The sequence below is a fragment of the Triticum aestivum genome, chromosome 2B (genome assembly GCF_018294505.1).
Source record: "Triticum aestivum cultivar Chinese Spring chromosome 2B, IWGSC CS RefSeq v2.1, whole genome shotgun sequence".
Classification (NCBI taxonomy): Eukaryota; Viridiplantae; Streptophyta; class Magnoliopsida; order Poales; family Poaceae; genus Triticum; species Triticum aestivum.
Genome location: NC_057798.1, coordinates 336837628 through 336981806, shown reverse-complemented (window position 1 = coordinate 336981806; position 144179 = coordinate 336837628).

Below are 144179 nucleotides of genomic sequence, written 5' to 3'. Positions count from 1 at the left end.
GTCTTGGGGTGGTCCTCCTTCTCCTTGGTGATGCTCCTGAGCTTCTTGGTGGTGTTCCTCTTCATACCTAAGGAGGCATAGCATATTTTGGTGAGGTAGTAAACATGTTCCATCCGTGTCCATATGCAAGTCTAGTAGAAAGGAGTTCACCTCGGTTTCCAAAGCACGTGGTCTTGCTCTTGTCATGGGTCCTCGTGGGGTTGGATGTGTCGGTGTAGAGTCCATGGGGATGATCGAAGGATGCTCCGCATCATAACCCTAACACGTACGGGATGAGGGAGTATATATAGTCAAAGGGCGAAGGGGTACATGGGTCATGGCCCAAAGGAGCTGCGCGCAGGCAGAGGGCGCCGGATGTCCGGGCGACGGGCCAGATGTCCGGGCGCTCACGAGGTGCCGGATGTCCGGCCTGGAGGGGCCGGATGTCAGGGCCAGTGGAGTTGACTCTTTTGTTCACTTGATGGGCGACGCCAGATGTCCACTCAGAGGGGCCGGATGTCCGCGGCTTCGGGAGGCGCCGGATGTCCGGGGAGAATGCCGGATGTCCGGGCTGACGGGGCAAGCTTCTGTGCTCCCTGGACACCAGTGCCGGATGTCCGGGATTTAGGCCTGATTTCCGGTGAGGGCCGGATGTCCAGGCTGGACGCCGGATGTCCGGTCCCTATAGCTTCTTTTGCAGATGCCTGGCCTTGTGGATCTCCAGGGGCCGGATGTCCGGGGTCCTGGCCGGATGTCCGGTTCCTGGAGGCTGTTCTTGCCTTCTTCCATTGGTTCTCTTCTTCCGTGGACTTGGGGTCTTGACCATCTTCATGTGCATCCTCGGGAGGGACCTCTTGGTACCTAATCATGCACAACATTCCGGATTGAGGTAGTAGCCATGTCTCGAGAGGATCATATGAGATATCATTAAGGAGAGAAGTCACCTCGGTCTCGAGAGCTCTAGCACGTGCTCTAGTCATGGGTCCTCTTGGGGCTTGGTGTGGCGATGGAAGGTCCATGGGGATGACTGAAGGATGCTTCGCATCACCAAGGCTTCTCCACCCCAAGCACACTTTGCGGCGACTGAGCTCTACAACAAGCATGAGGCTAGTACCACCACGATGTCCAAGCCCGACGAGCTCCAAGACGATACTCCCAAGTTCGACTTCACCGCCATCCCTCTTTGTGGCATTGATGATGCGGGGTCTACTTCGACTCTTTTTCAAGATGGTGCAGTGACGAGTACGTGATAGAGGCAAAGGTGTCCCCTCTTTCGATGAGATGGTGGCTATCGTTTTATGTGGGAGTCGACCTTGACGATCCGACTATGAACGTGTGTGACATCGCGCCTTAGCAATCGCTAAACCAACTTCCGAGGGGTTATTGACCATGCCGGAGCACGATCAACCTGACCACGAGGGTTTGTTTCCTGCGAGCAAATGAAGAACAATCAAGAAACTGAGATTGCAATCTGGATATTGCGAATATAAGATGAAAGCTTTATTGATCAAGATGGGGTTCTGTGACGTCTTGGTCTGGTTGTTGAACACAAACGAAGTACGCGAAGTTGCAGCTATGGCAAACTTTAATCTAAACAAAACCCCAAAGTCTAACGACGCCCTAAAGGCTGTATATATGGAGGAAGAGGGGGGAATTTCGTGGCCCTTGGGGAAGGGGTACGAAACCAACCCTATCTCTTGTTTCCCCACACGTACGGACTCTAAAAACAACCTATACTCAAGTATTTCGAAAATACATGGGCCTGGACCAACAATAAGGTGACGCACCACCTAGAATAGCCTCTGAATGAAAGTTATGAACTAGCATCTTGTATATTTCGTCCAAGGCTTCATGCACTCATTATGATAGCTTCAACATCCTGAAATCATCACTTGTAACTCCGTTCTTGTTCCCCTTGTGCATGCCATCATCTCCATGCTTGTTCTTGCTCCAATGTTCATCCTTCTCCAAGCTAGGCCCTTCATTTGTAAGCAAAACAAATGTGTCCAATTTAGGCAGCATCATATTCTCATGAACATTAGAATCACTACCAAGAAACGAAAGTACCTAGTAATTTAATTGGCGTGCACGAGATCTAGTAATTGGTCTAGTATGTATAGCAGCAGGGGTTGTGGGTGTAACAATGGTATTGATGTCCTCATCATCCTCCCCTTCTTGAAATGAAGTCGTCCTCGACGGAAGCTCATCTTCCTCACCCAAATAAGGCTTCAAATCGGCAATGCTAAAAGTGGGACTAACCCCAAAATCTGCAGGTAGCTCAGTTTATATGCATTATCATTTATTTTCTCTAAAACCTTAAAAGGACCATCAGCACGTGGCATTAGCTTTGATTTCCATAGATCAGGAAATCTATCCTTACGCAAATGTAACCAAACAAGATCACCAGCTGCAAACACAAGAAGTTTTCTAACCTTATCCCCAGCAGTTTATATTTAGCATTCATACGCTCAATGTTTTCCTTAGTTAACTCATGCATTTTTAAAATCAATTCAGCATGTTGTTTAGCATCAAAATTAACCTTCTCCGATGATGGAAGAGGCAACAAATCAATATGTGCACGAGGTAGGAAACCATACACAATTTCAAAAGGGCACATCTCAGTAGTAGAATGCAATGAACGATTATAAGCAAATTCAATATGAGGCAAGCATTCTTCTCACATTTTCTTATTATTCTTCAAAACAGCCCTAAGCATAGTAGACAATGTTCTATTGACTACTTCAGTTTGTCCATCAGCTTGGGGGTGACAAGTAATACTAAAAAGCAGTTTATTCCCCAACTTAGCCCATAAACATCTCCAAGAGTGGATAAGAAATTTAGTATCATAATCTGAAACAATAGTATTTGGCACACCATGCAAGCGAATAATTTCACGAAAGAACAAATCAGCAACATTAACAGCATCATCGCTTTTATGACATGGTATAAAGTGTGCCATTTTCGAGAATCTATCCACAACAACAAATATGCTATCCCTCCCCTTCTTTGTTCGAGGTAAACCTAAAACAAAGTCCATAGATATATCCTCCCAAGGAATACTAGGTACAGGCAAAGGCATACATAAACCATGAGGATTGAGTCGTGACTTAGCTTTTTGACATGTAGTGCAGCGAGCAACAAAGGGCTCAACATCCCATCTCATCTTTGGCCAAAATAAATGTGTAGCAAGTACGTCCTGTGTCTTCTTCACGCCAAAGTGTCCCATTAATCCTCCTCCATGCGCCTCCCGCAACAACAAAAGATGAATGGAGCAAGCTGGAATGCATAGCTTGTTAGGACGGAACATAAATCCATCATTAACGACGAACTTGTTCCATGTTCTTCCTTCTTTACAATTCTGCAATACATCTTTAAAATCAGCATCATGCACATATTGATCTTTGATGGTCTCCAAACCAAATATTTTGAAGTCAACTTGTCAAAGCATAGTACAGCGACGAGACAATGCATCAACAATAACATTTTCTTTACCCTTCTTGTGTTTAATGACATAAGGAAAAGTCTCAATGAATTCAACCCATTTAGCATGTCTACGATTCAGTTTAGCTTGACTTTTAATATGTTTCAAAGATTCATGATCAGAATGTATATCAAATTCTTTGGGCCATAAATAATGTTGCCATGTTTATAAAGTCCGAACAAGAGCATATAATTCTTTATCATAAGTGGAATAATTCAGACTAGGCCCACTCAGCTTTTCAGAAAAGTATGCAACAGGCTTGCCAACTTGTAATAACACACCTCCTAATCAAATTCCACTAGCATCACATTCAAGCTCAAATGTCTTATTAAAATCAGGAAGTTGGAGTAAAGGAGCATGTGTCAACTTATCTTTCAAAACCGTGAAGGCTTTTTCCTGTGCGGTACCTGATGAGGACATCAATACTATTGTTACACCCACAGCCCCTACTGTTACATATACTGGACCAATTACTAGAGCTCGCGCACGCCAATTAAATTACCAGGTACTTTCGTTTCTTGGTAATGATTCTAATGTTCATGAGAATATGATGCTCCCTAAATTGGATACATTTGTTTTGCTTACAAATGAAGGGCCTAGCTTGGAGAAGGATGAACATTGGAGCAAGAACACGCATGGAGTTCATGTCATGCGCAAGGGCATCAAGAACGGAGTTACAAGTGATGATTTCAGGACTTTGAAGCCACCATAAGGAGTGCATGAAGCCTTGGACGAAATATAAAAGATGCCACTTCATAAATTTCGTCTAGAGGCTATTCTAGGTGCTGCGTCACCTTATTATTGGGCCAGGCCCATGTATTTTCGAAATACTTAAGTACAGGCTGTGTTTAGAGTCTGTATGTGTGGGGAAACAGGAGTTAGGGTTTGTTTCGGACCCCTCCTCCAAGGGCCACGAAATTCCCCATCTTCCTCCATATATACAGCCCTTAGGGCATCATTTAGACTTTGGGTTTTGTTTAGATTAAAAGTTTGCCATAGCTGCAACTTCGCGTACTTCGTTTGTGTTCAACGACCAGACAAAGGCGTCACAGAACCCCATCTTGATCAATAAAGCTTTCCTCTGTTATTCGCAATATCCAGATTGCAATCTTAGTTTCTTTGCTTGTTCTTCGTTTGCTTGCAGGAAATAGACCTTCGTGGTCAGGTTGATCGTGCTCCGGCGTGGTCAATAACCTCTCGGAGTTGGTTTAGCGATTGCTAAGGTGAGACGTCTTCGCACGTTCGTAGTCGGGTCGTCAAAGTCGACTTCCACTAAAGCGATAACCATCATCTCATTGAAAGACGGGACAGCTTAGCCTCTATCAAGTGGTATCAGATTTCCAGGTTGCTCGGTGAGATTTTACAGTTTTTTGTAGTTTAGATCGAGTCGGTTCTTCATACCTACAGTCCACGAAAAAGCCACAAAAAAATTAGGGTTAGTTCATCATATCCGAACCAATCTGGGCCTTTGCATAATCTTTTTAGGGTTTTGCTTTGCTGAATTTGCGGTTGCATCGTCGTGTCTTGCTGGTCTTAGCGTCTAGTCCTTTAGAGTTTCGAGTTCTGTCACAGTTTGTCACGCTGACGCCGCACCATCTTCATCGTTGTATTCATATACCACCACCGCTGCCATATCCCACCAACGCTGCCTTATACCACCACCACTGCCATATACCACCATCGCTGCCATATCCCACCAACGCTGCCATATACCACCGATCCATATCCATATACCACCATCGCTATCAGATACCACCACCGCTGCCATATCCTACCACCATATATCCACCACCAATCCGAGTTCTTTTCGTATTAGGTTTGTTTCCGAGATCCATCTAATTTCCGATTCGTGTTTCCTTGTCGGAGTAGGTTTCGAAAAAAAAGATTCTTGAGACCCCCGAGCAGTTTTTAGGCCAAAATTTCGGCGACCAAAAATATTTTTTCCCTATCCTATTTTTAGGTCCCCAGGAGTGTTTTCAGACATTCATCATCATAGTGATTTTTTGTCGCACTTTTTCGTCGTCGCTGCCCTAATTTCCGAAAAAAAATTGTCAAAAAATTTCGGGCCCATCCTGTCAGTTTGACCTGGGAAGAGTTTTTAGACACTCGCCATTATAGTGATTTTCGCAAAAAAAGCAGCGCAAAAAATGAGCAGCGCAAAAAAAACAGAGCGAAAAAAAAGTTCCAGAGTGTGCTTTTCCCTTGTTTACGTGCAGCGCCTTGATTTTGTTAGTGTTCTAGGCTCGCGTCTCTAGCACGGTCTAGCCTATGACCAGCACAATACCGTCGCTGAGCGTTTATTCAACTTTGTGTAACATCCCAAATTTTCAATTTGGAATGTTATACATAGATCATCATTGCATATCATATTTTTGTTGCATTGTTGGCTCGATCCTAGAAATTTTATGCAACTCAAGGACCCACGGAGAGAGTTGGGGATTTCGTTATTTTCTTATTTGAGTTTTTCTCAAATTTTGAAAATAGGATCATTGATTTTATTTATTTTATCTTCAATTATTTCTACTACCAAAAATTCAGAGAGGGAATAAAATGACTTTCCCAAAATAAAGAAATAATGAAGATTTAATAAAAAAATCAAATAAGATTTATTTTGGAGTTTTTTTTCGCCCTTTTCTTTGGATTTAGGAAAATGCGCGTTTTTCAAAATTGCATTTAGGCCCCAAATAAATGTCCTTCTTGTCCGGCTTGATTTTAGAAGCCAGGGAAACTTTATTTCGGCATTTTTGGAGTCCGTTTAGTATTTCTTTTTATTTTTCTTCTGCGGGGAATTATTTAAAAAAACGCGTAACCGACCTACGGGCCGTGTCCGCCTAGGACTCCCGGCCCGTGGGGCTTTATAAGCCGGGGAGGCCCAGCCGCCCCAAACCCTAGCCACTGCCAACCGCCACCTTTAGCAGCCGCCGCCGCCGCCAGCAGCCGCCAGCCGCGCCGCCGCCCCGCCCCCGTCCCGCCCACCGAGCCGCCGCCGGACCCAGCCGCCGTCGCCGCTGTCGCTGGACCCCGCCGACCCCCGCCGCCCGCACGCTCGCCGAGGTTCGCTGCCGCCTCGACTTCCGTGCCGGTTTTTTTAGAAAACCGATCGGTTTTTCATCGGTTTATTTTTGGTTTTTTTTAGTTTCTTTTTTTATTATTAGATCGGTTTTATTTTCGGTTTAGTTTAATTAGCGAGCGTTCGATCGTTCGTTCGTTTTAACGAACGTACTTGTCAGATCTGTTTAGTCAACGAACGTTCGTTTGTCAGCCCGTTCGTCGTTTTTCTTTTTCTCGGATTTAATCCGCGATTTTTCTGATCGCGATTCCTGATCCGATTTTCGTTTTAGTATAACTTTTCGCTCGTTTATCGGAATCAAGCGATTCAAGCGCCTGGAGTTTCGTCTCGAAACCCTCTTTCCGAATAATCAACTTAAACAAGTTTTTGCTTCTGTAAAATTTGACTTAGATCCAGATTAGTAAAACGAAGCTGTTTTCTCTCGCCGTTTGACTTTCGTTGCTTTGTTTGATTTGGTTCTTTTTGTAAACCGGAGTTCTTAAGTTGAACTTTTCAGGTTAGATCTTTTATTCGAGTTTTACTTGTGCATTAGATGAGTACTTATTGTATGTTTGTTTGTTTGTTTGTCTGTGATAGAATACCCGGAGTGCGCCGCCTGTTACTTCGAGTCTCTAGGTTTCGCGGATCATCAGCAAGGCAAGTAACACTTTGATCATACTTTTTCTCATACCCAGTTTTTATGCATTAGATCTATCCTCAAACATTGCATGGTTAGGATCTAATTAAATTGTGGGTTATGGGAAGTAGATGAGGTAGTACCTATTACCTGTTTTATTTTCAAACCCCTGGGAGTTACTTCTACGTTTTCTTATTATGCCATGCTATGCTAGTAGATGTGGATTGGGTGAGTGTATCCATGACAGATGTGAGATTGTTAAACTAATGGTTTATTTAAGGTGGCAAATTAAACACACATCTGGGTGGATTGAGGCACCTGGTTTCTATCAGGACTTGCCTGTATTTCTTCGGACCGCCACCCAGGCTCAAAGGGATCATGAGATTATTCCAACTAGAAACTTACGTGTGCAGCCACAAGCCATTATGGGCTCTGGCATAGTTGACTAAGGTGTGCGAACTCTTACGGGTAGACTAGCAGATGTAGGGGAAAGTAGGTGTACCGGTCTACCCACATGTAAGGTGCTAGTGCTTCCGAAAGACTATGTCTCGGTCATCCGTTTCTCAAACATCATGTAGTGCGAGGAATCAAACGGAGGCGGTCGAGTCTTGTGGGGAAAAGTGGCAAACCTCTACAGAGTGTATAAACTAATCATGGTTAGCCGTGTCCCCGGTTATGGACGTTTTGAGTATCTAGTACCTGGATATCATGTGAATCTCATCATGTTACTCTAATTTTAATATTATTGGGTTTAATGAGTACTTTTAATTGGGATTGAGAATGCTGTCAACCATTCTCAATGTTTAACAACCACCATGATAGTTAAATAAATTTATTCCTTTGCAGTAGGAAAAAATTGGCTTTATGAAAAACTGTAACCATAGAGCTTTTCCACCAGCCAAATATGCATGTAGTATAGCTTAATCCATTGTTATCCTCTATGTGTTACATTGCCAGCATATTCCATGTGCTGACCCGTTTTCGGGCTGCAACGTTTCATGTTGCAGACTTTTCAGACGACATGTAAGGTGCTTTTAGGTCATGGTTCTATACTCAGTGATGCCGTTGGAGTTGATGGACTCGCTTATCTTCCAAGTCTTCCGCTGTTATCGATTTTAGATGGCCTTAAGCCATATTTATTTCAATAAGTTCTCTTTTGAGACATTCGATGTAATAAGTGTGTGATTGCTACTCTGTTATAAATCCTCCAAGTACTGTGTGGTGTCAGCATTACTGATCCAGGGGTGACACTGAGCACAGAGATCAGACTGTTTGAGGTCTGGTCGCTACACTTTGTATCTCTGAATTGATTATTGCTGACCCTTTTTGCTACCATATTATAAGCCTTCCCAGCTCCACATACATCTACGTCGTGCGTTTGACTCTCCCTGGTAATCGCTTTATCCAAGCTTTGAGAGTCTTGACTACAACGGTTGCCGATCACCTCCTGCTGCTGGGTAAGAACTGGTAAGAATTTGAGATGTGCTTGACGGGTTTGTGATACACCACCACCTATTCCTAGTAGTCTATAGGATCATATTCTTTTTTGTTTCTATTTGCTGCTAACCATGGTACGATCACAAGCCGATGAGACTGATTGGGAGAACCTGACAAACAAACAACTACATGATAAATTTCAGTAAATGATGAGTGGACATGTGCAAGATGTGCTAAACAGATTTGAAGAGGCCATGGAGAAGATAGATGGCATTGAGAAGACGTTCGAAACAAAGCTTGATAACAAGTTTAATGAATTGCTCGTGCATTTTCCACAACCACCGCCGGCTGCACCTATCGCACCTCTGCAATGACAACAACAACGCCCCCTTCTAAATCAGTATGGACAAGCGCAACGTGTTCCTCTTGAGGATGGCCAAACTTCCGGTGCTGTTGTACCTGTTGTTGAAGCTTCTTTGGCTCTTGCTACTGCTGCTGCTGGTACCTAGGAGGATGATGATTATGTGGGAGATTATGAGGATGAGGTTGATCAAAATCAGAACTACATGCAGCCACCGGCACTACCACCAGCAGGTCGACCTCAGGTATATAATCACAATGGTAGGCCTGCACCACCACCTCAGGTACGAGATGATGTCCATATTCCAAAACTGAAATTGAATATTCCACCATTTGAGGGTAGATATGTTCCTGATATATATCGTACTTGGGAGTTACAAACTGAACAACGTTTTTACATGTTTACAATATCCCGAGGAGAGACGGGTTGCTGCCACTGTTTGTGCTTTCACTAGTTTTGCATGTGTATGGTGGTCTGAACATTGTAGATTATATCCTATTCCAACTACTTGGGCTGCTTTGAAAACTGCTATGCGTACGCGTTGGGTTCCACCATATTATCAACGTGAATTGCTTCAAAAATTGCAGCGTTTAAGACAAGGGAAAAATTCTGTAGAAGAATATTATCAGGAATTACAAACTGGCATGATTAGATGTGGTATTGTTGAGGAGAATGAAGCTATGCTTGCACGTTTTTTGGGTGGATTAAATAGAGAGATTCAGACCATTCTAGACTATAAGGAGTATACTAATATCACTCGTTTATTCCATCTTGCTTGTAAAGCTGAACGTGAAGTGCAGGATCGACAAGCATTGGCACGAACTAACTTTTCTGCAGGCCGACCTTCATCATGGACACTGCGTGCATCTTCTACTTCAACTACACCAACACCTCAATCAGGTGCCTCCTCCAGTCGTGATACAAGAAAACAGACACAACCACCATTATCTGCCAAGAGTACACCTATCGGGCCTGCACAGAGTTCGTCTACTTCCATGGCATCAACAGGGCACACTAGTGATATTATTTGTCGTCGTTGTATGGGAAGAGGACATTTTGCGAGAGAATGCAAATCTCAGCGTGTGATGATTGCTACTGAGGATGGTGGATATGAGTCCGCTAGTGACTATGATGAGGAGACTTTGGCTCTTATTACACGTGAAGAACATGGTGGAGATGATTCTGATCATGAGACGCAATACATGGCTCCTGAAGACGCTGACAGGTATGAATGTTTAGTTGCTCAACGTGTTTTGAGTGTGCAAGTTACACAAGCTGAGCAAAATCAGAGGCACAATTTGTTCCATACAAAGGGAGTTGTGAAGGAACGTTCTGTGCGCGTCATCATAGACGGAGGGAGCTGCAACAACTTGGCTAGCATGGAGATGGTGGAGAAGCTATCTCTCACCACAAGACCACATCCACATCCTTACTACATCCAATGGTTCAACAACAGCAGCAAGGTTAAGGTAACACGTATTGTTCGTGTGCATTTTAGTATCTCCACATATGCTGATTATGTTGATTGTGATGTGGTACCTAGGCAAGCATGTTCCTTATTACTTGGTAGACCATGGCAATTTGATAAAATCTGTACACCATGGTACAAACAATCAGTATACTCTTGTTCATCAGGATAAAAATATTACTTTGCTTCCAATGACTCCTGATTCCATTTTGAAAGATGATATTAATAGAGATAATAAAGCAAAACAGGAGAAAAATAAGAGTGAAAATCATATTGTGGCAAAAGAATTTGAGCAACAAATGAAGCCTAATAATAAACCATCTACTGTTGCTTCTGAAATTAAATTGAAAAGTGCATGTTTACTTGCCACCAAATCTGATATTGATGAGCTAGATTTTAGCAAATCTATTTACTATGCTTTTGTGTGCAAAGAGGCATTATTTTCATTCGAGGACGTGCCTTCCTCTTTGCCACCTTCTGTCACTAACATTTTGCAGGAGTTCGCTGACGTCTTTCCACAAGACGTGCCACCAGGATTACCACCTATTCTAGGGATTGAGCATCAAATTGACTTAATTCCCGGTGCATCGCTACCCAACTGTGCACCATACCGTACCAATCCAGAGGAGACGAAGGAGATTATGCGTCAAGTACAGGAGCTGCTCGACAAAGGTTATATACGCGAATTTCTTAGTCCTTGTGTTGTTCCTATTATACTGGTGCCTAAAAAGGATGGTACGTCACGTATGTGTGTTGATTGTAGAGGCATTAATAATATTACTATTCGTTATCGTCATCCTATTCCTAGGATAGATGATATGCTTGATGAATTGAGTGGCTCTACAATATTCTCCAAAATTGATTTGCGTAGTGGATACCATCAAATTCATATGAAATTGGGTGATGAATGAAAAACAACATTTAAAACTAAGTTTGGTTTATATGAGTGGTTAGTCATGCCTTTTGGGTTAACTAATGCGCCTAGTACTTTCATGAGACTAATGAACGAAATTTTACGTGCTTTCATTGGACGATTTGTGGTAGTCTATTTTGATGATATACTGATTTATAGCAAATCTTTGGAAGAACATTTGGAACATTTACGTGCTGTTTTTATTGCTCTACGTGATGCACGTTTGTTTGGTAACCTTGGGAAGTGCACCTTTTGCACCGACCGAGTATCTTTTCTTGGCTATGTTGTTACTCCACAGGGAATTGAAGTTGATAAAGCCAAGATTGAATCTATTGAGAATTGGCCGCAGCCCAAAACAGTCACACAATTGAGGAGTTTCCTTGGCCTCGCTGGTTTTTATAGGTGTTGTGTGAGAGATTTCAGCACCATTGCTCCACCTCTCAACGAGCTTACAAAGAAGGGTGTGCCTTTTGTTTGGGGTACCGCACAGGAAGAAGCCTTCACGGTATTGAAAGATAAGTTGACACATGCTCCTTTACTCCAACTTCCTGATTATAATAAGACTTTTGAACTTGAATGTGATGCTAGTGGAATTGGATTAGGAGGTGTGTTATTACAAGATGGAAAACCTGTTGCATACTTTTCTGAAAAATTGAGTGGGCCTAGTCTGAACTATTCTACTTATGATAAAGAATTATATGCTCTTGTTCGGACTTTAGAGACATGGCAACATTATTTATGGCCCAAAGAATTTGTTATACATTCTGATCATGAATCTTTGAAACATATTAAAAGTCAAGCTAAACTGAATCGGAGACATGCTAAATGGGTGGAATTCATTGAGATTTTCCCTTATGTCATTAAACACAAGAAGGGTAAAGAAAATGTTATTGCTGATGCTTTGTCTCATCGTTATACTATGCTTTCACAACTTGACTTCAAAATATTTGGTTTGGAGACCATCAAAGATCAATATGTGCATGATGCTGATTTTAAGGATGTAATGCAGAATTGTAAAGAAGGAAGAACATGGAACAAGTTCGTTATTAATGATTGCTTTGTGTTCCGTGCTAACAAGCTATGCATTCCTGCTAGCTCTGTTCGTCTTTTGTTGTTGCAGGAGGTGCATGGAGGAGGATTAATGGGACACTTTGGCGTGAAGAAGACGGAGGACGTACTTGCTACACATTTCTTTTGACCAAAGATGAGACGGGATGTTGAGCGTTTTGTTGCTCGCTGCACTACATATCAAAAAGCTAAGTCACGACTCAATCCTCATGGTTTATATATGCCTTTGCCTGTACCTAGTGTTCCTTGGGAGGATATATCAATGGACATTGTTTTAGGTTTACCTCGAACAAAGAAGGGGAGGGATAGCATATTTGTTGTCGTGGATAGATTTTCGAAAATGGCACACTTTATACCATGTCATAAAAGCGATGATGCTATTAATGTTGCTCATTTGTTCTTTCGTGAAATTATTGCTTGCATGGTGTGCCAAATACTATTGTTTCAGATCGTGATACTAAATTTCTTAGCCACTTTTGGAGATGTTTATGGGCTAAGTTGGGGACTAAACTGCTTTTTAGTACTACTTGTCACCCCCAAACTGATGGACAAACTGAAGTAGTCAATAGAACTTTGTCTACTATGCTTATGGCTATTTTGAAGAATAATAAGAAAATGTGGGAAGAATGCTTGCCTCATTTTGAATTTGCTTATAATCGTTCATTGCATTCTACTACTAAGATGTGCCCTTTTGAAATTGTGTATGGTTTCCTACCTCGTGCACCTATTGATTTGTTGCCTCTTCCATCGGAGAAGGTTAATTTTGATGCTAAAGAACATGCTGGATTGATTTTAAAAATGCATGAGTTAACTAAGGAAAACATTGAGCGTATGAATGCTAAATATAAACTAGCTGGAGATAAGGGTAGAAAACATGTTGTGTTTGCACCTGGTGATCTTGTTTGGTTACATTTGCGTAAGGATAGATTTCCTAATTTGCGCAAATCAAAGCTAATGCCATGTGTTGATGGTCCTTTTAAGGTGTTAGAGAAAATAAATGATAATGCATATAAACTTGAGCTGCATGCAGATTTTGGGGTTAGTCCCACTTTTAACATTGCAGATTTGAAGCCTTATTTGGGTGAGGGAGATGAACTTCCGTCGAGGACAACTTCATTTCAAGAAGGGGAGGATGATGAGGACATCGATACAATTGTTACACCCACAGCCCCTGCTGCTATACATACTGGACCAATTACTAGAGCTCGCGCACGCCAACTAAATTACCAGGTACTTTCGTTTCTTGGTAATGATTCTAATGTTCATGAGAATATGATGCTGCATAAATTGGATGCATTTGTTTTGCTTACAAATGAAGGGCCTAGCTTGGAGAAGGATGAACATTGGAGCAAGAACAAGCATGGAGATGATGACATGCACAAGGGAAACAAGAACGGACTTACAAGTGATGATTTCAGGACCTTGAAGCCACCATAATGGGTGGATGAAGCCTTGGACGAAATATACAAGGTGCCACTTCATAAATTTCGTCCCGAGGCTATTCTAGGTGCTGTGTCACCTTATTATTGGGCCAGGCCCATGTAATTTCGAAATAAATAAGTATAGGCTATTTTTAGAGTCCGTATGTGTGGGGAAACAAGAGATAGGGTTGATTTCGGACCCCTCCACCAAGGGCCACGAAATCCCCCCCCCCTCTTCCTCCATATATACAGCCCTTAGGGCATCGTTTAGACTTTGGGTTTTGTTTAGATTAAAGTTCGCCATAGCTGCAACTTCGCGTACTTCGTTTGTGTTCAACGACCAGACAAAGGCGTCACAGAACCCCACCTTGATCAATAAAGCTTTCATCTTATATTCGCAATATCGAGATTGCAATCTCAGTTTCTTGCTTGTTCTTCGATTGCTCGCAGGAAGCAGACCCTCATGGTCAGGTTGATCGTGCTCCGGTGTGGTCAATAACCTCTCGGAGTTGCTTTAGCGATTGCTAAGGCGCAAGGTCCTCGCACGTTCGTAGTCGGATCGTCAAAGTCGACTTCCACCAAAGCGAAATCCATCATCTCATCGAAAGACGGGACACCTTAGCGTCTATCAGTTGGGAAAGACAATCCATGGGATCTCAAATCATCGTTGCTCTCTAGAGCTCGTTTTGTCAACTCGTGGGATTGCGAGGTTGACAAGTATTCATGGGTACCTACACAAAAGAGACACAAACCAAAGAAATTGTGCTCATGGTAAATTTACACATCATCCATCATGATGTGTATGTGCACATGTGAGTTAGCACAAGATAAGCATCGCTCAAAGAAATTGGATGCATGGTATAAGAACATGTCATCCATCATGAAAGAATAGTTATTGTGTATGACATGATGGGGACACAAATTGAGAATGCAAGTATATGGCACATCAAAAGCATTTTCATTCAAGGGAAACATATGGTGCACACAAGTATTGGGATCATGCAATGAATGGGATGGATCAAATTCTCCTAACATGTATGAGGGAACTATGGGTATCTCCTCATGAGCAATAGCGGAAACATCATATGGAGAAAATGGACAACATCCAAAACAATGCATATCCGAAGCTAGGTGGGCATGGCATGGCATATGAGATAAATGCTGCAAAGGGAGCATATCAATATCATCACAAGAAAAACAAATGCCAATAACCAAGGGCCTGTCATCTATGCCATAAGTGCAAATTGGGTTTGTTTTAATGGCATATGCATAGTCACTATGAAGAGATTGCAAATAAGACATATGGTTGATCTCATGCATAGCATATGACAAGTCAAGCGGATTATCAAACATGATGTGACCAAGGGAATTGTCACAAGAAATCCTATGTAATATGGCATCACTACTAATAGACTCCACATGAGAATCATTATATTCATCATAAATGGGCAAATCATCGCATGGGGAAATCATACTAGCATGAAGCATGGTACTAGGTGGATCAACATCATGCAAGCAATCAATGTCAAGAATGTCCACTAGTGGGACTAGAGCATCACCGTCACCTTTGTTACCTTTGTTATTCCACTCAAGTGGTGTAGGAGAGGTGGGAAAGACCAAATGGTGGTCATATTCATCTTGATGGAACCATGTGGGGGGTGCATCATATTCCACCATGGCCATCGTGTTGTCCAAAGGGAGGATGAAGTCGTCGAGGATCGGCGCGTCATCATAAATGGGACCTAGCACCAAATGAGAAGACACAATAGAGGTAGAGGTCAAGTCGTTAGTGTTGAAAGTGGCCTCACATGACCTATCAACTATCTCACTCTCTCTATGTGGTGGTTCACTCACTCCCTCAAAATAGGTGCACTCAAACTCACATATGGTGGAGTCACTCATCTCACTCAAGTGGTGGGGGTTGTGGCTCTCCTCACATGGGATTTGTGGCAAAACATCATATATAGGGCTAGTGGTGAAGGCACTCTCACTCTCAATATGATGGCACAAGTCACTCAAGTCATCATACATCACCGTGGTCGAGGTGAAATACTCAATCATCTCATCGCCGTCGCCATGGGTGAAGGCCGAAGATGGCACATCATCACTCTCCTCCATGACCGAAGGGAAAATCCCATGCTCGATCATCTCGTCACCGTCGCCGTTGATGAAGGCCGAAGATGGCACACCATCACTCTCGCCTCCAAAGATGGAAGCATCATCCTTGCTCGCCACCTTGCCGCTCGCCTCCAAAGCTTGGTCCTTGAGGGTCTCCGTAGTCGTACTCGTCGCCGCACCGTCTTGAAAAGATTCGTGGTAGACTCGGCACCATCAATGCCACAAAGAGGGGTGGCGGTGAAGTCGAACTTGGGAGCATCGTCTTGGAGCTCGTCGGGCTTGGACATCTTGGTGGTACTATCCCCATGCTCGTTCTCATGGAGCTTGGTCGCCGCGAAGTTTGCTTGGGGTGGAGAAGCCTTGGCCTTCATGAGTTCTTGTTCCGCCTTGAGAGCACCAATGTAGTTGTCGTCGAGGGACTTGTAGTTCTTGAGGAAGATTGTCTTGGAGATGTCGTTGTGCAATCCCATCATGAAGTGGAACTTCATCCAAATGGGGTCGTCCACGCCGGCTCGTCGCAAGGCATGCTTCATCTCCTTGAAGTACGCGTCGATGGACTTGGATCCTTGGATGGTGTTCTCCAATTGGCGTTGAAGTTGTTCCGTGTAGGTTGGAGGCACAAACTCTCACTGCAAAGCTCTCTTCGTATTGGGCCAACTCGTCTTGTAGCTCTCCGAAGGTGTGTGAAGCCACCATGCCAATGTGTAGTCGTGGAAGTTTCTTGTGGCGCACTTCACTTGATCTTCGGGATGAACTTGATGTAGCTTGAGGTAGTCGTCCATCAAATGCTCCCACTCGAGATACTCCTCGGGTTCTTGAGTTCCATAGAAAGGAATCGCTTGTTCGATGTCGAGGTCGTAGTTTCTCGTGGAAGTCGCGGACTTGAGCTTGGGGAGCTTCTCTTGAGCGTAGTCTTGAGGTGCTTGTTGGCGAAGATGCCGAATATCCGAAGGCGAAGATGCCTTGAAGTCGCTTGGCGAAGATGCCAAGGAATATGGTGAAGTCTTTGAGCGGTTGTTGATGTAGAGCTCTTGACCTTCACGTTCTTGTTGGTGATGGTGTCGATGCCGATGTGATCTTGCCGTAGATGGTAGCTCAGAAGCATGTGCTCTTGAGCGTCTTCTCGAAGATGAGGAAGATCGCTTGTAGGACTTGATGAGGGCTTTGATCTCCTCCATTTTAGCTTGCATCTTGGCGTCGTAGTTGTTTTTCGTGGCATCGAACTCGTTGTTGTTGTTGTAGACCGAAGGTGAAATGCCTTGCCTATCCATCACAAGACTCGAGCAAAGGTGAGTAGGAAATGAGATAAACAATACCAGGTTACCTTTTCCCAAAGTTGAGGATGTATCCCGTTTCACTGAATGTGAGATGAAAGAATAGTGGAATTGGTACCGGACTTGTTCACTCACACCTAACAAGTAAAGCTTATGGTGTAGCTCGGTGAGGATAGTGGCACAAAAAAATTTGATTAAAAATGTTAGCAAGAGTCAATAATGTTGAAAGAGATTCACAAATTCGCAAGTGAAACAAGTAGACCAATAGCAATATGTGGCACACGGAAACACACACACGGATAGATAAATGGGGTCGTGCAACCAAGGGATGAGCACAAAATGTGGAATCCATGGAAAACGCTCGTGTTGCACAACTCAAGAGAGACGCTAGCACGATTGCTCAATAGGCGGATACAACACTTGTGCACAACCTATAAGATGCAAAATGGATAAACTTTCTATCCCAAGTATGCTATGTATGTATGGTTCCCGGTGTTTCTCACAAGATGATCCAAGATGATCGTATATGATATATTGTGATGCTATGGCTATTGCTTACAAGCTCTTTGCTCTCTCTTTTGCTTAAAAGCTTATTCTTTTTTTTGTATAGCCACTATGTGAAATGCACAAACCAAGATAGCAATTGTGTATATGCGGGAACAAACTTGAGACTTAAGAGATGATATGATGATACCAATATGATATGGTATGTATGCTATGGGAAGTATGGATCACTAATGTGCACAAGTAACGTTGCCGGCAATACTCAAATGGCTAGTCTCGATAGGCAAGTAACGCAAAATGGGCTAGGGGTTAGCAATGCAATGTCAAGGGGAATATACAACGGTATCGTCGAGGTTACCGTCCTTTGTGATGATGAGTGGCGGTGTTCTTGATGTAGATACCAAGATGATGGAGACTCATCCCTAAGTAGCCGAAACACCTTAGGAAACGGAAAAACCGCAAACTCAAAATCACAAATGACAAATGTCAAAATGGTGGTAGCGGAAAGCGGTGGTGGTTCTGCACTAGGCAATGAGGAAGTGGAATGATGGCTATACACATGTCGAAGTTGAAGGTGCCGTCCCTAAGTAGCCGAAACACCTTAGGAGACACAAGCCACAACTCAAACAAGCTCAAACAACTATTGGGTTAATTTGGGAGTGGCGAAATGTATGGTTGGCACGCCTATGCGGAAGTGGTGGTGGTGGTTGATGAAGAAGCAATTGTCCCTAAGTAGCCGAAACTCCTTAGGAGACTCGAATCACTACTCAAGCAACCACTAATGCTATGGTGAACAAAATGGGTTAGGTTGCGGAAGTCGGTGGTGGCTATGCGGATGATATGGTGGAGGGCCTAGGCAAACTTGCCAAATTTTCAAAATTTGATGGAGTCAAATGATGCTGGTGGTATTTTTGTGGGAAGGGGGATGTCAAGAGCTTCAAAACAAGCTAAAGAACGTCAAAATCGGAGTTCGGATGAATTAGTTATGGCCAAAACAAACATCAGTTGAAGTCTGAAACTACAGGTTACGGACGTCCGTAAAGGTCGGATGTCCGGGGCATTGGACGTCCGGAAAAGTCGAAAATCCATAAATTTGGTTCCGGTTAGGGGTTTCAGTCGTCCGGGAAAGGTCGGACGTCCGGTCGTTCCCGGGGCTCCGGACGTCCGTAAAACGCCGGTCGTCCGGTGGGTTGGGGTCAACGCGAGATCCGAGATCCGGGGCGCGATTTTGAGCGGAAAATGGAGATTTCGGGGTCAAAATTGACAAGATTTCGTGGATGAAAGATGGGGAAACTTGGGGAGATGCTAGATCCACTTGAAACCAAGCAAATCCATGGATCAAAATCAACAAAACATCATCAAACCAACAAATCAAGGCTTTTGGGGAACAACATAACAAAACAAGGCTAGAAAATGGTGGGAGGGACTCCAAATACGTGATAAACGTGGCTCATGATACCATATGATGCGGGGCTAACCCGGTGTAGGCCGATCTTTCACGTTTGGAGTGGGATCCCTCGAAGAACACGATGAACACGGGGAAGAACGGGTAGAAATCACAAGGGGAAACACTCAAGAACAAGTCCAATCACACATCCACTAGACAATCAAACACACAAGATCCACAAGGTACATGAACAACAAAGAGAAAGATACAAGATAGAGTTCGTCCCAAATCCTATGAAGGAGATGAGGGCTTGAATCCTAGAAGGATCTTCCCACGAAGGGGGTCTTGGATCCCGCGGGATCTTCTCACATGGAGGTCTTGAACTCCATGGGAGTGGTAGTATCTATCTCTCAAGAGTAGAGGTAGGAGCAAAGATCACCTAAGAATGAGCTATCATATTTGCTAACCCTAGAAAGGGGGTGGAGGTGGTCTCTTTATAGTCTAAGCCACGAAGGGGTAAGTAGGAGAGGTATACAAGGCCAAAGGCCCGATGATGAGGACATCAATACCATTGTTACACCCACAACCCCTGCTGCTATACATATTGGACCAATTCCTAGAGCTCGCGCACGCCAGCTAAATTACCAAGTACTTTCGTTTCTTGGTAATGATTCTAATGTTCATGAGAATATGATGCTGCCTAAATTGGATACATTTGTTTTGCTTACAAATGAAGGGCCTAGCTTGGAGAAGGATGAACATCGGAGCAAGAAAAAGCATGGAGATGATGGCATGCGCAAGGAGAACAAGAACGGAGTTACGAGTGATGATTTCATGTCTTTGAAGCCACCATGATGAGTGCATGAAGCCTTGGACGAAATATACAAGATGCCACTTCATAAATTTCATCCAGAGGCTATTATAGGTGCTACGTCACCTTTTTATTGGGCCATTCCCATATAATTTTGAAATACATTAGTACAGGCTATTTTTAGAGTCCGTAATTGTGGGGAAACAAGAGGTAGTTGATTTCGGACCCCTCCACCAAGGGCCACGAAATTCCCCCTCTCTTCCTCCATATATACAGCCCTTAGGGCACCGTTTAGACTTTGGTTTTTGTTTAGATTAAAGTTCGCCATAGCTGCAACTTCGCGTACTTCGTTTATGTTCAACGACCAGACAAAGGCGTCACAGAACCCCACCTTGATCAATAAAGCTTTCATCTTATATTCGCAATATCCAGATTGCAATCTCAGTTTCTTGCTTGTTCTTCGTTTGCTCGCAGGAAACAGACCCTCGTGGTCAGGTTGATCGTGCTCCGGCGTGGTCAATAACCTCTCGGAGTTGGTTTAGCGATTGCTAAGGCGTGACGTCCTCGCACGTTCGTAGTCGGATCGTCAAAGTCGACTTCCACCAAAGCGAAATCCATCATCTCATTGAAAGACGGGACACCATTGCCTCTATCAAGTGGTATCAGATTTCCAGGTTGCTCGGTGAGATTGTACAGTTTTTCGTAGTTTAGATCGAGTCTGTTCTTCATACCTATAGTCCACGAAAAAGCCACAAAAAATTAGGGTTAGTTCATCATATCCGAACCAATTTGAGCCTTTGCATAATCTTTTTAGGGTTTTGCTTTGTTGAATTTGCGGTTGCATCGTCGTGTCTAGTTGCTGGTCTTAGCGTCTAGTCTTTTAGAGTTTCAAGTTCTGGTCATAAGTTGTCACGCCGCCACCGCACCATCATCATCGCCCCTGCCACCTACCACCACCGCTCCAAATCCATACCCATATACTACCACCGCTACCACCGCCGCTGCCATATACCACCACCATATATCCACCACCAATTCGAGTTCCTTGCATATTAGGTTTGTTTTCGAGATTCATCTAGTTTCCGATTCGTGTTTCCTTGCCGGAGTACGTTTAGAAAAAAAAGAGTCCGGAAACCACCCTCCGTTTAGGCCCAAAATTTTCCGAAAACACACTTGTCGAAAAAAATTCTGGCTATCCTATTTTTAGGTGTTTCTAAGTGTATTGAGACAGTCGCTGTTATAGAAAGTTTTTTTGACCCGTTTCCAGTTTTTGGGTCCGGGCAGTCGAAAAAAAAAATTGGTCGAAAAAATTTCGTGCCCATCCTCTCAGTTTGACCTGGGAAGAGTTTTGAGACACTCGCCATTATAGTAATTTTTCGCAACAAAAAAAAGAGCAGCGCAAAAAAACAGCGCAAAAAAAACAGCGTAAAAAAAGAGCGAAAAAAATTCCAGAGTGTGCTTTTCCCTTGTTTACGTGCAGCGCCGTGATTTTGTTAGTGTTCTAGGCTCGCGTCTCTAGCATGGTCTAGCCTAGGACCAGCACAGTATCGTTGTTGAGCGTTTATTCAACTTTCATCTCTGAATTGATTATTGCTGACCCTTTTTGCTACCATATTATAAGCCTTCCCAGCTACACATACATCTACGTCATGCGTTTGACTCTCCCTGGTAATCGCTCTATCCAAGCTTTGAGAGTTTTGACTACAACGGTTCCCGATCACCGCTTGCTGTTGGGTAAGAACTGGTAAGAATTTGAGATTTGCTTGACGGATTTGTGACACCCACCACCACCTCTTGTTAGTAGTCTGTAGGATCATATTCTGTGTGTTTCCATTGCTGCTAACCATGCCAATATCACAAGCCGACGAGATTGACTGGGAGAACTTATCGAACAAGGAGCTTCATGATAAGTTTCAGCAAATGATGACTGAATAGGTGCAAGATGTGCTGAACAATTTGGAAGAGGCCATGGAGAAGATCACTGGCCTTGAGAAGACATTCGAAACAAAGCTCGATAACAGATTTAATGAACTGCTTGCGCGTCTTCCACCACCACCACCCGCTGCACCTAACGCACCTCTCCAACAACAACAACGACTACCTCCACGTCGCGAAACAGACCTCCGCCGAGCGAGCCATGTCCCTCTTGCGTTTGGCCAAACTATTGGTGCTGTTGTTGATACTTCTGTGGCTCCTGCTGCTGATGCGGAGGATGATGAGTATGTGGGCGATTATGAGGATGAGGTTGATCAAAATCAGAACTACATGCAGCCACCAGCACCACCACCAGCAGGTCGACCTCAGGTATATATTCGCAATGGTAGGCCTGCACCACCACCTCAGGTACGAGATGATGTCCATATTCCTAAACTGAAATTGAATATTCCACCATTTGAGGGTAGATATGTTCCTGATATATATCTTACTTGGGAGTTAGAAACTGAACAACGATTTACATGTTTACAATATCCTGAGGAGAGACGAGTTGCTGCTGCTGTTTGTGCTTTCACTAGTTTTGCATGTGTATGGTGGTCTGAACATTGTAGATTATATCCTATTCCAACTACTTGGGCCGCTTTGAAAACTGCTATGCGTACGCGTTGGGTTCCACCATATTATCAACGTGAATTGGTTCAAAAATTGCAGCGTTTAAGACAAGGGAAAAATTCTGTAGAAGAATATTATCAGGAATTACAAACTGGCATGATTAGATGTGGTATTGTTGAGGAGAATGAAGCTATGCTTGCACGTTTTCTGGGTGGATTAAATAGAGAGATTCATACCATTCTAGACTATACGGAGTATACTAATATCACTCGTTTATTCCATCTTGCTTGTAAAGCTGAACGTGAAGTGCAGGATCGACAAGCATTGGCGCGAACTAACTTTTCTGCATATAAACCTGAGCTGCCTGCAGATTTTGGGGTTAGTCCCACTTTTAACATTGCAGATTTGAAGCCTTATTTGGGTGAGGAAGATGAACTTCCGTCGAGGACGACTTCATTTCAAGAAGGGGAGGATGATGAGGACATCAATACCATTGTTACACCCACAACCCCTGCTGCTATACCTATTGGACCAATTACTAGAGCTCGTGCACGCCAGCTAAATTACCAGGTACTTTCGTTTCTTGGTAATGATTCTAATGTTCATGAGAATATGATGCTGCCTAAATTGGAAGATGATATTAATAGAGCTAATAAAGCAAAACAGGAGAAGAATAAGAGTGAAAATCAGATTGTGGCAAAAGAATTTGAGCAACAAATGAAGCCTAATAACAAACCATCTAGTGTTGCTTCTGAAATTAAATTGAAAAGTGCATGTTTATTTGCCACCAAATCTGATATTGATGAGCTAGATTTCAGAAAATCTGTTTGCTATGCTTTTGTGTGCAAAGAGGCATTATTTTCATTCGAGGACGTGCCTTCCTCTTTGCCTCCTGTTGTCACTAACATTTTGCAGGAGTTCGCTGACGTCTTTCCACAAGACGTGCCACCGGGATTACCGCCTATTCGGGGGATTGAGTATCAGATTGTCTTAATTCCCGGTGCTTCACTGCCAAACCGTGCGCCATACCGTACCAATCCAGAGGAGACGAAGGAGATTATGCGTCAAGTACAAGAGCTTCTCAACAAAGGTTATATACGCGAATCCCTTAGTCCTTGTGCTGTTCCTATTATTCTAGTGCCGAAAAAGGATGGTACATCGCATATGTGTGTTGATTGTAGAGGCATTAATAATATTACTATTCGTTATCGTCATCCTATTCCTAGGCTAGATGATATGCTTGATGAATTGAGTGGCTCTACAATATTCTCCAAAGTTGATTTGCGCAGTGGATACCATCAAATTCGTATGAAATTGGGGGATGAATGGAAAACAGCATTTAAAACTAAGTTTGGATTATATGAGTGGTTAGTCATGCCTTTTGGGTTAACTAATGCGCCTATTACTTTCATGAGACTAATCAACGAAGTTTTATGTGCTTTCATTGGACGATTTGTGGTAGTCTATTTTGATGATATACTTATTTATAGCAGATCTTTGGAAGAACATTTGGAACATTTACGTGCTGTTTTTATTGCTCTACGTGATGCACGTTTGTTTGGTAACCTTGGGAAGTGCACCTTTTGCACCAACCGAGTATCTTTTCTTGGCTATGTTGTTACTCGACAGGGAATTGAAGTTGATAATGCCAAGTGAGGAGTTTTCTTGGCCTTGCTCGATTCTGTAGGCGTTTTGTGAGAGATTTCAGCACCATTGTTGCACCTCTCAATGAGCTTACAAAGAAAGATGTGCCTTTTCTTTGGGGTACCGCACAGGAAGAAGCCTTCACGGTATTGAAAGATAAGTTGACACATGCTCCTTTACTCCAACTTCCTGGTTTTAATTAGACTTTTGAGCTTGAATGTGATGCTAGTGGAATTGGATTAGGAGGTGTGTTATTACAAGATGGCAAACATGTTGCATACTTTTCTGAAAAATTGAGTGGGCCTAGTCTGAATTATTCTACTTATGATAAAGAATTATATGCTCTTGTTCGGACTTTAGAAACATGGCAACATTATTTATGGACCAAAGAATTTGTTATACATTCTGATTATGAATCTTTGAAACATATTAGAAGTCAAGCTAAACTGAATCGTAGACATGCTAAATGGGTTGAATTCATTGAGACTTTCCCTTATGTCATTAAACACAAGAAGGGAAAAGAAAATGTTATTGTTGATGCATTGTCTCATCGCTATACTATGCTTTCACAACTTGACTTCAAAATATTTGGTTTGGAGACCATCAAAGATCAATATGTGCATGATGTTGATTTTAAAGATGTAATGCAGAATTGTAAAGAAGGAAGAATGTGGAACAAGTTTGTCATTAACGATGGATTTGTGTTTCGTGCTAACAAGCTATGCATTCCAGCTAGCTCCGTTCGCCATTTGTTGTTGCAGGAGGCGCATGGAGGAGGTTTAATGGGACACTTTGGCGTGAAGAAGATGGAGGACGTACTTGCTATACATTTCTTTTGGCCAAAGATGAGACGGGATGTTGAGCGTTTTATTGCTCGCTGCACTACATGTCAAAAAGCTAAGTCACGACTCAATCCTCATGGTTTATATATGCCTTTGCCTGTACCTAGTGTTCCTTGGGAGGATATATCTATGGACTTTGTTTTAGGTTTACCTCGAACAAAGAAGGGGAGGGATAGCATATTTGTTGTCGTGGATAGATTCTCGAAAATGGCACACTTTATACCATGTCATAAAAGCGATGATGCTGTTAATGTTGCTGATTTGTTCTTTCGTGAAATTATTCGCTTGCATGGTGTGCCAAATACTGTTGTTTCAGATCGTGATACTAAATTTCTTAGCCACTTTTGGAGATGTTTATGGGCTAAGTTGGGGACTAAACTGCTTTTTAGTACTACTTGTCACCCCCAAACTGATTGACAAACTGAAGTAGTCAATAGAACGTTGTCTACTATGCTTAGGGCTGTTTTGAAGAATAATAAGAAAATGTGGGAGGAATGCTTGCCTCATATTGAATTTGCTTATAATCGTTCATTGCATTCTACTACTAAGATGTGCCCTTTTGAAGTTGTGTATGGTTTCCTACCTCGTGCACCTATTGATTTGTTGCCTCTTCCATCTTCGGAGAAGGTTAATTTTGATGCTAAACAACGTGCTGAATTGATTTTAAAAATGCATGAGTTAACTAAGGAAAACATTGAGCGTATGAATGCTAAATATAAACTTGCTGGAGATAAGGGTAGAAAACATGTTGTGTTTGCACCTGGAGATCTTGTTTGGATACATTTGCGTAAGGATAGATTTCTTGATTTGCGCAAATCAAAGCTAATGCCACGTGCTGATGGTCCCTTTAAGGTGTTAGAGAAAATAAATGATAATGCATATAAACCTGAGCTGCCTGCAATTGCAGATTTGAAGCCTTATTTGGGTGAGGAAGATGAACTTCCGTCGAGGACGACTTCATTTCAAGAAGGGGAGGATGATGAGGACATCAATACCATTGTTACACCCACAACCCCTGCTGCTATACCTATTGGACCAATTCCTAGAGCTCGTGCACGCCAGCTAAATTACCAGGTACTTTCGTTTCTTGGTAATGATTCTAATGTTCATGAGAATATGATGCTGCCTAAATTGGATACATTTGTTTTGCTTACAAATGAAGGGCCTAGCTTGGAGAAGGATGAACATTGGAGCAAGAAAAAGCATGGAGATGATGGCATGCGCAAGGGGAACAAGAACGGAGTTACGAGTGATGATTTCATGTCTTTGAAGCCACCATGACGAGTGCATGAAGCCTTGGACGAAATATACAAGATGCCACTTCATAAATTTCGTCCAGAGGCTATTATAGGTGCTGCGTCACCTTTTTTTGGGCCAGGCCCATGTAATTTCGAAATACATTAGTATAGGCTATTTTTAGAGTCCCTATGTGTGGGGAAACAAGAGATAGTTGATTTCGGACCCCTCCACCAAGGGCCACGAAATTCCCCCTCTCTTCCTCCATATATACAGCCCTTAGGGCACCGTCGCACGATTGCTAAGGCGCGAGGTCCTCGCACATTCGTAGTCGGATCGTCAAAGTCGACTTCCATCAAAGAGAAATCCATCGTCTCATCGAATGACGGGACACCGTTGCCTCTATCACCCGCGGCTGCGCACACAGGCGTCGGACGTCCGGTGGGGGTCGAATGTCCGGAAGCTTGGGACGGTCCGGACGTCCGGAATACTTCGTACTTCCGTAAATTTTGTTCTGTCGCCGTAGCACCGGTCGTCCGGTCGGTGTCGGTCGTCCGTGCGCTGGGACTTGTCGGACGTCCGGCGTTCGTCGGTCGTCCGGCCGCTGTAGCTTTCGTCGGCAGGTCTCTTGGGCTGGCTGGAGTTCTAGGTGTCAGACGTCCAGCGTAGTCCGGTCGTCCAGGCGCTGTAGGGGTGTCGGACGTCCGGTGGCTTCCGGCCGTCCGGTCGCTGTAGACTCTGCAACTCCTTCTTCTTCTGTCTTCGCTTCCATGCCTCCCTCGCGGATGGGGTAGTTGTTCCTTGGCGCATGCACTCCTCCTCGTCATCCGTGAAGCTCCGGCGATACCTATGCGTGCACATGGGTGGAGTGTCAAGTAGTATACCATCCTCGAAGGGGTCAAGTGTACACGTGTAAAGGAGAAGATTCACCTTTATGTATGAGAAGTAGAGGTCACACATGTCACTTGCCAAATGAACTCTTGACATGGTAATGACCGTAGGATGCTCCGCATCAAGAGCACAAAAGAAGACCGCGAGACGACCACCACAAAGACGGTGCTAAGGCTACATCAACCACTTCAGCATCGTCGCCAAGTGTTCTCAAGGCATCTTCGCCTTTGGACGTACGGCATCTTCGCCTACTTCCCACGAGTACGCTTACAACGACTTCATCAAGTCCAAGGCGACTACCTACGAGCGAGGGCGACACTTCCATCTTAGGAAGCCCCACAAGGAAGATGGCCGAGCATGGGAAACTCCCTTCGGTCATGGAGACGAGCTACGAGGTGCCACATCATATGGGCCTCCAAAAACAAGACGGCGACAAGAGGGTCGAGCAAGGTCCATCCCCTTCGACCACGGCGATAGGAGTTGAGCATGGAGACATTTGCACCTACATCTCTCCGACACCCACATATGTCGAGATGCCCCAAGTGCCATGTGAGGAGAGCCACCACCACATAAGTGACATGAGTGACTCCACCATACGTGACATTGAGAGCATTTCCTATGAGAGGATGAGTGTGACCACCACTAGCCCCACACATGAGAGCATGTCACACATCCTATGTGAGGTTGAGCGCCATTTGAGTGACTCCACCAACCATATGAGTGAGAGCCTCCTTGAGGGAGTGAGTGAGCCACAACACTTAGAGAGTGAGGTAATTGACACGGCATGTGAGGCCACTATGATTTCTAACGACTTAACCTCTACTCCTAGTGTGTTTTCTTCTTTGGTGCTAGGTCTCCTACATGACGACATGCCTATCCTCGACGAGTCCACCACTCCAAAGAGAAAACCGATGGCCATGGTGGACGATGATGCACCCCCCACATGGTTCCATCAAGATGAAGATGACAATGAGACGATCTTCAACAACTCACCTACAACACATGAGCGACGCTCCAACGGTAACATAGGTGATGGTGCTTCTCTTGTCCCAGTAGTGGACTCTCTTACCATCGATTGCTCCCATGATGTTGACCCACCTATTCCCATGCTTCATGCTAGTGAGACTTCTTCATGCCTTGACTTACCTATTTGTGATGAATACGATGATGAGCATGTTGAGTTGCCTAGTTGTGATGCTATGTTCCATAGGATATCATGTGAAAATTCTTTTGGTCACATCATGTTTGACAATCCATTGAACTTGTCATTTGCTATGAGTGAGATCTCCCATATTGCATCATTTCAATCTCAACATACTAATTATGCATGCCCCATTAAAATAAATCCTATTTGCACTTATGGCATAGATGACGAGATGATGGTCATTGGCTTTTGTTTTTCATGTGATGATATTGCCATGCTTACTTTACATGATTTGCCAATTCATCTACTATGCCATGCCATCATCACATTGTTCCAAATATGCATTGTTTTGGATGTTGTCAATATTATCCATGTGATGTTTCCACTAATGCTCATGAGGAGACCCCCATAGTATCCTCATACATATTAGGAGATCTTGATGCATTTCATACTTTGCATGATTCCCATGATAGTGTACATCGTATGAATTCCATGAATAACAATGCTCTAGATATTGCTCGTGATGCATTACACAATTTGAGTCTCCATTATGCTATACATAATAACAAACCTATCATGATGGATGACATGTTTCTATATCACGCATCTCATTTATTTGAGCATTGGATATTTTGTTCTAACCGACACATGCACGTGCGCATCATGATGGATGATGTGTACATATACCACGCACACACAATTTTCCCTTTGTCTTCGTTTTGTGTAGGTACTCATGTATACTCGTCAACCTCTCAATCCCAAGAGTTGACGACACGAGCTCTTGAGAGCAACGATGCTTTGGGATCACGTGAATTGTCCTTACCACCGTTCTCTTCGCGCATCGACTACGCGCATCTCTTTTACTTGTCTCTCACACAGCTATGGGCTATTTACCACTTGTCACCTTATGCCCATACTATCGTGTTCACTTTGCATGTTATTTTTGCTCCTATGCCTTTGCCATGCAATTGTGACCCTTGCTTGCATCTACCCATCATTCACCATTATGCTACTTCCATGTGTATTTGCATGCTTGGTGGAGATCCTTGTTGCTATTGTCATGTTTATCATGTGCCCCATGCTATTGATGCTTGTTGTGTTGGGAGAGTCATGATGCCTCATTTCTATTTACATATGGCCTCTCGCCAATACATAGATGACATTTTACTCATATCTTGCTTTCATGCTTGTGCTATGACATGTGAATTATTCATGTCGACTATTTGCACACATGACATGCTTGCCATGATTCCTTGTAGTATGTTGCATCTTCGCACTACTAGCTTGCTTGACTTGATCGCTATGATTGCTTGCTATGTTGCATCACCCATGTTCCACTATCACTTGCTTTCTTGGGTTGATGACATATATGTTCATGCCTCTCACTTGATTTGTCATGATCATTGTCTCTTGTCTCCATTAGTTGCATCTCTCATATCACCTTTTATTGATTTCCAACTTTCTATGCTTATTGATCATGGAGACTTTGACACCTTACTTGTGATGCATGCTTGTTTGATTGAGCCTATTGCATTTGCTTGTTCTCGCATCATATGCCTCCATACTATGCCATACTCCCTTGTCATTTCTTATGATGAGCATGATGCATACACTTGTTGGGTATCTTACCACATGAATGATAGGTTTTGCCCTTCCGTTAACCTCATTTGTTTTTCCAAGTGTTTGTAATGTTCTTTCATTTTGAAGGATTTACAAGGCGGTACCACCATGAGACATATTGGTTATGTGAAGGCATACAAGATGAGCGACTCCATCATCCTAGAGAAACTCCTTAAGGTGACCTCCTTCTCTTTGAGCCATCCTCAAATACGCATATTGGATGGGTCACTCTTTCATTGTTGTTTCCTTCTTGTTGTCTCCATGATACATCTCGTGAATGGTGGAGCGACATTGGAGATTGACTCTATGGACCTTCACATTGAGGAGCGCTCGCACTTATTGGATGCAACTTCGGAACTCCACACATGCCTCGACATCGAGGTTTGGTACACCAACACCTCCATATTGGTTGATTGTGCTCATACATGTCATGCTCGATGGACATATCATACTCACCACAAGTTTGCACCCCATGCATGGATTGACTCACATTATGCTTGTCTTATTGCATCTATTTCCATGTCATCCATGATATATGAGCTTATGCACTTCCTTAGCAAATTTGTTGTGATCTACCTTGATGGCATATTCATACATCATGATCATTTTGACCACCATCAATTGCATGATAACATACACATGTTGAGCATCCATTGCCATATTCATTCTATTGATAAACTGTCTCACTATGACATCATTTTGCACCGTGGTTGCATTAATCATATTTACAACACATTTGTGTGCACAATGTTGCATTTCCTCCCATGAATGCTTTACATCTCATTCTAGATCATCTTGATAAGCTTCATGCGTTTTGTCACGAACAATCTTGCCGCACGGACTCATTCTTACATGATGGACACTTTGTGTGCGCTAACCATTGTATTTCCGAGTATTGCTTGTGTTTGCTCTTTTTGCATGTCTATCACTCCGACGACACCTTGGACTACTTGGACTGCACCATGTCTTCAACTTCGTCCAACTACAAGTTCTTCCCCGACAACCGTTTCCATGGTGATGAGGATCACGATCCGAGGTTGGATCTTTCCGAAGGGGGGGGGGAGATGATGCGGAGCATCCCACGTTCGTCCCCATGTACACTCCGACTACTCTCCAAACCCCAAGAGGACTTATGACGAGACCTCAACTATACGCCATTGGACACAAGGTGAACTCGCTCCTTTCCGAACTGTCACTTCCCACATGTGAGACATGGTTACTACCTCAAATATATGTGCTATGCATGACCAGGAACAAGGAGGAAGACCATGGACAAGACGACGAGGACACCAAGTACAAGGACCAAGATAAGAAGTTGCTCGAAGCTATAGCCACCGGACGACCGGCCCAGCCCAGACGTCCGGCCCCTGAAGGTCACAACAGCCCAAGGAAACCAGGCCAGCAAATGCTACAGCGGCCGGACGTCCAACCAGGACTGGATGTCCGACGAACTCCAGGCACCGGACGACCAGCCCCTCCGGACGTCCGACCGAAGTGCACCCGAGCCGAATCTACGGAAGTCCGAAGAGCACTTGATGTCCGGACCTTCCCGAGCCTCTGGACGACCGGAACCCACCGGATGTCCGACACCTGTCTGCACACAGTGTATTGGACCGAGTCCATGTATCCACCACTTATCCCTTCATGGCCCATGACTATATATACTCCTCCACCTCCTCCTAGTTAGGGTTAGCATTGGTTTAGCTCATATTTTGTGTGAGAGCCTTGCTCATCCACTTGGTTACTTCTCCTCGAAGCTCACGACCTCTTCGGAGAAGACCCCCCAAGCGGATTCAAGACCCTTCTAGGGAAGACCATCAAGACTCGTGTATCTTCCCTTTGTTGATTTTGAACCTTGTGATATCTTATGTGTTCGGTGATCTAGCCCTTGTGTGATCGATTACTTGTCGGTTTAGTGAGTTCCTCTCGTTCCTCTCCGTGTTCTTCCTCGTGTTCTTCCGCTCGTTTGTCGCCCCGTAGGATCCGCTCCAACGTGAAAGATCATCCATATAGGGTTCCGCCCTACATCATCTATGGTATCATGAGCCACGTTGATCACGTTTTTGGAGCCCCTACCCCGTGTTTTCTAGCTTGATTTTGTTGTGTTCTTCCCAAAATCCGAAAATCCCCACCAAAAATAGCCCCAATTTTTTTTGTGATTTGTTGGTTTGATAATGTTTTGTTGATTTTGATCCATGGATTTGCTTGGTTTCAAGTGGATCTAGCATTTCCCCAAGTTTCCCCATCTTTCATCCACAAAATCTCTTCAATTTAGACCCCGAAATCTCCATTTTCCGCTCAAAATCGCGTCCCGGATCTGAAATTTCGCGTTGACCCCGACCCACCGGACGACCGGAGTTTTACGGACGTCCGGAGCCCCAGGAATGACCGGAAGTCCGACCTTTTTGGACGACCGGAACCCCTAACCCGAACCAAATTTATGGATTTCCGACTTTCCCGGACATCCGACACCCCGGACATCCGACCTTCCCGGACGTCCGTAACCTGTAGTTTCAAACTTCGGTTGATTCTTGTTTCAGCCATAACTAATTCATCCGAACTCCAATTCTGACATTCTTTAGCTCGTTTTGAAGCTCTTAACATAACATATCCCACAAAAATACCACCAAAATCATTTGACTCCATCAAATTGTAGGAACTTTGGCATCTTTTCCTAGGGCTTCCACCATATCATCCGCATAACCACCATAGCCTTCCGAAACCTAACCCAATTTGTTCACCATAGCATTAGTGGTTGCTTGAGTAGTTATTCGAGTCTCCTAAGGTGTTTCGGCTACTTAGGAACAATTGCTTCTTCATCAACCACCAGCACTTCTGCGTTGGCTTACCCACCATACATTTCCACCCCCAACTCAACTCAATAGTTGTTTGAGCTTGTTTGAGTTGTGGCTTGTGTCTCCTAAGGTGTTTCGGCTACTTAGGGACGGCAAATTCAACATTGACTCACATAACCCATCATCCTACTTCCGCATGGCCTAAAAACTGCCTAGCCAGAATTTTCCAGACTTAGTTTTTTTTTGAAACTGGAACTATTTTTTCTACTGCGGGTAGCACGACAGTTCGGGAGTCCTACTCTGTCACGAAATCCAAAACAGAGTAACAAAATAGTGGACTCGGACTAGGACTGGTGGCGGAGATGAATCTGGTGGAACTCGGACTGGTGGCGGAGATGAATCTGATGGAACTCGGACTGGTGGCGAATATATGTTGCAGGTGGACTCGGATTGGCGTGATGGCGGCGAATATGTGGTGGTGTATATGGACTCGGATTGGCGGTGAATATGTGGTGGTGGTATATGGCAGCGGCGATGAAGTTGGTGCGGTGGTGGTATATGGCAACAACAATGATGATGATGCGGTGGTGATATATGGCAGCGACGACGTGACAACCTGTGAACAGAACTCGAAACTCTAAAGGACTAGACGCTAAGACCAGCAACTGTACACGACGATGCAACCGCAAATTCAACAAAGCAAATACAGAAGAGATTATGCAAAGGCTCAGATTGGTTCGGATAGGATGAACTAACCCTAATTTTTTTTTTGCTTTTTCGTGGACTATAGGTATGAAGAAAAGACTCGATCTAAACTACGAAAAACTATAAAATCTCACCAAGCAACCTGAAAATCTGATACCACTTGATAAAGGCAAAGGTGTCCCATCTTTCGATGAGATGGTGGTTATCATTTTCTCTAGGAGTCGGCCTTAACGATCCGACTACGAACGTGCATGACGTCGCGCCTTAGCAATCGCTAAACCAACTTCCGAGGGGTTATTGACCAAGCCGGAGCACGATCAACCTGACCATGAGGGTTTGTTTCCTTTGAGCAAACGAAGAACAAGCAAGTAACTGAGATTGCAATCTGGATATTGCGAATATAAGATGAAAGCTTTATTGATCAACATGGGGTTCTCTGACGTCTTGATCTGGTCGTTGAACACAAACGAAGTACGCGAAGTTGCAGCTATGGCGAACTTTAATCTAAACAAAACCCCAAAGTCTAAATGACGCCCTAAGGGCTGTATATATGGAGGAAGAGGGGGGGGGATTTCGTGGCCCTTGGGGAAGGGGTCCGAAACCAACCCTGTCTCTTGTTTCCCCACACATAGGGACTCTAAAAACAACCTATACTCAAGTATTTCGAAAATACATGGGCCTGGCCCAACAATAAGGTGACACAACACCTAGAATAGCCTCTGGATGAAAGTTATGAAGTAGCATCTTGTATATTTCGTCCAAGGCTTCATGCACTCATTATGGTGGCTTCAACGTCCTGAAATCATCACTTGTAACTCCGTTCTTGTTCCCCTTGCACATGCCATCATCTCCATGCTTGTTCTTGCTCCAATGTTCATCCTTCTCCAAGCTAGGCCCTTCATTTGTAAGCAAAACAAATGTATCTAATTTAGGCAACATCATATTCTCATGAACATTAGAATCATTACCAAGAAACGAAAGTACCTGGTAATTTAATTGGCGTGCGCGAGCTCTAGTAATTGGTCCAGTATGTATAGCAGCAGGGGCTGTGGGTGTAACAATGGTATTGATGTCTGGAAAATTCTGGCTAGGCAGTTTCTAGACCATTTGTAGACTTTTTCGAAAAAAAATTGTTGCGGAGCAAAAAAAGAGGGAAAAAGTGCAAAAAAATGAAAAAAAATAGAAAAAAAAATTCAGAGTGTGCTCCTCCCTTGTTTACGTGCAGCACCGTGATTTTGTTAGTGTTCTAGGCTCGCGTCTATAGCACAGTCTAGCCTAGGACCAGCACAGTACCGTCGTTGAGCGTTTATTCAACTTTGCATCTCTGAATTGAGTATTGCTGACCTTTTATTTGCTACCATATTATAAGCCTTCCCAGCTCCACATACATCTACGTCGTGCGTTTGACTCTCCCTGGTAATCGCTCTATCCAAGCTTTGAGAGTTTTGACTACAACGGTTGCCGATCACCACCTGCTGCTGGGTAAGAACTGGTAAGAATTTGAGATTCGCTTGACGGATTTGTGACACCCCACCACCACCATATTCCAGTAGTCTGTAGGATCATATTCTTGTCTGTTTCTATTATTGCTAACTATGGGAGGAACACAAGCCGACGAGATTGACTAGGAGAACATGACGAACAAGGAGCTTCATGACAAGTTTCATCAAATGTTGGGTCAAGAGGTGGAAGACGTGATGGCCAGCTTTGGAAAGGCAATGGAGAAGATGGATGACATTGAGAAGTCAATTGACTCCAAGTTGGACGCCAAGTTTGATGAATTACTCAAATGTCTCCCACAACCAGCTCTACGCCGTGATACAGTAGGGCGAGCACAGCGTGTTCCTATTGAGCCAGGACAAAATTCTGGTGCCGCTGCTACTGCTATTGGTGCTTATGTAGCTCCTGCTGTTACTGCAGAGGTGGAGGACTATTATGAGGATGAGGTTGATCAAAATCAGAACTACGTGCAGCCACCAGCACCATCAATAATAGGTCAACCTCAGGTATATATTCGCAACGGTAGACCTGCACCACCACCTCAGGTACGAGATAATGACCATATTCAGAAACTGAAATTGAATATTCCACCATTTGAGGGTAGATATGTTCCTGATATATATCTTACTTGGGAGTTGGAAACTGAACAACGATTTACATGTTTACAATATCCTGAGGAGAGACGGGTTGCCGCTGCTGTTTGTGCTTTCACTAGTTTTGCATGTGTATGGTGGTCTAAACATTGTAGATTATATCCTATTCCAACTACTTGGGATGGTTTGAAAACTGCTATGCGTACTCGTTGGGTTCCACCATATTATCAACGTGAATTGCTTCAAAAATTGCAGCGCTTAAGACAAGGGAAAAATTCTGTAGAAGAATATTATCAGGAATTACAAACTGGCATGATTAGATGTGGTATTCTTGAGGAGAATAAAGCTATGCTTGCACGTTTTATGGGTGGATTAAATAGAGAGATTCAGACCATTCTAGAGTATAAGGAGTGTACTAATATCACTCGTTTATTCCATCTTGCTTGTAAAGCTGAACGTGAAGTGCAGGATCGACAAGCATCGGCGCGAACTAACTTTTCTGCAGGCCGACCTTCATCATGGACACCGCGTGCATCTTCTACTTCAACTGCACCAGCACCTCCATCAGGTTCCACCTCCAGCCGTGATACAAGAAAGCAGGCACAACCACCATTATCTGCCAAGAGCGCACCTGCCGGGCCTCCACAGAGTTCTTCTTCTTCCATGGCATCAACAGGGCACACAAGTGATATTATTTGTCGTCGTTGTAAGGGAAGAGGTCATTATGCGAGAGAATGCAAATCTCAGCGTGTGATGATTGCTACTGAGGATGGTGGGATGAGTCTGCTAGTGACTATGATGAGGAGACTTTGGCTCTTATTACACGTGAAGATCATGGTGGAGATGATTCTGATCATGAGACGCAATACATGGCTCCTGAAGACGCTGACAGGTATGAATGTTTAGTTGCTCAACGTGTTTTGAGTGTGCAGGTCACACAAGCTGAGCAAAATCAGAGGCACAATTTGTTCCATACAAAGGGAGTTGTGAAGGAACGTTCTGTGCGCGTCATCATAGACGGAGGGAGCTGCAACAACTTGGCTAGCATGGAGATGGTGGAGAAGCTATCTCTCACCACAAGACCACATCCACATCCTTACTACATCCAATGGTTCAACAACAGCGGCAAGGTTAAGGTAACACGTACTGTTCGTGTGCATTTTAGTATCTCTACATATGCTGATTATGTTGATTGTGATGTGGTACCTATGCAAGCATGTTCCTTATTACTTGGTCGACCATGGCAATTTGATAAAAATTCTGTACACCATGGTAGAAACAATCAGTATACTCTTGTTCATAAGGATAAAAATATTACTTTGCTTTCTATGACTCCTGATTCCATTTTGAAAGATGATATTAATAGAGATAATAAAGCAAAACAGGAGTAAAATAAGAGTGAAAATCAGATTGTGGCAAAAGAATTTGAGCAACAAATGAAGCCTAATAGTAAACCATCTAGTGTTGCTTCTGAAATTAAATTGAAAAGTGCATGTTTGCTTGCCACTAAATCTGATATTGACCTAGATTTCAGCAAATCTGTTTGCTATGCTTTTGTGTGCAAAGAGGCTTTATTTTCATTCAAGGACGTGCCTTCCTCTTTGCCTCCTGCTGTCACTAACATTTTGCAGGAGTTCGCTGACTTCTTTCCACACGACGTGCCACCGGGATTACCTCCCATTCGAGGGATTGAGCATCAAATTGACTTAATTCCCGATGCATCAGTACCCAACCGTGCACCATACCATACCAATCCAGAGGAGACGAAGGAGATTATGCGTCAAGTACAGGAGCTGCTCGACAAAGGTTATATACGCGAAACCCTTAGTCCTTGTGTTGTTCCTATTATTCTAGTGCCGAAAAAGGATGGTACATCACATATGTGTGTTGATTGTAGAGGCATTAATAATATTACTACTCGTTATCATCATCCTATTCCTAGGCTATATGATATATGCTTGATGAATTGAGTGGCTCTAGAATATTCTCCAAAGTTGATTTACATAGTGGATACCATCAAATTCGTATGAAATTGGGAGATGAATGGAAAACAGCATTTAAAACTAAGTTTGGATTATATGAGTGGTTAGTCATGCCTTTTGGGTTAACTAATGCACCTAGTACTTTCATGAGATTAATGAACGAAGTTTTATGTGCTTTCATTGGACCATTTGTGGTAGTTTACTTTGATGACATATTGATTTATAGCAGATGTTTGGAAGAACATTTGGAACATTTACGTGTTGTTTTTATTGCTCAACATGATGCACGCTTCTTTGGTAACCTTGGGAAGTGCACCTTTTGCACCGACCGAGTATCTTTTCTTGGCTATGTTGTTACTCCACAGGGAATTGAAGTTGACAAAGCCAAGATTGAAGCTATTGAGAGTTGGCCGCAGCCCAAAACGGTCACACAAGTGAGGAGTTTTCTTGGCCTCGCTGGATTCTATAGGCGTTTTGTGAGAGATTTCAGCACCATTGCTGCACCTCTCAACGAGCTTACAAAGAAGGATGTGCCTTTTGTTTGGGGTACCGCACAGGAAGAAGCCTTCACGGTATTGAAAGATAAGTTGACACATGCTCCTTTACTCCAACTTCCTGATTTTAATAAGACTTTTGAGCTTGAATGTGATGCTAGTGGAATTGGATTAGGAGGTGTGTTATTACAAGATGGCAAACCTGTTGCATACTTTTCTGAAAAATTGAGTGGGCCTAGTCTGAATTATTCTACTTATGATAAAGAATTATATGCTCTTGTTCGGACTTTAGAAACATGGCAACATTATTTATGGCCCAAAGAATTTGTTATACATTCTGATCATGAATCTTTGAAACATATTAAAAGTCAAGCTAAACTGAATCGTAGACATGCTAAATGGGTTGAATTCATTGAGACTTTCCCTTATGTCATTAAACACAAGAAGGGTAAAGAAAATGTTATTGCTGATGCATTGTCTCGTCGCTATACTATGCTTTCACAACTTGACTTCAAAATATTTGGTTTGGAGACCATCAAAGATCAATATGTGCATGATGCTGATTTTAAAGATGTATTGCAGAATTGTAAAGAAGGAAGAACATGGAACAAGTTCGTCGTTAATGATGGATTTGTGTTCCGTGCTAACAAGCTATGCATTCCAGCTAGCTCCGTTCGTCTTTTGTTGTTGCAGGAGGCGCATGGAGGAGGACTAATGGGACACTTTGGCGTGAAGAAGACGGAGGACGTACTTGCTACACATTTCTTTTGGCCAAAGATGAGACGGGATGTTGAGCGTTTTATTGCTCGCTGCACTACATGTCAAAAGCTAAGTCACGACTCAATCCTCATGGTTTATATATGCCTTTGCCTGTACCTAGTGTTCCTTGGGAGGATATATCTATGGACTTTGTTTTAGGTTTACCTAGAACAAAGAAGGGGAGGGATAGCATATTTGTTGTCGTGGATAGATTCTCGAAAATGGCACACTTTATACCATGTCATAAAAGCAATGATGCTATTAATGTTGCTGATTTGTTCTTTCGTGAAATTATTAGCTTGCATGGTGTGCCAAATACTATTGTTTCATATCGTGATACTAAATTTCTTAGCCACTTTTGGAGATGTTTATGGGCTAAGTTGGGGACTAAACTGCTTTTTAGTACTACTTGTCACCCCCAAACTGATGGATAAACTGAAGTAGTCAATAGAACATTGTCTACTATGCTTAGGGCTGTTTTGAAGAATAATAAGAAAATGTGGGAGGAATGCTTTCCTCATATTGAATTTGCTTATAATCGTTCATTGCATTCTACTACTAAGATGTGCCCTTTCTTGTGTATGGTTTCCTACCTCGTGCACCTATTGATTTGTTGCCTCTTCCATCTTCGGAGAAGGTTAATTTTGATGCTAAAGAACGTGATGAATTGATTTTAAAAATGCATGAGTTAACTATGGAAAACATTGAGTGTATGAATGCTAAATATAAACTTGCTGGAGATAAGGGTGGAAAACATGTTGTGTTTGCACCTGGAGATCTTGTTTGGTTACATTTGGGTAAGGACATATTTCCTGATTTGCGCAAATCAAAGCTAATGCCACGTGCTGATGGTCCCTTTAAGGTGTTGGAGAAAATAAATGATAATGCATATAAACTTGAGCTGCCTGCAGATTTTGGGGTTAGTCCCACTTTTAACATTGCAGATTTGAAGCCTTATTTGGGTGAGGAAGATGAACTTCCGTCGAGGACGACTTCATTTCAAGATGGGGAGGATGATGAGGACATCAAGACCATTGTTACACCCACAGCCCCTGCTGCTATACATACTGGACCAATTACTAGAGCTCGCGCACGCCAACTAAATTACCAGGTACTTTCGTTTCTTGGTAATGATTCTAATGTTCATGAGAACATGATGCTGCCTAAATTGGATACATTTGTTTTGCTTACAAATGAAGGGCCTAGCTTGGAGAAGGATGAACATTGGAGCAAGAACAAGCATGGAGATGATGGCATGCGCAAGGGGAACAAGAACGGAGTTACAAGTGATGATTTCAGGACTTTGAAGCCACCATAATGGGTGCATGAAGCCTTGGACGAAATATACAAGATACCACTTCATAAATTTCGTCCCGAGGCCATTCTAGCTCCTGCGTCACCTTATTATTGGGTCAGGCCCATGTAATTTCGAAATACATAAGTATAGGTTATTTTTAGAGTCCGTATGTGTGGGGAAACAAGAGATAGGGTTGATTTCGGACCCCTCCACCAAGGGCCACGAAATTCCCGCCCCCCTCTTCCTCCATATATACAGCCCTTAGGGCATCGTTTAGACTTTGGGTTTTGTTTAGATTAAAGTTCGCCATAGCTGCAACTTCGCGTGCTTCGTTTGTGTTCATCGACCACACAAAGGCGTCACAGAAGCCCACCTTGATCAATAAAACTTTCCTTTTGTATTCGAAATATCCAGATTGCAATCTTAGTTTCTTGCTTGTTCTTTGTTTTCCTGCAGGAAACAGACCTTCGTGGTCAGGTTGATCGTGCTCCGGCGTGGTCAATAACCTCTTGGAGTTGGTTTAGCGATTGCTAGGGCGCGACGTCCTCGCACGTTCGTAGTCGGATCACCAAAGTCGACTTCCTCCAAAACGATAGCCACCATTTCATTGAAAGACGGGACACCTTGGCCTCTATCAGGCGCTTGCGTCGAGGTTGGTGCTCTCTTGTAGAGGAAGAGGTAGAATGTCCAATGGGGACAACGGGTTGAAGCCGTAGACGACCTCGAAGGGTGACTTGCCGGTTATCGAATGTCTTGCACGGTTGTAGGCGTACTCGGCGATGGGTAGACACTCCTCCCACTCCTTGATGTTCTTCTTGATCAACACACGAAGTAGAGTGGAGAGTGTAGGATTCGTCACCTCCGTTTGGCCGTCGGTTTGAGGATGGTACGCGGATGAGAACAAGAGCTTGATTCCGAGCTTGGCGCATAGGGTCTTCCAAAAGTAACTCAAGAACTTGACGTCGCGGTCGGAGACGATTGTCTTTGGTACTCCATGGAGACGCAAGATTTCCCTACAAAAGAGATTTGCAACGTGTGAAGCATCGTCTATCTTGTTGCAAGGGATGAAATGTGGCATCTTAGAAAATCGGTCCACAAAAACAAACACGGAATCCTTGCCATTTTGAGTTCTAGGCAAACCAAGTACAAAATCCATGCTAATGTCTTCCCAAGGTTGATAAGGAATAGGAAGAGGCATGTAAAGACCATGGGATTGAGCTTTAGACTTAGCTTTGTGACATGCAGAGCATCGGGTGGTGAAGCATGAGACGTCACGGAACATCTTGGGCCAAAAGTAGTTCTTGGAGAGCGTGGCAAATGTCTTATCGCATCCGAAATGTCCCATGAGTCCGCCTTCATGAGCCTCTTGCAAAAGGAGCAAACGAAGAGAAGACTCGGGAATGCATAGTTTGTTAGCTCTCATAAGATAACCATCCTTGATGTAATATTGTTCCCAAGATGTATGAGTCAAACATTTAGCATAAGGAGTCACAAAAGATGGATCATTAGCATACAAGTCTTCTATGTGCTCAAAGCCAATAACATTCAACTCAAGTTTAGTGACAAGCGTGCATATGCATGAAAGTGCATCCGCAACTACATTTTCCTTACCCTTAATGTACTTGATCACATAGGGGAAAGATTCAATAAATTCACTCCATTTGGCATGATGCTTGTTTAACTTAGTTTGACCTTTTAAGTACTTAAGCGTTTCATGATCGGTATGGATGACAAACTCATGAGGTCTAAGATAATGTTCCCAAACATGTAGGACACGCACTAAAGCATACAATTCTTTGTCTTAGATGGGATAGTTAAGTTGAGCACCGGAGAGTTTTTCACTAAAATACAATGACTCGTTTTTCTTGCATCAAAACTCCTCCAATTCCGGTACCACTTGCATCACAATGAACCTCAAAAGTTTTGTCAAAATTGGGCAAAGCAAGAATCGGAGCTTGAGTAAGCAAAGGCTTGAGCTCGTCAAAAGCGGTGGATTGCAAAGATCCCCAAACAAAAGGAGCATTCTTCTTACTCAAGGCATGCAAAGGAGCGGCAATAGTGCTAAAATCTTTCACAAAGCGACGATAAAAACCTGCTAGACCAAGAAAACTACGCACTTGTTGCAAATTGGTGGGTTGGGGCCAAGTTTTAATTGCTTCAATTTTAGATTCATCAACATGGACACCCTTGGAACATACAACAAAACCCAAGAAAACCACTTTGTCAACATCAAATGTGCACTTTTTCATGTTTGCATAAAGACTTTCCTTGCGAATGGTTTGCAAAACAGCCCTAACATGATTAAGATGTTCTTTCATGGTTTTGCTAAACACAAGAATATCATCGAACTAAACAATGACAAAGACTCCAATATAAGGGCGAAGCACATAATGCATGAGACGCACGAAAGTACCGGGAGCCTCCGATAAACCCATAGGCATAACTAACCACTCATATAAGCCAAATTTGGTTTTGAAAGCAGTTTTCCATTCATCACCCTCTTGAATGTGGATTTGATAGTAGCCCCTTTTAAGATCAATTTTGGAGAAAAAGTTGGCTCCACTAAGTTCATCAAGCATATCATCTAAGCGAGGAATGGGATGTCTATAGCGAACGATAATAGCATTTATAGGTATACAATCGGAACACAAGCGGAAACTTCCATTGGGCTTAGGCACAAGTATAACCGGAACGGCACAAGGGCTTAAGCTTTCATGTACATGACCGTTGTCGATTAGTTGTTGTACTTGCCGTTGAATCTCCTTGGTTTCTTCGGGATTGACACGGTATGGAGCTTTGTTTGGAAGTGGCGCTCCGGGGATGAGGTCGATTCGATGCTCAATGCCTCGTAGAGGAGGTAGACCCGGAGGTAGCTCATCGGGGAAAACATCTTGGAATTCCTGCAAAAGAGACTGAAACACTAAAGGTAGCTCGTGAGAGGTGTTAGTTTTTGGTTCCCCATCCTTGCACACAAGGACAAAGTGCATCACACTCGATGGGTTCTCACACACTTCTCTCATCTCACTTTTTGTGGCAAATAGTATGAGGTTTTTCTCTCTAGGAGAAGAGGCGCTCAAGTTTAGCTTGTGGCTCTCACTCACTTTTTGGTGGATCACTTTCTCACTCTTCTCTCCATGATGGGTGGCTTGCTTGTCATCTATCACTTGACTAGGAGACATAGGTCATAGCACATATTCCTTCCCTTTGATCTTGAAGCTATAGTGATTGGTGCGCCCATTGTGGATGACACCACGGTCGAATTGCCATGGCCTACCAAGAAGGAGGTGGCAAACGGTCATGGGGACCACATCACACTCTAAAGTGTCTTCATATGCACCACTTTTGAAGGAGACTTGGACCGTATGCTCAACTCGGATAGTGTCGGAGTCACTTAGCCATTGAACCTTGTAGGGGTGCGGGTGCTTCCTCTTTACCAATTGAAGCTTGGAGCATAGTTCTTCACTTGCCAAGTTGTGGCAACTACCTCCATCGATGATGACCTTGACGGACCTTCCATTGATGTCGGCCTTAGTGTGGAAGATGTGGCATCTTTGGTCTTCTTCTTGTTGATGTTGAAGAGTCAAAACCTTGGAGACAACGAGAGCAGGGCTCATATCTTCATTACAAAAGACTTGATCATCTTCATCCTCGTTCACGCGCCGGTGCATGGCCACTTGCTCAAGAGCTTCCATCTCCTCATCACTCATGGAGTCATATGTGCCATTGTCATTGAGGATCATGGTGCGCTTGTTGGTGCATTCATAGGACTTGTGGCCTCGGCCGCCGCAAGTGAAACACTTGAAGGATCTTGTCTTGACGGTCTCATCGGTCGGAGTAGATGACGAAGCACGCAGCTTGAAGTTGCTTGTAGTAGGAGGAAGATGACTTGAAATTGCGGAAGTTTTCTTGTAACTTAACTTTTCGTCGTTGGTTGGAGAAGGTTTGGTTGATGTAGATGTTGGAGGGGTTGTTGAAGCTTGGATGTTGGAGAAGCCGTATGTCTTGGTTGAGTACTTGGCGTACTAGAAGTCATCTTGCACTTGATGTTCCGCCTTTGTAGCTTGATGTACGAGCTCAATGAGGTTGGAGTAGGGTTGGAAGTCGGCGATCTTCTTGATGGGATGATTGAGTCCATTCAAGAATCGTGCCATTGTTTGCTCATCATCCTCCGTGACATTGGCTCGAATCATGGCAATCTCCATTTCCTTGTAGTATTCTTCAACACTCTTTGTTCCTTGCTTGAGGAGTTGTAGCTTCTTGAAGAGATCGCGATTATAGTAGGTTGGCACAAAACGTACTCGCATGACATCCTTCATTTGAGCCCAAGTGGTGATTGGAGGTTCGCCTCTTGCTTGTCGGCGCTCAAGGACTTGTTCCCACCATATGAGCACATAGTCTTGGAACTCAAGTGATGCCATAGCGATCTTATTCTGTTCCTCATAGTTGTGCAAACAAAAGATTTTGTCGACCTTCAATGCCCATGAGAGGTATTCTTCGGGATCATTGCTTCCATTGAACTTGGGCATTGTGAATTTGAGCTTGCCATAGTGTTGCTCTTCATTGTGTTGTTGGCGATGGTGATGATGACGCCCTTGATGTGGAGGGTAATCATACTCATGTTGCTCTTGGCGTGGAGGAAGTCCATGATCAACTTGCTCTTGTTGAACTTGAGGTTGAGGTGGAGCTTGACGAGCTTGTGAAGGAGCTTGTGGAGCTTGACATTGCACGCGCGGTTGGTAGTTCCTCTCCTGGATTTCTTCTCGAAGGGCTTCCTCTTGATTGCGCCGTTCGCGATTGCGGTTGGCGATAGCTCGACTTGATTCTTGAAGGGCACGTTGCGCCTCAAGAGCTTGCACTTCACGTAGTTGTTGTTGAAGACGTTGAGCCTCGGCATCTTGTTGTTCTTGCTGTAGACGCGTTCGTTCTTCTTCTTCTTGGTGACGAAGACGTTGTCGTTCTTGAGCTTGGGCAAAAGCGACTTGATTTGATTGAGGACGAGGGACTTGCCCATCGGCTTGTTCTTGTGAATGCTTGACGTGTAGCGGGTTGCGAGATGCATGGCGGTCTTGACGCGCGGCTCATCGAAGAGTGTTCGATGACGGTGTACTTGAGCCGGAGAAGGAGTCGTCGGAGTGTCCACTTGAGTGGCTCCGTCTTGAGTATGATGATGTAGAAGGAGGCCGGTTCACCAACAAGGCGCGAATCTCGTCCATTCTTGCATCGTTCTCTTGCTTGTGCACGTCGAGCTTGTTGTCGAAGTAGTCTCGTGTACGTTGCTCGGTGAGTCGCAAGTCGGTGGCGAGGTTGTTGCTGCGGTCATCCATTGCTTGTTGCTCTTGATGTAACGCTCGTTGTGCACCAAAGAGGTGGCTCTTGGTGACGTATGATGACATGTCGTCGTCTTGCTCAATGAAGAGTGGGTTTGTAGAAGTACTTGGCCTATCCATCATTCCAAGCAAAATGTGAGTGGTAGAAGGAGAAGAACTTATACCAATGTACCTTTGACCGATGTTGATGATGAATCAAGTTCACTCAAATGCGGACAATGAAATAGCACTATTGGTACCAATTCTTGTCGGTTCTCACACCTACACAAGTAAAAGCTTATGGTGGAGCTTGGTTAGGATGGTGGCACACAATTTGATGCAATTGAAAGTGAGATTCAATAATGTTGGAAAAGATTCACAAATTTGCAAATGCAACAAGTAGACCAAGCAAGTAGGGGTACACGGAAACACACACGCAAAATAGATAAATGGGATTGTGCAAACCAAAAGTGAGCCAAAATGTGGAATCCACGAAAATGCTCTTGTTTCACAATACTAGAGAGACGCTAGCACGATTGCACAATAGGAAGATACGGAGCTTGTGCACAACCTACTAGGCAAAATGCAACGATCTCTATCCCAAGTATGCTATATGTATGGTATTTCGGTGCTATGATCCAAAATGATCTTATATGACAATCTTAATGTAGTATGATGCTATGGTTCTTGCTTATAAGCTCTTTACTTATCTTTCCTCTTTTCTTAAAAGCTTGGGTGGCTCTTTCAATTTTGAGCTCGTTTCTCATGTAAAACTTCACGAACCAAGATAGCAATTGTGTATGCTATGACAACTTTGTGACACACAAGTTGATTCCAAGCTATGCACCACGGTGGTATGGTATGTATGCTATGGAGTATGATCACTAATGTGCACAAGTCACGTTGCCGGCAATACTCAATGGCTAGTCTCGATGGGTAAGCTACACAAAAGTAAGGCCATGTGGGGTATCAATGCAATTGCAAGGTATGACAAAGATGTCGTCGAAGTTATCGTCCTTGGCGATGTTGAGTAGTCGATGGAGATGAGCGGTGGTGATGGTGACGTCGAACCGTACCTATATAGCTGAAACACAATAGGACACGGGAACCACAACTCAAAATCTCAAAGACCAAAACGTGTCAAAATCGACATAGGAGGTAGCGGTGAGCGGTGGTGGTGTTTGTGGAAATGTTGGGAGTTTGCGGAAGTAATCGTGGGCACCAAGGCAAAATTTGGGAAAAGCATGCGGAAATGGGCGTGGGGGATGGAGTTGCTGCTCCTAGTCGCCAGATGTCCGGGCCAGCTGCCGGATGTCTGGTGTGCCAGATGTCTGGTGGACACGGGGCGGATGACCGGGCTCTGGATCAGGGACGAACACGATGAACTCCACGGGAAAAATTGCTACTCTGGGGCAAAATTCAGACAAATTGGTGGATGGAAATCGCGGGAGAGATGGTGGAAATCTAGATCAACTCGATGCAAAGCAGATCTGTGGATCAAATCCAACAGAACTTCATCACACCAACAAATCACAAAAAAAATTGGGGCTATTTTTGGTGGGGATTTTTGGATTTAGGACGAAAACAACAAAATCAAGCTAGAAAACACGGGGTAGGGGCTCCAAAAACATGATCAACGTGGCTCATGATACCAAGATGATGTAGGGCGGAACCCTAGGGGCCGATCTTTCACGTTTGGAGTGAATCCTACGGGGAAACACGAAGAACGCGCGGAAAACACAAAGGGGAAAACACGGGGAGTAACGAGAGAAACTCAACCGACAAGTATCGATCACACAAGGGCTAGATCACTGAACACATAAGGTAGCACAAGATTCAAAATCAACAAAGGAAAGATACACGAGTAGCCGTTCTTCTCCGTGAGGAGGTCTTGATGGTCTTCCCTTGAAGGGGTCTTGAATCCGCTTGGGGGATCTTCTCCGAAGAGGTCGTGAGCTCCGAGGAGAAGTATCCAAGTGGATGAGCAAGGCTCTCACACAAAATATGAGCTAAACCAATGCTAACCCTAAAATGTACGGGATGAGGGAGTATATATAGCCAAAGGGCGAAGGGGTACATGGGTCACGACCCAAAGGAGCTGCATGCAGGCAGAGGGCGCCGGATGTCCGGGCGACGGGCCGGATGTCCGGGCGCTCACAAGGTGCCGGATGTCCATGCTGGAGGGGCCGGATATCCGGGCCGGTGGAGTTGACTCTTTTGTTCACTGGATGAGAGACGCCGGATGTCCGCTCAAAGGGACCAGATGTCCGCGGCTTCGGGAGGCACCAGATGTCCGGGGCGAACGCCGGATGTCCGGGCTGACGGGGCAAGCTTCTGTGCTCCCTGGACGCCAGTGCCGGATGTCCGGGATTTAGGCCGGATTTCCGGTGGGGGCCGGATGTCCGGGCTAGACGCCGGATGTCCGGTCCCTATAGCTTCTTTTGCAGATGCATGGCTTTGTGGATCGCTAGGGGCCGGATGTCCGGGGTCCTGGCCGGATGTCCGGTGCCTGGAGGTTATTCTTGCCTTCTTCCATTGGTTCTCTTCTTCCGTGGACTTGGGGTCTTAACCATCTTAATGTGCATCCTCGGGAGGGCCCTCTTGGTACCTAATGATGCACAACATTCCGGATTGAGGTAGTAGCCATGTCTCGAGAGGATCATATGAGATATCATTAAGGAAAGAAGTCACCTCGGTCTCGAGAGCTCTAGCACGTTCTCTAGTCATGGGTCCTCTTGGGGCTTGGTGAGGCAATGGAAGGTCCATGGGGATGACCGAAGGATGCTCCGCATCATCTCCCCCCCCCCTTGGGAAAGCTCCGACCTCGGATCGAAATCCTCATCACCTTGCTACGGGGAGAGATCGGAGACGTTGAAGATGTCGCTCACGTTGTACTTGTCGCGTGGGAGATCGATCTTGTAAGCGTTGTTGTTGTAGCGTGCTAGCACCTTGAAGGGTCCATCGGCTCGAGGGAGAAGATTGGAATTGCGTTCATTGGGGAAGCGGTCCTTGCGAAGGTGTAGCCACACGAGGTCTCCAATGTTGAATATCATGGGATGCTTGTTGACATTGAGCTTGGTCGCGAGTCGTTATAATTGGCGCTCGATGGTGTGTCTTGTATCTTCATGCATCTTCTTGATGTAGCTTGCACGGGCACTTGCATCGAGGTTGGTGCGTTCTTGAGGAAGAGGTAGAATGTCCAATGGGGACAACGGGTTGAAGCCGTAGACGACCTCGAAGGGGGACTTGCCGGTCGTCGAATGTCTTGCATGGTTGTAGGCGTACTCGGCGATGGGTAGACACTCCCCCCCCCCCACTCCTTGATGTTCTTCTTGATCAACACGCGAAGTAGAGTGGAGAGTGTATGGTTCGTCACCTCCATTTGGCCATCGGTTTGAGGATGGTGGGCGGATGAGAACAAGAGCTTGATTCCGAACTTGGCGCATAGGGTCTTCCAAAAGTAACTCAAGAACTTGACATCGTGGTCGGAGACGATTGTGTTTGGTTCTCCATGGAGACGCAAGATTTCCCTACAAAAGAGATTTGCAATGTGTGAAGCATCGTCTATCTTGTTGCAAGGGATGAAATGTGCCATGTTAGAAAATCGGTCCACAACAACAAACACGGAATCCTTTCCATTTTGAGTTCTAGGCAAACCAAGTACAAAATCCATGCTAATGTCTTCCCAAGGTTGATAAGGAATAGGAAAAGGCATGTAAAGGATTGAGCTTTAGACTTAGCTTTGCGACATGTAGAGCATCGGGTGGTGAAGCGTGAGATGTCACGGAGCATCTTGGGCCAAAAGTAGTTCTTGGAGAGCGTGGCGAATGTCTTGTCGCGTCCGAAATGTCCCATGAGTCCGCCTCCATGAGCCTCTTGCAAAAGGAGCAAATGAAGAGAAGACTCGGGAATGCATAGTTTGTTAGCTCTCATAAGATAACCAATCTTGATGTAATATTGTTCCCACGATGTATGCGTTAAACATTTAGCATAACGAGTTTGAAAAGATGGATCATTAGCATACAAGTCTTTTATGTGCTCAAAACCAATAACATTCAACTCAAGTTTAGTCACAAGCATGCATATGCGTGAAAGTGCATCGACAACTACATTTTCCTTACCCTTAATGTACTTGATCACATATGGAAAAGATTCAATAAATTCACTCCATTTGGCATGACGCTTGTTCAACTTAGTTTGACAGTTTAAGTACTTAAGCGTTTCATGATCGGTATGGATGACAAACTCATGAGGTCTAAGATAATGTTCCCTGTAGCTTCTTCTGCAGATGCCTGGCCTTGTGGATCTCCAGGGGCCGGATGTCCGGGGTCCTGGCCGTATGTCCGGTGCCTGGAGGCTGTTCTTGCCTTCTTCCATTGGTTCTCTTCTTCCATGGACTTGGGGTCTTAACCATCTTCATGTGCATCCTCGGGAGGGTCCTCTTGGTACCTAATCATGCACAACATTCCGAATTGAGGTAGCAGCCATGTCTCGAGAGGATCATATGAGATATCATTATGGACAGAAGTCACCTCGGTCTCGAGAGCTCTAGCTCGTGCTCTAGTCATGGGTCCTCTTGGTGCTTGGTGAGACGATGGAAGGTCCATGGGGATGACCGAAGGATGCTCCGCATCAAAAATAAGAGTGAAAATCAGATTTTGGCAAAAGAATTTGAGCAACAAATGAAAGCTAATAATAAACCATCTAGTGTTGCTTCTGAAATTAAATTGAAAAGTGCATGTTTATTTGCCACCAAATCTGGTATTGATGAGCTAGATTTCAGCAAATTTGTTTGCTATGCTTTTGTGTGCAAAGAGGCATTATTTTCATTTGAGGACGTGCCTTCCTCTTTGCCTCCTGCTGTCACTAACATTTTGCAGGAGTTCGCTGACGTCTTTCCACAAGACGTGCCACCGGGATTACCGCCTATTCGAGGGATTGAGCATCAGATTGACTTAATTCCCGGTGCTTCACTGCCAAACCGTGCGCCATACCATACCAATCCAGAGGAGACGAAGGAGATTATGCATCAAGTACAAGAGCTTCTCGACAAAGGTTATGTACGCGAATCCCTTAGTCCTTGTGCTGTTCCTATTATTCTAGTGCCGAAAAAGGATGGTACATCGGGTATGTGTGTTGATTTTAGAGGCATTAATAATATTACTATTCGTTATTGTCATCCTATTCCTAGGCTAGACGATATGCTTGATGAATTGAGTGGCTCTACAATATTCTCCAAAGTTGATTTGCGTAGTGGATACCATCAAATTCGTATGAAATTGGGGGAAGAATAGAAAATAGCATTTAAAACTAAAGCACCTAGTACTTTCATGAGATTAATGAACGAAGTTTTACGTGCTTTCATTGGACGATTTGTGGTAGTTTACTTTGATGACATATTGATTTATAGCAGATCTTTGGAGGAACATTTGGAACATTTACGTGTTGTTTTTATTGCTCTACGTGATGCACGTTTGTTTGGTAACCTTGGGAAGTGCACCTTTTGCACCGACCGAGTGTCTTTTCCTGGCTATGTTGTTACTCCACAGGGAATTGAAGTTGATAAAGCCAAGATTGAAGCTATTGAGAGTTGGCCTCGGCCCAAAACGGTCACACAAGTGAGGAGTTTTCTTGGCCTCGCTGGATTCTATAGGCGTTTTGTGAGAGATTTCCGCACCATTGTTGCACCTCTCAATGAGCTTACAAAGAAGGTGTGCCTTTTGTTTGGGGTACCGCACAGGAAGAAGCCTTCACGGTGTTAAAAGATAAGTTGACACATGCTCCTTTACTCCAACTTCCTGATTTTAATAAGACTTTTGAGCTTGAATGTGATGCTAGCGGAATTGGATTAGGAGGTGTATTATTACAAGATGGCAAACCTGTTGCATACTTTTCTGAAAAATTGAGTGGGCCTAGTCTGAATTATTCTACTTATGATAAAGAATTATATGCTCTTGTTCGGACTTTAGAAACATGGCAACATTATTTACGGCCCAAAGAATTTGTTATACATTCTGATCATGAATCTTTGAAACATATTAAAAGTCAAGCTAAAGACTTTCACTTATGTCATTAAACACAAGAAGGGTAAATAAAATGTTATTGCTGATGCATTGTCTCATCGCTATACTATGCTTTCACAACTTGACTTCAAAATATTTAGCTTGGAGACCATCAAAGATCAATATGTGCATGATGTTGATTTTAAAGATGTATTTCAGAATTGTAAAGAAGGAACAACTTGGAACAAGTTCGATGTTAACGATGGATTTGTGTTCGGTGCTAACAAGCTATGCATTCCAGCTAGCTCCGTTCGTCTTTTGTTGTTGCAGGAAGCGCATGGAGGAAGACTAATGGGACACTTTGGCATGAAGAAGACGGAGGACGTATTTGCTACACATTTGTTTTGGCCAAAGATGAGACGGGATGTTGAGCGCTTTGTTGCTCGCTGCACTACATGTCAAAAAGCTAAGTCACGGCTCAGTCCTCATGGTTTATATATGCCTTTGCCTGTACTTAGTGTTCCTTGGGAGGATATATCTATGGACTTTGTTTTAGGTTTACCTCGAACAAAGAAGGGGAGTGATAGCATATTTGTTGTCGTGGATAGATTCTCGAAAATGGCACACTTTATACCATGTCATAAAAGCGATGATGCTGTTAATGTGGCTGATTTGGTCTTCCGTGAAATTATTCGCTTGCATGGTGTACCAAATACTATTGTTTCAGATCGTGATACTAAATTTCTTAGCCACTTTTGGAGATGTTTATGGGTTAAGTTGGGGACTAAACTGCTTTTTAGTACTACTTGTCACCCCCAAACTGATGGACAAACTGAAGTAGTCAATAGAACATTGTCTACTATCCTTGGGGCTGTTTTGAATAATAATAAGAAAATGTGGGAAGAATGCTTGCTTCATATTGAATTTTCTTATAATCGTTCATTGCATTCTACTACTAAGATGTGGCCTTTTCAAATTATGTATGGTTTCCTACCTCGTGCACCTATTGATTTGTTGCCTCTTCCATCTTTGGAGAAGGTTAATTTTGATGCTAAACAACATGCTGAATTGATTTTAAAAATGCATGAGTTAACTAAGGAAAACATTGAGCGTATGAATGCTAAATATAAACTTGCGGGAGATAAAGGTAGAAAACATGTTGTGTTTGCACCTGTAGATCTTGTTTGGTTACATTTGCGTAAGGATAGATTTCCTGATTTGCGCAAATCAAATCTAATGCCACGTGCTGATTCTTCTTTTAAGGTGTTAGAGAAAATAAATGATAATGCATATAAACTTGAGCTGCCTGCAGATTTTGGGGTTAGTCCCACTTTTAACATTGCAGATTTGAAGCCTTATTTGGGTGAGGAAGATGAGCTTCCGTCGAGGACGACTTCATTTTAAGAAGGGGAGGATGATGAGGACATCAATACCATTGTTACACCCACAACCCCTGCTGCTATACATACTGGACAAATTACTAGAGCTCGCGCACGCCAATTAAATTACCAGGTACTTTCGTTTCTTGGTAATGATTCTAATGTTCATGAGAATATGATGCTGCCTAAATTGGATACATTTGTTTTGCTTACAGATGAAGGGCCTAGCTTGGAGAAGGATGAACATTGGAGCAAGAACAAGCATGGAGATGATGGCATGCGCAAGGGGAACAAGAACGGAATTACAAGTGATGATTTCAGGACGTTGAAGCCACCATAATGAGTGGATGAAGCTTTGGACGAAATATACAAGATGCTACTTCATAACTTTCGTCCAGAGGCTATTCTAGGTGCTGCGTCACCTTATTATTGGGCCAGGCCCATGTATTTTTGAAATACTTGAGTATAGGCTGTTTTTAGAGTCCGTACATCTTGGGAAACAAGAGATAGGGTTGGTTTCGGACCCCTTCCCCAAGGGCCACGAAATTCGCCCCTCTTCCTCCATATATACAGCCCATAGGGCATCGTTTAGACTTTGGGTTTTGTTTAGATTAAAAGTTTGCCATAGCTGCAACTTCGCGTACTTCGTTTGTGTTCAACGATCAGACAAAGGCGTCACAGAACCCCACCTTGATCAATAAAGCTTTCATCTTATATTCGCAATATCCAGATTGCAATCTCAGTTTCTTGCTTGTTCTTCGTTTGCTCGCAGGAAACAGACCCTCGTGGTGAAGTTGATCGTGCTCCGGCATTGTCAATAACCTCTCGGAGTTGGTTTAGCGATTGCTAAGGCGCGACGTCCTCGCATGTTCGTAGTCGGATCGTCAAAGTCGATTTCCACCAAAGCGATATCCATCATCTCATCGAAAGACGGGACACTTTTGCCTCTATCATATGGTGGAACCCAACGAGTATGCACAGCAGTTTTCAAAGCAGCCCAAGTAGTTGGAATAGGATATAATCTACAATGTTCAGACCACCATACACATGCAAAACTAGTGAAAGCACAAACAGCAGCAGCAACCCGTCTCTCCTCGGGATATTGTAAACATGTAAAATGTTGTTCAGTTTCTAACTCCCAAGTAAGATATATATCAGGAACATATCTACCCTCAAATGGTGGAATATTCAATTTTAGTTTCGGAATATGGTCATTATCTCGTACCTGAGGTGGTGGTGCAGGTCTACCGTTGTGAATATATACCCGAGGTTGACCTGCTGGTGGTGGTGCTGGTGGCTGCACGTAGTTTTGATTTTGATCAACCTTATCCTCGTAATAGTCCTCCACCTCTGCAGTAACAGCAGGAGCTACATAATCACCAATAGTAGTACCAGCGGCACCAGAATTTTATCCTGGCTCAATAGGAACACGATGTGCTCGCCCTACTGTATCGCGGCATAGAGCTGGTTGTGGGAGACGTTTGAGTAATTCATCAAACTTGGCGTCCAACTTGGAGTCAGTTGACTTCAAAATGTCATCCATCTTCTCCATTGCCTTTCCAAAGCTGGCCATCACGTCTTCCACCTCTTGACCCAACATTTGATGAAACTTATCATGAAGCTCCTTGTTCGTCATGTTCTCCTAGTCAATCTCGTTAGCTTGTGTTCCTGCCATAGTTAGCAGTAATAGAAACAGACAAGAATATGATCCTACAGACTACTGGAATATGGAGGTGGTGGGGTGTCACAAATCCGTCAAGCGACTCTCAAATTCTTACCAGTTCTTACCCAGCAACAGGTGGTAATCGGCAACCGTTGTAGTCAAAACTCTCAAAGCTTGGATAGATCAATTACCAGGGAGAATCAAATGCACGACGTAGATGTATGTGGAGCTGGGAAGGCTTATAATATGGTAGCAAAAAAAAAGGTCAGCAACAATCAATTTAGAGATGCAAAGTTGAATAAACGCTCAATGACGGTACTGTGCTGGTTCTAGGCTAGACCGTGCTATAGACGCGAGCCTAGAACACTAACAAAATCACAGCGTTGCACTAAACAAGGGAGGAGCACACTCTGAATTTTTTTTCTATTTTTTTCACTTTTTTTTGCACTTTTTCCCTCTTTTTTTTGCTCCGCAACAAATTTTTTCGAAAAAGTCTACAAATGGTCTAGAAACCGCCTAGCCAAAATTTTCCAGACATCAATACCATTGTTACACCCACAGCCCCTGTTGTGATACATACTAGACCAATTACTAGAGCTCGCGCACGCCAGTTAAATTACCAGGTACTGTCGTTTCTTGGTAATGATTCTAATCTTCATGAGAATATGATGTTGCCTAAATTGGATAGATTGGTTTTGCTTACAAATGAAGGGCCTAGCTTGGAGAAGGATGAACATTGGAGCAATAACAAGCATGGAGATAATGGCATGCACAAGGGGAACAACAACGGAGTTACAAGTGATGATTTCAGGACGTTGAAGCCACCATAATGAGTGCATGAAGCCTTGGACGAAATATACAAGATGCTACTTCATAACTTTCATCCAGAGGCTATTCTAGGTGCTGTGTCACCTTATTGTTGGGCCAGGCCCATGTATTTTCCAAATACTTGAGTATAGGCTATTTTTAGAGTCCGTATGTGTGGGGAAACAAGAGATAGGGTTGGTTTCGGACCCCTTCCCCAAGGGCCAAGAAATCCCCCCCCCCTCTTCCTCCATATATACAGCCCTTAGGGCGTCGTTTAGACTTTGGGGTTTTGTTTAGATTAAAGTTCGCCATAGCTGCAACTTCGCGTCCTTCGTTTGTGTTCAACGACCAGACCAAGACATCACAGAACCCCATCTTGATCAATAAAGCTTTCATCTTATATTCGCAATAGCCAGATTGCAATCTCAGTTTCTTGATTGTTCTTCGTTTGCTCGCAGGAAAGAAACCCTCGTGGTCAGGTTGATCGTGCTCCGGCATGGTCAATAACCCCTCGGAAGTTGGTTTAGCGATTGCTAAGGCGCAACTCCACGCACGTTCATAGTCGGATCGTCAAGGTCGACTCCCACAGAAAACGATAGCCACCATCTCATCAAAAGACGGGGCACCTTTGCCTCTATCACGTACTCGTCACCGCACCATCTTTAAAAAGAGTTGAAGTAGACTCGGCATCATCAATGCCACAAAGAGGGATGGCGGTGAAGTCGAACTTGGGAGCATCGTCTTGGAGCTCGTCGGGCTTGGACATAGTGGTGGTACTAGCCTCAGGCTTGTTGTAGAGCTCAGTCGCCGTGAAGTGTGCTTGGGGTGGAGAAGCCTTGGCCTTCATGAGTTCTTGTTCTGCCTTGAGAGCACCAATGTAGTAGTCGTCGATGGACTTGTAGTTCTCGAGGAAGATAGTCTTGGAGATGTCGCTGTTCAGTCTTATCATGAAGTGGAACTTCATCGAAATGGGGTCGTCCATGCCGGCTCGTCGCAAGGCAACCTTCATCTGCTTGAAGTACTTGTCGATGGACTTGGATCCTTGGATGGTGTTCTCCAATTGGCGTCGAAGTTGTTCCGTGTAGGTTGGAGGCATGAACTCTTGTCGCAAAGCTCTCTTCGTCTTGGGCCAACTCATCTCGTAGCTCTCCGAAGGTGTGTGAAGCCACCATGTCGAGGCGTAGTCGTGGAAGTTTCTTGAGGCACAGTTCACTTGATCTTCGGGACAAACTTGATGTAGCTTGAGGTAGTCGTCCATCAAACGCTCCCACTCGAGGTACTCATCAGGTTCTTGAGTCCCATATAAAGGAATCGCATGGTCGATGTCTAGGTCGTAGTAGCTCGGTGAAGTCGCGGACTTGAGCTTGGGGAGCTTCTCTTGAGCGTAGCCTTGAGGTTCTTGTTGGCGAAGATGCCGTATGTCCGTAGGCGAAGATGCCAAGGGAGATGGTGAAGTCTTTGAGCGGTTGTTGGTGTAGAGCTCTTGACCTTCACGTTCTTGTTGGAGATGGTGTCGATGCCGATGTGATCTTGCCGGAGATGGTAGCTTGGAAACATGTGCTCTTGAGCGTCTTCTCGAAGATGAGGAAGATCGCTTGTAGGACTTGATAAGGGCTTTGATTTCCTCCATTTGATCTTGCATCTTGGCGTTGGAGTTGTTGTTCGTGGCATCGAACTCGTCGTTGTTGTTGTATACCGAAGGTGAAATGCCTTGCCTATCCATCACAAGACTCGAGTAGTGGTGAGTAGGAAATGAGATAAACAATACCAAGTTACCTTTTCCCAAAGTTGAGGATGTATCCCATTTCACTCAATGTGAGATGAAAGAATAGTGGAATTGGTACCGGACTTGTTCACTCACACCTATCAAGTAAAGCTTATGGTAGAGCTCGGTGAGGATAGTGGCACAAAAATTGCATGCAAAATGTAAGCAAGAGTCAATAATGTTGAAAGAGATTCACAAATTCGCAAGTGAAACAAGTAGACAAATAGCAATATGTGGCACACGGAAACACACACACGGATAGATAAATGGGGCCGTGCAACCAAGGAGTGAGCACAAAATGTGGAATCCATGGAAAACGCTCGTGTTGCACAACTCAAGAGAGACGCTAGCACAATTGCTCAATAGGCGGATACGACACTTGTGCACAACCTATAAGATGCAAAATGGATAAACTTTCTATCCCACGTATGCTATGTATGTATGGTTCCCGGTGTTTCTCTCAAGATGATCCAAGATGATCGGATATGACAATCTTATGTGCAATGTGGTATGATGCTATGGAACTTGCTTACAAGCTTCTTTTGCTCTCTTTCTTTTGCTTAAAAGCTTTATTTCTTTTTTTTTGTATGGCCACTTTTGCACAATGCACAAACCAAGATAGCAATTGTGTATATGCAAGAACAAACTTGTGACACAAGATAGGATACCAAGATATGCACCACAATGATATGGTATGTATGCTATGGGAAGTATGATCACTAATGTGCACAAGCCACGTTGCCAGAAATACTCAAATGGCTAGTCTTGATAGGCAAGTAAACAAAATGGGCTAGGGGTTATCGATGCAGTTTGCACGGGGAATATACAATGGTGTCGTCGAGGTTACCTTCCTTGGCGATGATGAGAGGCGGTGTTGCCGATGTCAACCCGTTCCTAGTTAGCAGAAACACCTTAGGAAACGGAAAAACCGCATACTCAAAATCTCCAAAGGCAAATGTCAAATGATGGTAGCGGAGTGCGGTGGTGGTTTGCACTTGGCAATGCAGAAGTGGAATGATGGGCTATACACATTTCAGAGTTGAAGTTGTCGTCCCTAAGTAGCCAAAACACCTTAGGAGACACAACCCACAACTCAAACAAGCTCAAACAAAATTGGGTTAAGTTGGGGTGGTCGGAAGTGTATGGTGGGCAAGGCTATGCGGAAATGGTGGTGGTGGTTGATGAAGAAGCAACCATCACTAAGTAGTTGAAACACCTTAGGAGACTCGAATCACTACTCAAGCAACCACTAATGCTATGGGGAACAAAATGGGTTAGGTTGCGGAAGTCGGTGTTGGCTATGCAAATGATATGGTGGAAGGCCTAGGCAAACTTGCCAAATTTTGGAAAATTTGATGCAGTAAAATGGTTTTGGTAGTATTTTTGTGTGATCGGGGATGTCAATAGCTTCAAAACGAGCTAAAGAACGTCAAAATCGGAGTTCGGATGAATTAGTTATGGATAAAAAAATCAGCCGAAGTGGGAATCTACAGGTTACGGACGTCCGTAAATGGACGGATGTTCGGTCGTCAGATGTCCGGAAGGGCTCGGAAATCCGTGATTCTGTTCTGTTGGCAGGCTCCGATCGTCCGGAAAAGGTCGGACGTCCAGGGGTCGGGGTCAACGCGGGATTTTGAGCTCCGACACGCGATTTTGGGCGGAATTTTGGGATTTGGGGGTCAAAATTGAGGAGATTTCGTGGATGAAAGATGGGGAAACTTGGGGAAATGCTAGATCCACTCGAAACCAAGCAAATCCAAGGATCAAAATCAACAAAACATCATCAAACCATTAAATCACAAAAAAAAATTGGGGCTATTTTTGGTGGGGATTTTCGAAATTGGGGAAGAACACAACAAAATCAAGCTAGAAAACAAGGAGGGGAGACTCCAAATCCGTGATAAACGTGGCTCATGATACCATATGATACGGGGCTAACCCGGTGTAGGCTGATCTTTCACGATTGGAGTGGGCTCCCTCGAAGAACACGATGAACACGGGGAAGAACAGAGAGAAATCACAAAGGGAAACACTCAAGAACAAGTCCAATGACACATCCACTAGACAATCAAACACACAAGATCCACAAGGTACATGAACAACAAAAGGAAAGATACAAGGTAGAGTTCATCTCCAAGAGGAGGTCTTGATGGTATCCTAGACGGATCTTCCCACGAGGGGGTCTTGATGATATCCCGCGGGATCTTCTTACATGGAGGTCTTGAACTCCATGGCAGTGGTCTCTCTCTCTCAAGAGGAGAAGGTAGGAGCAAAGCTCACCTAAGAATGAGCTATCATATTTTCTAACCTTAGAAAGGAGGTGGAGGTGGTCTATTTATTGTCTAAGCCACGAAGGGGTAAGTGGGAGAGGGATACAAGGCCAAAGGCCCACGGCTGCAAACAGGCGTCGGACGTCCGGTGGGTGTCGGACATCCGGTGGGTGTCGGACGTCCGGAAGCTCGGGACGGTCCCGATGTCCGGAAGTCTTTGGACTTCCGTAAATATCGTTCTGTCGCCGTGGCACCTGTCGTCCGGAGGCACTCGGTCGTCCGTGGCCTGGGAGGTGTTGGATGTCGGATCTCGGTCGGTCGTCCGGTCGCTGTAGATCTCCTGGCTGGTCCTGGCGTGGTCGCGTCGGAAGTCCGGTGGACGTCGGTCGTCCAGGCGCTGTAGAGTGTCGGACGTCCGGTGGCACGTCGGACGTCCGGCCGCTGTAGACTCTGCAGCTCCGTCTTCTTCCGTCTTCTCTTCCATGCTTCCCTCACGGATGGTGTACGTGTTCCTTGGCGCTTGCACTCCTCCTCGTCATCTGTGAAGCTCCGGCAATACCTATGCATGTACACGAGTGGAGTGTCAAGTAGTATACCATCCTCGAAGGGGTCAAGTGAACACGTGTAAAGGAGAAGATTCACCTTTATGTATGAGAAGTAGAGGTCGCACGTGTCACTTGCCAACCGGACTCTTGACATGGTGATGGCCGTAGGATGCTCCGCAGCAAAGTCACATATGCATAATTTGATGATCTTGCAAAGTTTCATCTCAAACAAAAATATTTTGGTTCACAAAGGTGCCCCAAAACCCTCTCTGTCGAGAACCAAACTTGAACAACTTTACATTGCCAACTTTCTCCATTTGCTGTCAAACTTCGTGGACATACTCTAATCTCTAAATGATGACATTACACCAAGTGTTGCATCAAGGAGATGAGATTATCTTAGCTAGATCTAAGCAAATCCATTTCTACTGATTTCTAGGGTTTACAAAAGTTGCATTGGCAACCTTATCAAAATGAGCTCAAATTTCTACCACATTGCCAAATGGTCATGAGCATCACCCCCATCAAGTGGCACAAGAAGGAGACAAGTGCAAGTGACTCAAACTTGCATCAAACACCTTCTGCCATTTTTCAAAAATCATCATTTTGACCTCTTCCACTATTCTCCATGAGCTCAAATTTTTACCAGGGCTTCTCCTAACCCTCACCTATCTCTAGTACCTCCCACTCCTCCCCAGCTCAATGATTGAGGGGTAACCCCCACCATTTACCTCTCTAGACAAGCTAAACCTCTCTCTCTCTCTCACCACCTTTCTCACACTAGGGCCACTCCAGGGCATACAATGCTCCTCCCCACTTCTTTGCTCCCCCTAGAGCTGCTGGACACTAGATGCCAAGCCCAGAGCGCCAAAAAATGGCCATGCCGGCCATACACGCACTCTAGAGTGCGCTATAGTGCACCAAGCCACTGTAGCCACCCTCTGCTCGAGGCCTCCGACCAACTCGAGCTCCTCCCGCGCGCCAACAGGACCACCTCAACATCCACAACACGCTACACCCATATCTCCCTCTTCCTTCTCCCTCCCGCTGCCTCCCTCCGCCCGCTCGCCGCTCGCCCGAGGGCTCCAATGGACGAGCTCACACGCAATGCCCCTGACCCTTCACCGCGCTCTCTTCCTTCCCCTGGTCCTAGACCATCTCCACAAATGCCTCGGGCACATTTCCACGAGCCCTGTGACCTCCAGCGACGACAACGACCTCGCCGGCGCACGGGTCCACGGTGAGCCGTCGCCCACCTATCTAAAGGCCTCCCCGAGCCCTCCTCTCCTCACTGCTCACACCCTCTCACTCCCTATCTCCCCTCTGCACCAGTCGTTCCCCTCCAGAGGAGCTCGAGCTCGAGATCAAGCTCGACCTCCGTCGCCTCGCTTCGCTGACATCCGTGCAGTACATGCCCTCTCCGTCCCTGTCTTTGTTCGATCTGGAACCGCATGACATCGCTGACCATTTCCCTCTCTTGCACGCTTCTTTTGCAGCCGAAAACGACCGGAACCACTGCCACCCAAAGCTCCTCTGCCGTGTGACCTCATCGCCGGCGAACCAGGCCACTCCGGCGACTGCCTCCACCACCACCCGAATGGTGAAATGATGCTGAGTCTAGCCGTGCCCTCGCTCGACCTCGCCATGCCTCCTATCTCTGCCGGTGAGCTCGCCGGCCTCTCTGCCGCGAGGTTAGAGATGACATATGGAGCCCACCTGTCATCCTCACCTCTCCTCCGCCCCCTCTATCTCTCTGGTGTCCGGGCCCCGCGCGTCAGGTTTAAACATGGCGGGCGCGTGCGCCTCGGCTCAGCTGCAGGCCGACCTAGCTGCGGGCAGATCTAGCCCAGCCAGTCTGCTGACTCTCTCTCTCTTTTCCTTTTTCAATTTTCCAGAAACTTGCAAAAAATTCCACAGAATTAAATATCTGTCCAAATGAAATAATTCCAACTCCTATATTCTAATAAAAATCCCACCTATTTAATGGTATAACTTTCATACATATCCAACCAACTTTTCTATACTGTTCAAATTTAAATTTAAATTTGAGCATTCAAATCCATCTCTAAAAATCCATTTCTATTATTCCATAACTCCAAATCCAATACTAAGAATTTGTGCATTCTTAATTTCATTCCTATTATTTGATAAAATAGGTGGACATTTTTGTGGGCACTTTTATTATTTTCTTCTCTTTTTGCTATTGCCTTATTTTCTCATTGTTACTTTGCGGCGAATTGATCCCATGCTTGACGACATAGTTGGAGAAGAAGAAGGAGAAGGACTTGAAGAGTTTGAAGACCAAGCCAACGGCAAGCAACCCTTTGACCATGATACACCTCTCTTGTTCATCGATAAATTTTCTGTATGCATGATGACGTTGTTGATTATGAGCTTGATATAATTGTTGCATTGATGCATGCCCGTTGGTACTTGCATGTTCATAGCTCTACTTTGTGCTAGAGATGCGATGAAAGATACTTGGTATTGACGCATGATGTTGCATCTATGCCATGATCATTTCTTGGTTACAATTAATACTTTGGAGACCCCATTGGGTGCCCCTAATGCCCGTGGGTAAAATTGAACTAGGTCACCACTTGATGAAGAAGTGTTGCACCGAAGCAAGTGAATATGTGTTGTTTATAGAGACGGGTTAGATTTAAGATTTGTTGACTGTCCCAACCAAACATGTACAACCACACTACCCCTTATGGGACATGGCGCTATTGATTACCTAGTCCCATACAGCATGGTTCCCACATTACAAGTCATGGGGGTGCGTGAGTCTACTCTCAGGACGGGGTAGTGCTTGGATAGGTGGCCATGACTGTTTTTACAGGGCACCGGACACACCGTTGGTCCCTTCGTGTAGTTTCGAAAATGGAAAGGGCAGAGCCCCAAGATCTTTATGATTATACACAAGGGTCGTGTACCAACGAGTGGACCCTATGTTATTGTCGCCTAGCAAAAGATACTGATCGGGTGCTTACCCCGGGTACTTGAAGTACCGCAGGTCGTGGATGACACGGAAGCTTCTCGGATCTTGGTGGTAAAGTGTACAACCTCTGTAGAGTGTCAAACTATTCGAATAGCCGTGTCCATAGTCAAGGACATTGAGTGGTGCTGCTTAGACTATGTCCATATGTTTCTGAAAAACAACACAGATTGAAAATGTTGATGAGAATCACGGTGAGTTGGAGATTGAGTTGTGTGAAACTCCTCAATATTGAGATCTGTAATACCTTGATTCATGATCATAGACGCATTATTAACACCACAAGTATCGATCATACTTGCATGAGAAACACTAACATACCACCAACATGCCAACATAGTGATATTATCATGCATATGTGTTGTAGGGTGGAACCCTAAGTGAAGATCTTTCATGAATTGGAGGGGGATCCCCAAGAACAAGATGAACACAAGAGGGAAAACAAGAGGAACACTCAAGAACAAGTCCAAATCACACATCCACTAGACTAACAAACACACAAGATCCACATGGTACATGAACAATCAAAGGGAAACAAGATACATGGTAGAGTTCATCCCAAATCCTATGAAGGAGATGAGGGCTTGATGATCCTATGATGGGGATCCTTCCCCAAGGAGGAGGTCTTGATGTTTGGTCACTCCAAGAGGAGGTCTTTATCTCCTAGTGGAGTGGATCCATGGAGCAAAGCTCAAAATGTCTATCAAATACTTTGCTATCCTCTAAATGAGCTAGGGAAGGGGTATATATAGTCTAGGGACCCAATAGGAGGAGGAGGGGGATACAAGGGTAAAAACCCAAAAAGGCACACAGGCCCTCAGAGTGGACCGGGCACCCAGGGGCGAACCGGCCGGGCACCCGGACCGGTCAGGGTCATCGCCCGGGGGTGGCTGAAGGGGGACCGGGCACCCGGGGGTTGATAGCCGGGGCACCCGGGGGTGGCAGATGGCGCCCAGGTGAGGAGGGGCCGGGCAACCGGGGCCGAAGGTGCGGGCACTCGGGCCGGCGACCTGTGGCTGGGCGGGCGGCCGAGCACCCGGGGCCTCGGGGCCGGGCACCCGGGGTGGCCTGGGCGGCGACTGGGCCATGTGAGGCCGGGCACCCAGGGCCTTGGGCCGGGCACCCGGGGCTGGCTGGGAGCAGCGCCAGGGGGGTGGGGCCTCCGGGGCCAAAGTGCCCGGGCACCCGGAGTGTCTAGAGCCTCTCCTTCTTCTCTCTTCTCGTTTTCTCCTCCTTCCCCATGGTTGCTTGAATCTCCGTCCTCGCGTCCTCCCAGTCATATCCTTGGTACCTAACAAGGCACAACGTTTCTATTTGAGGTAGGAACCGACTCTCATATGAAACCGAATGGAGTTTGAAGAGGAATGAGTCAACCTCGGTTTGGTTGGCACGTGAGCGTGCTCTTGTCATCGGTCTTCTCTGTCCTTGCAGTGGTGGTGTGACGTGCATGGTGATGGTCGAGGGATGCTCCGCATCATCTCCCCCCCCCCTTGGGAGAGATCCATCTGTGGATCGTGATCTTCATCACCATGGGGAAGAGAAGGCGTTGCCGTGTAGAAATGGACAACCACCAAGCACGTATCATGTTGAAGCTCGAAATGGTCACTGTCCAATGTCACACCATCTTGTAATTCCTGCAAAAGGAGCAAATATAACAAGCACTTGGAAAAACAAATGTGGTTGGCATTAAAGCAAAACCAAGCATTCAAGAGGTGATTCACCCAACAAGTGTTGTCATCAAGCATAGCATATGGTGTGACAAGGGAGTGTGGCATGGCATGTAAGTACGTAAATTGAGCAAAATCAAGGACATCATGGGAACGATCATGTAAATGGGAGGTAGCGATGCAAATATGTGTGTCAAGAGAATAAGCATCTACCTCAAGATCATAGTAAACATGCATAAAGCACTTAACAAATGGTCTATGGTAAGCATAAGAATCATTCACAACACCAAAGAAGATGATATGTCTAAACACATTCAAGTGCAAGACAATCCGATCATAATGTGCACATGGTGTAGTGAAAATCAAGTGGCAGTCAACATGATAGCAAGAGCAATTGTTCATCATGTGTGAGGCAATCAAATCAATCATGTGATAAGCAATAGCAATTGTTCATCATGTGTGAGGCAATCAAATCAATCATGTGATAAGCAATGGGACATGGCATAAGTGAAGAAATGACATTGTTGCAACCAAGCATGTTATAGGACAAAGTAATCCAAGAATTGGATGCAACATGATAAAGCATAGGAATCAAGTCGTGTGAACTAGTGGAGCGAAGATGCAACACACTAGAGGAAATCATGGCAATGATGTCATGTGAGAAAATAATAGGCATAGACAATGCACATGACATATCGCGAGCACGAACACAAAGCAAGATCATAGTATCATCGTAGGCATGGGGCACATAGCAAAGATGGCAATAACAAGCAATATCTCCACCAAGCTTGCAAATACACATAGAAGTAGTAGAATCAATCATCATGTGTAATGCAAAGCATGGGTCACAAATGCATGGCAAAGGCATTGGAATGAGTATATCATGCAAAGTGAACATGGCAAGATGGGCATATAAGATGTAATGGACAATAACCCATAACCATGTGAGAGCCATGTAGAAGAAATGCGCGAAGTCCTTGCGCGAAGAGAGCGATGGTGTCGGGGAAGCTGATCCACCAACACCTATGGGGACAGGGCCCCTTTCGGTTCGGAGGGGGGCGGAGGCCGCACAAAGAGCGGATCGAGGCAGTACACGCGAGCAGTTTTACCCAGCTTCGGGCCGCACGGATGCGTAAAACCCTACTGCTGCTTGTTTGTGTGTATTGAATTCTTGCTCAGGAGCGATGGACGCTGCCAGACCGAGCGTGAGAGTGTTCCTTATGTTTCGAATGAGTCGAACCCCTTCTACGTTGCGCTTGGGCCTCCTTTTATACTTTCAAGGGGTCACCGACAGGTGGCAACGTAGACTAGAAGGGTAAAAATGGAAAAGGATGCGGTAGGTGCAGCTACCGCTACTGTGGATACAGTGCACCCTACCTAACTCTGACGGCAGGGGACAAGGTCATTGAATGCCCGTCTGAGTTGCCTAAACAGTGCAAAAAGTGACCGTTAGGAGCGCCACCGTTTGCCACGATGGCCTTCTCTTCATCTCCGCTTGCCACCGCGCACCCCTAGCTGCGCGGCCTCCTGCCACGTGTGCTTGGGAGAGTCCTAGAGCGACACGTTAGCAGGTGTGCTGGAGCGCGGGCACGAAGTGGGGGTTTCCCGCGGCAAGCTCCTTGCCGCGGTCGTCGTCTTGTCGTGTTTGGGAGCTTGTTGCTCACCGGGCCTTGCCGGGACGCAGGGCGCGTCGCGGCAAGCTTTCTTGGTATGCCTTGAGTGGCCTTCCCGGCAAGCTCCTCTTGCCGGGGTCTTGTCTCTTCCCGGCAAGATCCTCTTGCCGGGGCCTGGGTTGGCCTTCCCGGCAAGCTCCTCTTGCCGGGGCCTTGGTTGGCCTTCCCGGCAAGCTCCTCTTGCCGGGGCCTTGGTTTGAGTACTTTGTTCTTGAATGGTCTTCAAGGGAACCACGGAGGGTCTTGGCGGTCACCGGCAAGCCTTGCCACGAGATGCTGCGACCGCCCGTGGACAAGTTCGGGGTACTAGGGTACCCCTACTCTAGTACACCGACAGGAGCCCCCGAGCCTGGGCCAGACACGGTGCCGACCGCTGTTGGGCCAGGCCCAAAACAGTGCACGGGCACGCGCGGCCTAGGTCACGCCGCATATCTCTCCGCTCCCACTGCGCACGCCCAGAACGGCACACGTCAAACGCGGCGTCGTGGGTGACGCGGGCGGCATGCGCGGGGCTAAGCCCCTCGAGCATGCGTCAGGCCACGATGATGGGGACGGTTCATGCCCTCCTCCCGTATCCGCAGCCTGATGGAGGGGTTTACCCTCCATTTTAAGTTGATGGAGGGCGATCTCCTCTCCGTCAAGGTCTTCGGGCGCTTCAGCACTCGGGCGAAGTGCTGCGTGGACAGCTCCTCCGATAGTGAAGGCTCCTCCTCGAGCGAGAGTGACGAGGAGGAGAGCGACAGCGACGATGAGGGTAGCGGGCGGCAGGGTGGCCGGTCCGACTAGGCGTCGGGCGCCGCTTCGCGCGGCACCGGCGACCCCATCATCCGTGTCGCTGGCTCCTTGAACTCCCCGGGGTCGTCTCCTTGGGCGGCTGGCGTAGGGAGGCTACGAAAGGGGAAGAGGGCTGGCGACAAGGCCGTCAGGTCGGAGTACGAGGGCGTGGTGCCCTCGACAGCGTGCTGACGTCCTGCCGCCCCGTCTTCGAGCTCCGCTTCCAGCGCCGCCATCGCCGTCTAGCCTTCGGACGGCCCCCGGGATGTTCTCTTGGTGTCTTCTGGCACCCGTAGCTTGCCTAGGCGCTCCTTTTGCCCTTTTCGCCTCCTTGACCTGCATCCTGAAGAGAGGGACAGGAAAGGGATTACGGGCATCTTATCTTTTTAATTTGTAAGCCTTCGGGCCTTAGCTGTATCTAAAACTTGTAATCCTCTCTTTCATGTTTTTCATCCTCTATGGACTGTACCTGAGTGGGATGTTTTTTAATGAAAAGGGGATGCTTGCCGGGTTATTTGTCTCGCGAGTTGAACCCACGCCAAGGAGCAAATCCTTGGTATCCCTCGGACAGACATTTCATCTCCCGGCAACAGGCCCTGCCGCCTTCCCACGTCGCTCAACCTTTCTCACGCCTTTGACGGAGGCGGGAACGAGGTGGGTGCGGTCTCCTCGTTTCATCCCTTTGCTGCCGCGACTACGACCAAACTTGGCCCCGAGAACGAGCCCCAGGGCCTAGAGTTGAGGGAGCACGGCAGTTTTCGGGAAGAAACGCGGTTTCGCATTCCCCAGTCCATAAGAGGATGCATGATGAGGGATGAAAGACTTATCTGATATTGCAGCCCCCGGCAACTCTGGTTTGCCGTGGACGATTCTTGGCACTCGCAGCCCCCAGCGATACTGGCTTGCCGGGGCCCAGGTGTCGGCGCGCCCTTCTTCTCCTTTTCGTCCTCAAGCAGTCTGGCCAGGATATGCGAGCCCTGCGAACGAAAGAGAAGCAAAAGGACGGACACTCGACCTCTAGCATGCATGCTATAACCCCGGGGTGGAAGGCTTCGGGTACTCTTCCGACGAGGAACTCCAACCCAGCGCCAAGCTCACTCTGTTCTTCAAAGGCGTGGCGGCGGCGCTCCAGCAACTCCGGGAACGGATCCCAAAGCAGTTGGCCGACGAGTCACGCTCGATTTGTGCCGGAGTTCTGGAGAAGGTGCTGGTGAAGGTGGCCTTCCGCAATCCGGGCCTCAACCTCACCAACGTCCTCAAGAGGCTGCCGGCGGACGCTGATCTTGACGCACTTAAGGCCCTCGTCGCCCCATTGTGGACAGGGTGAACGAGGTCAAAAGGGTTGACGGCGGTCGCGTAGATTAGGCCGTTCGTTTTCTTCTTTTCTTGTCGCTGCCAGTCATGTCATGGGAACACTTTATTAGAGGCGCGACAAGTTATTTTTGTAATATAACTCTATCTTAGGCAAAAAATTGTTGTGTTACTTCCTTTACTCGACTCTTGGCTTTGTATGGTTCTGCCCTACGCTTTCTAGGGAAACTTGCCGGCGCAGGCACCCTTGCCGCGAGCGCCGAGTGCGGAACTTCAGCAGCCTGCTGGCGGGGTCGCTACGACAAGCAACCTTGTCGCAACTAGTTGCAGCTCACTTAAGTTGTTGAGCGGACTCGAAACAAAGTAAGGGCGCTAGCGGCTCACTTAAGTTGCTGAGCGGACTCGAAGCAAAGTAAGGGCGCTAGCAGCTCACTTAAGTTGTTGAGCGGACTCGAAACAAAGTAAAGGCGCAACTAGCTACGAGTTGGTTCCTCCGCGCACAGGTTTTCCATACAAAGCACGGTCGTTCAAGGAAAATAACTCAAAAACTTAAAAAAACTGATTGCTCAAGCTTTAGCAACTTAGCTTTTCTGTCGTCTGCTTCCCGGCAAGGAGAAACTTTCTTGAACGGCCTGGTCCACACCATTATCTTCTCCTTCCCCCCCCGGTAAACCTTGTGGGCGAGGGAACCTTCCTTCTTTTGAGAAAGAAACAGAGAAATAAAGTAATGATATGGAGCCTTGGGCTCGTTATTGCTTACCGGGGTCTGGTGCTGCACAAAGTGTCAGATAACATATGCGAAAAAGGATTATAGCATAAAAAAACTGACAAGATGTGCGGGGCACATGAACTTTACTGGTGCACGGGGTCTGCGCCCGGCTTTGTACAAAGGATTACATGCAACAGCGGCAAGACTTGTACAAAAGGTGGTTGCCGGAAAAGCTTCCGGCAACCGCGCCCTACGGGTAAAACTTACGAAGATGTTCTATGTTCCAGGAGTTGCTCACCGGAATGCCATCTTCGGTCTCAAGGCGGACAGCGCCGGGCCTAGTGACTCGTTTCACCCGATATGGGCCTTCCCACTTCGGCGTCAACTTGTTGGAATTCTTGGCGGACTGAACACGCCGAAGAACAAGGTCGCCTTCCTCGAAGCTTCTGGCTTAACTTTGCGGCTATGGTAGCGACGCAAAGCTTGCTGGTAGCGAGCGGCTCGCACAGCAGCCTGAAGACGGTCTTCCTCAAGGAGCAGCGCGTCATCTTGTCGCAGCTGCTCTTGCTCGAGCTCATCATAAGCGAGCACTCGAGGCGACCCGTAAACGAGTTCCGTGGGGAGAACTGCCTCCGCTCCGTAGATTAGAGCGAAGGGTGTCTGGCCAGTGGCTCGATTTGGCGTCGTTCTGATCAACCAAAGAACCACCGGCAGCTCCTCGATCCAGTTTCTTCCGCACTTGTGCAGCCTGTCGAAAGTTCTGGTCTTGAGGCCTCGCAGCACTTCAGCATTTGCCCTCTCCGCTTGACCGTTGCTTCTCGGATGAGCAACAGAAGCGAAGCAGACCTTGGCGCCAAGATCTTGGACATACTGCATGAAGGTGCGGCTCGTAAATTGCGTGCCGTTGTCGGTGATGATCCTGTTAGGAACCCCGAAACGGCAAACAATCGACCTGAAGAACTTGACTGCTGACTGTGCTGTCACCTTCCTCACTGGTTCCACTTCCGGCCACTTTGTGAACTTGTCGATTGCAACGTACAAGAACTCAAAGCCCCCGACAGCTCGGGGGAAGGGGCCGAGGATGTCGAGCCCCCAGACCGAAAATGGCCAGGATAAAGGGATCGTCTGGAGAGCTTGAGCTGGTTGGTGTATCTGTTTGGAATGGAACTGGCACGCTTCACACTTGGTTACTTGTGCAGTTGCATCCTGGAGGGCTGTCGGCCAGAAGAAACCTTGTCGGAATGCTTTGCCGGCAAGTGCTCTTGCGCCAATGTGGTGACCACATATGCCTCCATGTATCTCTGCCAACAGCTGTTGTCCATCTTCCCGGCGAATGCACTTCAATTTCACACCGTTGAGTCTTATTCTGTACAGTGTGTTGTCGACAAACTTGTACATACTTGACTGCCGGGCTACTTTTTCAGCTTCTTCTTGCTCTTCGGGAAGCTCTCCTGTCTGAAGGAAACGGACAATCTGCTGCGCCCATGCTGGAGCTTGTGGCTCGACAACAAGGACTAAAGGCGTATCTGTTGCTGTGGGAACATCCGCTTCTACGGCAAGAACCTGCGGTTCGGCCGGAGCGTGATATTCCCCGGCAAGCTTGCCGGAGCAAAACTTGTCAGGAGCGTCTGCTTCAACGGAACAAACCAAGAGGTTCGCCGGAGCAGACTGCTCCTCAGCACTCTTGGCATCGATCTTGGGGACCTTCTTGGCGGCGGCTTCGGGAAGCTCTGCCGGAAAGTAGTCACCAGAAACCAACTTCCTCTTCTTATTCTGTCCAGTTGATGGTGTCACAGATGGTTGAGTCAGCTTGAGCACAAAGATCCCTGGTTCCACAGGCAACTTTAGTGCAGCGCACTTTGACAGGCCATCAGCAATATCGTTCTGAGCTCGTGGAACGTGTTCCATTTGCAGGCCGTCAAAGTGTGCTTCTAGCTTCCTTACTTCATCAACATATGCTTCCATCAACGGACTCTGATAGCTTTTGTTTACTTGGCGGACGACCAACTACGAGTCACCCCTGACAATGAGCTTGTTGATCCCAAGGTCGGCTGCGATTCTGAGGCCGGCAAGCAATCCTTCATACTCTGCGGTATTGTTCGTTGCTTGCTCCTTGGGAAAGTGCATCTGGACTACGTACTTGAGGTGCTCTCCGGTGGGTGCGATAAGCAGCACGCCAGCACCGGCGCCTTGCAGCGAGAAGGCACCATCAAAGTACATCAGCCACTCTTTGCTTGTCTCCTTGACGGGGATGCTCGTCTCTGGAATTTCTTTGTCTGGGGTTGGCGTCCACTCTGCTATGAACTCTGCCAATGCCCTGCTTTGGATCGTTGCAGTGCTCTCAAACTTGAGGCCAAAGCTTGACAGTTCCAATGCCCACTCGACAATCCTGCCTGTTGCTTCTGGATTCTGCAGTATCCTCTTCAGCGGAAAGCGAGTGACAACTGTGATCTCGTGTGCCTGGAAGTAATGGCGCAGCTTTCTCGAGGCCATGAGAAGGCCGAAAAGCAATTTTTGCACACCAGAGTACCTCGACCTAGCCCCCTATAGAAGGTAACTGACAAAGTAAACTGGGCGCTGCACCATCTTCCTCTGCACCTCCTTGCATGCCTGCGCAGACTCAACTTTGTCGGGACCAGAGCTTGTCGGAGAAGCCCCCTGCTTGTCGCTGGATTCACTTGCCGCGGTTGCTGGCTCATCATCCGCCTCCCTCTCCGCTACTAACGCAGCACTAACCACTTGATTGGTTGCTGCTAGGTACAGCAGCAACTTCTCTTGTGGCTTAGGTGCGACAAGTATTGGAATGGAGGACAGGTACCTCTTCAAGTCCTGCAGCGCATCCTCCGCTTCCGGAGTCCATTTCATTGGACCTGCCTTTTTCAATATTTTGAAAAACGGCAGGGCGCGCTCAGCAGACTTAGAGATAAACCTGCTGAGAGCAGCCACGCAACCGGCAAGCCTTCGCACATCCTTGACGCGCTTCGGTGCTTCAATCTGCTCGATGGCCTTGATCTTGTCGGGGTTGGCTTCAATTCCCCGCTGAGACACAAAGAACCCGAGAAGCTTGCCGGAAGGGACTCCAAACACGCACTTCTCGGGGTTGAGCTTGAGGTTGATCCTGCGCAGATTTGCAAAAGTTTCTTCTAAATCTTGGATCAGGGTAGCCTTGTCCTTGCTCTTGACCACTATAGCATCCATGTAGGCTTCCACATTTCTGTGTATCTGTGGCTCAAAAGCGACATGGAATACCCTTGCAAATGTTGAACCAGCATTCTTCAACCCAAAGGGCATCCGTACAAAACAGTATGTGCTGCAAGGGGTGATAAATGCGGTTTTTTTCCTCATCCTCTTCTGCCATGAAGATTTGATGGTATCCTGAATATGCATCAAGAAATGAAAGCAAATCACATCCAGCTGTGGAGTCAACAATCTGGTCAATGCGCGGCAAGGGAAATGGATCTTTGGGACAAGCTTTATTGACATCAGTGAAGTCTATACAAAGCCTCCATTTCCCGTTCGCCTTGCGCACGACTACAGGATTGGCCAACCACGTGGGATGGAGCACTCCTCTGACAAGGCCTGCTGCTTCCAACTTCTTGATTTCTTCTGCGATGAATTCTTGGCGCTCCACTGCCTGCTTCCTGACTCTCTGCTTGATGGGCCGCGCATGAGGACAGACGGCTAGGTGATGCTCAATTACTTTCCTGGGAACACCGGGGATATCAGACGGTTGCCATGCAAACATGTCGACATTCGCCCGCAGGAAAGCAACGAGCGCGCTTTCCTATTTGGGGTCAAGCGTGGCGCTGATGGTGAAGGTACCACCAGTGCCATCCTCCTTGGCGGACACCTTCTTAGTCTCAGGTGGAGCTGCCATTGCCTTCTTACAGGGAGCTTGCGTCCTCGACGGTAGTGCGGCACTCCGAAGAGGTGCGCTTGCCGGAGTGGGCATCAGAGCTCTTGCCGGACCTGGTCTTCTTCTTCCCCCCGGGAGCTTCAGCGGCAAGTGTGTTGTGATCAGCTGCGGCTGCTGCTTCCCGGTAGATCTTGTCGGCGCAGATAAGGGCATCCTTCTTGTCATCGGGGACAGAGATGACTCTTATCGGGCCTGGCATCTTGAGCATGTTGTATGCATAGTGAGAGGCTGCCATAAACTTGGCGAGCGCTGGACGGCCAAGGATCCCATTGTAGGGCAATGGAAAATCGGCAACGTCAAATGTGACCCTCTCAGTTCTGAAATTCAGCTCGCTGCCAAATGTGACCGGCAGCGTGATCTTCCCTTCGGCTTGCTCCTTCCCGGGTTGATTCCTTGGAATGTGCCGGTCTCTTCGAGCTCGCTGTCAGGGATCTGGAGTTTCTGAAGGACCGCGGAGGAGATCAGATTCAAGCCGGCCCCGCCGTCAACTAGCATCTTCGTGACCTTGAGGTTGCGGATAGTTGGTGAAACCAACATCGGCAAGCACCCGACCGCAGTTACGCGATCAGGGTGATCCTCAATGTCGAAGATGATAGGCGTGCTGGACCATTTCAGAGGCTTGCGTGACTCTACGGATGGTTCCGCTGCATTAACCTCCCGCATCCACTGCTTGAGTTGGCGGTGCGAAGTATGCAGAGAAGCACCACCGTCAACGCACAGGACCTCTGTGGCTTTCTGAAATTCCTGCTCGTCGGCCTCGTCATCATCCATGTCTTCGTCGTCGTCGTCATCTTCATCCTTGCCGCGGACGCGGGGAGGTCTGTCTCCTTGCCGCTGCTTGGCCTTGCCGCGGCGTCCTCCTCGGCCGGGACATTTCTTGCCGGATCCACCAGTTCCTTCCTGGGCCTTCTCCTTGTCGCGCCGCTCGTACTCAGCTTTCTGTTGCTCAACAAGCTGTTCGACTTTCTTGCAGTTCTGGAGATCGTGACCCTTGGTGCAGTGAATCTTACAATACTGCTTGCGGGAGCTGTCCTTCTTGTCGGCGGCCGCCACAGGCTGGGCCTCCTTGTCGGAGCCACTAGCTTTAGCTTCCTTGGCGCCACCTCCGTTGCCGGTCTGCTTGACAGCTAGCACTTCCTTGCCCTTTTTCCTTCTGTTGTTCCGCCGCCGGCCTTTCCTTGCCGGGGCGGCATCCTCACTGTCGGATCCTCCTGCTCCTGTACTCTCTCCGGGGAGCCTCCTCCCCTCTTCAGCGCGTGCACACTTGTCGGCCAGGGCGTAAAGCTCGCTGACGTCTTTGATCTTACACATCGCCATCTCCTCCCTCATCCTTCGGTTTCGCACATTCTGATGGAATGCGGTGATGATCGCGGCGGGGTGGACGTCTGGGATGTTGTGCTGTACACGGCTGAATCTCTGAATGTACTTGCGCAGTGGCTCTCCTTCCTTCTGGGCGAGCAGATGAAGATCGCTCTCTTGGCCATGTGGCTTGTGGCCGCCTGTAAAGGCGCCGACAAACTGATGGCATAAATCTGCCCAAGAGGAGATGGAATTGTCCGGCAAGTGCATGAGCCAGGACCTGACGTTGGGCTTGAGTACCAGCGGGAAGTAGTTGGCAAGGATCTTGTCGTCCCGTCCCCCGGCAGCCTGCACCGCGATGGTGTAGATGCTGAGAAACTCCGACGGATGCGTCTTGCCGTCGTACTTCTCTGGTACGTCTGGTTTGAAATTCTTTGTGCTGGGCCACTGGACTTGCCGCAGCTCACGGGTGAACGCAGGACAACCTACCGCGTACGGCAGATCGCCTGGTTCCCCTGGCGCATGCATGTCAACAGAGGGCCCAGCGCGCTTGTCGGATTGACGTCGCGCTTCTCTTCGGCGCTCGATGCGGGTTCGAGCGTCTTCTTGTTGTCGTTCATGGAGAACTTGGCGCTGGTCGCGACGAGCTCGTGGGTCCGACGACGCGGTGGAGCCGCTGTCGGGGTGGACCCGGCGAGTCGGCGATTTTGGCCTTCGTAGTGGAGAGTGCATGGAAGTCGCACCTCCCCCGGTCTTGTTGCCATCAGCTCGCGTCCGGCTGTCCTGCCGCGGCAGCGAGGTGCTTGGTTGCCGCGCAGTGTCGCCGTTGGCGAAGCCGATGAGGCTCTGGATAGTGGCCCTCCATTCGTCGGTCTTGTCCGCCGTCGGAGGATAGTCTAGGAGCATTTGAGCTCGCGCCAAGGCTTCTGCTAGAGTGGTGGGCGGGTGAATGGTGCGAGGGGTGGGGCATGCTCGAACTCCTAACCACATTAGAAGGAGCAGTGCCCCGTCCAGGCGACCGTACTTCGCTCGAGCCAGCATGTTGCCGTGCATGTTGGTCTTGAGCGCCACGAGAACCACCAGCTTGATCTTGGCCCAGCGGACGTATGTCGCTGCCAACGCCATGACGCTGCTGGTCCCGCGCCTCCTGAGAGTGGCACGGTGTGCGCATGGACGCCGAGGTCTGTGCCGCCTTGTCCTTGGACTTGGCCGCACTGAGAGCTCCCTCGTCGACGCCCATTCTTCCGCCGGCGTCCACTCCACCACCCGTTTGCTCTGGAGGCGGTGAAAGCGACGCAGACGGAACAGCTGCCTCCGAATCCCCTACCTGGCGCGCCAGAGATGTCGGGGAAGCTGATCCACCAACACCTATGGGGACAGGGCCCCTTTCAGTTCGGAGGGGGGCGGAGGCCGCACAAAGAGCGGATCGAGGCAGTACACGCGAGCAGTTTTACCCAGCTTCGGGCCGCACGGATGCGTAAAACCCTACTGCTGCTTGTTTGTGTGTATTGAATTCTTGCTCAGGAGCGATGGACGCTTCCAGACTGAGCGTGAGAGTGTTCCTGATGTTTCGAATGAGTCGAACCCCTTCTACGTTGCGCTTGGGCCTCCTTTTATACTTTCAAGGGGTCACCGACAGGTGGCAACGTAGACTAGAAGGGTAAAAATGGAAAAGGATGCGGTAGGTGCAGCTACCGCTACTGTGGATATAGTGCACCCTACCTAACTCTGACGGCAGGGGACAAGGTCATTGAATGCCTGTCTGAGTTGCCTAAACAGTGCAAAAAGTGACCGTTAGGAGCGCCACCATTTGCCACGATGGCCTTCTCTTCATCTCCGCTTGCCACCGCGCACCCCTAGCTGCGCGGCCTCCTGCCACGTGTGCTTGGGAGAGTCCTAGAGCGACACGTTAGCAGGTGTGCTGGAGCGCGGGCACGAAGTGGGGGTTTCCCGCGGCAAGCTCCTTGCCGCGGTCGTCGTCTTGTCGTGTTTGGGAGCTTGTTGCTCACCGGGCCTTGCCGGGATGCAGGGCGCGTCGCGGCAAGCTTTCTTGGTATGCCTTGAGTGGCCTTCCCGGCAAGCTCCTCTTGTCGGGGTCTTGTCTCTTCCCGGCAAGATCCTCTTGCCGGGGCCTGGGTTGGCCTTCCCGGCAAGCTCCTCTTGCCGGGGCCTTGGTTGGCCTTCCCGGCAAGCTCCTCTTGCCGGGGCCTTGGTTTGAGTACTTTGTTCTTGAATGGTCTTCAAGGGAACCACGGAGGGTCTTGGCGGTCACCCGGCAAGCCTTGCCGCGGGATGCTGCGACCGCCCGTGCACAAGTTCGGGGTACTAGGGTACCCCTACTCTAGTACACCGACAGGTGGGAAAGACAATCCATGTAATCCCAAGTCATCGTTGCTCTCTAGAGCTCGTTTTGTCAACTCAAGGGATTGTGAGGTTGACAAGTATTCATGGGTACCTACACAAAAGAAACACAAACCAAAGAAATTGTGCGCGTGGTAAATGTACACATCATCCATTATGATGTGTATGTGCACATGTGAGTTAGCACAAGATAATCATCGCTCAAAGAAATTTGATGCATGGTATAAGAACATGTCATCCATCATGAAAGAATCGTTATTGTGTATGACACGATGGGGATGCAAATTTAGCATAGAAGTATATGGCACATTAATAGCATGTTTATTCATGGGAAGCATATTGTGCACACAATTATTGGGATCATGGAATGGATAGGATGAATCAAAATCTCCTAAAATGGATGAGGAAACTATGGGGGTCTCCTCATGAGCAATAGCGGAAACATCATATGGAGGAAATGGAGAACATCCAAAACAATGCATATCCGAAGCTAGGTGATCATGGCATGGCATATGAGATAAATGATGCAAATGAAGCATATCAATATCATCACAAGAAAAACAAATGCCAATAATCATGGGCTTGGCATCTATGCCATATGTGCAAATTGGGTTTATGTTGATGGCATATGCATAGTCACTAAGATGAGATTGCAAATAAGACATATGATTGATCTCATGCATAGCATATGACAAGTCAAGGGGATTATCAAACATGATGTGACCAAGAGAATTATCACAAGAAATCCTATGTAACATGGCATCACAACTACTAGACTCCGCATGGCAATCATCAAACTCATCATAAATGGGTAAATCATCGCACGGGGAAATCATACTAGCATGCAGCATGGTAATAGGTGGGTCAACATCATGCAAGCAATCAATGTCTAGAATGTCCACTAGTGGGTCAAGAGCATCACCGTCACCTGTGTTACCGATGTCATTCCACTCATGTGGTGTAGGTGAGGTGGCAATCACCAAATGGTGGTCATCATCTTCATCTTTATGAAACCATGTGGGAGGTGCATCATAGTACACCATGGCTATCGTCTTGTCCAAAGGAAGGACGAAGTCATCAAGGATCGGCGCGTCATCATAAATGGGACCTAGAACCAAATGAGAAGACACAATAGAGGTAGAGGTTAAGTTGTTAGAAATTGAAATGGCCTCACATGCCCTATCAACTACCTCACACTCTCTATGTGGTGGTGGCTCACTCACTCCCTCAAGGTAGGTGCACTCAATGTCACATATGGTGGAGTCACTCAAATCACTCAAGTTGTGGTGGTGGTGGCTCTCCTCACATGGAAATTGTGGCAACTCATAATATATGGGGCTAGTGGTGAAGTCACTCTCACTCTCAATATGGTGGCACAAGTCACTCAAGTCATCATACGTCGTCGTGGTCAAAGGGAAAATCCCATGCTCAACCATCTTGTCGTCGTCGCCGTGGATGAAGGCCGAAGATGGCACATCATCGCTCTCCTCCATGACCGAAGGGAAAATCCCATGCTCGATCATCTCATCATCGTCGCCGTGGATGGCCTTGAGAACACTTGGCGAAGATGCCGAAGTGGTGGTAGTAGTCGTAGCTCCGTCTCGGTGGTGCTTGTCCCGCGGTCTTCCCTTGTGCTCATGAAGTTTGGCCGTAGCTTGATGTAGAGCTTTTCAGGACTTGTAGGTGTACGCATCGCGAGCATCTTCATCTTGATGGTGTTGTAGTGCTTGACCTCGATGACGTTCCGAAGATTGGCCACTTGAGTGTCGCCGCCTTGAAGATGACGAAGGGGAAGAAGACTTGTAGTTGGCCAACATGTCGCATACTTGATCCCTTTGTTCGGCCAACTTGGTGTCGAGGTAGTCTCTTGTCCGTGCTTCAAGTTGATGAATGTCGGCGGTGAGTCGCTCAATGCCTCGCGTTGCTCGTTGTAGTCTGAAGATGGGCATTTTGGTGATGCAGTTGTTCATGCCGTCGTTGTCGTGGAAGACCGGAGATGAAATGCCTTGCCTATCCATCACAAGACTCGAGTAGAGGTGAGTAGGAAATGAGATAAACAATACCAAGTTACCTTTTCCCAAAGTTGAGGATGTATCCCGTTTCACTCAATGTGAGATGAAAGAATAGTGGAATTGGTACCGGACTTGTTCACTCACACCTATCAAGTAAAGCTTATGGTGGATCTCGGTGAGGATAGTGGCACAAAAATTTAATGCAAAATGTTAGCAAGAGTCAATAATGCTGGAAAAGATTCACAAATTTGCAAGTGAAACAAGTAGACCAATAGAAATATGTGGCACACGGAAACACACACGAATAGATAAATGGGGTCGTGCAACCAAGGAATGAGAACAAAATGTGGAATCCACAGAAAACGCTCGTGTTGCACAACTCAAGAGAGACGCTAGCACGATTGCTCAATAGGCGGATATGACACTTGTGCACAACCTATAAGATGCAAATGTATGAGCTTTCGATCCCAAGGATGCTATGTGTATGATGTTCCCGGTGTTTTTCTCAAGATGATCCAAGATGATCGGATATGACAATCTTATGTGCAATGTGGTATGATGCTATGGCTCTTGCTTACAAGCTCTTTGCTCTCTTTTCCTTTTGCTTAAAAGCTTATTCTCCTTTTTTTATATGGCCACTTATGCGAAATGCACAAACCAAGATAGCAATTGTGTATATGTGGGAACAATCTTGTGACACAAGGGATGATATGATGATACCATGATGATACCAATATGATATGGTATGTATGCAATGGGAGGTATGGATCACTAATGTGCACAAGTAACGTTGTCGGCAATACTCAAATGGCTAGTCTCGATAGGCAAGTGACGCAAAATGGGCTAAGGGGTTAACAATGTAATGCAAGAATGTACAATGATAGGATACCACAATACCAAGATGATATAGAGGGTACCGTTCTTGCTTACGGTTAGGGTGTCAAATTGGTGAAGTGGTCGATGTCGATGATGACCGCGCGGCGATGATGAGTGGTGGTGTTCTTGATGTAGATACCAAGATGATGTAGACCCGTCCCTAAGTAGCCGAAACACCTTAGGAAACGGTAAAAAACCGCAAACTCAAAATATCAAGGAAAATGTCAAATGTTGGTAGCGGAATGCGTTGGTGGTTCCGGCGTTAGCAATGCGGAAGTGGTGGTGGTGGTTGATGATGAAGCAACCGTCCCTAGGTAGTCGAAACACCTTAGGAGACTCAAGTCACCACTCAAGCAACCACAAATGCTATATGGATCAAAAACGGGTTAGGTTGCGGAAAGCGATGGTGGTTTTGCGTATGATATGGTGGATGGCCTATGCAAAGATGCAAGAATTCCAAATTTTTGATGGATTCAAATGGTTATGGAACCTATATAGATGGATGGTGGATGTCAATAGCTACTCAACGAGCTAAAGAACGCGAAAATCGGACTCCGGGAGTGAAAGTTATGGCTGAAACGGTAAAGTGCACGCGGCTGATTCTGGGGGGTGCGGGCACCCGGGGGTGGGAGGTGCGGGTGCCCGGGGTGGGCAGGGGAAAACAGCCCGGGGGTGCAGGTGCCCGGGGGTTGGGGTGCGGGCACCCGGGGGTGTCAGCGGGGATGCGCGGGGGGGGGGGGGTCCGGGTGCCCGGGGTTGACGGATTTGGGCGGAAATTCGTGGGAAGATGCAAGAAATTGGTGGATGTCGTGGAGGGAAAGGTGGGGATGGATGGGGGAATGCTAGATCCACTTGAAGCCAAGCAAATCCATGGATCAAATCCAGCAAAATCTCATCAAACCAACAAATCACAAAAAAATTGGGGCTATTTTTGGTGGGGAATTTTCGAAATTGGGGAAGAACACACAAAATTAGGCTAGAAAACAAGAAGGGGGGCTCCAATTTCGTGAGAAACCATGGCTCATGATACCAAGATGTTGTACGGTGGAACCCTAAGTGAAGATCTTTCACGAATTGGAGGGGGGATCCCCAAGAACAAGATGAACACAAGAGGGAAAACAAGAGGAACACTCTAGAACAAGTCCAAATCACACATCCACTAGACTAACAAACACACAAGATCCACATGGTACATGAACAATCAAAGGGAAACAACATACATGGTAGAGTTCATCCCAAATCCTATGAAGGAGATGAGGGCTTGATGATCCTATGATGGGGATCCTTCCCCAAGGAGGAGGTCTTGATGTTTGGTCACTCCAAGAGGAGGTCTTGATCTCCTAGTAGAGTGGATCCATGGAGCAAAGCTCACAAATGTCTATCAAATACTTTGCTATCCTCTAAATGAGCTAGGGAAGGGGTATATATAGTCTAGGGACCCAATAAGAGGAGGAGGGGGATACATGGGTAAAAACCCAAAAAGGCACGCAAGCCCTCGGAGTGGACCGGGCACTCGGGGGCAAACCGGCCGGGCACCCGGACCGGTCAGGGCCATCGCCCGGGGGTGGCTGAAGGGGGACCGGGCACCCGGGAGTTGACAGCCCGGGCACCCGGGGGTGGCAGATCGCGCCCAGGTGAGGAGGGGCCGGGCACCTGGGGCTGAAGGTGCGGGCACCCGGGCCGGCGGCCTGCGGCTGGGCGGGCGGCCGGGCACCCGGGGCCTCGGGGTCGGGCACCCGGGGTGGCTTGGGCGGCGGCTGGGCCATGTGAGGCCGGGCACCCGGGGTCTTGGGCCGGGCACCCGGGGCTGGCTGGGAGCAGCACCAGGGGGGGCCGGGCCTCCAGGGCCAAAGTGCCCAGGCACCCGGAGTGTCCAGAGCCTCTCCTTCTTCGCTCTTCTCATTTTCTCCTCCTTCTCCATGGTTGCTTGAATCTCCATCCTTGCGTCCTCCCGGTCATCTCCTTGGTACCTAACAAGGCACAACGTTTCTATTTGAGGTAGGAACCGACTCTCATATGAAACCGAATGGAGTTTGAAGAGGAAGGAGTCAACCTGAGTTTCGGTGGCACGTGCTTGTGCTCTTGTCATCGGTCTTCTCCGTCCTTGCGGTGGTGGTGTGACGTGCATGGTGATGGTGGAGGGATGCTCCGCATCAATATGCCATTCTGTTACCATTCATGGGTTGCTTGTGAGTACATTTCAACGTACTCACTGGCTTGTCCCAAGCAATTTACTTGGCCAGGCATGGGAGAGCAGGAATATGAGGAAGAATTCTTCGGTGACGAACATGCAAACTAGGACGTTTTCCTAGCCAGAATGCCTATAGGTTTAGGTAGATGGCATATGATGTAGGGTAGAACCCTAGCGGCCCAATCTTTCATGATTAGAGCGGATCCCTACGAGGAACACGAAGAACACGGGGAAGAATGAGAGAAATCACGAGGGGAAACACTCAAGAACAAGTCCAATCACACATCCACTAGACAATCAAACACAGAAGATACACAAGGTACATGAACAACCAAGAGAAAGATACAAGGTAAAGTTCATCTCCAAGAAGAGGTCTTGATGGGGGTCAACCCATGAGGGGGTCTTGATGATATCACGCAGGATCTTCTCCAAGATGGAGGTCTTGGCCTCCAATGGAGTAGTCTCTCTCTCTCTCAAGAGAATAGTAGGAGCAAAGCTCACATACAAATGAGTTATCACTTTGCTAACCCTAGAAAGGAGGTGGAGGTGGTCTATTTATAGTCTAAGCCACGAAGGGGTAAGTGGGAGAGGGATACAAGGCTGATGAGGACATCAATACCATTGTTACACCCACAGCCCCTGCTGCTATACATATTGGACCAATTACTAGAGCTCGCGCACGCCAATTAAATTATCAGGTACTTTCGTTTCTTGGTAATGATTCTAATGTTCATGAGAATATGATGCTGCCTAAATTGGATACATTTGTTTTTCTTACAAATGAAGGGCCTGTCATGGATAAGAGGGATGAACACTGGAGCAAGACCAAGCATGGAGTGATGGCATGCGCGAGGGGAACAAGAACAAAGTTACAAGTGATGATTTCAGGACTTTGAGGCCCCCATAATGAGTGCATGAAGCCTTGGATGAAATATACAAGATGCCAATTCATAATATTCGTCCATAGGCTATTCTAGGTGCTGCGTCACCTTATTATTGGGCCAGGCCCATGTAATTTCGAAATACTTAAGTATAGGATATTTTTAGAGTCCGTATGTGTGGGGAAACAAGAGTTAGGGTTGGTTTCGGACCCCTCCCTCAAGGGCCACGAAATTCCCTCCTCTTCTTCCATATATACAGCCCATAGGGCGTCGTTTAGACTTTGGGTTTGTTTAGATTAAAAGTTCGTCATAGATGCAACTTCGCGTACTTCGTTTGTGTTCAACGACTAGATAAAGGCGTCACAGAACCCCACCTTGATCAATAAAGCTTTCATCTTATATTCGCAATATCTAGATTGCAATCTCAGTTTCTTGCTTGTTCTTCATTTGCTCGTAGGAAACAGACCCTCGTGGTCAGGTTGATCATGCTCCGGCGTGGTCAATAACCTCTCGGAGTTGGTTTAGCGATTGCTAAGGCGCGACATTCTCGCACGTTCGTAGTCGGATCGTCAAAGTCGACTTCCACCAAAGCAAAATCCATCATCTCATCGAAAGACGGGACACCTTTGCCTCTATCAAGTGGTATCAGATTTCCATGTTGCTCGGTGACATTTTACAGTTTTCGTAGTTTAGATCGAGTCTGTTCTTCATACCTATAGTCCACGAAAAAGCCACAAAAAAATTTGGGTTAGTTCATCTTATCTGAATTAATCTGAGCCTGTGCATAATCTTTTCTGTATTTGCTTTGTTGAATTTGCGGTTGCATGGTCATGTCAAGTTGCTGGTCCTAGCGTCTAGTACTTTAGAGTTTCGAGTTCTGTTCAGAAGTTGTCACGCCGCCGCCGCACCATTGTCATCACTGCTGCCATATACCACCATCGTCATCACCGCTGCCATATACCACCATCATCATCGCTGTTACCATATACCACATATCCCTGCCATCACGTTAATCCGAGTCCACCTCCATCAAAGATTCGCCACCAGTTCGTGTTCCATCACCCTGCAAATATCCGCCACCAGTCCAAGTTTCCACCAGATTCATCTCCGCCACCAGTCCTAGTCCGAGTCCAGTAATTGTTGCTTTGTTCTTGATTTCCAGATCACGCGATACTCCGAGTCGTGACAGAGTAGGACTCCCCAACTTCTGAGCCATCCGCAGAAGAAAAATAGTTCCAGTTTCAAAAAAAGTCTGGAAAATTCTGGCTAGGCAGTTTTTAGGACATTTGTAGACTTTTTCGAAAAAAGTTGTTGCAGAGCAAAAAAAAGAAGAGGAAAAAAGTGCAAAAAAAGTGAAAAAAAAGAAAAAAATTCAGAGTGTGCTCCTCCCTTGTTTACGTGCAGCGCCGTGATTTTTTTAGTGTTCTAGGCTAGCGTCTCTAGTACGGTCTAGCCTAGGACCAGCACAGTACCGTCGTTGAGCATTTATTCAACTTTGCATCTCTGAATTGATTATTGCTGACCCTTTTTGCTACCATATTATAAGCCTTCCCAGCTCCACATACATCTACATCGTGTGTTTGACTCTCCCCGGTAATCGCTCTATCCAAGCTTTGAGAGTTTTGACTACATCGGTTGCCGATCACTGCCTGCTGCTGGGTAAGAACTGGAAAGAATTTGAGATTTGCTTGACGGATTTGTGACACCCACCACCACCACCACTTGTTAGTCGTCTATAGGATCATATTCTTGTGTGTTTCTATTGCTGCTAACCATGCCAGGATCACAAGCCGACTAGATTGACTGGGAGAACTTAACGAACAAGGAGCTTCATGATAAGTTTTAGCAAATGATGACTGAACAGGTGCAAGATGTGTTGAACAATTTTGAAGAGGCCATGGAGAAGATCACTGGCCTTGAGAAGACGTTCGAAACAAAGCTCGATAACAGATTTAATGAACTGCTTGCGCGTCTTCCACCACCTGCCGCACCTCTGCAACAACAACAACAACGACGACGACTACCTCCACATCAGGAAACAACCCTCCGCCGAGTGAGCCGTGTCCCTCTTCAGCCTAGCCAAACTGTTGGTGCTGCTGTTGATACTTCTGTGGCTCCTGTTGCTAATGTGGAGGAGGATGATTATGCGGGAGATTACGAGGATGAGGTTGATCAAAATCAGAACTACGTGCAACCACCAGCACCACAACCACCAGGTCGTCCACATGCAAATAATGGCAATGTTAGGGCTCCCCCTCTGGTACGAGATCATGACCATCTCCCTAAACTGAAATTGAATATTCCACCATTTGAGGGTAGATATGTTCCTGATATGTATCTTACTTGGGAGTTAGAAAATGAACGACGATTTACATGTTTACAATATCCTGAGGAGAGACATGTTCCTGCTGCTGTTTGTGCTTTCACTAGATTTCCATGTGTTTGGTGGTCTGAACATTGTACATTATATCCTGTTCTAGCTACTTGGGCTGCTTTGGAAACTGCTATGCGTACTCGTTGGTTTCCACCATATTATCAATGTGAATTACTTCAAAAATTGCAGCGCTTAAGACAATTCAAAAATTCTGTAGAAGAATATTATCAGGAATTACAAACTGGCTTGATTAGATGTGGTATTGTTGAGGAGAATGAAGCTATGCTTGCACGTTTTATGGGTGGATTAAATAGAGAGATTCGGACCATTCTAGAGTATAAGGATTATAATAATATCACTCGTTTATTCCATCTTGCTTGTAAAGCTGAACGTGAAGTGCGAGATCGAAAGGCATTGGCGCGAACTAACTTTTCTGCAGGTCGACCTTCATCATGGACACCACGTGGATCATCTACTTCCACTGCACCATCACCTCCTTCAGGTGCCACCTCCAACCGTGATACAAGAAAGCAGGCACAACCACCACTATCTACCAAGAGCAAACCTGTCGGGCCTCCACAGAGCTCTTCTTCTTCCATGGCGTCAACAGGGCACACAAGTGATATTATTTGTCGTCGTTGTAAGGGAAGAGGACATTTTGCAAGAGAATGCAAATCTCATCATGTGATGATTGCTACTGAGGATGGTGGGTATGAGTCCGCTAGTGACTATGATGAGGAGACTTTGGCTCTTATTACACATGAAGAACACGGTGGAGATGATTCTGATCATGAGACGCAATACATCGCTGCTGAAGATGCTGATAGGTATGAATGTTTAGTTGCTCAACGTGTTTTGAGTGTGCAGGTTACACAAGCTGAGCAAAATCAGAAGCATAATTTGTTCCATACAAAGGGAGTTGTGAAGGAACGTTCTATTCGCGTCATCATAGATGGAGGGAGCTGCAACAACTTGGCTAGCATGGCGATGGTGGAGAAGCTATCTTTCACCACCATACCACATCCACATCCTTACTACATCCAATGGTTAACAATAGCGGCAAGGTTAAGGTAACACGTACTGTTTGGGTGCATTTTAATATCTCTACATATGCTGATTATGTTGATTGTGATGTGGTACCTAAGCAAGCATGTTCCTTATTACTTGGTAGACCATGGCAATTTGATAAAAATTCCGTACACCATGGTAGAAACAATCAGTATACTCTTGTTCATAAGGATACGAATATTACTTTGCTTCCTATGACTCCTGATTCCATTTTGAAAGATGATATTCATAGAGCTAATAAAGCAAAACAGGAGAAAAATAAGAGTGAAAATCAGATTGTGGCAAAAGAATTTGAGCAACAAATGAAGCCTAATAATAAACCATCTGGTGTTGCTTCTGAAATTAAATTGAAAAGTGCATGCTTACTTGCCACCAAATCTGATATGGATGAGCTAGATTTTAGCAAATCTCTTTGCTATGCTTTTGTGTGCAAACAGGCATTATTTTCATTCGAGGACGTGCCTTCCTCTTTGCTCCCTGCTGTCACTAACATTTTGCAGGAGTTCGCTGACGTCTTCCCACAGGACGTGCCACCGGGATTACCACCTATTCGAGGGATTGAGCATCAAATTGACTTAATTCCCGGTGCATCGCTACCCAACCATGCACCATACCATACCAATCCAGAGGAGACGAAGGAGATTATGCGTCAAGTATAGGAGCTGCTCGACAAAGGTTATATACGCGAATCTCTTAGTCCTTGTGTTGTTCTATTATACTAGTGCCTAAAAAGGATGATACGTCGCGTATGTGTGTTGATTGTAGAGGCACTAATAATATTACTATTCGTTATCGTCATCCTATTCCTAGGCTAGATGATATGCTTGATGAATTGAGTGGCTCTACAATATTCTCCAAAGTTGATTTGCATAGTGGATACCATCAAATTCGTATGAAATTGGGAGATGAATGGAATACAGCATTTAAAACTAAGTTTGGTTTATATGAGTGGTTAGTCATGCCTTTTGGGTTAACTAATGCACCTAGTACTTTCATGAGACTAATGAACGAATTTTTACGTGCTTCCATTGGACGATTTGTGGTAGTCTATTTTGATAATATACTGATTTATAGCAAATATTTGGAAGAACATTTGGAACATTTACGTGCTGTTTTTATTGCTCTACGTGATGCACGTTTGTTTGGTAACCTTGGGAAGTGCACCTTTTGCACCGACCGAGTATCTTTTCTTGGCTATGTTGTTACTCCACAGGGAATTGAAGTTGATAAAGCCAAGATTGAAGCTATTGAGAGTTGGCCGCAGCCCAAAACGGTCACACAAGTGAGGAGTTTCCTTGGCCTCGCTGGTTTCTATAGGCATTTTGTGAGAGATTTCAGCACCATTGCTGCACCTCTCAACGAGCTTACAAAGAAGGATGTGCCTTTTGTTTGGGGTACCGCACAGGAAGAAGCCTTCACGATATTGAAAGATAAGTTGACACATGCTCCTTTACTCCAACTTCCTGATTTTAATAAGACTTTTGAGCTTGAATGCGATGCTAGTGGAATTGGATTAGGAGGTGCGTTATTACAAGATGGCAAACATGTTGCATACTTTTCTGAAAAATTGAGTGGGCCTAGTCTGAACTATTCTACTTATGATAAAGAATTATATGCTCTTGTTCGGACTTTAGAGACGTCGCAACATTATTTATGGCCCAAAGAATTTGTTATACATTCTGATCATGAATCTTTGAAACATATTAAAAGTCAAGCTAAACTGAATCATAGACATGCTAAATGGGTTGAATTCATTGAGACTTTCCCTTATGTCATTAAACACAAGAAGGGTAAAGAAAATGTTATTGCTGATGCATTGTCTCGTCGCTATACTATGCTTTCACAACTTGACTTCAAAATATTTGGTTTGGACACCATCAAAGATCAATATGTGCATGATGCTGATTTTAAAGATGTATTGCAGAATTGTAAAGATGGAAGAACATGGAACAAGATCGTTATTAATGATGGCTTTGTGTTCCGTGCTAACAAGCGATGCATTCCTGCTAGCTCTGTTCGTCTTTTGTTGTTGCAGGAGGGGCATGGAGGAGGATTAATGGGACACTTTTGCGTGAAGAAGACGGAGGACGTACTTGCTACACATTTCTTTTGGCCAAAGAAGAGACGGGATGTTGAGCGTTGTGTTGCTCGCTGCACCACATGTCAAAAAGCTAAGTCACGACTCAATCCTCATGGTTTATATATGCCTTTGCTTGTACCTAGTGTTCCTTGGGAGGATATATCTATGGACTTTTTTTTAGGTTTACCTCAAACAAAGAAGGGGAGGGATAGCATATTTGTTGTCATGGATAGATTTTCGAAAATGGCACACTTTATACCATGTCATAAAAGCGATGATGTTGTTAATGTTGCTGATTTGTTCTTTCGGGAAATTATTCGATTGCATGGTGTGCCAAATACTATTGTTTCATATTGTGATACTAAATTCCTTAGCCACATTTGGAGATTTTTATGGGCTAAGTTGGGGACTAAACTGCTTTTTAGTACTACTTGTCACCCCCAAACTGATGGACAAACTGAAGTAGTCAATAGAACATTGTCTACTATGCTTAGGGCTGTTTTGAAGAATACTAAGAAAAAGTGGGAAGAATGCTTGCCTCATATTGAATTTTCTTATAATCGTTCATTGCATTCTACTACTAAGATGTGCCCTTTTGAAATTGTGTATGGTTTCCTACCTCGTGCACCTATTGATTTGTTGCCTCTTCCATCTTCGGAGAAGGTTAATTTTGATGCTAAACAACGTGCTGAATTGATTTTAAAAATGCATGAGTTAACTAAGGAAAATATTGAGCGTATGAATGCTAAATATAAACTTGCTGGAGATAGGGGTAGAAAACATGTTGTGTTTGCACCTGGAGATCTTGTTTGGTTACATTTGCGTAAGGATAGATTTCCTAATTTGTGCAAATCAAAGCAAATGCCACGTGCTGATGGTCCTTTTAAGGTGTTAGAGAAAATAAATGATAATGCATATAAACTTGAGCCGCCTGCAGATTTTGGGGTTAGTCCCACTTTTAACATTGCAGATTTGAAGCCTTATTTGGGTGAGGAAGATGAGCTTCCGTCGAGGACGACTTCATTTCAAGAAGGGGAGGATGATGAGGACATCAATACCATTGTTACACCCACAGCCCCTGCTGCTATACATACTGGACCAATTACTAGAGCTCACACATGCCAATTAAATTATTAGGTACTCTCGTTTGTTGGTAATGATTCTAATGTTCATGAGAATATGATGCTGCCTAAATTGGATACATTTGTTTTGCTTACAAATGAAGGGCTTGTCATGGATAAGAGGGATGAACACTAGAGCAAGACCAAGCATGGAGATGATGGCATGTGCGAGGGGAACAAGAACGGAGTTACAAGTGATGATTTCAGGACTTTGAGGCCCCCATAATGAGTGCATGAAGCCTTGGATGAAATATACAAGATGCCACTTCATAATATTCATCCATAGGCTATTCTAGGTGATGCGTCACCTTATTATTGGGCCAGGCCCATGTAATTTCGAAATACTTAAGTATAGGCTATTTTTAGAGTCTGTATGTGTGGGGAAACAAGAGTTAGGGTTGGTTTCAGACCCCTCCCTCAAGGGCCACGAAATCCCCTCCTCTTCCTCCATATATATAGCCCTTAGGGCATCATTTACACTTTGGGTTTTGTTTAGATTAAAAGTTCGCCATAGCTGCAACTTCGCGTACTTGGTTTGTGTTCAACGACCAGACAAAGGCGTCACAGAACCCCACCTTGATCAATAAAGCTTTCATCTTATATTCGCAATATCTAGATTGCGATCTCAGTTTCTTGCTTGTTCTTTGTTTGCTCGCAGGAAACAGACCCTCGTGGTCAGGTTGATCATGCTCTGGCGTGGTCAATAACCTCTTGGAGTTGGTTTAGCGATTGCTAAGGCACAACGTTGTCGCACGTTCATAGTCGGATCGTCAAAGTCGACTTCCACCAAAGCGAAATCCATCATCTCATCGAAAGACGGGACACCTTTGCCTCTATCAAAGGCAAAACGCCTGCGGTTGCGCACAGGCAGGGCGGCAGTACCAGACACATGGGCGGTAGTACCACTTGAGCGGTAGTACTGCTTGGAGGGGTGGTAGTACCGGACTTATACCGCTCGATCACTGGAGTTTGTCGGGTTGAGCGGTAGTAGCTTGGATGTTGGGCGGTAGTACGGCCTGGATGGTCTGAGCGGTAGTACCGCTTGCTTTGGCCGGTAGTACCGCCCTTTCTGGACTGGGCAGGTCCTTCTTCTTTCGTCTTTGCTTCCACGCTTCCCTTGCGGATGTTGTAGGTGTTCCTTGGCGCTTGCACTCCTCCTCATCGTCCGTGAAGCTCCAACAATAGCTATGCATGCACATGAGTGGAGTGTCAAGTAGTATACCATCCTGGAAGGGGTCAAGTGAACACGTGTAAAGGAGAAGATTCACCTTTATGTATAAGAAGTAGAGGTCGCACGTGTCACTTGCCAAACGAACTCTTTACATGGTGATGTTCGTAGGATGCCCTGCATCATCCCCTCCCCCTTGGGAAAGATCCGACCTCGGATCAAACCAAATCACCATGGGAAAGAGATGGCGTCGCCGTGTAGGAGTGGTCAATCACCAAGTTCTCGTCATCTTGAAGCTTGAAATGGGCACTCTCCAATGTCGCACCATCTTGTGATTCCTTCAAAAGGAGCAAATAGAACAAACACTTGGAAAAACAAATGTGGTTAGCGTTAGTGCAAAACCAAGCATTCAAGAGGTGATTCACCAAGAAAGTGTTATCATCAAGCATAGCATAGGGTGTGACAAAGGATTGTGACATGGCATGTAAGCATATAATTCGAGCACAAGCAAAAATATCATGTGTTGGGAATATAACTATTTGTGTAAGCCGCCCAGGAGGGGCCGGGTTACGCAAAGAAGATTCACCAGAGAGAAGCGCAAGACTAAAGTATGAAGATGGCGGTTCATAAAGAGCTTAAGGCCCACAGGCGACTTAAGGCCCGTTGTAGTAAACCGCCATAGTAATATACTTGTATCATAAGGTAGACTTAACTAGTCACTGAGTCGGACATTGTGTATAAGCCGGCCGGGACTCTGTAAGCCGCAGGGCGTCACCCCGTGTATATAAGGGGACGACCTGCGGGTGACTTAGGGCAAGAAACAACTCATCAAGAGCCAGGCATAGCATATCTCGCTCCCTGGTCATCGAAACATCAATACCAACCCAACTAGACGTAGGCCTTACCTTCACCATAAGGGGTCGAACTAGTATAGAACCCCTCGTGTCCTTTGTCCTGATTAACCCCTTCAAGCTTCCTAGCTGCGATGGCTCCACAACTAAGTCCTTTCACGAGGACATGTGGCGTGACAATTCCACGACAGTTGGCGCCCACCTTGGGGCCAGCGCATGGTGGATTTGAGTTCTTGAAGGGCAACTTCGAAGGGCTCAAGGGATACGTAGTGGGCGGCTCTCGATGCCCAGGCACAGCGGTTGCAGTCAGAGGCTTACCAGCTCATGATGAGTTTAAACGCGTCCAATGAGGTAATGAGGAGGAGACACCAGAAGCCCCAATCCCGGTTACCTCCGAATTACGACCCTAGGGTTCTTTTTGCTACACCCGGAGCCGGCCCAAGTAACACGCCCGATGCAAACCAGTTTATGACATCCGGAGCAGGAGGATCGGCTCAGCGTCGGGAGATGCCACCTCCTCATATGAGCATGGCTTCGCCGCGTTATGTGCCGATACCTGAGGGTCACTTTTCCAACCCCATGGAGAATTTAATCGCAGCATCAGCGCGTCTGGCGGCTCTTCCAGTGGACAGTGATGATCCGACAGCGGTAGAGACCCGGAGGATCAGAGAACTTGTCCAGATGGCCTTGGTTCAGCAGGAGACCTATTCTTACAGCCGGGATAGGATTCATTCAACCCCGTCGCCTTGGTTAGCACCGCCTTGTCAGAATCGGAGCCCGAGTTACAGCAGGCGTATGGAACTGAAAGCTTTGTCAAGCAACGCTCAACGCCATGACCAGCATGGTGGCTATAACCCTGTGCGAGACCGAGTACGTCAGGAGAACGAACGGGCGGCTCCACTAATGGCTCAACAGGCGGCTCAGCTGGCGGCTCATCAAGATATCCCAGAGTATCCAACAACTTCTATTGAGATGGGAGTATCCACCAGAACCGGCGGAGTTCCTTGTTTGATACCGGCTTTGCGCAATGTGCGCCTGCCCAAGGACTTCAAGGGACCTCGAAAGGTGCCGAATTATATGGTCGACTTACAGCCTGAAGCATGGATCGAGAGTTATGAGATGGCCATGGAGCTCTTGGAGGTGGGTGACGCGGCAATGGCTAAATATTTTACCATGATGTTAGATGGAACGGCCTGGTATTGGTTTAAAAGCTTACCACCCGATTCTATTGGTTCGTGGGAAGAGCTAAAAGCCCGTTTCATCTGGAACTTCAAGGACACCTGTAAGCAATCTATGACGGTCGTGGACTTGAAAAATTGTAAGCAGGGGGGAAGGTGAATCTACCACCCATTGGGTACGCCGGGTCAAGGAGATAATTCATTCATCTGATAAGATGGATGCCAGTTCTGCAGTCCTTATACTGGAAAAGAATTGCAGCTTCAAGCCACTGAGGCAGAAGTTAGGGCGCCTTAAACGTGGTTGCAATGATATGGGTACACTAATGGCAGCTCTGGTCAAGTACGCTGATTCTGATAGTACCAAAGATCCCGGGTTTGACGATGAGAAGGCAGGGAAGGGAAAACAGAACAACAGTAGAAAGGGCCAACAACACAACTCGGTGAACCAAGGTGGCAATAAGCGTAAGGCGGACGACAACCCAAAACTTGTGGCCAATGTTAATACACAGGCTAACAATCAGAGACATAAGGGTAAGTGGCCTCGATCCGGCGGGTTATACACCCTTCTTCATAGCTTCTAGGGTGGACGCAGCTTTGCTAAGTGATATCCAGCGCGACTTGCCCAGCCGGCCGTGGGATATAACTCATGTTCAGCATTGTTATATTTAAGCCACCGGCTCTTGAGATATATATGTTTTTGACAATGTATATATTATATAAAGTAATAAAGCAGGACCTCTGTCCTTTTTTCACCCTCAAACAAGTATATATGTCTTTTTGACAGGTGGTGGAAACAACCAATAGGGACTAGATCATATCTGAATCCGGTTTTACCTTTTGGTCCGGCTTATGATCATATCTGAATCTAGCCATGATCGCTTGGGGGCTTCCTGTTCAAACATAGGTCATATCCGAACCAAAGAGAACATAGCTGTCGATACCCACTTGATCGGCATACTGCCAAACCTACTTGGGGGCTTCTTGATCATATTTGAATCACAGCTTAACCCCTTTAGGTCTGACATGGATCGTATACGAATGAGCATCATTAAACAAATCTTATGGTCACATGGGGGCTTCCTGTTCAAACATAGGTCGTATTCGAACCAAAGAGAACATAGCTGTCTATACTCACTTGATCGGCATCGCCAAGCCACTGGGGGCTATATGATCGTATTCGAATCTTAGCTTAACCCCTTTGGAACGGTTTACTGATCGTATCCAAATCAGAAGCCTGTAAAGTATTTTGATAATCCTGAAACCTTGTGGAAGGCACTATGAGATGTTTTTTGTCTTGCCAGTTTAATATTCATCACCCCAGGTTGTTAAGTGTCGGGTGAACATTATATGAGCCAGAAAGATTATCAAGGGATCGCAGGTATGCTATTATACTCAAGTTTAGCAAAATAGTCTTAAACTAGCCTGTATATAAGTCTTCTGGTTTGTCTTCCGGGTTATCAATACTTTCTGTGCAGAATAAGGCAAGAAAAATTTAAAATGCCAAGGAAGTAAAAGCCGGAAATATACAGCCATGGCGGCTTACGGAAAGCGTTAAGCGATAAGAGCAAGCACGAAGGCATGGCGAGCATTGAGAAGTTCTTTCTACCCTATTACAAGACTCCCCAAGTCTGAATATGTGAAGCATTGTTTTTTGGCCAAACACCTGGCGATTCACTCCTTTGGCGGGCTGGAAGGCTCCGGGTTATCCTTCTCCGCTTCTCCGTCGGCTGTTTTGTCCTGGAAAGTTGACGAGACCCAGTGAATGCCGCTCAAAGCTTCAAACTCAGCTTCATCATCTATTAAACCGACCGGGTCCACTTCAGGGGCAAAATTATGCTTACGAATTGGAGGGATCAGGCTGATTTGATCATATGGAGCGTTTGGGATTCTCCGGTTTTCATTGTCATAAGCCGGCACATACTTGCTAAGGTCAGTGTCGTTTCCAATAAGGGTTGCCACCGGACGTATGGCTCTGACGCAGGAGGTGAAATCATGGTCATCAAATGCAGTACCGTCTTCTTTCAGACTTGGGTACCCAAGGGCAAGGTCCGCCGGGTCTAGTTCTGGGAGCCATGCTTTAGCCCGGCTCAATGCGGCCACGGCCCCGGCTCTTGAGGACGCCCGCCTTAAGTCTTGGATCCGCTGAGGAAGAAAAGCGAGGCTCTTCAGCACGTCTTGCAGAAGGCGGGGGTGTGGAGTTGATAACGCTACAACGGCCAAGGCGCGTTGTGACCCGGAGTACAACTGTTCTACTAAGGTGTAAACTGCTTTAAGCTTGATCAGCATGTTTTTCTTCAGATTGGTACTCCTGGGGCCTGTATGGGCATAAGCATAACCGTCAGCCGGAAGTAATTAATGCAATAGTCATTATGAGGCTACAATGTTTAAATCTGTTTCACGATAACTTACCGAAGATGGTTGAGACCATTTGAGATGTCTGTTGTTTTAACTCGCTCAGCTCGGTTGTTGTTTCTGCAAGAGATGCTTCGGCTGTTTCGGCCTGAGTCATCAGGGAAGCCTTCTCATTAGCCCAAGTTTTCTTCTCTGACTCAAATTTCTTCTTTAGTTTCTCATTTTCAGAGACACTGAATTCAAATTTGGAGTTAGCCTTCTGTGTCTCAAGTTCTTGAGTTTTCAGACGACTCTTCAGGACCGCAAGCTCTGATTCAAACTGACTTATGGCAGCATGCGTTAACATCGGGTTATGGTAAGGATTATAAGGTAACATTAAAGTCTCAAGCACCTTACAAGTAAAGATACTTGACACTTGGGGGCTAATGTATGTTGAAGAATTTTTACCTTATCTTACCGGGTCACATACATTAAAGTCTCAAGCACCTTACAAGTAAAGATACTTGACACTTGGGGGCTAATGTATGTTGCAAATTTAAAAGCCTTATGTTATAACCGGGTTAAGTAAATTCTTCTTGAGCCGGATAAGTTAACAGGTACAGCAGATTTCTAAAGTCTACAGCATATTTGTTCAATAAGCAATAGACTTGGGGGCTGGTACAGTATGTAAGACTCAGGTAAACAGTATAAGTAATACCTCAGATTTGTGTTGTATTTGTTTCACCATGTCAACTTCCAGGTCACGGCTATTATGCACTTGATTCAGATAGCCCGAGACTATATCACCAATGCTTAAGTGAGTGTAATCAGTAATGTCCTGCTTGGCATGTCGATGTTGGGCAAATTCTTCCTTGGCGGTACATTTGGCAAGGACGGTAGGCCGTCCTGGTTCAACAAACTGAGACTTCACAATCTCAACTTCCGGTTCATTTGTTTTAACCGGGCTAGGAGTTTCCGGGTCACTTGTGTGAAGAGTATCTTCAGCACGTGGATCAGAAGTTGGCATTGGAATATCAGAAGCCGGGTCTGGCGGTGGCTGATGGGCAGAGCTGTCTGGAGCAGATGCATTAATCACCGGTTCAGCTACGACCAGCTCTTCGGATGGCTTATTCTTCTTTGCCCATTTACTGGGCTTCACTTGCATGCTGTTAACAAAAGCAGAAGGATGAATACGCAAGCATAGGTAAAGTAAAAGTGCATAAGGTTACATTACCCGGGAGCAGTTTTGAAAGTCGGCATGTTTGATTGCATGGATTCACCGGAAGAAGGAGAAGTATCCTGATAATTGGAGTCGGACGAATTAAGAGGATGATGAATTAAGCCCGCTAAAGGTAAAACAGAATGTAAGTCGGAGATAACCTCAGTCCGACGCTTCCTGGTTACGTCAGGTAAGCTGGAGGAGAGTTCTGCATCCTTGTTGTTCCGGGTCTGCCTCCGTCTCTCAAGCTGTTGTTGCTTCAAAAGAAATTGAGGATCTTGATAAGCAAGTGCATGTGAAAATCTTACTTTCCGGGTCACCCTTCAGAACTTTTGCTTTGGCAAAGGCTCTGAGTTGGAGGAGATTATAGTTAGCTCTTCATTGGCTGCTCGACTGTTCCCCATATCCTCCTGAAGGGATAAAATGTCAGACATGTGGTAAGAAGGGACTTAAGAAAATTTAAAGATTACATCTTCCTCATCTGAAGAGCTATCCTCCAATCTGAGTAAGTCGGAGGTGCTGGGTTTCTTCTTCTTTGAGGTTCCTACCTTGGTGGCTTTCCTTTCACCTTTCTTGGTCATCCTGGCTTGTTTGGCAGCTTCATGATCATATTTGGCTTTCCAGAAGTTATCACCGGCCTGTGGAAAAGGTGAAGGAATTATGAGTATCAAAAAAGGTATAGTATAGCAATAAGTATTTGTTACAATCGATAACTTACTGCGGGGGCCGGGTTATTCTTGCAAAATGGAAGTAAGCCAAAGGCGTTGCTCGTCACAGTGCCTTCCTTCAGTAGTGACTGGGTCGTAGCATCCACTACGTCATCTGGTAGGTTGTCAGGGCTATGGCGTAACGGATCATTCTTTTCGCCTGTATAAGTACACATTAAGCCGGGACGGCAGCTTAATGGAAGTATTCGCCAAGTGACCCAGACTCGGACCAGGTCGATGCCATTTAAACCATTTCCCAAGAGAGCTTTAATCTTCTTGATGGTGGAATTGAGAGGGACGCGTTCAAGGGTTGTCAGCTTGTCTGGTAGCGGATGATTAGACTCAAGGCGTAGGGCGCGAAAGCCGGGCAGAGGTTTTTCATCAGCCGAGAAGTGTCCTGACAGTAGAACCATGTTTGGTTCCAAGATTTTGGGTGGCTCGGCAACTCAGCATAAGGGAAAAGACAGTCTCTCCGTCGCTGGATTGAGATGCCGCCAAGCTCAAGACTGGGCCCGTTGGTACGTTCATTTTGCCGGTTCATGTAAAAAAGTTCCCTGAACAAAAGCAGACTTGGCTCCTCTCCCAGGTACACCTCGCAGAAGACTTGAAAATTGCAAATATTTGACACGGAATTGGGTCCGATGTCTTGAGGTCTAAGGTCAAAGAAATTTAAAACCTCTCTAAAGAATTTTGAGCCGGGAGGAGCAAATCCACGACTCATATGATCCGTAAAAATTATTACTTCCCATACTTTGGGGTGAGGCTTTTCTTCAGACGGGTCAGGGGCACGGTAAGACATGACATCCTTTTTTGGCAGATGCCCAGACTTTACAAACTCAGCTAGTTTGCTATTGGTAACTATGGATGGAACCCAATTGCAAGTTACAGGGGCCTTGGTAGCCTTAGGAGCCATCACAGCAATTGGCCTATGGAAAAACAAGAAGATCCGGTTCAATTTTAACCCGGGACAAAGATCCTAATTATTCAAAGTGGCGGCTTAATGAGGGGCCTAATGATATAAGGATGACTGTGCAAACAATATTTAAGCCGTTACAAGTATCAACAGCAGTTCAAAAATTATTCAGATCATTTATTTAAGCCGGACACCTTGACAGTTCTGTTTCAGGGCATTTACTAGAAGAGGTTTCCGGGTGATAAAGACAAGTTTTCACAGATAATAGTTATTACTCTGGATCAGAATATTGCTCTGAAAAGAAATTTTTCTAGACCTAAAAACAGGACAGAGAAGTTCATACACTCGAAGATGGTCTCCAAACAAGAGAAATGAGATCTATTTTTATGCAAGATCAACACAAACAAGCACCACAGCAGTTCTACGTAGTTTTTACGATCTAAACAAGGTGTTGGAAGGAACTAGCAAGGGTTTGGCATTGGGCAGTGATGAACACCGACGAACTCAGCAAGGACCTAATGCATATCTAAGAAAGGGAATGAGAGGAACTCATGGATGCGGACGAGCTGCAGAGGTTCGCCGTCGATCTCTGGTCAGAGTCAGGTTGATGCAGCGGCCTGAGTCGGTGAAGACGAGGGGTTCGACGGTGGCGGCTGCAGAGCTCGGGAGGAGGCAAGAGGAAGAAGACGACTGGGGGGAAGACCTAGGTCGCCCTATTTATAAGAGAAGACTGACCGAGAGGGAGCGGAAAACGAGGATATAACATTTATTATCCAGCAGCTCTGGCGCCTCGATTCTCGAGATGGTCAGTAAAGACAAAGATCCGTTGAAGATATGACGGAATAAAAATAAGTTTTATTGAAGATGATGTCACGGTGATTTAACCCGGATCCAGATGATGACGTCACGGTGGGTTAAAATTCTTCGTGCAAGACAAGAGATTGCAGGACAGTTCATAAGGTATTTTAAGATTGACATGAACAGGTTCAAATCAATCTGGGGCCTAATGTTGGGGATATAACTATTTGTGTAAGCCGCCCAGGAGGGGCCGGGTTATGCAAAGAAGATTCACCAGAGAGAAGCCCAAGACTAAAGTATGAAGATGGCGGTTCATAAAGAGCTTAAGGCCCACAGGCGACATAAGGCCCATTGTAGTACCGCCATAGTAATATACTTGTATCATAAGGTAGACTTAACTAGTCACCGAGCCGGACATTGTGTATAAGCCAGCCGGGACTTTGTAAGCCGCAGGGCGTCAACCCATGTATATAAGGGGACGACCTGCGGGCGACTTAGGGCAAGAAACAACTCATCGAGAGCCAGGCATAGCGTATCTCGCTCCCTGGTCATCGAAACATAAATACCAACCCAACTAGACGTAGGCCTTACCTTCACCGTAAGGGGCTGAACTAGTATAAAACCCCTCGTGTCCTTTGTCCCGATTAACCCCTTCAAGCTTCCTAGCTGCGATGGCTCCATAACTAAGTCCTTTCACGAGGACATCTGGCGTGACAATTCCACGACATCATGGGAACAAGCATGTAAATGTGAGGTAGAGATGCAAATATGTGTGACAAGAGCATAAGCATCTACCTCAAGGTCAAAGCAAGCATTCACAAATTGCTCAATGAAAGGTCTATGGTAGGCATAGGAAGGATTCACAACACCAAATAAAATGAAGTGTCTAAACACATGGGTCAAGTGCAAGACAATCCAAACATAACGTGCATAGGGTGTAGTGAATATAGTGTAGCACTCAACACAATATAAAGAGCAATTGTTCATCATGTGTGAGGCAATCAAGTCAAGCATGAGACAAGCAATGGGACATGGCATATGTGAAGATGTGACATTGTTGCAATCAAACATATGATAGGAGGAAGTAATCCAAGAATTGTATGCAACACACAAGGCGTATATATCATGATGCATGGGAATGTGAAAATGGCAAGTCAAAGAAAGATCTCTAGCAAGTGCGCAATCAAGTGGTCCAAGATGACCAATAAGTCTCACGGTGCAAGCAACACAAGTAGTTTGATCTGCAATATCCATGCTCACGAAAGATGTCACCTTGAAGGCATGTCCTTGTGCATTCTTCACAATGCCGAAGTGGTAGGGTGTAGAAGCGAGTCATGGTAGAATGTATGAGGCTCGCTCTCAAAAGCTCGAAAGGTCAACTCACATGAAGGGGAAGTCGACACGAAGTCCAAGTATCCTACACATGCACAAAACAAAGCAAAGAACGTATGTGCATGGTAGATAAACACATCATCGATCATGATGGTTCTCTTCTCTTGCACATAATCATTAGAATCACAAGTGCATGAATAATATGATGCAACAATGGCTATATTCATGGAACTAGGTATATGGTGCAAAGAGGGAAGACAATCATGCTTCACAAGGAATATGTCAAAATCTCCAAATATATGCGAGAATGCTATGAGGGCAATCTCATGAGCAAGATTAAGAGCATTGTTGCACTCAATACATGGCAAGTCATCTAGAATAAGAGAGGCAACACATGGAGATATATGACAAGAAGCAATATCAATCATGTGCAAAGCATGTATATGGTTGTCATCAACCGAATGAGATGAGCAAGTATGAATCATGGGTGATGCAACACGAGCAAGCATAGAGATCAAGTCGTGCAAACTAGTGGAGTGAAGATGCAACACACTAGAGTAAATCATGGCAATCATGTCATGTGAGCAAATACTAGGCATAGACAATGCACATGACATGTCGCAAGCACAAATACAAAGCAAGCTCATAGTATCATCATAGGGATGGGTCACAAATGGAACAGGGCAACAACAAGCAATATCTCCACCAAGCTTGCAAATACACCTAAAAGTATGAGAGTCAATCATCATGTGTAAAGCAAAGCATGGGTCACAAATGCATGGCAAAGGCATAGGAATGGGCATATCATGCAAAGTGAACATGGCAAGATGGGCATATAATATGTAATGGACAACAACCCATAGCCAAGTGAGGGCCATGTAGAAGAAATGCGCTAAGTCTTTGCGCGAAGAGAGCGGTGGGAAAGACAATCCATGGGATCCCAAGTCCCAATTGCTCCCTAAAGCTCGTTTTGTCAACTTGTGGGATTGCGAGGTTGACAAGTATTTATGGGTACCGACACAAAAGAGACACAAACCAAAGAAATTGTGTGTGTGGTAAATGTACACATCATCCATCATGATGTGTATGTGCATGTGTGAGTTAGCACAAGATAAGCATCGCTCAAAGAAATTTGATGCATGGTATAAGAACATGTCATCCATCATGAAAGAATAGTTATTGTGTATGACACGATGGGGACGCAAATTTAGCATAGAAGTATATGGCACAACAATAGCATGTTTATTCATGGGGAACATATGGTGCATATAATTATTGGGATCATGCAATGGATGGGATGGATCAAAATCTCCTAACATGTATGAGGAAACTATGGGGGTCTCCTCATGAGCAATAGCGGAAACATCATATGGACAAAATGGACAACATCCAAAACAATGCATATCCGAAGCTAGGTGGTCATGGCATGGCATATGAGATAAAAGATGCAAAGGGAGCATATCAATATCATCACAACAAAAACAAATGCCAAAAACCATGGGCTTGTCATCTATGCCATAAGTGCAAATTGGGTTAATTTGAATGGCATATGCATAGTCACTATGATGAGATTGCAAATATGACATATGGTCAATCTCATGCATAGCATACGACAAGTCAAGCGGATTATCAAACATGATGTGACCTAAAGATGTTGGGTTCTACGGTACGGTACGTCGACTGCAAATTAAAATTTTCCTACGCACAAAACATCCAGGAACATGCTACGGGAGATGCATCACAGCTCGTTACCACTAGACGCGCAGTGCCGTGCAGCGAAAGAAGAGTTGGGGCAGCGCGTCCGTGTGGATCGTCTCCTCCTCGTTCGATCTCCCTCGAGCAGCCGGTCGTCCGATCCCATGTACAAGTTCGCCGGAGCGGCGCAAGTCCATCGCCTCTAACGGTATCCACGCGTGCAGGAGGAACACCGTGCGGTGGACTGCTAGGTCCGATCACACAGTCGGCAGCGAGTGGAGGTGGCTATTCGCAACACATGCAAACCCTAGTCGCAGCGCCGAAGCAATCAACCACCCGAGTGTGTTGCACCTCCACTTTATATAGGCGTCCGTCGCGGGCTAAACACTTGGGCCTCGCACGGACCCTAAAACCCAAAGTCCACTCGGTCACGTTCCTAGTCCAGTTCGGATCACATCCGACCAGTGTCCTACGAACCGACCTCGTAGGTTCCTTCCCTTAAGCGCGCGACCCCTTAGGTTCAAGCCGGCTTGGTCGCAGTTCGGATCACCTCCGGACTATATGGCTGGTAGCGGCCTCTAGCAAGGCGTGCCGACCACCAAGCAGACGATGAAGCTGGTTAGGCGAACCTGTACAACGTGTCACACTTCTGTTCCCTTTGCCGCACGATATATGTTGTCGGGCTCAAGGCGAGACTGTCATCCTTGTGCTAACCCGACCTCTTTCTCGTTCCAGTGATACCGACCACTATCCGGATTATTTCATAATCCTTGTCGCATGGCCATGTTGTTCCTGGTCGGATCACACGAGGGGCCCAGAGTATATCTCTCCTGATCGGAGGGGCAAATCCCATCTTGCTCGACCTTGTCTCGCAGCATGGGACTGGACAAACCCGAAACCTACCTTTGTAACTACCCAGTCACGGAGTAGCATTTGGTCGGCCCAAAGCAAGTCTGTCACCATCTCGAATACATGTGTCAGCTCAGCTCTTAGGACATAGAACGTATGTTGTACTAGAGACTCACAGATGACATATCGCTGCGTCTCATAGTTGGGTCTGTCCGACTCGGACCTTATCTCGACTCGGATCCGACTATGTCGAATCCAACCAGACTTTTCCAAGTCCATATTATCCGGTTAGCATCCAATGCTCCACGGCTAGTGAGACCGAGCCATCGACCGTGTCATATGCTAGTCTAGTCGGCTGCGCGTCCACACAGCCCTTTCGACTAGGGACCTTTTAGGACAGTCATCATACAATGCATAGTCCCAAAAACAAGTCACGTACTTGCTGATACACATCATTGATAATGTCCAAGGACTATCTTTATTCATAAACACATAGGAAATATCATCATACATGATTGCCTCTAGGGCATATCTCCAACAGTCTCTCACTTGCACTAGAGTCAATCAAATAGACATCGAATGCCCATAGCTCTAACGTGCCCCTCATGCTTGGGTGTGGAAGCGGCTTAGTCAACGGATTTGCAACATTTGCATCTGTGTGAATCTTGCATAACTCTACATCACCATTCTTTACGATCTTTCGTATCAGGTGATATTTCCGGTCTATGTGTATGACCTTGTGGTGATTCCTCGGCTCCTTGGCTTGTGCGATGGCACCCGAATTATCACAATAAAGGTCCAACGGTTTCACCGAGGCTGGGAAAATACCAAGATCATCCAGAAAATGCCGGATCCAAACACCTTCCTTTGCAGCTTCACAAGCCGCAATGTATTCGGCTTCTGTGGTAGAATCGGCCACCGTATCTTTCTTGGAACTCATCTAGTGCACTGCTCCTCCGTTCAGGACGTACACGAATCCGGACTGTGATCGACAATCATCTCTGTTGGTTTGGAAACTAGCATCGACGTAACCCCTTACGATGAGCTCTTCCTCACCTCCATAAACTAGGAACATCTCTTTAGTCCTTTTCAGGTACTTAAAAATAGTCTTTACCGCTGCCCAGTGACTCTCACCTGGGTTGGCCTGGTATCTACTTGTTGGGCTTATTGCAAAAGCAACATCAGGCCTTGTACATATCATGGCATACATGATGGATCCGATTGCTGAGGCATATGGAATCCTACTCATCCTGCTTCGCTCATCAGGTGTCGAAGGACTCTGAGTCTCGCTTAGCCTTATACCATGTGAGAGCGGCAAGAACCCTTTCTTTGCCTCACTCATGTTGAACCGCTTCAACACTATCTATGTACGTGCTCTGGCTTAAGCCGAGAAGCCTCCTCGATCTATCTCTATAGATCTTAATGCCTCAAATATAGACTGCCTCACCAAGGTCCTTCATCAAAAACTTGCCATTCAATGATTCCTTGACCGAGTTTAGCATCGAAACATTATTTCCGATCAGCAGTATGTCATCCACATACAAGATCAGGAACAGTATCGAGCTCCCACTTAACTTCTTGTATAAACAAGAATCCTCTTCGCTTTTGATGAAACCGAGACCAGTGACAACCTCATCAAAACGAATGTTCCAACTCCGAGATGCTTGCTTCAACCCATAAATGGATCTCTTGAGCTTGCATACCTTACTAGTGCTAGTTGGATCGACAAAACCCTCGGGCTGCATCATATACACGTCCTCGGTTAAATTTCCGTGAAGGAAAGCCGTTTGGACATCCATCTGCCATATCTCGTAATCGAAATATGCAGCTATAGCTAGTATGATCCTCACCGATTTCAGCATCGCTACCGGCGAGTAAGTCTCGTCGTAGTCAATTCCTTGAACTTGTCCATAACCTTTAGCGACAAGCCGAGCTTTGTGGATCTGAACATTTCCATCCACATCGGTTTTCTTCTTAAAGACCCATTTGCAACCAATGGCAGTTACGCCAGGTGGCGGATCAACCAAGTCCCGGACTTGATTCTCATCCATGGACTTTAACTCGGATCTCATGGCCTCCAGCCATGCCTCAGAATCTGGGCTCACCATCGCTTCCGCATATGTGGACGGCTCGTCGCTTTCTAGCAACAATACATCACGCACTCTGCGCAATCTTTCCGACCTCTGTGGTTCCAGTGCCGCTTCCACTACAGGTTCCCTGACTGACTCTGGTATGATCTCATCACCAACCGAGCCGTCCCCGAGTGGTCCTCGAATTTCTTCGAGTCGAACCGTCCTCCCACTGGCCTCCCGACTGAGAAACTCTTTCTCAAGGAAAACCCCGTTCCGAGCAACAAACACTTTGTTCTCTTCCCGGTTGTAGAAGCTATATCCCAAGGTTTCCCTCGGATATCCCACGAATATGCATTTATCCGACTTGGGTATAAGCTTGTCTGACATAAGTCTCTTGACAAATGCTTCACAACCCCAAATCTTTAAAAAAGACAAATGGGACTCTTCCCGGTCCACATCTCATGTGGTGTCTTGTCTACGGATTTTGATGGTACCCTGTTAAGTGTGAAAGCTGCAATTTCTAGAGCGTATCCCCAAAATGACAAGGGTAAATCCGATTTTCTCATCATAGACCGGACCATGTCCAACAAGGTCCTATTCCTCCGTTCTGACACGCCGTTTCTCTCTGGCGTACCCGAAGGTGTGAGCTGAGGTACTATACCTCGACTTTTCAGATGATCATCGAACTCCTGGCTCATGTACTCACCTCCACGATCAGATCACAGAAGCTTTATAGTCTTGCCGAGCTGATTCTCAACCTCGTTCTGAAACTCTTTGAACTTTTCAAAAGTCTCCGACTTGTGCCTCATCAAATAGATATATCCATATCTACTCAAGTCGTCGGTAAAAGTCACGAAGTACTGATAGCCACCTCTGGCAGTTGTGCTCATTGGACCGCACACATCACTGTATATAAGCTCCAACAGCTCAGACGCTCTCTCGCAACTCTTTGCGAAAGGAGACTTAGTCATCTTGCCGAGCAAGCATGATTCACATGTCTCGAACGACCCGAAGTCGGACGAAGTTAGGAGCCCATCATCATGGAGCTTCTTCATGCATTTCAGACTAATGTGTCCAAGCCGGCAATGCCAGAAGTATGCCGGATTTATCTCATTAGGATTATGCCTCTTGACATTTACGTTATAGACCGGTTCCTATTCTAGATTCAATATAAATAACCCATCAACAATGGGTGCATAGCCGTGGAACATACCATTCAAAAATATCGAACAACCATCGTCCTTTAAATTGAATTCATAACCCTGACTCATCAAACATGAGGCAGAAATAATGTTCCGACTAAGTGCAGGAATGTAATAACAATTATTCAATTCCAAAATAAATCCAGAAGGAAGCTGGAGCTGCATCGTGCCAACCTCCAACGCAGCAACTCTTGCTTTGTTGCCGACCCTGATGTCAATCTCCCCTTGTGCCACACGCCTAGTTCTTACCAGCCCCTGCATCAGTTGCAAATATGAACAACCGATCCGGTATCAAATACCCAAGAGCTACTAGGTATGTCAGCAAGGTAAATGTCTATAACATATGCAACAAGTGTACCTTTGCCCGAAGAAGCATTTCCGGCCTTCTTGCCATGCTCTGCAAGCCACTTGCTACAATTTCTCTTCCAGTGACCAGTTTCCTTGCAATGATAGCAAACGGTCTTCGAGTCCGGTCCAGACTTCGGCGCAGCGGCAGAGGTTACCATCTCCGTGCCCTTTGCCTTAGCCTTCTTCTTAGACCAACTCTTCTTGAACTTAGCCGATTTCTGCACCATCAACACTTGATGCGTGCCTTTCTTAATATCCTGCTCTGCCACTTTGAGCATCCCATGCAATTCAGTGAGCTTCTTATCCATGCCATGCATATGATAGTTCGAGATGAACGTCCCATAGCTGGGCGGAAGAGAATCCAGAACAGCATCAGTAGCCAGCTCATCCAAGAGCGGGAAGCCCAAACGATCCAAAGCTTGCACATATCCGATCATCTTGATCACATGTGGGCTCAGTGGATCACCTTCCTTCAGCTTGCAATCCATCAAGGATCGCCAGACGTTGAACCTTTCGGTCCTAGCCTGTGTCTGAAACATGCTCTTGAGACTCTCGATCATATCGTAAGCCTCAACATTTTTGAAATGCTGTTGCAAATCGGGCTCCATACAAGCCAGCATCAGATAGCTGATCTCCGTTGATTCATCAACGAGTTTCTGGTAGGCATTCTTAGCTGTGGCACTAGCATTATCGGCAGGTTCCTCTGGAAGTGGATCCTCTAGAACATGTTACTTTTTATCATGCTTGAGAACAATTCTCATATTTCTATACCAGATGGTAAAGTTTTTTCCATTCAGTTTATCCTTTTCCAGAATTGATTTCAATGCAAAGTTGGGTTGAGCAAGTGGTGCCATTGATCTACAACAGAAAATATGCAATCACTAAGCAATGTGTTTATGTAGAGTAATTCTAGCCTAAACAGAAATACTCCCACTGAAGTCAGCATCCCTCCGCAAACTCTCAGTGATTCAAGATCCGACTAGCGCATGCGACTAGTGAGCTTTAGCATCACTGCTAGCCAACATACCTATCCGGTAAGCAACTCCTTGCTAATCGTATCTCTATACGACTCCTGTCAGTCGGGAAGGTATCTCATACCCCGGCTCCCAACCTTCTTTGCCACAAGGCCCAAAACCGTTTTGATAGCCTTGTCAAGTTAACCTGATGCAGTGCATGTCCGTGTCCGACACAAACCCTTCAGTTCAAGGACACCTAGCAGCACCCCAATTTTATGAGCCCACTACTAGAAGTACTTGACGTGCGAAGGTGCAACACCGGGGATGGCAATTCGCTTGATATTCATGAGGGATCATTCTATCATTCTAACATGCATAGACACAAAGAAGCATAACAATCACAAATGAACACATATTGTGAAATAGTATGGCTCCTTCATGGACGTTCTTCCAGGTCAGATCCGACTCCGATGACCATCCAGGAACTCCATCTTGTTTGTCACCCCGGGACGCCAGGCCGCCAACCTGATCTCTATTATCCAACTACTACAACTAGTAATGAATTTACATAGAGTCACAAGTCGACACGCAGGTCGTTATACAATATAATGACAGCACTTTGTCTCCTGCCAGCTGACAAACATGACACGCAGGCCACGTACAAATTACACACATGCATCACATACACATGAGCCATACTATTCACATTAAACCTGCAAAACAAAGTTATGCATAGAATCGCATTCTACCGGTTTTCGGAAATCACAGATCACATCTGGACTCCGTTCACGCCGAATTTTCTGATCTGACCGATCTCATCGATCATCGCGAATCCGATTCGGGTTTACGTTTCACTGTTAACCCCGATGGCGGATGACCGACCGGTAGGGGTAGATCGTGTCGCGACCTCGTCGATCCCGATTGACAGAAAACATAGCCCCAACGATCCCCATGTGCAGTTGATCACATCAACCGTGCACATAGCCGATCTCTTCAAGGACAACAGATCTCATCTGCCGCCTCCACATGTCTAATATGCATACGATCTGAATCCAAATCCTATAGCAGAGGCTCTGATACCACTGTTGGGTTCTACGGTAGGGTGCGTCGACTGCAAATTAAAATTTTCCTATGCGCAGAACATCCAGGAACATGGTACGGGAGATGGATCACAGCTCGTTACCACTAGACGTGCAGTGCCGTGCAGCGGAAGAAGAGTTGGGGCAGCGCGTCCGCATGGATTGTCTCCTCCTTGTTTGATCTCCCTCGAACAGCCAGTCGTCCGATCCCACGTACAAGTTCGCCAGAGCGGCGCAAGTGCACCGCCTCTAACGGTATCCGCGCGTGCAGGAGGAACACCGTGCGGCGGACTACTAGGTCTGATCACACGGTCGGTGGCGAGTGGAGGTGGCTATTCGCAACACAAGCAAACCCTAGTCGCAGCGCCGAAGCGATCAACCACCCGAGTGTGCTGCACCTCCACTTTATATAGGTGTCCGTCGCGGGCTAAACACTTGGGCCTCGCACGGACCCTAAAACCCAAAGTCCACTCGGTCATGTTCCTAGTCCAGTTCGGATCACATCCGACCAGTGCCCTACGAACCTACCTCGTAGGTTCCTTCCCTTAAGCGCGCGACCCCTTAGGTTCAAGCCGGCTTGGTCGCAGTTCGGATCACCTCCGGACTATATGGCTGGTAGCGGCCTCTAGCAAGGCGTGCCGACCACCAAGCAGACGATGAAGCTGGTTAGGTGAACCTGTACAACGTGTCACACTTCTGTTCCCTTTGCCGCACGATATATGTTGTCGGGCTTAAGGCGAGACTGTCATCCTTGTGCTAACCCGACCTCTTTCTCGTTCCAGTGATACCGACCACTATCCGGATTATATCATAATTCTTGTTGCATGGCCATGCTGTTCCTGGTCGGATCACACGAGGGGCCCAGAGTATATCTCTCCTGATCGGAGGGGCAAATCCCATCTTGCTCGACCATGTCTCGCAGCATGGGACTGGACAAACCCGAAACCTAACTTTGTAAATACCCAGTCACGGAGTAGCGTTTGGTAGGCCCAAAGCAAGTCTGTCACCATCTCGAATACATGCGTCAGCTCAGGTCTTAGGACATAGAACGTATGTTGTACTAGAGACTCACAGATGACATATCGTTGCGTCTCATAGTTGGGTCTGTCCGACTCGGACCTTATCTCGACTCGGATCCGACTATGTCGAATCCGACCAGACCTTTCCAAGTCCATATTATCCGGTTAGCATCCAATGCTCCATGGCTAGTGAGACCGAGCCATCGACCGTGTCATATGCTAGTCTAGTTGGCTGCGCGTCCACATAGCCCTTTCGACTAGGGACCTTTTAGGACAGTCATCATACAATGCATAGTCCCAAAAACAAGTCACGTACTTGTTGATACACATCATTGATAATGTCCAAGGACTATCTTTATTCATAAACACATAGGAAATATCATCATACATGATTGCCTCTAGGGCATATCTCCAACAAAAGAATTGTCACAAGAAATCCTATGTAACATGGCATCACTGCTAATAGACTCCACATGAGAATAATCATACTCATCATAAATGGGCAAATCATTGCATGGGGAAATAATACTAGCATGAAGCATGGTACTAGGTGGATCAACATCATGCAAGCAAGCAATGTCAAGAATGTCCACTAGTGGGACAAGAGCATCACCTTCACCTATGTTACCTTTGTCATTCCACTCAAGTGTTGTAGGTGAGGTGGGAAAGACCAAATGGTGGTCATCATCATCAACTTGATGGAACCATGTGGGGGTGCATCATATTCCACCATGGCCATCGTTTTGTCCAAAGGAAGGACGAAGTCGTCGAGTATCGACGCATCATCATAAATGGGACCTAGCACCAAATGAGAAGACACAATAGAGGTAGAGGTCAAGTTGTTAGAAATGCAAGTGGCCTCACGAGACCTGGCAACTATCACACTCTCTCTATTTGGTGGTTCACTCACTCCCTCAAAATAGATGCACTCAAAGTCGCATATGGTGGAGTCACTCATTGATGAGGACATCAATACCATTGTTACACCCACAACCCCTGCTGCTATACATACTGGACCAATTACTAGAGCTCGCGCACGCCAATTAAATTACCAGGTACTTTCGTTTCTTGTTAATGATTCTAATGTTCATGAGAATATGATGCTGCCTAAATTGGATACATTTGTTTTGCTTACAAATGAAGGGCCTAGCTTGGAGAAGGATGAACATTGGAGCAAGAGCAAGCATGGAGATGATGGCATGCGCAAGGGGAACAAGAACGGAGTTACAAATGATGATTTCAGGACGTTGAAGCCATCATAATGTGTGCATGAAGCCTTGGACGAAATATACAAGATACCACTTCATAACTTTCGTCCAGAGGCTATTCTAGGTGCTGCGTCACCTTATTATTGGGCCAGGCCCATGTATTTTCGAAATACTTTAGTATAGGTTGTTTTTAGAGTCCGTATGTGTGGGGAAACAAGAGATAGGGTTGGTTTTGGACCCCTTCTCCAAGGGCCACGAAATCCCCCCCCCCTCTTCCTCCATATATACAGCCCTTAGGGCGTCGTTTAGACTTTGGGTTTTGTTTAGACTAAAGTTCGCCATAGCTGCAACTTCGCGTACTTCGTTTGTGTTCAACGACCAGACAAAGGCGTCACAGAACCCCACCTTGATCAATAAAGCTTTCCTCTTATATTCGCAATATCCAGATTGCAATCTTAGTTTCTTGCTTGTTCTTTGTTTGCCTGCAGGAAACAGACCTTCGTGGTCAGGCTGATCGTGCTCCGGCGTGGTCAATAACCTCTCGGAGTTGGTTTAGTGATTGCTAAGGCGCGACGTCCTCGCACGTTCATAGTCGGATTGTCAAAGTCGACTTCCTCCAAAACGAAAGCCACCATCTCATCGAAAGACGGGACACCTTTGCCTCTATCAAGTGGTATCAGATTTCCAGGTTGCTCGGTGAGATTTTACAGTTTTTCATAGTTTGGATCGAGTCTGTTCTTCATACCTACAGTCCACAAAAAAGCCACAAAAAAATTTAGGGTTAGTTCATCATATCCGAACCAATCTGAGCCTTTGCATAATCTTTTTAGGGATTTGCTTTGTTGAATTTGCGGTTGCATCGTCGTGTCTAGTTGCTGGTCTTAGCTTCTAGTCTTTTAGAGTTTCAAGTTCTGGTCATAAATTGTCATGCCACCACCGCACCATCATCATCGCCCCTGCCACCTACCACCACCACCCCGAATCCGTATCCATATACCACCACCAATCCATGTCCATATACCACCACCGATCCATATCCATATACTACCACCGCTGCTGCCATATACCATCACCATATATCCACCACCAATCCGAGTTCCTTGCAATTAGGCCCAAAATTTTCCAAAAACAAACTTGACAAAAAAAAATTGGCTATCCTATTTTTAGGTGTTTCTAAGTGTATTGAGACAGTGGCCATTATGGAAAGTTTTTTTTGAACCATTTCCAGTTTTTGGGTCTGAGTAGTCGAAAAAAAATTGGTCGACAAAATTTCGTGCCTATCCTGTTATCTTGACTTGGGAAGAGTTTGAGACACTCACCATTATAGTGATTTTCAAAAAACAAGGAGCGAAAAAAAAGCGCAAAAAAAAGAGCGCAAAAAAAGAGTGCAAAAAAAGAGTGAAAAATTTTCAGAGTGTGCTTCTCCCTTGTTTCCGTGCAGCGTCGTGATTTTGTTAGTGTTCTAGGCTCGCATCTCTAGCACAGTGTAGCCTAGGACCAGCACAGTACCCTTTTTTTGCTGACCCTTTTTTTTGCTACCATATTATAAGCCTTCCCAGCTCCACATACATCTACGTCATGTGTTTGACTCTCCCTGGTAATCGCTCTATCCAAGTTTTGAGAGTTTTGACTACAACGATTGCCGATCACCACCTGCTACTGGGTAAGAACTGGTAAGAACTTGAGGTTTGCTTGACGGGTTTGTGATACACCACCACCACTTCTTAGTAGTCTGTAGGATCATATTCTTGTGTGTTTCTATTTGCTGCTAACCATGGTAGGATCACAAGCCGATGAGACTGATTGGGAGAACCTGACGAACAAACAGCTACATGATAAATTTCAGCAAATGATGAGTGGACAGGTGCAAGATGTGCTAAACAGATTTGACGAGGCCATGGAGAAGATAGATGGCATTGAGAAGACGTTCGAAACAAAGCTTGATAGAAAGTTTAATGAATTGCTCGCGCATTTTCCACAACCACCGCCGGCTGCACCTATCGCACCTCTACAACAACAACAACAACAACGCCCCCTTCCGAATCAATATGGACGAGCGAAGCGTGTTCCTCTTGAGGATGGCCAAACTTCTGGTGCTGCTGTACCTGTTGTTGATGCTTCTTTGGCTCCTGGTACTGCTGCTGCTGGTACCCAGGAGGATGATGAGTATGCGGGCGATTATGAGGATGAGGTTGATCAAAATCAGAACTACGTGCAGCCACCAGCACCACCACCAGCAGGTTGACCTCAGGTATATATTCGCAATGGTAGGCCTGCACCACCACCTCAGGTACGAGATCATGACCATGTTCCTAAACTGAAATTGAATATTCCACCATTTGAGGGTAGATATGTTCCTGATATATATCTTACTTGGGAGTTAGAAACTGAACAACGTTTTACATGTTTGCAATATCCCGAGGAGACGGGTTGCTGTTGTTGTTTGTGCTTTCACTAGTTTTGCATGTGTATGGTGGTCTGAACATTATAGATTATAGCCTATTCCAGCTACTTGGGCTGCTTTGAAAACTGCTATGCATACTCATTGGGTTCCACCATATTATCAATGTGAATTGCTTCAAAAATTGCAGCCTTTAAGAGAAGGAAAAAATTCTGTAGAAGAATATTATCAGGAATTACAAACTGGCATGATTCGATGTGGTATTCTTGAGGAGAATGAAGCTTTTCTTGCACGTTTTATGGGTGGATTAAATAGAGAGATTCAGACCATTGTAGAGTATAAGGAGTATACTAATATCACTCGTTTATTTCATCTTGCTTGTAAGGCTGAACGTGAAGTGCAGGATCGACAAGCATTGGCGCGAACTAACTTTTCTGCAGGTCGACCTTCATCATTGACACCGCGTGCATCTTCTACTTCAACTGCACCAGCACCTCCATCAGGTGCCATCTCCAGCCGTGATACAAGAAAGCAGGCACAACCACCATTATCTGCCAAGAGCGCACCTGTCGGCCCTGCACAGAGCTCTTCTTCTTCCATGGCATCAACATGGCACACAAGTGATATTATTTGTCGTCGTTGTAAGGGAAGAGGTCGTTATGCGCGAGAATGCAAATCTCAACGTGTGATGATTGCTACTGAGGATGGTGGGTATGAGTCCGCTAGTGACTATGATGAGGAGACTTTGGCTCTTATTACACGTGAAGAACACGGTGGAGATGATTCTGATCATGAGACGCAATACATGGCTCCTGACGATGCTGACAAGTATGAATGTTTAGTTGCTTAACGTGTTTTGAGTGTGCAGGTCACACAAGCTGAGCAAAATCAGAGGCATAATTTGTTCCATACAAAGGGAGTTGTGAAGGAACGTTCTGTGCGCGTCATCATAGACGGAGGGAGCTGCAACAATTTGGCTAGCATGGAGATGGTGGAGAAGCTCTCTCTCTCACCACAATACCACATCCACATCCTTACTACATCCAATGGTACAACAACATCGGCAAGGTTAAGGTAACACGTATTGTTCATGTGCATTTTAGTATCTCTACATATGCTGATTATGTTGATTGTGATGTGGTACCTATGCAAGCATGTTCCTTATTACTTGGTAGACCATTGCAATTTGATAAAAATTATGTACACCATGGTAGAAACAATCATTATACTCTTGTTCATAAGGATAAAAATATTACTTTGCTTCCTATGACTCCTGATTCCATTTTGAAAGATGATATTAATAGAGCTAATAAAGCGAAACAGGAGAAAAATAAGAGTGAAAATCAGATTGTGGCAAAAGAATTTGAGCAACAAATGAAGCCTAATAGTAAACCATCTAGTGTTGCTTCTGAAATTAAATTGAAAAGTGCATGTTTACTTGCCACTAAATCTGATATTGATGAGCTAGATTTCAGAAATCTGTTTGCTATGCTTTTGTGTGCAAAGAGGCATTATTTTCATTTGAGGATGTGCCTTCCTCTTTGCCTCCTGCTGTCACTAACATTTTGCAGGAGTTCGCTGACGTCTTTCCACAAGACGTGCCACCGGGATTACCTCCCATTCGAGGGATTGAGCATCAGATTGACTTAATTCCCGGTGCATCATTACCCAACCGTGCACCATACCGTACCAATCCAAAGGAGACGAAGGAGATTATGTGTCAAGTACAGGAGCTGCTCGACAAAGGTTATATACAAGAATCCCTTAGTCCTTGTGTTGTTCCTAATATTCTAGTGCCGAAAAAGGATGGTACATCACATATGTGTGTTGATTGTAGAGGCATTAATAATATTACTATTCGTTCTCATCATCCTATTCCTAGGCTAGATGATATGCTTGATGAATTGAGTGGCTCTACAATTTTCTCCAAAGTTGATTTGCGTAGTGGATACCATCAAATTCATATGAAATTGGGAGATGAATGGAAAACAACATTTAAAACTAAGTTTGGATTATATGAGTGGTTAGTCATGCCTTTTGGGTTAACTAATGCACCTAGTACTTTCATGAGATGAATGAACTAAGTTTGACGTGCTTTTATTGGACGATTTGTGGTAGTCTATTTTGATGATATACTGATTTACAGCAGATCTTTAGAGGAACATTTGGAACATTTACGTGTTGTTTTTATTGCTTTACGTGATGCACATTTGTTTGGTAACCTTGGGAAGTGCACCTTTTGCACCGACCGAGTATCTTTTCTTGGCTATGTTGTTACTCCACAGGGAATTGAAGTTGATAAGCCAAGATTGAAGCTATTGAGAGTTGGCCGCAGCCCAAAACGGTCACACAAGTCAGGAGTTTTCTTGGCCTTGCTGGATTCTATAGGCGTTTTGTGAGAGATTTCAGCACCATTGCTGCACCTCTCAATGAGCTTACAAAGAAAGATGTGCCTTTTCTTTGGGGTACCGCATAGGAAGAAGCCTTCACGGTATTGAAAGATAAGTTGACACATGCTCCTTTACTCCAACTTCCTGATTTTAATAAGACTTTTGAGCTTGAATGTGATGCTAGTGGAATTGGATTAGGAGGTGTGTTATTACAAGATGGCAAACCTGTTGCATACTTTTCTGAAAAATTGAGTGGGCCTAGTCTGAATTATTCTACTTATGATAAAGAATTATATGCTCTTGTTCGGACTTTAGAAACATGGCAGCATTATTTATGGCCCAAAGAATTTGTTATACACTCTGATCATGAATCTTTGAAACATATTAAAAGTCAAGCTAAACTGAATCATAGACATGCTAAATGGGTTGAATTCATTGAGACTTTCCCTTATGTCATTAAACACAATAAGGGTAAAGAAAATGTTATTGCTGATGCATTATCTCGTCGCTATATACTATGCTTTCACAACTTGACTTCAAAATATTTGGTTTGGAGACCATCAAAGATCAATATGTGCATGATGCTGATTTTAAAGATGTATTGCAGAATTGTAACGAAGGTAGAACATGGAAGAAATTCGTCCTTAATGATGGCTTTGTGTTCCGTGCTAACAAGCTATGCATTCCAGCTAGCTCCGTTCGTCTTTTGTTGTTGCAGGAGGCGCATGGAGGAGGATTAATGGGACACTTTGGCGTGAAGAAGACGGAGGACGTACTTGCTACACATTTCTTTTGGCCAAAGATGAGACGGGATGTTGAGCGCTTTGTTGCTCGCTACGCTACATGTCAAAAAGCTAAGTCACGACTCAATTCTCATGGTTTATATATGCCTTTGCCTGTACCTAGTGTTCCTTGGGAGGATATATCTATGGACTTTGTTTTAGGTTTACCTCGAACAAAGAAGGGGAGGGATAGCATATTTGTTGTCGTGGATAGATTCTCGAAAATGACACACTTTATACCATGTCATAAAAGTGATAATGCTGTTAATGTTGCTGATTTGTTCTTTCGTGAAATTATTCGCTTGCATGGTGTGCCAAATACTATTGTTTCAGATCGTGATACAAAATTTCTTAGCCACTTTTGGAGATGTTTATGGGCTAAGTTGGGGACTAAACTGCTTTTTAGTACTACTTGTCACCCCCAAACTGATGGACAAACTGAAGTAGTCAACAGAACATTGTCTACTATGCTTAGAGCTATTTTGAAGAATAATAAGAAAATGTGGGAAGAATGCTTGCCTCATATTGAATTTGCTTATAATCGTTCATTGCATTCTACTACTAAGATGTGCCCTTTTGAAGTTGTGTATGGTTTCCTACCTCGTGAACCTATTGATTTGTTGCCTCTTCCATCTTCGGAGAAGGTTAATTTTGATGCTAAACAACGTGCTGAATTGATCTTCAAAATGCATGAGTTAACTAAGGAAAACATTGAGCGTATGAATGCTAAATATAAACTTGCTGGAGATAAGGGTAGAAAACATGTTGTGTTTACACCTGGAGATCTTGTCTGGTTACATTTGCGTAAGGATAGATTTCCTGATTTGCGCAAATCAAAGCTAATGCCACGTGCTGACGGACCTTTAAGGTGATAGAGAAAATAAATGATAATGCATCTAAACTTGAGCTTCCTGCAGATTTTGGGGTTAGTGCCACTTTTAACATTGTAGATTTGAAGCCTTATTTGGGAGAGGAAGATGAGCTTCCGTCGAGGACGACTTCATTTCAAGAAGGGGAGGATGATGAGGACATCAATACCATTGTTATACCCACAGCCCATGCTGCTATACATACTGGACCAATTACTAGAGCTCGCGCACGCCAATTAAATTACCAGGTACTTTCGTTTCTTGGTAATGATTCTAATGTTCATGAGAATATGATGTTGCCTAAATTGGATACATTTGTTTTGCTTACAAATGAAGGGCCTAGCTTGGAGAAGGATGAACATTGGAGCAAGAACAAGCATGGAGATGATGGCATGCGCAAGGGGAACAAGAATGGAGTTACAAATGATGATTTCAGGACGTTGAAGCCACCATAATGTGTGCATGAAGCCTTGGACGAAGTATACAAGATACCACTTCATAACTTTCGTCCAGAGGCTATTCTAGGTGCTGCGTCACCTTATTATTGGGCCAGGCCCATGTATTTTCGAAATACTTCAGTATAGGTTGTTTTTAGAGTCCGTATGTGTGGGGAAACAAGAGATAGGGTTCGTTTCGGACCCCTTCCCCAAGGGCCACGAAATTCCCCTCCCCCCTCTTCCTCCATATATACAACCCTTAGGGCGTCGTTTAGACTTTGGGTTTTCTTTAGACTAAAGTTCGCCATAGCTGCAACTTCGCGTACTTCGTTTGTGTTCAACGACCAGACAAAGGCGTCACAGAACCCCACCTTGATCAATAAAGCTTTCCTCTAATATTCACAATATCCAGATTGCAATCTTAATTTCTTGCTTGTTCTTCGTTTGCCTGCAGAAAACAGACCTTCATGGTCAGGCTGATCGTGCTCCGGTGTGGTCAATAACCTCTCGGAGTTGGTTTAGCGATTGCTAACGCGCGACGTCCTCGCACGTTCGTAGTCGGATTGTCAAAGTCGACTTCCTCCAAAACGAAAGCCACCATCTCATCGAAAGAAAGGACACCTTTGCCTCTATCACTCATCTCACTCAAGTGGTGGGGGTGTAGCTCTCCTCACATGGTAATTGGGGCAACTCGTCATATATGGGGCTAGTGGTGAAGTCACTCTCACTCTCCATATGGTGGCAAAAGTCACTCAAGTCATCATACGTTGCCGTGGTCGAAGGGAAAATCCCATGCTCAACCATCTCGTCGTCGTCGCCGTGGATGAAGGATGAAGATGGCACATCATCACTCTCCTCCCTGACCGAAGGGAAAATCCCATGCTCGATCATCTCGTCATCGTCGCTGTGGATGAAGGCCGAAGATGGCACATCATCACTCTCGCCTCCAAAGATGGAAACATCATCCTTGCTCGCCACCTTATCGCTCGCCTCCAAAGGTTGGCCCTTGAGGGTCTTCGTAGTCGTACTCATCGCCACACCATCTTGAAAAAGAGTCGAGGTAGACTCGGCATCATCAATGCCCAAAAGGGATGGCGGTGAAGTCGAACTTGGGAGCATCGTCCTGGAGCTCGTCGGGCTTGGACATCTTGGTGTTACTATCCTCATGCTCGTTCTCATGGAGCTTGGTCATCGCGAAGTGAGCTTGGGGTGGAGAAGCCTTAGCCTTCATGAGTTCTTGTTTCGCCTTGAGAGCACCAATGTAGTTGTCGTCAAGGGACTTGTAGTTCTCGAGGAAGATAGTCTTGGAGATGTCGTTGTTCAATCCCATCATGAAGTGGAACTTCATCGAAATGGGGTCGTCCATGCCGGTTCGTCGCAAGGCAATCTCCATCTCCTTGAAGTACTTGTCGATGGACTTGGATCCTTGGATGGTGTTCTCCAATTGGCGTCGAAGTTGTTCCGTGTAGGTTGGAGGCACGAACTCTCACCGCAAAGCTCTCTTCATTTTGGGACAACTCATCTCGTTGCTCACCGAAGGTGTGTGAAGCCACCATGTTGAGGCGTAGTCGTGTAAGTTTCTTGTGGCGCACTTCACTTGATCTTTGGGACGAACTTGATGTAGCTTGAGGTAGTCGTCCATCAAACGCTCCCACTCGAGATACTCCTCGGGTTCTTGAGTCCCATAGAAAGGAATCGCGTGGTCGATGTCGAGGTCATAGTAGCTCGGTGAAGTCGCGGACTTGAGCTTGGGGAGCTTCTCTTGAGTGTAGTCTTGGGTTGCTTGTTGGCAAAGATGCCAAATATCCAAAGGCGAAGATGCCTTGACATCGCTTGGTGAAGATTCCAAGGGAGATGGTGAATTCGTTGAGCGGTTGTTGGTGTTGAGCTCTTGACCTTCACGTTCTTGTTGGTGATGGTGTCGACACCGATGTGATCTTGCCGGAGATGGTAGCTCGGAAGCATGTGCTCTTGAGCGTCTTCTTGATGATGAGGAAGATCAATTGAAGGACTTGATGAGGGCTTTGATGTCCTCCATTTGATCTTGTCTCTTGGCGTCGGAGTTGTTGTTCGTGGCATCGAACTCGTCGTTGTTGTAGACCGAAGGTGAAATGCCTTGCCTATCCATCACAAGACTCGAGCAAAGGTGAGTAGGAAATGAGATAAACAATACCAAGTTGCCTTTTTCCCAAAGTTGAGGATGTATCCCGTTTCACTCAATGTGAAATGAAAGAATAGTGGAATTTGTAGCAGACTTGTTCACTCCCACCTATCAAGTAAAGCTTATGGTGTAGCTCGGTGAGGATAGTGGCTCAAAAAATTGATGCAAATTGTTAGCAAGAGCCAATAATGTTGAAAGAGATTCACAAATTCGCGAGCGAAACAAGTAGACCAATAGCAATGAAAGGTACACGAAAACACACACACAGATAGATAAATGGGGTTGAGCAACCAAGGAATGAGCACAAAATGTGGAATCCACGGAAAATGCTCGTGTTGCACAACTCAAGAGAGACACTAGCACGATTGCTCAATAGGCGGATACGACACTTGTGCAAAACCTATAAGATGCAAAATGGATAAACTTCTATCCCAAGTATTGATGTAGGGCGGAACCCTGTGTGGACAATCTTTCACGTTTGGAGTGGATCCTACAGGGAATCACGAAGAACACGCGGAAGCACAAGGGGAAAACACGGGGAAAACAAGAGAGAATCACTAAACCGACAAGGAATCAATCACACAAGTGCTAGATCACCAAAAACAAAGAGTAACACATGATCCACAATCAACAAAGGTAAGGATACCAAGGAACCGTTCTTCTCCGTGAGGAGGTCTTGATGGTCTTCCCTAGAAAGGGGTCTTGAATCCGCTTGGGGGATCTTCTCCGAAGAGGTCGTGAAATCCGAGGAGAAGTATCCAAGTGGATGAGCAAGGCTCTCACACAAAATATGAGCTAAACCAATGCTAACCTTAACTAGGAGGAGGTGGAGGAGTATATATAGTCTAGGTCCACGAAGGGGTAAGTGGGAGAGGGGTACATGGGCCTCGCGCCCGATACACTGTGCGCAGACAGCCGTCGGACGTCTGGTGGGTTCCGGTCGTCCGGTGGCTCGTGGGCGTCCGGACGTCCGGTAGTCTCCGGAATTCCACTAATTCGGCTCAGGTGTGATGGTGCCGGTCGTCCGGTGGTGCACGGTCGTCCGGGGCCTGGGGTGTGTCGGACGTCCGGTACTTGCTGGTCCCCGGCCGCTATAGCTTCCGTCGGCTGGCCCTTCTGGCTGGCTGAGTGCCCAGGCGTCGGACGTCCGGTGTTGTCTGGTCGTCCGGTGGCTGAAGACTTCGAGCAGCTTCTTCTCTTGGTCCTTGTACTTGGCGTCCTCGCTAGCTCGTCCGTTGGATGTGGTGGCTCCATGGCTTTCCTCTAAGTACCTGATCATGCATAGCACACACGTTGGAGGTAGTAGCCATGTCTCACATGTAGAAAGTGAAGGTTCGGAGAGGAGCGAGTTCACCTTGTGTCCAATGGTGTATAGTTGAGGTCTCGTCATATGTCCTCTTGGGGCTTGGAGAGTAGTCGGAGTGTACATGGGGATGAACGTGGGATGCTCCGCATCATCTCCCCCCCCCCTTGGGAAATATCCGACCTCGGATCGTGATCCTCATCACCATGGAAACGGTTGTCGTAGATGGCTTGTAGTTGGACGAAGTTGAAGACATGGCGCAATCCAAGTAGTCCAAGGTGTCGCCGGAGTGATAGACATGCAAAAAGAGCAAACACAAGCAACACTCGGAAATACAATGGTTAGCGCTCACAAAGTGTCCATCATGTAAGAATGAGTCCGTGCGGCAAGATTGGTCGTGACAAAATGCATGAAGCTTATCAAGATGATCTAGAATGAGATGCAAAGCATTCATGGGAGGAAATGCAATCATTGTGCACACAAATGTGTTGTAAATATGATTAATGCAACCACGGTGCAAAATGATGTCATAGTGAGACGGTTTATCAATAGCATGAATATGGCAATGGATGCTCAACATGTGTATGTTATCATGCAATTGATGGTGGACAATATGATCATGATGTATGAATATGCCATCAAGGTAGATCACAACAAGTTTGCTAAGGAAGTGCACAAGCTCATATATCATGGATGACATGGAAATAGATGCAACAAGACAAGCATAATGTGAGTCAATCCATGCATGGGGTGCAAACTTGTGGTGAGTATGATATGTCCATCGAGCATGACATGTATGAGCACAATCAACAAATATGGAGGTGTTGCTGTACCAAAGCTCTTTTTCGAGGCATGAGTGGAGTTCCGAAGGTGCATCTAGTAAGTGCGAGCGCTCCTCAATGTGAAGGTCCATGTAGCCAATCTCCAATGTCGCTCCTCCGTTCACGAGATGTATCATGTAGACAACAAGAAGGAAACAACAATGAAAGAGTGACCCATCCAATATGCGTATTTGAGGATGGCTCAAAGAGAAGGAGGTCACCTTTAGGAGTTTCTCAAGGATGATGGAGTCGCTCATCTTGTATGCCTTCACATAACCAATATGTCTCGTGGTGGTACCGCCTTGTAAATCCTTCAAAATGAAAGAACATGACAAACACTTGGAAAAACAAATGAGGTTAGCGGAAGGGCAAAACCTATCATTCGTGTGGTAACATACCCAACAAGTGTATGCATCATGCTCATCATAAGAAATGACAAGGGAGTATTGCATATTATGGAGGCATATGATGCGAGAACAACCAAATGCAATAGGCTCAATCAAACAAGCATGCATCACAAGTAAGGTGTCAAAGTCTCCAAGACAAATAAGCATAGTATGATTGCACTCAATACAAGTGGATATGAAAGAGGCAACTAATGGAGGCAAGCGACAATGAGCAAGATATAGCATGTGAGCGGCATGAGCATATATGTCATCAACCCAAGAAAGCGAGTAAGAGTGGAACATGGGTGATGCAACATAGCAAGCAATCATAGAAATCAAGTCAAGCATGCTAGTAGTGCGAAGATGCAACATAATAGAAGGAATCATGGCAAGCATATCATGTGTGCAAATGGTGGGCATGAATAAGTCGCATGATATAGCACAAGCATGAAAGCAAGTTATGAGAAAGATATCATCAATGTATTGGCGAGAGGCCATATGTAAATAGCAATGGGACATCATGACTCTCCCAACACAACAAGCATCAATAGCATGGGACACATGATAAACATGGCAATAGCAACAAGGATCTCCACCAAGCATGCAAATACACATGGAAGTAGCATAATGGTGAATTATGGGTAGATGCAAACAAGGGTCAAATTGCATGGCAAAGGCATAGAAACAAGCATAACATGCAAAGTGAACACGCTAGAATGGGCATAAGGTGACAAGCGGTAGATAGCCCATAGTCGTGTGAGAGCCAAGTAGAAGAGATGTGCGTAGTCTTTGCACGAAGGGAACATTGGTAAGGATAGTCCACGGGATCCCAAAGCATCGTTGCTCTCAAGAGCTCGTTTCGTCAACTCTTGGGATTGAGAGGTTGACGAGTATACATGAGTACCTACAATAAACAAAGACAAAGAGAAAATTGTGTGTGCATGGTATATGTACACATCATCCATCATGATGTGCACGTGCATGTGTCGGTTAGCAAAAAATATCCAATGCTCAAATAAATGAGATGTGTGATATAGAAACATGCCATCCATCATGATAGGTTTGTTATTATGTATAGCATAATGGAGACCCAAATTGTGTAATGCATCACGAGCAATATCTAGAGCATTGTTATTCATGGAATGCATATGATGTACACTATCATGGGAAGCATGCAAAGTATAAAATGCATCAAGATCTCCTAATATGTATGAGGGATCTATGGGGGTCTCCTCATGAGCAAGAGTAGAAACATCATGTGGAGTGTATTGACAACATCCAAAACAATGCATATTTGGAACAATGTGATCATGGCAAGGCATAGTAGATGAATGGCGCAAATGATGTAAAGGAAGCATGGCAATATCATCACATGAAAAAAAAGCCAATGACCATCATCTCATCATCTATGCCATAAGTGCAAATGGGATTGATTTTAATGGGGCATGCATAGTTACTATGTTGAGATTGTAATGATGCAATATGGGAGATCTCACTCATAGCATATGACAAGTTCAATGGGTTGTCAAACATGAAGTGACCAAAAGAATTTTCACATGATATCCTATGGAGCATAGCATCACAACTAGGCAACTCAACATGCTCATCATCATATTCATCATAAATAGGTAAGTCAAGGCATGAAGAAGTCTCACTAGCATGAAGCATGGGAATAGGTGGGTTAACATCATGGGAGCAAGCATTGGTAAGAGAGTCCACTAGTGGGACAAGAGAAGCACCATCACCTATGTTACCTTTGGAGTGTCGCTCATGTGTTGTAGGTGAGGTGTTGAAGATCGTCTCGTTGTCATCTTCATCTTGATGGAACCATGTGGGGGGTGCATCATCGTCCAACATGGCCATCGGTGTCTCCATTGGAGGGATGGACTCGTCGAGGATAGGCATGTCGTGATGTAGGAGACCTAGCACCAAAGAAGAAAACTCACTAGGAGTAGAGGTTAAGTCGTTAGAAATCATAGTGGCCTCACATGCCGTGTCAACTATGATGCGGAGTATCCCTCGCTCATCCCCATGGACGTGCCTACATCTCCCTCAACACCACTTGGACCCATGACAAGAGCCCGAGCTAAGGCTATCGAAGATAAGGTGAACTCGCTCCTCTCCGAACTCCCTCTTTCTACTCCCGAGACATGGCTACTACCTCATTCGGAGACTCTATGTGTAATCAGGTACGTGGAGGTGAGCCAAGGATCTACTACTTGCAAGAGCCAAGACGGCGAGGACCCCAAGCATGTTGAAGAATAAGAAGAGATGTTGCTGAAGCTACAGGCATCGGACGTCCGACCAAGCCCGGACGTCCGACGACTCCCCGGCCACGGACGACCGACGCCCTCCGGACGTCCGACAGCTGGGCATCTGAACCAAATCTATGGACAACCGAGACCTCCGGACGTCCGACCGATGCACGCCCGAACCGAATCTACGGACGACCGACGACTTCCGGACGTCCGGACCGTCACGAAGCTCCGGACGACTGACCCCCTCCGGACGTCCGACGCGCCCACGACAGAGCTGATTCTACGGACGCCCGAGCCCGACCGGACGGCCGGACCGTCCCGAGCCTCCGGACGTCCGACACCTTCCGGACGTCCGACACCTGAGTGGCCGCGCATGCGGGCTGGAGCCCTTGTACCCCTTCGTTTTGACTTCCATTTGCACTTAGACTATAAATAGGACGCCCCCACCCCCTGGTACGGGTAGCATAGGTTTAGCTCATATTTTGTGTGAGAGCCTTGCTCATCCGCTTGGCTACTTCTCCTCGGAGCTCAGGACCTCTTCGGAGAAGATCCCCCAAGCGGATTCAAGACCCCTTTCTAGGGAAGACCATCAAGACCTCCGCATGGAGAAGAACTGTTCCTTTGTATCCTTACCTAGGTTGATTGTGGATCTTATGTCACTCAATGTTGTCGGTGATCTAGCACTCGTGTGATTGATTCTATGTCGGTTTAGTGATTCTCCCTCTCGTTTTCCCCGTGTTTCCCCTTTGTGCTTCCGTGTGTTCTTCGTGATACCCCGTAGGATCCACTCCAAATGTGAAAGATCATCCATCTAGGGTTCCACCCTACATCATCTTGGTATCATGAGCCACGTTGATCACGTTTTTGGAACCCCTACCCCGTGTTTTCTAGCTTGATTTTGTTGTTTTCGTCCTAATTCCAAAAATTCCCCACCAAAAATAGCCCCAAATTTTTTCTGATTTGTTTGTGAGTTGAGATTTTGTTGGATTTGGTCCATGGATTTGTGTTGCTACGTGTGGATCTAGCTTTCCCCACCCTCCCCACCCTTTTCCATCCACCATAACTCGATTTCGACCTCACCATCTTCTTCTTCCCCGGAAATCTCGCAGTTCTTCTTCCGAGCCCGATTTTCGCCCAGGCTCCGGACGACCGGAAAAGGTCGGACGTCCGACAACCGGACGACCGTAAAAGCCCGGACGTCCGTAAAACCCTGACAAAACTGAAGTTTGACAGTTCGGCCACCACCACAACCCCACATTCCACCACATCTTCCAAACCCACATACACAAAAATCTTCCCCGCTACCTCCTATGACGATTTTGCCATATTTTGGTCCTTGAGATTTTCAGTTGTGGATCCCGTATCCTTTTGTGTTTCGGCTATCTAGGTACGGTTGACGTCATCACCACCACGGCTCATCTTCGCGAGTGTCTCATCATCGCCAAGGACGGTAACTTCGACGACATCTTTGTCATAACTTGCAATTGCATTGATAACCCACATTGCCTCATTTTGTGTAGCTTACCCATCGAGACTAGCCGTTGAGTATTGCAGGCAACGTAACTTGTGCACATTAATGATCATACTCCATAGCATACATACCATACAACAGTGGTGCATATCTTGAGATCAACTTGTGTGTCACAAAGTTGTCATCGCATACACAATTGCTATCTTGGTTCCTGAAGTTTTGCATGAGAAAAGAGCTCAACAGTGAAAGAGCCACACAAGCTTTTAAGCAAAGAGGAAAGATAAGCAAAGAGCTTATGAACAAGAACCATAGCATCATAATACATTAAGATTGTCATATTGGATCATCTTGGATCATTGCACCGAAATACCATACATATAGCATATTTGGGATAGAGATCGTTGCATTTTTGCCTAGTAGGTTGTGCACAAGTTTGCGTATCCGCCTATTTTGCAATCGTGCTAGCGTCTCTCTAGTATTGTGCAACAAGAGCATTTCGTGGTTTCCCACATTTTGGCTCAATTTTGGATTGCACAATCCCATTTATCTATTTGCGTGTGTGTTTCCGTGTACCCATACTTGCTTGGTCTACTTGTTGCATTTGCAAATTTGTGAATCTTTTCCAATATTATAGAAGCTAACTTACTATTGCATCAAATTTTGTGCCACCATCCTAACCATGCTCCACCATAAGCTTTTACGTGTGTAGGTGTGAGAATCGACAAGAATTGGTACCAACAGTGCTATTTCATTGTCCACATTTGAGTGAACTTGATTCACCTTCAACTTTGGTCAAGGTAAATTTGGTACACGTTCTTTTCCTTCTACCACTTACATTTTATCGAAATAATGGATAGGCCAAGTTCTTCTACCACTCCACCTCTCATCGAGAACGACGACGACATGACATCATTTGTCACCAAGAGCCACCTATTTGGAGCTCAAAAGGCATTGCACCAAGAGCAACAAGCAATGAGGGACTACTTCGACAACAAATTCGACGCTCAAAAGCAAGACAATGATGCAAGAATGGATGAGATCCGCGCCTTGATGAGGAACCAGCGTCCATCCACTTCTTCATCCTCAAGACGAAGCCGCTCAAGTCGACACTACGACGACACCTTCTCCGACTCAAGTACACCGTCATCGAACACTCTTCACGAGCTGCGCGTCAAGACGGCACGCATCCCGGAACCCGCTACATGACAAGCATTCACATGAGCAAGTCGACGAGCATCTACATCATCCCGCACCACACCAAGTTGCTTTTGCACAAGCTCAAGAACGACAACGACTACGACGTCAAGAGGAAGAACGAGCGCGTCTACACCAAGAGGAACAAGACGCCGAGGCTCAACGTCTTCAACAACAACAACGTGAAGCGCAAGCTCTTGAGGCGCAACGTGCCCTTCAAGAATCAAGTCGAGCCATCGCCAACCGCAATCGCGAACGGCGCAATCAAGAGGAAGCCCTTCGAGAAGAAATCCAAGAGAGGAACTACCAACCGTGTGTGCAACGTCAAGCTCCTCAAGCTCCTCCACAAGCTCGTCAAGCTCCACTTCAACCTCAAGTTCAACAAGAGCAAGTTGATCATGGACTTCCTCCGCGCCAAGAGCAACATGAGGATGACTATCCTCCATGTCAAGGACGTCATCATCACCATCGCCAACAACACAATGAAGAGCAACGCTATGGCAAGCTCAAGTTCACAATGCCCAAGTTCAATGGAAGCAATGATCCGGAAGAGTACCTCTCATGGGCATTGAAGATCGACAAAATTTTCCGCTTGCACAACTATGAGGAAGAGAAGAAGATCGCTATGGCATCACTTGAGTTCCAAGACTATGTGCTCATATGGTGGGAACAAGTCCTTGAACGCCGTGAAGCAAGAGGTGAACCACCTATCACCACTTGGGCTCAAATGAAGGAAGTCATGCGAGCACGTTTTGTGCCAACCTACTACAACCGCGATCTCTTCAAGAAGCTACAACTCCTCAAGCAAGGGACAAAGAGTGTTGAAGAATACTACAAGGAAATGGAGATAGCCATGATTCGAGCCAATGTCAAGGAAGATGATGAGCAAACAATGGCACGTTTCTTGAATGGACTCAATCATCCCATCAAGAAGATTGCCGACTTCCAACCCTACTCCAACCTCATTGAGCTCGTGCATCAAGCAACCAAGGCGGAACGTCAAGTGCAAGATGACTTCAAGTACGCCAAGTACTCATCCAAGACCTACGGCTTCTCCAACACCCAAGCTTCAACGACTCCTCCAACATCTACATCAACCAGACCTTCTCAAAGCACCGACGACAAGTCAAGTTACAAGAAAACTTCGGCAAGTTCAAGTCGTCTTCCTCCTACGACAAGCAACTTCAAGCCGCGTGCTTCATCATCTACTCCAACCGATGAGACCATCAAAACAAGCTCCTTCAAGTGTTTCACTTGCGGCGGCCGAGGCCACAAGTCCTACCAATGCACGAACAAGCGCACCATGATCCTCAACGACGACGGCACATATGACTCAATGAGTGAAGAGGAGATGGAAGCCCTTGAGAAAGTGACCATGCACCGGCGCGTGAACGAGGATGAAGATGATCAAGTCTTTTGTGACGAGGATTCGAGCCCCGCTCTCGTTGTCTCCAAAGTCTTGACACTTCAACATCAACAAGAAGAAGACCAACGATGCCACATCTTCCACACTAAGGCCGGCATCAATGGAAGGTCCGTCAAGGTCATCATCGATGGAGGTAGTTGTCACAACTTGGCAAGTGAAGAATTATGTTCCAAGCTTCAATTGGTCAAGAGGAAGCACCCGCACCCCTACAAGGTTCAATGGCTAAGTGACTCTAGCACTATACAAGTCGAGCATACGGTACAAGTATCCTTCAAAATTGGTGCTTATGAAGACACTTTGGAGTGTGATGTGGTTCCAATGACCGTTTGCCACCTCCTTCTTGGTCGACCATGGCAATTCGACCGTGGTGTCATCCATGGGCGTACCAATCATTATAGCTTCAAAATGAAAGGGAAGGAATATGTGCTATGACCTATGTCTCCTAGTCAAGTGATAGCCGACAAGCAAGCAACCAATCATGGAAAGACGAGTGAAAAAGTGACACATCCAAAAGTGAGTGAGAGCCACAAGCCAAATTTGAGCGCCTCTTCGCCTAGAGAGAAAAACCTCATCATATTTTCCACCAAAAGTGAGATAAGAGAAGTGTGTGAGAACCCATTGAGTGTGATGCACTTCGTCCTTGTGTGCAAAGATGGAGAGCCAACAACTAACACCTCTCACGAGTTACCTTTAGTGTTTCAATCTCTTTTGAAGGAATTCAAAGATGTTTTCCCCGATGAGCTACCTTCGGGTCTACCTCCACTACGAGGCATTGAGCATCGAATCGACCTCATCCCCGGAGCGCCACTTCCAAACAAAGCTCCATACCGTGTCAATCCCGAAGAAACCAAGGAGATTCAACGACAAGTACAACAACTCATCGACAACGGTCATGTACGTGAAAGCTTAAGCCCATGTGCCGTTCCCGTTATACTTGTGCCTAAACCCGATGGAAGTTTCCGCTTGTGTTCCGATTGTAGACCCATAAACGCCATTACCGTTTGTTATAGGCATCCCATTCCTCGCTTAGATGATATGCTTGATGAACTTAGCGGAGCCAACTTTTTCTCCAAAATTGATCTTAAAAGTGGCTATTATCAAATCCGCATTCAAGAAGGTGATGAATGGAAAACCGCTTTCAAAACAAAATTTGGCTTATATGAGTGGTTAGTGATGCCTATGGGTTTGTCGGAAGCACCCGGAACTTTCGTGCGTCTTATGCATCATGTGCTTAGACCTTACATTGGAGTCTTCGTTGTGGTTTACTTTGATGATATCCTTGTGTTTAGCAAAACCATGAAAGAGCACATTAATCATGTTAAATCTGTGTTGCAAACCCTCTGAAAGGAAAGCCTTTATGCGAACTTGAAAAAATGCACTTTTGGCATTGACAAAGTGGTTTTCTTGGGTTTTGTTGTCTCTTCCAACGGTGTCCATGTTGATGAAACTAAGATTAAGGCAATTAAAACTTGGCCCCAACCCACCAATTTGCAACAAGTGCGAGTTTTCTTGGTCTTGCAGGATTTTATCGCCGCTTTGTGAAAAACTTTAGCACAATTGCCGCTCCTTTGCATGCTTTGAGTAAGAAGAATGCTCCTTTTGTTTGGGGATCTTTGCAATCCACCGCTTTTGATGAGCTCAAGTCTTTGCTTACTCATGCTCCGATTCTTGCTTTGCCCAACTTTGACAATACTTTTGAGGTTCATTGTGATGCAAGTGGTACCGGAATTGGCGGAGTTTTAATGCAAGAAAAACGAGCCATTGCTTATTTTAGTGAAAAACTCTCCGGTGCTCAACTCAATTATCCCATCTATGACAAAGAATTGTATGCTTTAGTACGTGTGCTACATGTTTGGGAACATTACCTTAGACCTCATGAATTTGTCATCCATACCGATCATGAAACGCTTAAGTACTTAAAAGGCCAAACTAAGTTGAACAAGCGTCATGCCAAATGGAGTGAATTTATTGAATCTTTTCCTTATGTGATCAAGTACATTAAGGGTAAAGAAAATGTTGTTGCGGATGCACTTTCACGCATATGCACGCTTGTCACTCAACTTGAGTTGAATGTTATTGGTTTTGAGCATAGAAAAGACTTGTATGAGCATGATTCTTCTTTTGCTACTCCTTATGCTAAGTGTTTGACACACACGTCTTGGGAACGATACTACATAAAGGATGATTATCTTATGAGAGCTAACAAACTTTGCATTCCCGAGTCTTCTCTTTGTTTGCTCCTTTTGCAAGAGGCTCATGGAGGCGGACTAATGGGACACTTTGGACGCGACAAGACTTCGCCACGCTCTCCAAGAACTATTTTGGCCCAAGATGTTCCGTGATGTCTCACGCTTCACCAACCGTTGCTCTACATGTCGCAAAGCTAAGTCAAAAGCTCAATCCCATGGTCTTTACATGCCCCTTCCTATTCCTTATCAACCTTGGGAAGACATTAGCATGGATTTTGTACTTGGTTTGCCTAGAACTCAAAATGGCAAGGATTCCGTCTTTGTTGTTGTGGACCGATTTTCTAAGATGGCACATTTCATTCCTTGCAACAAGATAGACGATGCTTCACATATTGCCAATCTCTTTTGTAGGGAAATCTTGCGACTTCATGGAGTACCAAAGACGATTGTCTCGGACCGCGACGTCAAGTTCTTGAGTTACTTTTGGAAGACCCTATGTGCCAAGCTCGGAATCAAGCTATTGTTCTCTTCGGCATACCATCCTCAAACCGACGGCCAAACGGAGGTGACGAACCATACACTCTCCACTCTACTTCGCGTGTTGATCAAGAAGAACATCAAGGAGTGGGAGGCGTGTCTACCCATCGCCGAGTACGCCTACAACCGTGCAAGACATTCCACGACCGGCAAGTCCCCTTCGAGGTCGTCTACGGCTTCAACCCTTTGTCCCCATTGGACATTCTACCTCTTCCTCTACAAGAGCGAACCAACCTCGACGCAAGTGCTCGTGCAAGCTACATCAAGAAGATGCATGAAGATACAAGGCACACCATCGAGCGCCAAGTACAACGACTAGCGACCAAGCTCAACATCAACAAGCAACCCATGGTATTCAACATTGGTGATCTAGTGTGGCTACATCTTCGCAAGGACCGCTTCCCCAATGAACACAAGTCCAAGCTTCTACCTCGCACCGATGGACCTTTCAAGGTTCTAGCACGCTACAACGACAACGCCTACAAGATCGACCTACCACGAGGCAAGTACAACGTGAGCGACATCTTCAACGTCAAGGACCTCGCACCTTTCCACGGTGATGCACCTTTTGATCTGAGGTCGGATCTCTCCCAAGGGGGGGGGAGATGATGCGGAGCATCCCTCGCTCATCCCCATGGACGTGCCTACATCTCCCTCAACACCACTTGGACCCATGACAAGAGCCCGAGCTAAGGCTATCGAAGATAAGGTGAACTCGCTCCTCTCCGAACTCCCTCTTTCTACTCCCGAGACATGGCTACTACCTCATTCGGAGACTCTATGTGTAATCAGGTACGTGGAGGTGAGCCAAGGATCTACTACTTGCAAGAGCCAAGACGGCGAGGACCCCAAGCATGTTGAAGAAGAAGAAGAGATGCTGCTGAAGCTACAGGCATCGGACGTCCGACCAAGCCCGGACGTCCGACGACTCCCAGGCCACGGACGACCGACGCCCTCCGGACGTCCGACAGCTGGGCATCCGAACCAAATCTACGGACGACCGAGACCTCCGGACGTCCGACCGATGCACGCCCGAACCGAATCTACGGACGACCGACGACTTCCGGACGTCCGGACCGTCACGAAGCTCCGGACGACCGACCCCCTCCGGACGTCCGACGCGCCCACGACAGAGCTGATTCTATGGATGCCTGAGCCCGACCGGACGGCCAGACCGTCCCGAGCCTCTGGACGTCCGACACCTTCCAGACGTCCGACACCTGAGTGACCGCGCCTGCGGGCTGGAGCCCTTGTACCCCTTCATTTTTACTTCCATTTGCACTAAGACTATAAATAGGATGCCCCCACCTCCTGGTACAGGTAGCATAGGTTTAGCTCATATTTTGTGTGAGAGCCTTGCTCATCCACTTGGCTACTTCTCCTCGGAGCTCAGGACCTCTTCGGAGAAGATCCCCCAAGCGGATTCAAGACACCTTTCTAGGGAAGACCATCAAGACCTCCGTACGGAGAAGAACTGTTCCTTTGTATCCTTACCTAGGTTGATTGTGGATCATGTGTTACTCTTTGTTTTTGGTGATCTAGCACTTGTGTGATTGATTCCTTCTTGGCTTAGTGATTCTCTCTCGTTTTCCCCGTGTTTTCTCCTTGTTCTTCCGCGTGTTCTTCGTGATTCCCCGTAGGATCCACTCCAAACGTGAAAGATCGTCCACATAGGGTTCCACCCTACATCATCTTGGTATCATGATCACTCCCACGTATTTGGAGTCCCTCCCACCGTTTTCTAGCCTTGTTTTGCTTGATTTCGTCCTAAAATCCGAAAATCCCCACCAAAAAATAGCCCCAAATTTTTTTGTAATTTGTTGGTTTGATGATGTTTTGTTGATTTTGATCCATGGATTTGCTTGGTTTCAAGTGGATCTAGCATTTCCCCAAGTTTCCCCACCTTCCATCCACGAAATCTCTCCAATTTTGCCCCCGAAATCATCAATTTCTGCCCCAAAATCGAGTTCCTCGTGTTCATCCTCGGATTTGGAGCCCAGGCATCTGGCCCGACCACCGGACATCCGGCCATACCGGACATCCCCCATTAGCCCGGACATCCGGCTCCTGGAGTGCATTTTCGCGCAAGTTTCTGGACATCAGGTCCCGGACATCCGGCCAAAACCCCGGATATCTGCCCGCTGTCATTTCAGCCTCCCGTGTTTCACCATTTTGCCCATAACTTTCACATTCGGAGTCCGATTTTCGCGTTCTTTACCTCGTTGAGTAGCTATTGACATCCCCATCCATATAGATAGGTTGCAACACCATTTGACTCCATCAAATTTTGTGAATATTGGCATCTTTGCCTAGGGCCACCACCACATCATCCGCATAGCCACCACCGACTTCCGCAACCTAACCCATCTTGATCAACTCAAACAAGATCAACCTAGCCCTTACCTTTAATGGTTGCTTGAGTAGTGATTCGAGTCTCCTAAGGTGTTTTGGCTACTTAGGGACAATTGCTTCTTCATCAACCACCACCTCCACATCCGCATAGACGTGCCCACCATACATTTCCACCCCAACTTAACCCAATTTTGTTTGAGTTGTGGCTTGTGTCTCTGAAAGTGCTAGTTATCGACTAGAGGGGGGTGAATAGGCTATTTTTATCAAAGTCTTCAAAACGTGGAAGTTTCAAAGACAAACAATAGAAATGACCTAATTGATATGCAGCGGAAGATAAACTACAATGAGCAAGCCATAGTCAAGTATGCAATAATGTGAACGTACAAAGACTAATAGCAGCAAGGTAGTAAGGATCAGGATGGAAGATAGTATGAAGCCAATCAACGATAGTAGTCAAGCGATGAAGTCAAACAGATAAGACAAATAAGCAATGACTTCACGAAGACAAACTCAAAGTAAAGGAGGGAAGGGATAGAACCAGTCACTTGTTGAAGACACAGGATTTGTTGGACCAGTTCCAGTTGCTGTGACAACTGTACGTCTGGTTAGGGAGGCTGAGATTCAACTCAGAAGACCGCGTCTTCACCTTATTCCCCTTGAGCTAAGGACACACAGTCCTCGCCCAATCACTCTGGTAAGTCTTCAAGGTAGACTTCCGAACCTTCACAGACTTCATTCACCGGCAATCCACAATGACTCTTGGATGCTCAGAACGCGACGCCTAACCGGCTGGAGGATACACAGTCCTCAAGTGTAATAAGTCTTCAGGTCACACAGACAGAAAGACTTCAGTGATGCCTAACACTCTTTGGCTCTGGGTGTTTGGGCTTTGTCCTCGCAAGGATTTCTCTCTCAAAGGCTTCGAGGTGGGTTGCTCTCAAAACGACAAAAGCCGTGAACTAACTCTGAGCAGCCACCAATTTATGGTGTAGGGGGTGGGCTATTTATAGCCACAAGGCAACCCGACCTGATATGTCCGAAATGACCCTGGGTCACTAAGGAACTGACACGTGTTCCAACGGTCAGATTTCAAACACACACGGCAACTTTACTTGGGCTACAAGCAAAGCTGACTCATCCAGCTCTGGATAAGATTTGCTCTCATTGTCTTCGCTCGAAGACATAGGATTTGGGTTGAGCATCACTTCAGTCACTCTGACTTTGTTCACTTGGACCCCACTTAACAGTACGGTGGTTCCTATGACTCAACAAAGAAGAAAAGGAAACAACGAAACAACACAGTCTTCGCGCTCCATAGTCTTCGCTCAATGTCTTCTCATGTCATAGTCTTCAATGTGAATATCTTCACATACCACCATTGTCTTCAATGTCTTCATACATTTTTAGGGGTCGTCTCCGGTAGGTAAACCGAATCAATGAGGGACACTACTTGCGTTATCCTGCAATTCTCACAAACACATTAGTCCCTCAACCATCTTTGTCGTCAATACTCCAAAACCAACTAGGGGTGGCACTAGATGCACTTACAATCTCCCCCTTTTTGGTGATTGATGACAAACTGGTTGAAGTTTTCAATGGGAAAGAAGTATGTGAAATTGTAAAGGATAGGGTGTTGTCTTCATAAGTGGCAAGGGCTCCCCCTGAAGATGTGCATATAGATGATTTGCTTTTGGATTGCAAATGCACATGGCAGGTTGTACTTGTGGAGATCCTCTTCAACTTATGAAGATAATTCATCATGCATGAAACGATATAACTTAAGGAATGACATGCGTAATGGAAAATAGACGTCAGCAGAATGATCTAAGTGCAGAATGATCTAAGTGCGGAAGTTATCATCGCACATGAAAGAGCAAATAAGTAGCAGACGACCATCGAGTTTAAGTGTTACAACTCAAAGAACGAAATATATCAAAAGCAAGAGTTGTAAACAGTAGGCAAAATATAAAGCAACCGCCCATATGAATCTGCTTGAAGACTATCAAACTCATACGCTTTTCCCCCTTTTGTCAGTAATGACCAAAAAGGTTTGAAGACATAGAGCATCTACTCGTCCTCATGAGGAGTAGTTGAAGCAGCAAGGTTGTCGTTGTCGTTTGGCGGTGCAGACGAACTTGGTGCAGTGTCGATGCGTGCAGAAGTAGGGGGTAGTGAAGTAGCATCGTCTTCATCATCGATCACATTTGCATTCACGGTTGCCGCGGAGGAAGAATAGTCAGAGTCTTCAAGAGATGGAGTTCTAGGTAGGACAACATTCCGTGGAGGAGTGGAGTCAAACTTGAATTTCTCAGTGAAGCCATCGTCTTGAAGATCTGCTTCAGCACTGAGCAGGGTCAAACTCTTCCATGATCGCCGACAAGTTTCGTGAGTGAAAAATGCATTCTTGGTGGCAAGATTGCGAATGCGATTTACATCCACCAAGAGACTTTGCATCTGACGCTTGAGCCCGAAATGATGCTTATCATGTTTCTGATGCAGAGCCACAAGAAGTTCTCGGTCATTGAGGACCCGGGAGTGCTTCTTTGGCCTTTGAGCAATTGTGCTCTCAGTAGCTTCAGTTGGTGCACGATGAGGCAGACGAGTATTTCCAGCCATCGGATAGACACGCATGATAGCTTGGACTCCTTCCATAGGCTGAGTGAAGCTTTGATGTTCAGCATTTTGAAGACAAAGAGGCTTCTTAGCAGGCTCAGGGTATATTGCTTCAACTGACATATCAACCTCTGGTAGGAAGATCACATGATTGCGAGTAGAGGGCTGATAGTTGACAGCAGAGTGTTGCTTTATGAGGCGCATGACCCATGGAGCATAGAATTTCAGCCCAAAAAGGCCAGATCCACATGCAGCCAATTGCCTGATGAAGAAATCTTGTGCATTGAAGCTGATGCCATTGAGGATGTAAAAGACCAATGTCTTCATGGCTCCTTCAAGTTTGGCAGCTGATGAATGTCCTTTGATAGGCCATAGAGTCCGCCTGATGATGTGATATATGGTGTGCGGCAGATACTCAAGGTCATCAACAAAGAACTCCTTTTGGTATTCAGCGTCATGAGGCAATGGCTTCATCATGCTCAACATCTGGCTCATATTGGGTTCAGGCTTATGGAAGATGCTCTCCAGTGCATTGGCGGTGGTTTTGACAGCCAGGTTCATAAAGCTCTCCGGGAGTGGATAGGCCTGTAAGCTCAAGGATGTCAAGAGCTTTGGCTTCATGATGAACATTTCCTGTCATCCACTCGATAACCCATGTCTTTGTATCTCTGTTATACCGCGAATGTGGAGCGTAGCATAGAATTGAAGCAAAAGTTCTTCATTCCAATGTTCTTTGTCTGTCACAAAGCTGAGCAGACCAGCATCACGAAAGCAGTCTAGTGCTTCTTCTAAGCATGGCAGTCCTGCAATGGCTTCAGTGTCGAGGCGCATATGAGGGAAAATGCGCCCTTGATCATACAGAACGCATGAGTAATAGCTTCGCTGCTGATGACTCCAGAAACGATCTGATGATATTCTTGGCTTTGTGTAGGGGTTCTTTGAGCTGTCAAAGAATGTGTTGTGGCTTTTGAAGCCATTTGCATTGAAGGACCCGACAGATGTGGCAGTACCTGGAAACCTTGGCAGTCTTGGCTTTGGCTTCTGGACCTGAGGCCTATGCTCAATGTGATAGTCAAACTGAGGACCATAGACATCAGGCGGAGGGACCAGAACGGGCCATCTTACTGTGATTAGCTCGCCATGGTTGTATGCTTGCTCAATTGTATAGGGCCTTGGTGGCGGAACAGGAGCAGTGGCAGCAATAGTGGCTTCGGGCTGCACAACAGAAGCTTCAGGAGCATTTTCAGCATTGACTTCTGGTACGGTGCTGGGGACAGGCTCCACAGTAGCTTCAGCCATGACTATGTCATTGGCTTCATTGGTGTTGGTGGTGGCAACCTCAAGGTTTTCAACCTCCACTTGATGAGCTGGAGGGTCAGGCACAGACACGTTCACTTCATGAACAGCTTCTTCAGGAATAGGTGGAGTAGGGACACGATCGTCTTGATGTTCGTCATCGGCTGATGCAGCCAGATTGTCTTCAGCAGCTGGTGCTTCAGACACGGAGACATTGACAACAGGAGTGGCTTCTGAAAACACTTGACGTGCAACAGGTTGATGGTGCACTTCTCCTTCTGGAATGCTCGGAAGAGGGACTTGAGGCCTTGGTCCTTTGCGAAGCCTTTGTAATACAGGCGACGCCTTTGGAGATGGAGTAGGCAGGTCCTCATCCTCTTCAACTTGCATGGATGGTGTGACTTGTTGTTGTTGGGGAGTACTGGGGGAGTCTTGTTGTTGCGGGCGATCAGCCCATGAAGCATCCTGAGCAATTGGCGTCAGAGGACGACCAATGCTGATGATTTCGCTGTTCGTAAGAATAGGCGATGATACCACATTGTATTCAATTTGAGGAAGAACTTCATCATCTTCAACATTGTCATGGCGACCAATGTCTTCAGCAGTGATGGGATCAACTGCTGGAATCTCTTCAGCTTTAGGAGCCTCTGTGGAAGCAGGCTCATGAACAGTCATTCGCACTTCTTGATTTGCAGATGCAGGACGAACCACTGAGATGGGTTCAACAACAAGGGGCTCTGTAGGAGCAGCCCGACTTTTCTTGGTCTTGCGCTTCTTCTTGGAGGGAGCAGCATCAGAAGCTTATGAGGTTTTCTATTTTCTGGCTTCAGCCTCTGCAGCCCTCGTCTTCTTCTGTTCTTAAGCGTTTGACGTGACTTTTGGCTTCGAGCCAGTCATGCTGCTCGGGAAGATAATGCGAGGTTCATCTTGCCTTGAAGGTGCAGGTTGGACAGTTGGTAGCTTCTTCTTCTTTGCAGCCATCCTGGGGTCGATGCCAGGACGACCAAGCGCCTTGCACTTCTCAGCCTCATTGTAGGCAAGCACACACTTGTTAGCCAGATTCTTCATGCGCTCTCAAGAGCCTCGAGCTTCTTCACGCCTCTTGTGAAAGGCTTCTTTGAGCTCGTGCAGCATGATCTTGAAATTTTTAACATCTTGCACGTTGAACGTGGCCACATGCTTCTTGAACTGAGCCTTTTCATAGTCAATCTTGTGCTTCAGTTCGACGATGCGCTGAGCAATAGCTAGCTCAGAAGCAATAGCGCCATTGAAGGAGACGCTGAGGCCAATGGGAAGTTGCAAGTCATCAAAGCTGAGATTTGGTGTGTCAAACCACTCATAAATGAAGTTATGGATGATTGCCACATCAAAGAGAGGCAAATTATTGAAGATATCTGCTTCTTCCTTGCTCTTGATCAGATGCTCAAGAGCATCATCTGCAAGATCGTCATCACTGGACAGATCAATGTGCTCTTCACGCAGAATAGCAGCAGGAGTCAATGTCTGATCAGTACTCTTGATGATTTTGTTTTTCTTCTCTGTCTTCTTGGAGATGCGTGAAAGATCTTTAGACTGCACACTGTCTTCAGGAGGTGCAGTGGCCAGTGGCTTCACACGAGAAGCTTTTGGAGGTGCAGCTGATGTTGAAGCCTTAATTTTTTTTGGCTTCTGCGGCCTTGGAGGAGGAGCTGGGACTTCATCAGAATCAGCATAATTATCAGAATGATCCACTTTGGCACCTTGTACCAAGATGTAAGAGATGAGGCCATCAAGGTTCGAAAATGGGCCGATTCTATTTTCTTCCGCTTCACGTGTGCCATCATCACGGGGAGCAGAGGGACCAGGATTGAAGTCTAATCCCCATGACTTCTTGTTTTCCTTTGCCGATGCCTTTGCATACTGGAAGTTGCGCTTGAAGAGATTATCGTCACGACACCAGAGCAATGATGATGGATCGGCATTCTCAGGCTGTGGTCCACGGACCATACAAGGATAGAATTCTTGTGCAATGGCTTCAGCTTTGTTCTTGGGGGGAAGGCCTCGATAGAGAATATCACCCCAAGGACTCTTGATAGCATTCTTCTCAGCGTACTCCTGGGTCACGAACTTGTACTTGAACCATTGTTCAGCCCAATAGCGTCGAATCCATTGGATTCGGGTCTTGCGCTGATTATAATCCTCTTCAGGATCTGTTTTGTAGATTTCTGCGAGGTCATCAGGCAAATCTTTTGATGTTCCCCCTCGACGCTGTCTGCCACCCTTCCTTACTGATTTCTCTGCAGCCATGAACTTCAAACTGAATGGTTTCAATATGTTCAAAGGCTTCAAAGGCTTTCGCTTGCTGGTCAGACAGGAACTAGCTTCAGGAGAGTTAATGTGTTGTTGTAAGAATTCTGCAAATGAATGCAGACTATGAGAACCAAGGGATTCTCCCACGGACATGTACCTGTGACAGCATTAGAGATGCGAGGGAAGGGGAAGAGGTCATATGCATTCTCAGAAGATTTTGAAGATAAATCAGTTTGAAGACATTGACATCATGTTGCGAAGACATTCACTTATATGTTGAGAGTTGGTTCCAGATTTGTACGAATCCGTGAATAAGTACAAGTGAGGAATCTAACTAGATATGAAGCTTAAGTGAATATACTAGGCAGTATGAGATGCAGACAGAATAGATCTAACATTGTGTAGACAGAAACCAATTTTGGTGAATAGGATGAATCATTGCGGAACAAAAAGATGGTAAAAGTAGAGTTATATTTACCACACGAAGAACTGCTAGATGAGATGAATTGGAGACTGGGCAGTTCAATCCACCGTGCCCTAACTTGGCGACGGAGGACACCTACGGCGGCGTCGGAGAGGATGATGCCCGCGGCCGGCGTGAGGATGGCGTCGGAGATGTCGCGGCAGCTAAGTGCTTTGTCGCCGGCATCGTCAAGAGCTAGCGGTGGCGCTAGGGTTTTGACGAGGTGGAGAGGTGGAAGAAGGTTTTCTTGACCGCAGGGGACCCGTTCACATCCGTGGGACACGTGGCAAGCATGCAACATACTCATAGTTGTCCCATGTTCCCACGCCCGCCAAGTTTGTCGGATGGTTGTTCCGGCTTCTCCGGATTTCAACAATAAAGATGAATCATTTAAAAGGACTTGATGTGTGTCTCTGTGTCTTCTGCTGACAAGGGTGCAGAGAAGACATTTGACAGTTTCAATAGAATGCATATGATTTGGACAGATAGAGTTTGAGATAAAAAGCATAGAGAGATTAGGGTCCGATCACATTCACTTAGTTCAAAGGATTCACAAATGAAGACATAGCTATAAGTGAATGTCGTAGAGGACAGAATACTGGTATATATATATATGGGAAAGCAATCAACTCAACATAGTGAAGTAAATCATGAAGATAAGTTGAAAGTTGAAGACAAATAAAATGCGAATATATTCAACAATAACGACATGAGTGCAACACTTCAAACCAAGAAATTTGGTGGTGGCGTTACCCACCGTATAGGAAGTATTAGACCCAGACACGGCGCACAATTATCATGGCGCTCCGGAGTCAAATTCCATGTTAATGTATTCACACTCAGAATGTAAGTCTTCATTGATTGAAGATATAATTTACTTCGTGTGTTGCACATCTAAGTCATCAACATGCATAAGTGTTAGGATGTGTGCCTGATCACATGACATTTGAGGATTCCAAGATATTTAGCTCACACCGTAACTTGCAAAACCTTTTCTCATCCAAGGGCTTTGTGAAGATATCTGCCAGTTGCTCTTCAGTGTTGACATGAATGATGTCAATATATTTCTTCATGACATGATCTCAGAGAAAATGATGACGAATTTCAATGTGCTTTGTCTTTGAGTGCTGGACTGGATTGTTGGCAATCTTGATGGCGCTTTTGTTGTCGCAGAAGAGAGGGACTTGCTTCAGATTGATGCCATAGTCCTTGAGAGTTTGCTTCATCCATAGAAGCTAAGCACAACAAGATCCAGCAGCAATGTATTCAGATTCAGCAGTTGAGAGTGATACACAGTTTTGCTTCTTTGAAGACCAACAGACAAGTGATCGTCCCAGAAAGTGACATGTTCCTGATGTAGACTTGCGATCCACCTTGTCACCAGCATAATCAGCATCCGAGAATCCAACTAGATCAAATTTTGAGCCCTTTGGATACCATAATCCGAGTGTTGGGGTGTAAGCCAAATATCTAAGAATTTGCTTCACAGCTAAGTGATGCGATTCCTTTGGTGCCGCTTGGAATCGAGCACACATGCAAACACTAAGCATAATATCTGGCCTAGATGCACATAGGTAAAGTAAAGAACCAATCATGGAGCAGTATACCTTTTGATCGAACTCTTTACCATTGTCGTCGGGACCAAGATGATGTTTGGCTGGCATTGGCGTCATGTAACCTTTGCAATCTTGCATTCCAAACTTCTTCAGACAGTCTTTGAGATATTTTTCTTGAGAAATGAAGATGCCATTTCTTTGCTGATGAATTTGAAGACCAAGGAAGAACTTCAGCTCACCCATCATGGACATCTGATATTGCTCTTGCATCATGTATCCAAACTCATCACTATACTTCTGGTTGGTGCAGCCGAAGATTATGTCATCCACATATATTTGGCACACAAACAGTTCACCACCATATGTCTTCGTGAAGAGTGTGGGATCGAGAGATCCTGGTTTGAAGCCTTTCCTCTTCAGGAAGTCTTTGATTGTATCATACCAAGCGCGAGGAGCTTGTTTGAGGCCATATAGTGCTTTGTTTAGTTTGTACACCATATCAGGATGTTTTGGATCTTCAAAGCCAGGTGGTTGAGCAACATACACTTCTTCTTCAATCTTGCCATTTAGGAAAGCACTCTTCACATCCATTTGATATAGCAAGATGTTGTGGTGATTAGCATAGGCTAGCAGTATGCGAATAGCTTCAAGCCTTGCTACAGGAGCAAATGTTTCATCGAAGTCAATTCCTTCAACTTGAGTATATCCTTGAGCCACAAGACGTGCTTTGTTTCTGACGACTTGACCATGCTCATCTTGCTTGTTTCGATATATCCATTTAGTGCCAATAATGTTATGTTTGCAAGGGTCAGGGCGCATGACAAGTTCCCAAACATTATTCAGGTTGAACTGTTGAAGTTCTTCTTGCATGGCTTGAATCCATTCAGGTTCCATAAAGGCTTCAGCAGCTTTCTTGGGTTCAGATATTGATACAAATGAAAAATGCCCATAGAAATTTGCTAACTGTGTTGCTCTTGAGCGAGTAAGCGGACCAGGTGCATTGATGCTATCAATTATCTTCTCAATTTGTACTTCATTTGCAACACGAGGATGAACTGGACGAAGCCCTTGCTCATGCTGATCATTGTCATCATTGGGAGGATTGTCTTCGGTCTGAGCATTGTCTTCCGGTTGGTTTGGTGCAGAAATGATAAGTTCCTCTTCAGGCTGTGCTTTAGAGGGCATGATTTCACCAGTTCCCATCAGCTTGATAGATTTGCTGGGAGGTGCTTTATCTAGTGTGCTTGGTAGGAGCTCTCATTGCGAACCATTGGTTTCATCAAATCGCACGTCCACAGTTTCAACAATCTTGTAGTGAAAGAGGTTGAAGACTCTGTAAGAGTGTGAGTCCTTTCCATAACCGAGCATGAAGCCTTCGTGAGCTTTAGGTGCAAATTTTGACTTGTGGTGGGGATCCTTGATCCAGCACCTAGCACCAAAGACTCTGAAGTAGCTGACAATTGGCTTCTTGCCAGTAAGGAGCTCATAGGATGTTTTGCCCAGAAGCTTGTGGATGTAGACATGGTTGATGATGTGACATGCTGTATCAATAGCTTCAGGCCAGAACTTTCTTGGTGTCTTGTACTCGTCGAGCATTGTTCGAGCCATCTCAATGAGGGTTCTGTTCTTGCGCTCTACAATGCCATTTTGCTGAGGTGTGTATGGAGCAGAAAACTCATGAGTGATTCCCATTGTATCCAGATAAAGATCAAGCCCGGTGTTCTTGAATTCAGTGTCGTTATCACTTCTGATGTGCTTGATCTTGACGCCATAATTGTTCATTGCTCGATTGGCGAATCATTGAAGACATCTTGTACTTCAGTCTTGTAGAGAATTATGTGCACCCATGTGTATCTTGAGTAGTCATCAACAATGAAGAAGCCATAGAGACACGCTGTTGTTGTGAGGGTAGAGTAGTGAGTAGGGCCAAATAAGTCCATGTGCAACAGCTCGAAGGGTTGAGATGTCATCATGATTATCTTCGAGGGGTGCTTGGCCCTCGTCATCTTTCCAGCTTCGCAGGCACCACACAAATGATCTTTCTTGAACTTCACACCTGCGATGCCTATGACATGCTTCTTCTTGACGAGAGTGTGTAAGTTCCTCGTGCCAGCATGCCCCAGCCTTCGATGCCAGAGCCAGCATTCTGAAGCTGTTGCAAGAAGACATACGGCAAGCTGTGGACCTGCTAAGACTTCTACCATGTATAGATCATCTTTCCTATACCCTTCAAAGACTAGAGACTTGTCAGATTCCATTAGTACAAGACAACGATATTTTCCAAATAGCACAATCATGTTTAAGTCACAAAGCATTAAGACAGACATTAAGTTGAACCCAAGGGATTCAACAAGCATCACTTTCTCCATGTGTTGATCCTTCGAGATTGCAACTCTACCTAGACCCAATACCTTGCTTTTGCCAGTGTCAGAAAATGTGATTTGACTCTTGTCGGATGGACGTAAGGTTGAGTCCATGAGCAGACTTTGATCACCAGTCATATGATTAGTGCATCCGTTGTCGATAATCCATTCTGAAGCACGAGGTGTCATACCCTACAGTGAAGTTAGGAGGATAGGCTTCACAAGGTATGTTGTGAAGCATAAGCGTTTGACGCACACTAGGATCAACTTAGATCAAGATTAGAACACACAGTATGACAGGTAAGCGATTCATATGTGGAATACATAGTAAGTCATTTCATCATGCGTCCCTTTGTGTTTTAGGTCCCCAGCAATAATATCGGACGCCTTTGATTGCTGGCTGGAGACCATATTCTGCAAAAAAGGAGTTAATTCTTCTTCACCACCCACATCTTCAGGGATGGCTTAGAAGCAATGAGTCTAAGTGCAGCATCTGAGAATTTCAGCTTTGAAGCCCTAGCAAATAGCCTTGCAGGAGATGAATGATACTCATGAATAAGCAGAAAAGTTCTTAGTCCTATGAACATGGCGGTTTGAGGACACACATTCATATTCATAAGTTTGAGCACGATTTCCCTGCAAAACATTGGCGTTAGGGTGACTCAAGTGTGTCCTGTATTTGTATGAAGCCG